This window comes from Schistocerca cancellata, chromosome 5, assembly GCF_023864275.1.
Source record: "Schistocerca cancellata isolate TAMUIC-IGC-003103 chromosome 5, iqSchCanc2.1, whole genome shotgun sequence".
NCBI classification, from domain to species: Eukaryota; Metazoa; Arthropoda; class Insecta; order Orthoptera; family Acrididae; genus Schistocerca; species Schistocerca cancellata.
The window spans coordinates 467,766,128-467,910,306 of record NC_064630.1 but is presented as its reverse complement, the minus strand read 5'-3'; positions in this window follow the sequence as shown (position 1 = coordinate 467,910,306).

Below are 144,179 nucleotides of genomic sequence, written 5' to 3'. Positions count from 1 at the left end.
AACCGGAGTGGCCGTGTGGTTCTAGGCGCTACAGTCTGGAGCCGAGTGACCGCTACGGTCTCAGGTTCGAATCCAGCCTCGGACATGGATGTGTGTGATGTCCTTAGGTTAGTTAGGCTTAATTAGTTCTAAGTTCTAGGCGACTGATGACCTCACATGTTAAGTTGCATTTGAACTATTTGATCCCGGTGTTTAGCTCATGAGGATTGAGCTGGAGTGCTGGGGTATTTAAACTAGCATGAGGCTGTGATTCAAGGCTGGTTCGTAATGATCACGTGTGTCCACCTTACTCTGACATTTTCCGTTAAGAGGGGTTAATTGCTGTGTCAGTTCTTTGCTATATGCTCTTGTGAAAGAGATAGGGTGCGCTGCAGCATGTCTGACGAACTAACGAAAATGCTTGTCTTGCACCCTTTAGTTTCCTGTCGCAGCCCCCTTTCTTTTGAATGGTCATCTTCCCTTGGTAGACAATGTAATGCGTCAAACACCCGACCGACTTGTGACATACTGGCTCGGTTCCCGCTTCCGCTCCGTATCTGGCATGACTTGAGTTTGCTGTGGCACTATGAGTTTCAGTAATTTTTTTTTTTTTCTAATTTCTGCGCCTTGCTTTCTTTGCTGTAACAGCGATTTATTCCCCAGTAAAATAAGTTTCTGGTTGTACTCGTTCACAATAAAGTATAATTTCTTTGCTGTCTTTACAGTCCTCTTTCTCACATTACAGATACACTAATGAAACAAAACATTGCACCGCTCCCCACCGCTAGAATGAGTGACGCCTTGGTGGCGTTGCAGGTACGTGACGTGGTACGAAAGATGTGTAACTGGAGAAGATAAGAATGGAAATTTATTCTGGATGTCCAAGTCTTATAAAAAAAGACATAGAGGTCGAAGGGTAGCTCGCTCTGTAAAGCAGCATGGGCAACTACACTCCTGGAAATTGAAATAAGAACACCGTGAATTCATTGTCCCAGGAAGGGGAACCTTTATTGACACATTCCTGGGGTCAGATACATCACATGATCACACTGACAGAACCACAGGCACATAGACACAGGCAACAGAGCATGCACAATGTCGGCACTAGTACAGTGTATATCCACCTTTCGCAGCAATGCAGGCTGCTATTCTCCCATGGAGACGATCGTAGAGATGCTGGATGTAGTCCTGCGGAACGGCTTGCCATGCCATTTCCACCTGGCGCCTCAGTTGGACCAGCGTTCGTGCTGGACGTGCAGACCGCGTGAGACGACGCTTCATCCAGTCCCAAACATGCTCAATGGGGGACAGATCCGGAGATCTTGCTGGCCAGGGTAGTTGACTTACACCTTCTAGAGCACGTTGGATGGCACGGAATACATGCGGACGTGCATTGTCCTGTTGGAACAGCAAGTTCCCTTGCCGGTCTAGGAATGGTAGAACGATGGGTTCGATGACGGTTGGGATGTACCGTGCACTATTCAGTGTCCCCTCGACGATCACCAGTGGTGTACGGTCAGTGCAGGAGATCGCTCCCCACACCATGATGCCGGGTGTTGGCCCTGTGTGCCTCGGTCGTATGCAGTCCTGATTGTGGCGCTCACCTGCACGGCGCCAAACACGCATACGACCATCATTGGCACCAAGGCAGAAGCGACTCTCATCGCTGAAGACGACACGTCTCCATTCGTCCCTCCATTCACGCCTGTCGCGACACCACTGGAGGCGGGCTGCACGATGTTGGGGCGTGAGCGGAAGACGGCCTAACGGTGTGCGGGACCGTAGCCCAGCTTCATGGAGACGGTTGCGAATGGTCCTCGCCGATACCCCAGGAGCAACAGTGTCCCTAATTTGCTGGGAAGTGGCGGTGCGGTCCCCTACGGCACTGCGTAGGATCCTACGGTCTTGGCGTGCATCCGTGCGTCGCTGCGGTCCGGTCCCAGGTCGACGGGCACGTGCACCTTCCGCCGACCACTGGCGACAACATCGATGTACTGTGAAGACCTCACGCCCCACGTGTTGAGCAACTCGGCGGTACGTCCACCCGGCCTCCCGCATGCCCACTATACGCCCTCGCTCAAAGTCCGTCAACTGCACATACGGTTCACGTCCACGCTGTCGCGGCATGCTACCAGTGTTAAAGACTGCGATGGAGCTCCGTATGCCACGGCAAACTGGCTGACACTGACGGCGGCGGTGCACAAATGCTGCGCAGCTAGCGCCATTCGACGGCCAACACCGCGGTTCCTGGTGTGTCCGCTGTGCCGTGCGTGTGATCATTGCTTGTACAGCCCTCTCGCAGTGTCCGGAGCAAGTATGGTGGGTCTGACACACCGGTGTCAATGTGTTCTTTTTTCCATTTCCAGGAAACACACAAGTGTTCCTGAGTAGGCCATTCAGCGCACATTGTTGAACCTGGAGGTCGACAGCAGAGGCGCCCTATGTGTTCTCTTGTTGACCCGAAAACTGTGTCATTTCCGATGTAAATTATCGAGATTGGACCGTTGACAATTGAACTACTAATCGGACGAATCACGTGTCATGTTACACCACTTCGACAGTTGTTTCAGGATATGGCGTCAACCAGGCGAACAGCTGCCCGAGATGTATACGACGCCACGGACACAGGTTCGTGGGGGCAGTACTGTGTGGTGAGGATCATTCGCCGGATATGAACTCAGAGGGACGCATCTGAGAGTTAATCGGGCGTCGACACGTAATTTACGGGGAACTGCGTGACCTGTACATTGACATCTGGTGCCAAATATTTCCGAACACCTACGTAGGGCATACAAAATTCCTTGTACATTGCGTTCCAAAGGCGTACCAACACGCATTTGAAAGGGTGCTCAAAATATTTTAGCGTATGTCACGTGCGTTATCCAGTATTATCGCGAATTCAATCGTCGTTTCCTTTCTTGTGTGTGCCACTATCTTGTTCACCGATGTGTCTCGTTCTCTTTACGTGACCATTCGATTTTAGCCTAAGTTCCTTGATTTCTCGAGGTAATACTGTTTTGTAAGAAAATGAAACCCCTACAACCGTCCTTAAGATGTCATTTATTGCTAGCTACCAGTTTCGGCGCTTCAGTGCACCATCTTCAGGCCTTACTTGATCCTGAAGGGGTTATCACCATTCATCAGTGGCCAGCATAAGGCGTTTTCGCAGACTGTAACTGTGGTGTCGTCTCTCCTACCATCAACTGTAAACTCAGTTGTTTTAGCGTATTATCCTTTATAGTTTTCATAAGTCTTGGGAAGGTGTACATGCGTAAATGTACAATACGCAACAGAAGCAAAGGATAACTTTTTGGAAACCACCTAAAAGAGTTCCATTGCGTCACATAAGATTTAAATTTGGCTCAAATGAGCGTACCACCTTCCTGTAGCGGTGCAAGACCGCGGCTTCATGCGGTGTCATACTCGGGCTTGACGACGCTCCACGCAGCACGGTGTCGGCACATGCGAAAAAAAGGCCACAGCTGAGAAGTTCGTGTGACGTGTAAGGTAGGTTAACGATGCTACATTGGCACCAGACCTCAGCACAATTCCGCCTAGCGCCACCGTGAACGTGTCACGTGATGCAAAGGTTGTCACAGCCGCTCTTACGCACTTTAAACCCGTTCTTTTGACACGTGTGCGATGGACGTTAGAACTGCGACGCCCATCGTTGAAATCACGTGGTTTCCTTAAGAGTGTCCGAGGCATAAATGGTGTCAATGTTACCTCACCTTCCCCTGTGGCAATGATTCCCAAACACTTCGCAGTCGGAAACGACAGTTCGCAGTGCGATGAGCAGCTGGAAGACCTTCTTGACAGTCTTTGACTCGTGAAGACAAGCCCTCCATATGGATTTTCGCGTCTAGCGTTTCCTCTAGGCATATAAACAGCAATTCCGCAACATGCGTTTTTTCCTGTAAAAGTTTGTATATTTTCGAATCTGACAGATCTTGTCACGTACTCGGTTTACGCAACTGCTTCATTCAATATGTAAAACCCGACAAAAGTACTTACTTTACTTATAAAATACGTTATATTCGTAGAAAAAATTAACCCAGTCGCATGTTACTAGCACAAAGAGTGAAGCAAGGCGTGATTTCATGAATACAGAACTCCTTGTTACGTAAGACACCCACGTGGGCTAAAAAAATCTAACAATGCGAACTGCTTCAAAGCCACTACTAGCTAACTTTAATTGTGATTTTTGCAACGAAAGACGGCTTGACTGCGGTTAGAGATATCAGAGAAAGCATTGTTGGTCAACACTCCAGTATCTTTAAAATGTATTGAAATATTTTACTGAAATAATGAACGTTGTTATGTTTTTTTCACAAGTGCGAGCGATCGAAGGTTAAGTCACCAAACGTCCAACAAAACGACTTGCAGGTGCTGTAACCTGATGTTAGACATAAATTCTGCATCAGGTGAATCGATATGCTGACGTCATGGAACTGTTTATACTGTCTCATCTCACTACGAGTTGCACAACTGGAAAGTTAATATATGTGCGCAGAGTTTATGTAGAAGTGGTGTCTTTATCTTTCCTGTTTATTGTAACATATTGAAAGGTATTACAAAATTTGGCTCACGAAGGTATTTAGTCATGGCAGCACTGTCTGTTATGTTGTATTCTAGCCAAACACATTGCTTCATGAAAGTGAAATCATTTATCTCTAAGAAGATAGGCTTCCACAGCACCTTTCTCTACCTCCGAATACACTGCAGTCTGCAGCTGTTACGGCCAGCAATAGCCTTTAAAAGCCTTTTATGAAATACACCAACAAGAGAATAGGGCGAACGAATTCAGAAAAACTCAGCTAGCTTACAGCTTCCAACTGTGGCACGATCGGTATTGCTACTGGCGTTCATAACAGCTTATCTTTATTTTTTATGGACGTTTCATTCCAATACCACACAGCGGAATTCAGTGCGTGGTAGCTATAAAACGCTGACTGCCGGCTACAAAACGGTACAACGCCTCTGGCGGGGAAAAACCACCGCGACACTTGAGACTTCCGTTAACATGCAGACGTTTGAGCAGTGGAATGCACTAATCCTACGTATCCGTCCTACAGAGTATGAAACGTTTATCATTAAATATACGCAACAAAGTCCACTAAATATTTCACAAGTAGCAAATCAGAACGTTCATACACATAATTATAAGCAGTGAAGTATTTATCAAACATATTACAAATAGAGGTGTAAGACGGAAGTTGTTGTGCTCATGGGAGTACGAAGAAATTATGCTGTTAGATTATGCAAATTTCTGCACCGTTGTCATAATTCAGGAGAAAGCTGTTCTTTTCTCCCCTTCTTCCTTAGGCAAACAGTAATTTTTGCTGTTACAACTGCCAGTCATTACTAACACTCTATTTATCACGAAAGGATGGACACTTCGAAGGCTGCAGCCTGCGCAGGTACTATTTTAGCTTTACGTTTCGCCCAAATGTGAACCACTCTATCTCAGTGGGGGCTGGAAACTCTACAAATCACTCTTGTTTAGACGAGCAATCTGACTGGTATCACGTGAAAGCCCAAGCTTTTGCCATTCATTTTCCAGTTCACTGAAATGGTTTCCTCATTCAAGACGTAAAAGATTGGACGTGAAACTCTATGATATCATTGTGACAGTTGAACAAACAAATATTCTTTTCTTTTCTGAAAGACATCTGTTTATCCGTCCACATACGAACATACACTCCTGGAAATTGAAATAAGAACACAGTGAATTCATTGTCCCAGGAAGGGGAAACTTTATTGACACATTCCTGGGGTCAGATACATCATATGATCACACTGACAGAACCACAGGCACATAGACACAGGCAACAGAGCATGCACAATGTCGGCACTAGTACAGTGTATATCCACCTTTCGCAGCAATGCAGGCTGCTATTCTCCCATGGAGACGATCGTAGAGATGCTGGATGTAGTCCTGTGGAACGGCTTGCCATGCCATTTCCACCTGGCGCCTCAGTTGGACCAACGTTCGTGCTGGACGTGCAGACCGCGTGAGACGACGCTTCATCCAGTCCCAAACATGCTCAATGGGGGACAGATACGGAGATCTTGCTGGCCAGGGTAGTTGACTTACACCTTCTAGAGCACGTTGGGTAGCACGGGATACATGCGGACGTGCATTGTCCTGTTGGAACAGCAAGTTCCCTTGCCGGTCTAGGAATGGTAGAACGATGGGTTCGATGACGGTTTGGATGTACCGTGCACTATTCAGTGTCCCCTCGACGATCACCAGTGGTGTACGGCCAGTGTAGGGGATCGCTCCCCACACCATGATGCCGGGTGTTGGCCCTGTGTGCCTCGGTCGTATGCAGTCCTGATTGTGGCGCTCACCTGCACGGCGCCAAACACGCATACGACCATCATTGGCACCAAGGCAGAAGCGACTCTCATCGCTGAAGACGACACGTCTCCATTCGTCCCTCCATTCACGCCTGTCGCGACACCACTGGAGGCGGGCTGCACGATGTTGGGGCGTGAGCGGAAGACGGCCTAACGGTGTGCGGGACCGTAGCCCAGCTTCATGGAGACGGTTGCGAATGGTCCTCGCCGATACCCCAGGAGCAACAGTGTCCCTAATTTGCTGGGAAGTGGCGGTGCGGTCCCCTACGGCACTGCGTAGGATCCTACGGTCTTGGCATGCATCCGTGCGTCGCTGCGGTCCGGTCCCAGGTCGACGGGCACGTGCACCTTCCGCCGACCACTGGCGACAACATCGATGTACTGCGGAGACCTCACGCCCCACGTGTTGAGCAATTCGGCGGTACGTCCACCCGGCCTGCCGCATGCCCACTATACGCCCTCGCTCAAAGTCCGTCAACTGCACATACGGTTCACGTCCACGCTGTCGCGGCATGCTACCAGTGTTAAAGACTGCGATGGAGCTCCGTATGCCACGGCAAACTGGCTGACACTGACGGCGGCGGTGCACAAATGCTGCGCAGCTAGCGCCATTCGACGGCCAACACCGCGGTTCCTGGTGTGTCCGCTGTGCCGTGCGTGTGATCATTGCTTGTACAGCCCTCTCGCAGTGTCCGGAGCAAGTATGGTGGGTCTGACACATCGGTGTCAATGTGTTCTTTTTTCCATTTCCAGGAGTGTATCTCACGTTTATATCTTCTTCTGTGTTCTCCTCTTTTTTATGTTGGGCTCAAAATGTGCCCCATAAGCTTTCTGTCTTTGGCTTATAGTTGCTCTGTGAGAGGGTTTTCACTAAACATGAAGCCTTCTGTCACTTTAGAGTTCCAGTCTAAATACTCTACAGCAGTGTTTTAGTCTGAAATAAAGGGACTCTGATCGCTTGTGATACATTTCTGTGGTAAAGTAATATGTCATTTTTATATCTGTGATTGTTAAAAGACAATTATTTGGATATGTATGGCTCTATCTTCTTCTCTGTTTAAGCTTTCCATATGCTCTTGCCAGCCGGCCGTAGCGGCCGAGCGGTTCTAGGCGCTACAGTCTGGAACCGCACGACCGCTACGGTCGCAGGTTCGAATCCTGCCTCGGGCATGGATGTGTGTGATGTCCTTAGGTTAGTTAGGTTTAAGTAGTTCTAAGTTCTAGGGGACTGATGACCACAGCAGTTAAGTCGCATAGTGATCAGAGCCATTGTTCTTGCCACAAGCATCTGGTCCCCGATTTGAAATCAAATGTGGAAATCGCATCAATATTTTTCATAAAATACGAACCTGTAGATTTTAACTTTCACAGTGTAATGTGTAAACTGCCTGCGTTTTAGAACTGACCTTAGAAGACAGCGAAATCTTGCAGAAAATTACGCTGATGTAAATGCTCTCTTTTTCCCCATGAATGTTGACCCATAAAGATAACGCAGGCTGTTCTCATTTTCGAATAAGTTAACACAGACGCTCTTACCTCTCACGATTATTAGATCAGTCATTTACATCTTTTAATTCTGTACAATAAGTTTCCTACCGAAGAAACTAACACATGATCATACAAAAGTTTCCTGTTTACTGCCTTATACGCAAAACATGTGATTTTGGCGTGCTTCGTTCAAGAATGTAGTTCAGAACACTTTCCTATGAAGCACCTGGTAATAAAGATTTGTCGTTGGACGTTGCGTGGAACCTGGTATAGCAATAAATGGTTCGAAGATCTCTGCAGCCCACCTACTAGAACCTGGAAGAAATCTGCTAAAAACGTTGCAAGCCAACTCATCCTACCTAAATGTCTGTGCCATTAGAAAATAAGTTCTCACTGAAAAGAGTGACTAATGACTACATTAAGATCCCATCAATGAATAATGCACAAGGTCATGGTCATTCAGCACCTTGACAACAATCAACATACAAATATGTACTTTCAGTTTAATGAGAGGACAGTATACGAATGAATACAACAGGTTTCGTATTGTTTGATAATTACTGAAACGGTAAAGATACATATCATTTACATGAAACACAATAATTAATATTACATATGCTACGTGACAACTAAGCCACAGTTACAAAAAAGACTGTTACAAAATATTTATGGAACCAACTAAAGTGCAAAGAAAGTTAGGTGCGTGAGGAACGTTTTTACTTAGCTTAGTTACGAATCAAATACATAGTACAGAGAAAACGAGAACTTTATTTCTTTCGCTAGAGGCCTTATTCCCGCGGCAGTGAGGTGTCGGCCTTGTTACTATTGATGTGGCAGTGTTAGTTGTAGAGGGTGGCGAAATGCCCTTCCTGCCGCCATCCCGAACCCCCCAGGGCAGAATGAGTGTACCCCAGCTGGCTGCGTCTAGTGTAAGCCATGGAATACTGCGATCGTGTTGCAAATATCTGCAAGACGTGTAACTGAGGCAGAACGTGGGGACCAGCCCGGTATTCACCTAGCGGATGTGGAAAACCGCCTAAAAACCACATCCAGCCTGGGTGGCATACCGGCCCTCGTCGTTTATTCGCCGGGCGGATTTGATCCCTGGCTGGCGCGCCAACCCGAGTCCATGAAGCAGTGCGTTAACGCTCTCAGGTATCCTGGTGGGTGCACAGAGAAAACGAGAACAACCCCACACCGATTAAAAATGGCAAGTTCCACTTTGTTACCATTAATGCCTCAGTACAAACAAAAAACTCTCCTCTCAATACGGCTCACTAAGCATGCAACTACAGCAGATATTACCTTGTTTTCCAACGCTCGTCTATACAGAAATGCTCTTCGCAGTTCACATTACTGCAGAACCTCACACAATCGAACCCAGGTTGCAGTCATGAATCAGTCTCTTTCCTTCTTAGTATAGTTCAGATCGGCTGTTGTAGCGCACAAGAGGACCGAATCGAACAGAAGCGAGATCAAAATATAATTTTTGTTCATGTTTGAAACCAAAAACTATGCAGTTTGCTCAGCCGCCTCCACTTGTCATTGGATGAGTCACTTCTCGCCCCAAAGACCGTAATTAAAACCAGCGCAGTTAAGCCAGGAGTCACAGCAAAGACCGTTTGTGAGAAACAGACGAAAAACACATGATAACTTGGAAGCTAACAATTGTGACAGAAAACTTTCAACTGGGATTATGTTTAAGTGAACCTCTTTGTCAAATTATGTGTTAATTGTCGCTCAAGGAATTCTGTGCTACACACAGATTAGTATGGGTTGTTTGTAAAGAACTGACGCTTTAAGGGCATCCATTCCACATTGAAATGGTGATGACAAAAAATCATTCCAACATCTTAATCACCATATTTTTTATTTATTCTGTTAACTAATGGGATAGATTTGCCGCAATAATATGTAAAATATTGGGACAGATTGTTAGAGTGACAGTAAGTATCACGTTTCTCAGAGTTTACTGCCAGATGGAAAGTATGCGAAATGACCAGGCGAGGTGGTGCAATGGTAATCACTTGACTTGCAGTCGGGAATATGGTGATTCGATCATCCGGATATAGGTTTCCCGTCATTTCCTTAAATCACTTGAGTCAAATGACGATATGGTCCTTCGAATGGGGTACGGTCCATTTCATTCGCATTTCAGTCCGAGCTTGTGCGCCGTTTCTAATGACAGCTTTATTCACGATACATTAAATCTTAATCTCCCTTTTCATGAAAAAATATAGATTGCATGTACCTCTGTAGGTTAAACAGAAGTTGCAATATGAGCTGCCTTGATTTTTCGGTGATTCCTGACATCCGATAACATATTTACTATGAAACAGAAGTCTTCCTCATGCCTACAGAAAAGATTCCTGTAGTATCCTTAGGGCCTGTTGCTGTCACTTATGACGTGGGTCATTGCAGTGAAGTCAAATCTATCATATGTAAACTAGAAGCACTTACTCATGCAAATAACCAGCTGTTGACAAAGTCTTTACACTGGAACAAGTTACAGAAAAGAGGCGAGAATCCAACAGGGAAACCCATCCTTCTTTTCTGGATTTACAGAGCACTCGATAATGTGAATAGAGAAATGCTAGGAAATATCATACCTCAACGATGTTATCCATCTCACATTATAATTCTTTAAGAAGCTATGCACAAACACCGAAATTGTTAAGCATAGATATTGGAAGTATAACAACAAAACCAACGAACACAGACAAAGTGGTGCGACCAGGATGCATATTTCTACAACAGTCTTCAATGTATATATTGATGAAGGTATCAGTAAATGGAAAATATCGAACATAAAGGGAATTCTTTTAGATCGTGATACTAGGCTAATAGTAATTTTATATGCAAATGACATAACTCTGATTACGGAGAATGAAGATGACCTTCACATGGGAGTCTAACTGAACATGGTCGATAGATAAAACGAAAGTGATCAGTTCATATTGACGTAATGCTTTGGCGTACACCTCTCTGTCGCCCACATATTTTAATGTTGTTTCTCATCTTGGATACCTATCGCATGAATAACATCATGCTAGAACGACATGGCTGACTGTAAAAGACAGTGTCTTATCACATCCCAATTAATCTATCTTCCTTCAGTTCCACTGAGCTTGCTAAATTATTAAATAACAAGTTTGTGCGCAACAAAATTGTTACCTGTTTAAGGGCGTAAACTGTCACTACCGGTGTTTATTTTGAATGGAATTCTTTTGGGTATTGGACTGCCTCGTTTTGTAAAATTAAACACAAGTATGGAACAGAAACGGTGTTTCAACCCTCTTTGCAATGCCGACCTGAACAAGATTGGAACGTCGGTTTCGATGTATTCAGGTTGAGTTTTTCCACCTTGTACAAACTCTAGGGTGGATCGATCAGAGGATACGGAAAAAAAAATGTGTAATGACCTTACGTCCGGAAATACTTGGTCTCCATGCTAAAGACCATTTATTCAGTCACACATTGTTACAGAGACTGCGGTCTAATACACTCCTGGAAATTGAAATAAGAACACCGTGAATTCATTGTCCCAGGAAGGGGAAACTTTATTGACACATTCCTGGGGTCAGATACATCACATGATCACACTGACAAAACCACAGGCACATAGACACAGGCAACAGAGCATGCACAATGTCGGCACTAGTACAGTGTATATCCACCTTTCGCAGCAATGCAGGCTGCTATTCTCCCATGGAGACGATCGTAGAGATGCTGGATGTAGTCCTGTGGAACGGCTTGCCATGCCATTTCCACCTGGCGCCTCAGTTGGACCAGCGTTCGTGCTGGACGTGCAGACCGCGTGAGACGACGCTTCATCCAGTCCCAAACATGCTCAATGGGGGACAGATCCGGAGATCTTGCTGGCCAGGGTAGTTGACTTACACCTTCTAGAGCACGTTGGGTGGCACGGGATACATGAGGACGTGCATTGTCCTGTTGGATCAGCAAGTTCCCTTGCCAGTCTAGGAATGGTAGAACGATGGGTTCGATGACGGTTTGGATGTACCGTGCACTATTCAGTGTCCCCTCGACGATCACCAGTGGTGTACGGCCAGTGTAGAAGATCGCTCCCCACACCATGATGCCGGGTGTTGGCCCTGTGTGCCTCGGTCGTATGCAGTCCTGATTGTGGCGCTCACCTGCACGGCGCCAAACACGCATACGACCATCATTGGCACCAAGGCAGAAGCGACTCTCATCGCTGAAGACGACACGTCTCCATTCGTCCCTCCATTCACGCCTGTCGCGACACCACTGGAGGCGGGCTGCACGATGTTGGGGCGTGAGCGGAAGACGGCCTAACGGTGTGCGGGACCGTAGCCCAGCTTCATGGAGACGGTTGCGAATGGTCCTCGCCGATACCCCAGGAGCAACAGTGTCCCTAATTTGCTGGGAAGTGGCGGTGCGGTCCCCTACGGCACTGCGTAGGATCCTACGGTCTTGGCGTGCATCCGTGCGTCGCTGCGGTCCGGTCCCAGGTCGACGGGCACGTGCACCTTCCGCCGACCACTGGCGACAACATCGATGTACTGTGGAGACCTGACGCCCCACGTGTTGAGCAATTCGGCGGTACGTCCACCCGGCCTCCCGCATGCCCACTATATGCCCTCGCTCAAAGTCCGTCAACTGCACATACGGTTCACGTCCACGCTGTTGCGGCATGCTACCAGTGTTAAAGACTGCGATGGAGCTCCGTATGCCACGGCAAACTGGCTGACACTGACGGCGGCGGTGCACAAATGCTGCGCAGCTAGCGCCATTCGACGGCCAACACCGCGGTTCCTGGTGTGTCCGCTGTGCCGTGCGTGTGATCATTGCTTGTACAGCCCTCTCGCAGTGTCCGGAGCAAGTATGGTGGGTCTGACACACCGGTGTCAATGTGTTCTTTTTTCGATTTCCAGGAGTGTATGTGCTGTAGCATGCAGCCACAGTTACAGTATGTGTTGAAAATGTTTTTTATCTGCCTTGAGAATACGTGTATGCGCCGTACCATGTTCTGTCTCACGCGTTCACATCGGCCAGGCTGCATGCGAACAGTGTCAAAGGCAAAACGAATACCCTGCTCTAGCGTCACCACATCTAGAATGGTCTCTGCATACACGATACTTTTGAGTTGGCCCCGTAACCAGAAATAGCACGGGCTACAATCCGGTGAACGAACATGCCATGAAACTGCGCTCCCTCGTCCAATCCATCAACCAGGGAAGACATGACTGAGATGAGTCCGGTCATTAATGGCGAAGCAGTCTGGAGCACCATCATATAGCACCCACATAATCCTTCGAATCGTCAGTGGCACTTCTTCCAGCAGGGGAGGAAAGATCACCTACCAGAAATGCCGATAGTTCCGACCAGTTAGGCGTCGTGGAAGGCAGACTGGTCCCAAAATACGGTCGCCAATTAGCGCGGCGCACACATTCCGGCTGCACCGATGCTGTCACCATACCATGGGGCTTCTGCATATTATTCCACATATGATTATTATGAAAGTTGGAGATACCACACAGCGTAAAGGTGGCCTCATCAGTGAATAGAATGGTTGACACAAATCCAGGAATCGTGGATACCTGATGAAGAAGCCAGTGAAAGAGCGGCTCCCAATGTGGAAAGTCTGTGGCTAGTAAGACCTGAACACTCTGTAAGTGATAAGGGTAGTAACAATTGTCATGGAGAATGCTTCACACGGTGGTCTGGTTATCCTGTGCTGGAGGGCCAACTGGCTGGTACTGACACGGTGGTCGCCTTCCACAGTGTAACTACATTTTCTTCCATGTCTGGTGTCCGAACATTTCGTGTACGTTCTTCATGATTTCCTGCTTCCTGAAACGACTGTCTCAGACAAGCGGCGAAACGCTGTTGCAAACCCTGAATGCTATGATTGTTGTCGGCAGGGATAGGTCCTCTGACACCGCCTTGCTGCCCGCCGCTGATGCCATTTGCCTTTCCGTAAGTAAACACCATGTCGACAAGCTCTCGATTCGAATACGAAACCATTGTGTACAACGCTGTATCACATCCACTACAAGGTGAGACAGCAAGAGAAGTGACTCGGACACAACATTAACAATTACTGTGGCAGGAGAGGGTGCTAGACCATGACGTATGAGGCACAGTACCAGCCCCTAGGAGGAAATCTTGCATACTTTAACTGTTGCTGCATGGTACAGCTCGTATTAGACCGCAGTCCCTGTAATGATGTATGAATTAATAAATGGACTCTAGCCTATAAACCAAGCATTTTTCGACTTAAGGTCATTAGACCATTTTTATTCCGTATCCTCTCATCGATCAGTCTCTTTAGCGTTTTCAGTGGTACAAAAAGACGCGGTCAAAATATTCAAAACAATTTTATTGAAATCATTACTTCTTTTGAATCTTGTAATAGGACTACTTCACAATAATTTTTGCTTATAGTCTTAACTACATCTGGTGATGTCCTTTGCGTTAAAATAGATAACACCAAGGATAAGGAGAACATCAGGAAAAGGGAAGAAGGAATAATACGGTTTAAAGTCCCGTTGGTTACATGTTTTGACATGCGTCATAAGCTCGCAATAGGGTAGGATGACAGACAGTTTTTGGGGCTTATTTCATTTTACAGGGGGCACATTGTCAACTTCGAGGAGATGTTGGGTCCTCTATACGCGCTATCGAAGAATGGAAACAAATGAAGCTGGGGAAACTCGGAGGCAAATGCATTCGAAAAGGTTAAGATTGCGTTGCATGACAGTATTTGTTTGGCCCATCCTGACTTCCCGGCACCTTTCCGACTCTTAACAAACCCAAGCGCACAAGCCATTGGGGGATGTCTGCAATAGGAAGACGAGAGTATTGGGACACGGCCGGCACCATTCCAAAATACCGAATGTATCCGGTACGTGTTGCCTCTCTAGTCGTTATTACCGTAGCGGGTTGCGACATAGAGAGAGTCCTTTCCTAAGCATCGTTAGTAGACAGCAACAAGGTCGCACGCAGTGTATCCGGCAAGTGTTGACTCTCTAGTCGTTATTACCGGCGCGGGGTTGTGACATAGAGAGAGAAACCCTTTCTGGAACTCGAACCCTGCTCCTCCTGGGTGGAAAGGCCAAGTGCTCCCACCTAACACAATTAAACCACCAGACACACATGGAATTGATGGGAAATTAAAAATGCCGGAGCCCTTTCTGGGACTCGAACCCTGGTGCTCCTGGACGGAATGCTCAAGTGCACCCCCAACACATGAAACCTGTCTAGATGCGGGAGAGGAAGGTTAGGTTAGTGTACTTTATTTATTTTGGTCGAGAAACTGACGCAAAGATCGATCCTAATTGCGTAATTAATCACAAAGATAGGTCCTAATTACACAACTATATGCAAAGCACTACAGAAGGACGGCATAAAATCGCAATACGCCGCGGAAACTGACGATACCATACAACTGATGTTATCCTGCCAAGAAAAAAATTCGCAGAACCACTCGAAACCAGCGACAGAAACATCGAAACTCTACCCTACACCTACAAGCTGCCAGAGTCGATATTAGCTAACTTTGAGACGGGTGTATTTCCTGCTTTTCATGTATGCGTGTTTCTACTGCATTACAGAGAAGTTATTATCAGAGTTTTTTTTTCTTTGTATACGTCTACGGCATTGCATGTTTCGAATTCTTTAAGTTCAATGGGCCCCATATACAATTAATCTTAAATAGAGTGATGGTAGAACTGCTGTCTGGACGCTTCCATATGAGGTCTACTTTTTTCGTATTTGGTCTTCGTGGTCCTTATGCGCAATTAATGTTAGCTGCAGTAGAGTCGTTTGGTAGTTACCTTGAAATGAGGGTCTCTAAATTTAGTGTTTACAGTTCCTAGGAAAGAACACCGTCCTCCAAGGACTTCTGTTTGAGTTCTGAAAGCAGCTCCATGGCACTTACAGGTAACAAATCTAGAAGCCATTCGCCGAAATTCTTCAACATGACCTGGAACGGATCAATCCCACCAGTGAAGTAAGCAGGACGATAGTAATACTTCACCTGAAAGTTACTGGTTTATTATTCCTACTCATCAGTATTAACTTGCATTTTTTCCGCATTTAAGGCTAGCGACCATTCATCACACCAAATGGAAATTTTGTCTAAATCGTCTTGTGTCCTCCTACAGTCACTCAGCTTTGATGACTTATCGTAGACCGCTGCATCGTCGGCAGACTATTGACCCGCCAAATCATTTAAGTATAAAGAGAACAGCAGCTATCGAATTGCACTGGGCTGCATATTGGATATAGCCACTCTCATATCTCTGAGCCTGTTAAATATGCTCGTGCCTTCGTTAACGGGCTGCGATGGGAGATCGTGTCATATACCTTCCTGAAATCTAGAATATGTAATCCACCTGTTACCTTCCTTTATAGTTCTAGATATATCATGTGAAATAAAGGCATGCCGAGTTTTGAACGAATGATGCTTTCTAAAATCAGGCTGATTCATCAACATAAACAGCTTAGCCTCAAGAATGTTTATTATATTCGAACTGAGAATACGTACAAACATTCGGGAGCAGTCCGAAGTTAGGGATATTGGTCTGTAATTTTGCGGTCTGTTCCTTCATCTTTCTTGTATACTGGAGTGACCCGCGCTTTCTTTCTTTCCTTTATACCATTCGTTTCGATCTTCGTGTTGGACGAGAAAGAAAGAGAGAGGGAGAGAGAGAGAGGCGGGGTGATGGACCAATTCCCTGGAGTACTTCTTCTAAAATCTAACAGGAATGCCATCCGGACCAGATGATTTGTCTGTTTTTCAAATCTTGACGGTACTTCCTTATGTCAGTTACACATCTTCCATACGGGGGTCCGTCCGAAGGTCAAGAGACTGCATGTTTGTACGGTTTTCATGCTTGAACGATGTCTTAAACGTGAAATTTTAAACTTAGGTTCGGCTTTTGCTATCTTCAACTGCCGCACCAGACTGGTCAACAAGGAACTGATTGGAATCCTTAGACTCGCTTACCGATTTTACACACGGCCTGAAAGTTCTCGGCTCCCTGCCAAATCTTTTGCTAAGTTGTGACGGTGGCAGTTACGTGCTTCACGCATTAATATTTCAGCAGCCGGGTAATGGCTTACGAGGCCTCGATTCAATCTATTAAACGTGCTTCATTCGATTATTCTATTCCCTACAGCTTACAGCCATGAAATATAGGTCAAATTATACATCATCTTTGTTTTCCATTAATGTCGATGGTACTTCATTCCTAAATATACGGCTTACAAGTAGTATTGTTTAGTGCTCGTCGCAGTTATGAGTACCGGCAACTACAAGCGAGGTTCATTACAAAAGCGATTCATTACAAAGGCGATACTGTCTGACTCGAAATAGCCAGGTATCTATGACAGGGTATGCTAATACACAGAAAATTCGGTGCATAACTGATTCTTTGTCTATGTGATGCACAAAACTAATTTCATTTTGTTTTGATGTTATTTATTTATTTATTGATTTTAGTTTCAGAAGCTATCCCCGATAGCTCCGCATCGCCGTCACCACTACCATCACTGCCAAGATGGTACTTACTTCCGGAGGAGGGGTATGGAAAAGATGATAATGATGACGATGACGACGATGTAATATTTCTCTGTGAAATAATAAATATCGACTAAAAGCACTACATATTTTGGAACACAACCTACGAGCAGCTTAGAGACAGAAGTGATGACACTTTCTGCGGGACCTGACCATCATTTTGCAGAACAATGCTCAAGCACGTAGAGTGCAAACTGTTACTGATTTGTTTGACTGATGGGACTGCTGAGTGCTGTACCACCTACTGCGGTCCCCTGACGTAAGTCCTCGTGAGTTCAACTCGATTTCTGACTGAAGGAAACACTTCACGGCATTTGCTTGACGACTGCTGCAACTCATCGATTAACAGACCGCGCCACTCGAACTGTCGACACATGTGACACTGCTAAGAGCATCACTGGCAAGGGTTATACACTATGCTGGAGACTACTTTGAAGGTCAATAAAACTTTGAAAGACATATTTATTTTGTACGAGCTGTAAGTAAATAGTTTTTCCACTGTTAAATTTCCAATCCTCGTATATAAACTCTCTCCTAGTATCCACCATCTTCTACAAGACGAGTCCCTTACAACAGAGTATACCACAGAGGTGCATGTGTGTTTGATGCTTTAGAAATACGCAGTGTGTTGCCTCTACAGTTGCTAAATTCATCATAGCATCCACAGTGAGTAAATGATACACTGTCACTGTTGCGGCCAAAGATGTCAATACAGAGATAGAATGTATTGTACTTAAACTGCCAACAGCCTTGTTCAGTCTATTTCAGTAATGTCCAGCCTCGTACCTATCCATATATCCTCAATTTACACTATAACTTTGATGCCACTGGCTGATCTCCATGACAGCAGCAATATCTCCCTCCCTGTAATACTATTACTTGGAGTGCAATAAGACTCTCTTCACCAACTTTCGGTGTTGTAATCAAGGAAGAAATTAACCGCATATTTACCTTCTCAGAGGAACCGAAAGTATAGGACCACTCGGATTACGTTTCGCAGACTCATCCATCATTCAATTTGATTTCGTTTGGCTCCCATACAGCTCAGCTGATGACGCCATTCTTACGTGCTCTCCGTCCCACTCAGCAACTTGTGTGATGAAGACGCTCGATCTGCTCACCACACAACGAATTCAACCACTGATGGTGTTAAAGATTAATATGTTTTAGAACAGTTAGTCTAATTCTGAAGACGACGCTAGTTTGACTGATTATGGCATTGGTCTTCCGCTCCTAGTCTGCTTCTGTCTGTAACGGCAGGCTCAATTCAACGTCATGCTTATCTGTTGAACAAAACAAGAGTTAGTTTTACACGCTACAACAAGTAAAAATCAGTGATAGTGGTCAAGGTTCATGGCTGGACTTGAGAGCATCTATCTTTTGTGGCGACCTTCATTATCATCCTTTAAACTGACTGGCGTGTTGTTTTAGCGTCTCTGCTTAACTCAAATAGTTAAGCCTAGACTCGGCTAGCGTCGCTAATACGTCTCTACAACACTCCTACGGCCCAAATCATCAATAAGCTCTGTCGATCACGCTATTGCGTGCGACCAGCCACCTGATTTACGTCTTTCTATGACGGCTCAAAACTCGTCTTTTCACACAACATCCTCATCGCACCGATTACGAATTATCCATGTTTGATGCGTCCCTATCGCCTAATTTCAATTGACTGGCCACCGGATAGTCGTTTTGATCACCGTACTCACACTATCAACACAATTGAGATAACAGGTGCGTCTCGAACACTACTGCGTCGGACAGACCACCTCATAATTATCACCCGAAACACCCACAATCACCATACGCCGATAACGCAACGGGTGGGTCCTGAACACTACCGCATCGGACGTCATACCCTGCATTCGTCTCAAGAAACGCAACACATTCGGTGGGACGCAATATCCACCTACCACATCACAACACGCTCAACACAGCCCAAATCCATCCACCACAGAGCCAGATTTTATCCTGAAAGCTCTCCTGTCCAATAGCCTTGCCATAAAATTTTGTATAGGAAGTTATCTACATAAGATAACCCCTTCTATAATTAATCTAATACTTCTAAATATTGTTTGTGTCATAGCTGAAGCAAATTTTCTATACTAAGCGACCCAGTGGTCCCCATACAACAAAATTTAACATCAAACACATAATATACACACAATCCATGCCAAAATAAGACAAGCACATGAAAATAGGAAAATAAATACACACAACATAAAACAAATAATCACAAAACACAAATAAAACAGTGCCTATACTAATACAAATAAACATCGCCAACAAATCACAAAAATCTAATCTAATTATACACTACTTTGTTCCCGGCCGCGTTCTTCCGCTGCCGAGTGTGCCGCCCTAGTCATTCTTGTCTGTTTTGCGCAGTTTGCGTACGGCCAGGGTTCGCCGGACGTATTTTGATTATTTGTGTAGGTTCTGGATTGCGGTCTTCACTCGCTCTCCAGTTCTGCACTGGTTGATCCCTTCCATTTTTATTGGTTGGTTTCCAGTTATTATTACCCTGGTTCCTCCTACGTTCCTGTGGCGGATAATGTTTGTTCTCTATTATCGCGTCACTTCGGATTGTTTCTTCAAGTTGCATGCTTTGTGGGCTGCACCGCGGAACTTACCCGTAAGATGACAATGGTCTCTACGAGGAGTCTCAGCTTTACTATCTAAGGCCAGCCCGCAAATATGACAATTAACAGCCTTTTCATACATCATTTTCCTTTGATTTGGTCATGGGAATATTGATGCTGTAGAGCTTGTGAATTTGCCATGAAAGTTTTCCAAGCTCAGTGAGAAGCCAAACCGCCGGATCGCCCCCTACATAAGACTGATAGCTATTAAGTTTACAATCATATACGCATCCAATATGCAGCCCAGTGCAATTCGATAGCTGCTGTTCTCTTTATACTTAAATGATTTGGCGGGTCAATAGTCTGCCGACGATGCAGCGGTCTACGATAAGTCATCAAAGCTGAGTGACTGTAGGAGGACACAAGACGATTTAGACAAAATTTCCATTTGGTGTGATGAATGGTCGCTAGCCTTAAATGCGGAAAAAATGCAAGTTAATACTGATGAGTAGGAATAATAAACCAGTAACTTTCAGGTGAAGTATTACTATCGTCCTGCTTACTTCACTGGTGGGATTGATCCGTTCCAGGTCATGTTGAAGAATTTCGGCGAATGGCTTCTAGATTTGTTACCTGTAAGTGCCATGGAGCTGCTTTCAGAACTCAAACAGAAGTCCTTGGAGGACGGTGTTCTTTCCTAGGAACTGTAAACACTAAATTTAGAGACCCTCATTTCAAGGTAACTACCAAACGACTCTACTGCAGCTAACATTAATTGCGCATAAGGACCACGAAGACCAAATACGAAAAAAGTAGACCTCATATGGAAGCGTCCAGACAGCAGTTCTACCATCACTCTATTTAAGATTAATTGTATATGGGGCCCATTGAACTTAAAGAATTCGAAACATGCAATGCCGTAGACGTATACAAAGAAAAAAAAACTCTGATAATAACTTCTCTGTAATGCAGTAGAAACACGCATACATGAAAAGCAGGAAATACACCCGTCTCAAAGTTAGCTAATATCGACTCTGGCAGCTTGTAGGTGTAGGGTAGAGTTTCGATGTTTCTGTCGCTGGTTTCGAGTGGTTCTGCGAATTTTTTTCTTGGCAGGATAACATCAGTTGTATGGTATCGTCAGTTTCCGCGGCGTATTGCGATTTTATGCCGTCCTTCTGTAGTGCTTTGCATATAGTTGTGTAATTAGGACCTATCTTTGTGATTAATTACGCAATTAGGATCGATCTTTGCGTCAGTTTCTCGACCAAAATAAATAAAGTACACTAACCTAACCTTCCTCTCCCGCATCTAGACAGGTTTCATGTGTTGGGGGTGCACTTGAGCATTCCGTCCAGGAGCACCAGGGTTCGAGTCCCAGAAAGGGCTCCGGCATTTTTAATTTCCCATCAATTCCATGTGTGTCTGGTGGTTTAATTGTGTTAGGTGGGAGCACTTGGCCTTTCCACCCAGGAGGAGCAGGGTTCGAGTTCCAGAAAGGGTTTCTCTCTCTATGTCACAACCCCGCGCCGGTAATAACGACTAGAGAGTCAACACTTGCCGGATACACTGCGTGCGACCTTGTTGCTGTCTACTAACGATGCTTAGGAAAGGACTCTCTCTATGTCGCAACCCGCTACGGTAATAACGACTAGAGAGGCAACACGTACCGGATACATTCGGTATTTTGGAATGGTGCCGGCCGTGTCCCAATACTGACGAGGATGGGAATGTGCACATTGTGGTCACATGCAGCGGGAAGCTACAGAACGTAGAGACACAGTATTTCACTAACGAACGAGAAATGCTGGCCTTGTCGATGTGACAAAACTGATTAGGCGTTATGAAACTTCCCGGCAGATTAAAACTGTGTACCGGACCTAGACTCGAACTTGGGAGTTTTCCAGGAATTCAAGTTCTGCAAGTTTTGCAGGAGAGCTTCTGTGAAGTATGGAAGGCAGGAGACGAGGTATTGGCGAAAGTGAGCCCTGAGGACGGCTCGTGAGTCGTGCTTGGGTAGTTAAGATGTTAGAGCACTTGTCTGCGAAAATCAAAGGTCCCGTGTTCGAGTCTCGGTCCGGCACACAGTTTAAATCTGCCAGGAAGTTTCATAACAGCGCACACTCCGCTGTAGAGTGAAAATTTCATTCTGATTAGGAGTTAGCTGCTCGGCCGGAAAACTCGTTTTGACCAAAACGTTCTCACGTTCCTAAGAACCCGTCAGATACAGGAGTAACAGAGAGATGCGTTGGGTTGTAGCAGTTCATGAATTCGATCTGGGAATCGGTTATTGTCGGGGTAAACACAGTGAATTTCGCGACTGTTTAGCCTAAATCCTTCGCTGCAAGACAGCAACGAGAATGTCGAGTGAGAAAGTAATGAGGTTACACTGGCAATGTTACAACAATGGGACCAGTCGGGCATCCGACAATACACGAGCGAATTAATCGCAGCACAAGACCAGCAGCCTGAAGTCCGGAGAGTAAAGCACTTTCTGATGTACGGCGTTGGTGGAGAGGTGCACGGTGGAGAGGAGCGTCTGTTGTCGGTGGAATGTGAAAGAACAACGGTGGAAAATTTGACTGCCTGACGCACTTTTGGAAGATTATTGAGAGCTATCATCGGCATCTTGACCACAGTGGAGAAACGAAGTTGTTTGCGAGAATCGCCATGGACTGGCAACATGTCGCACTCAGACAGATGGTTGCAGAGATAGGAAATGCGACATGTGCCACCGTGTAAAACATCCACACGCGGTTGTGCGGGGTGAAATTCACGCCACCAGAAGTACCAAATCACCTGGTGTGTGTTGATCATTACGGTCCTCTTTCGAAGGGACAGTTCGGCCAGCAGTTTATTTTCATTGTCGTTGACGCATTTACTAAGCACGTCGGGCTTTACGCCACAAACTGCACCACAACGAAAAGCTATATAATAATTAGGATTAAAGAAGCAAGGGATCAAAGTAACGTTCTCCTCAGTTAGAAACCCTCAATTCAGTCCCGCAGGATGCATGGGCAAAGTGGGAGTGTTCTCTCGAATATTGGTTTCTGACAGACACAATGTCTGGGTCTAGTACCCATCAAAGATGGAGAGGAACTTCAAAGAAGCAATGCATTCCAGTGCGGGATACAGACCAACAGACATACAGGTCCAGAAACCAAAGAAGTCCGTCGCTGACCCGATTATCACACCTCCAATGGGAGGAGAGGGAGGGAGGCACCAGCAACGCATGAACCAAGCCCGAGTGTTCATGACGCAGAAGGCGACGAAAAGAGTCTATGGATAGCCTGGAGAAACGACGGGGACTAACGAGATCAGAGACCGAGTCCTCGTAAGAATGCATAGGCGTCGGATGCCGAAAGGAAGGGGTTAGTTAAGTTCTTCCACCTGTGCGAGGGCCCATACTCGGTGCGACAGGTAATAGCACCGAATGCCTACGCTGTGTATGACGACGAGCGCGAGGTTGGGACATTTAACGCCCGCAGTCTGAGGCCGTACGTGAATCAACAGAGTAGTGGACAGCAGTGGCACTATCGAACATTTAGATGATCGTCAACAAAACGTTGTATTTAGTGAATAGATTTTTTGTTGCGGCAAATAGTACGTACTCGTATCTATTGTGCTCAGAGAGTAATTTTTGTGTGTGCCTGGACTGTGAGACACTTGGTGCGAACGTGGAGAAGTGATGTGACGGTTGCATGTGTTTCGTGCGCCGTCGCAGTACGAGGCTGAGAGGAGCCGCTCGTTTTCGACAGCATCATACTTTCCATAGCGCGGGATGCAGCTCACGCAAGCCTATTGCCGTTTCCATATGTGTTATTTCTGTTTGTTTAATTTGTTGCATATACTTCAGTGTACTGTAGACTGATAGCTCCATGTTTTAATGTATTACCATGCGAGGTGCTCAATGTAGCGTGAAGGGTGAAAATCAAATGCGCACCAGTATTTGATGAAATTTCTGTTGCTGCTTACAAAGGCGCACCAATGGTACCTTGCTGCTGGCGGAGGAGACTTTTATATTTGCAAAGTAGTGCACGAAAGGTGAATTGAAGCTTGTTTGGGTTATTTTACTTGTTAGAATTTAAGGGTAGGTTAAAATCACTTTTAGGTAAACGCAACATTTGCTTCTGTGTTAATGACATTCGAGTCCGTTCACCTGACTCGCACAGCTGACACTATGCACCTAATAAATTTGAAGGAGGCCTCTCAAACATTAGTGATGCGTACATGGTACATAATGATTGTGAGTTCTGTACCAATCTTATCTTTGTAAGTGTCAAACCACAAGAAACATATTCGCTGAGGAGGTCCATAGTGCACTGTTGACAAAGACGTTAAGGTGATGGCCATCCCGTCCTGTTTAACATGGCACGCATCAGTACAATGACGTATGTCACAGAAAAATTTATTGTTTTGCATGACGAAACGTTTGAATTGACATCCATTTCGTATCCATTTCATAGAATTCTTTCATAAATATTATTGCGGTGTTAAGTTAATTCTAAGTGTCTCGTGTGTTTTCATGACGCCATTTCTGATGCATAGCTCTTTCATAAATGCTATTGCGATGTAAAATTAACTTTTGTACCACATTCATGAATTCCAAGCCCTTGTAACCATCTTTTTCTGGCATTTTGGACATATAACGCTTTGATAAACATCACTGCCGCTTTTGTCTCACGTATCTTAACTCTATGTATGTAGATGTATAGTATTCCTATCTGTGACGTGATAAACAGGGGTAGTGTGAGTGGTTTATTTTTGATTTTCATATGGTTTTATTATATGCTTATTTTGCACATGTCTAATGAACATGTGGAACGGTATCATCACGTTCAATGTGATTTCTGTTCCTCACGTATTGTTTACTTGTTGCGATCTTGATTTATTTGTTCATGTCTTGCACCTATTTATTAAGAGCAACCATATGTGTAAATAGGCGACTGAGCTTGAGATGCTAGGGCACAACTGAAAATGTAATTTCCCCTCAAAACCTCATATGAGTGAGTGAAGTGTCAATGTTACTACTAGGGAGTGAGTATTTTTGTTTTATTTTGAACTGTGCGTGCGACAGTACAAGTGAAGATAGATGGGCCAGTTTGCTGTAGCTCACGATCTTCTGCATCAAAAGCTTAACTGTCATGACAAGTAGCTCTGTGATACCTCCGCCCAGGCCTTCTTGACCGACTAATAATGCCTGCGGCACAGGAGAAAGCCTGCCTGGCCCCACGCAGCGAGCGCCTAAGAAACGGACACTGCAGACATTCTTTGCGAACAGCCTGACGGACAATGAGAAGCCTGCCGGAAACTGGTTGCCTCTGCAGCCATTAGGACAGAACGTGAAGAATGTGCTCTTCGGCCGTGCAGTAGTCGTTACATCCGTCTTCGAAATCAAGAAAGTTTGAACAATTCCAGCAGCCCACGGGCACAGCGAGGTGCGTGCATAAAGCCCGAAGAATTCACACAGGGAGGCGTGTGAAACAAGTCAGCCTTCTGAAAAAGATTTTTTTCTGGACATTACGGACAACCGTTACAAATCACGGACGCCAGCAGACTCCGAGACGAATCCTAAACATGAGTCTGCCCAGGCCATGCGCAGAGAGAGCGGATGCAAAGAAGTGTTGTGAAGCTGCCCTCACAACAGCTTTCGAACAGAGGAAAACAACGTGAGAATGTGAAATAATGAGAAAGACGCCACTTCCCGAGGCACACACCAGCTCACGCAAATTTCTGCCCCTTACTGGGAGGCGAGGCTAGGAAACAGCCATCAGCCACTGGGCAGCGTTGCAAATTGAGTCCGCCAATGACAACGCCGCAATAGGGAAATGAAACGCCCTCTAAACACGCTGTGCAGAACAGGTAATTAGGATTGTGTAAAGGGCTAAATAGGTTGGAATCAGTTTCACCTTCTAATTGTAATTTATTGCAAATTTAATAACACTTTTACAACCAAAGCGGCACATAGCCGGACCTTTACCGATTGCAACTATTTCACAGCTGAAGGCCTCCAAACAAGAAATTTTAACAAATCAACAAGATAAAAATCCAATTAAGATAGCAATAAAATAATTTAAAAAATCACAGAAAAGTAGATAGAACAAACATATGCAAGGTGCAAGAAAAATGGTTCAAATGGCTCTGAGCACTATGGGACTTAACATCTTTGGTCATCAGTCCCCTAGAACTTATAACTACTTAAACCTGACTAACTTAAGGACATCACACACATCCATGCCCGAGGCAGGATTCGAACCTGCGACCGTATTGGTCACGCGGTTCCAGACTGAAGCGCCTAGAACCGCACGGCCACACCGGCCGGCCCAAGGTGCAATACCAAAGGCTGAAGGCCACAACTAAGTTTCAAACTTTTGGAATATATTACCATAGACCTTTAAAGGCAGAAAGCCCGAATGTTGAAAAACAAGAAATCTTAAAAATCAACAAGATAAAAATGCAATTAAAAGGCAAATAAAATACATAAAAAACATATCACGACTAAGTGGAAAGCCTGAAGGCAAAGCGAATAGAACAAACATATGGTAGGTGCAATATCAATAACCATTGGTATTGCACCTACCATATGTTTGTTCTATCCGCCACAATCAAGTTTCAAAATTTTAAAATACATCCATAATCTTTTAAAGGCAGAAGGTTGCAATGTTTAAGCTTGAAAGATAAATTTAAGAACTAAATTTGCAAAATTTTTAAGGAAAAAGAAGAAAATAACCATAAGGCTCAAATTTTAAGTAGCTGAAAACAGATAATTAAACATCGGTAGCAGTCAAAAGCCTCCGGGGAGGTCGGTCTGCCCTCGTTCACTTAGGCGTAACAGGTGGTGAGCCCAACTACACTTGATCCGTCGGAACCCAACCGAGGGACAGCCACGGACCGACCGATAAAGGACTTGCTTGCCACGAGTCGGTACATGAGAACTCAAACACAAAATGTTACGGATGTAATTATCCACAATCAAGCAGAAAATTTCAGCAATACAAACACTCGGTGTCGCTCACAGGAAAACCTCTCCAACAACGAACCACCGAACCACTGTAACGAACGACACAACATGAATGGACGTGGCTTGGGTACTTAAGACAACACTCAACCTTGACGTCCTGGGTCGGTGAGGCACGAAGCTTATAGCGATCGGACAGCTCCACACACGCTCCGACACTGCGCAGGGACCGACAGCGGACCCAGACGACCGCGCCGCACGGAGACATCCTCCCTGCTCGGCACCAACCCACCGATTCCTCTCAGAACACCGGCAACATCTAAAATATTCAAGAGTAGAAGTAATACCGACTACACACACAACTTGACAAACAGTTGCTCGAAGACCTGAACCATACCCAACAGTAACTAAGCACGCACGTAAACAAATATGGAGTCGATGCACACACACACACCCACACAACCGACTCATGAACGATCGGCTAGCCAAAACACGTCGTCCGGTAGGACGGCCAACCGATGATCCACCAAGGGCGTGGCCCGGCTCAAGTGATGTGTGGCGGCAATGGTCGGGCGAACCATGTCAGCGCAGATCTCACTGCTGCTCCAACCCGACTGCACTAGTGCCGCATTGCAACTCCCTGACTGGCAGGTCCGGACTGCGCTCCAACTGACTGACAGACCCGAACTCGCCATCAGAACTCACATACGACAGACAACGACCGCGAAGTAATAGCTGTGAAGCAAAGATACTACGAGAGAGGATAATCGATACGCGCTGCTAACGCCACTCACGGTCAGGCCAAGCAGCAAGTCAGTGACAGTAGTAATTTAAATTAACGTAGTCAGGTGGGAGTACCTTAAAACAGGGTGTAAAATACATGCTGGAGGCAACACGAGCCACACACGGCTCAGGAAAATTTCGGAGAACCATTGAGCTGAGAGATGGATTAGGAGTGAAGTAGGCAGTCGGTGAGACAGCGTGGAAGCAAGAGGACATGGGGGTTGTTCCATCCATTGCCAACATCTGCCTTCCGACACCGTGATATCACAGCTTTGGCCACGCAACCCACAACCGGCAGACGATGCGGATATCGTGCCCTGTCCTAGCCGCAGAGCCACGATTGCCGATGAGAACAGCCGACTGACGCCGCACAGCTCCGAGGCGACGTGCCATACCGACGCAGTGCCTGCCGCCGACGGCACTACTTGACGATTAACGTCGAATAATGGTGAAATGATTCGACCTCTCCCTCCTTCCCTGTCATATCTACACCCAATAAAATAGGCACTGAGATCTGTAATAGTGGTTTGGTTTAAATTTTTTCATGTTTTTATCATCTAACCACACTGCTCCACTCATACATAAACACTTAACCTCATAATGTTTTCAGTTTGATTTCATCTCATTATTGATATAAGTTAATTTTTGGTGCCAAACGTGAGGCGATATTATTAGTGATTTACAGGATATGTGGTATCACAAACAGTTTCTCGATTGCAATTCATATTAAAAGTGCACAAAAACATTTTCATAAGACCACCTATTTACTTGAGAAAGGCGTCATCCTGTGTCCTGTCACCTAGCCCAACACACGCAAACAAACATAACTAAAGAAAATACGTACTTCTGAAAGTTATAGGAATCAAGGAAACTCAAAGGAACTCATACACGGTATCAACAACATAGACCTCCTAGACACAGCTTGCTGGTATCATATAACGTCAAGTCGATGACTAATTGCAGTCCAATGAGGCAATCAACATCATCACAAAGGGAGTGAAACGATAAACGTTCTTATAGTGATCTCGGCTAAGAAGTTCTTCTTGCCCTAAGTAGCCTTATTACTCCCTATTGGCTCTTGTACAGTCCCCGTCTCTCCCTACAGCTTACCACTATTTTCCTCAGAATATCGCACATCTTGCACCATTTTACATTGTTGAACGCTTTTTCCAGGTCAGCAAATCCTATGAAGTTGTCTCGATTTTTCTGTCTTGCTTCCATTAACAACCCTAAGGTCAGAATCGTCTCTGCCGTGCCTTTACCTTTCGTAAAGCCAAAATGATCGTCATCTAACACAGCCTCAGTTTTATTTTTCGTTCTTCTGTGGGGTTTGTTTTTCGATGCTTGAGCTGTTAAGCTGATTGTATGATGATTCTCGCACTTGTCAGCTCTTGGAATCTTCGGAATTGTGAGGATGATGTTGTTCCGAAAGGCAGATGGCATATGGCCAGACTCATACACTCTACACACCACTGTGAATAATCATTTTGTAGCCTCTTCCCCTAACGATTTTTGAAATTCTGATGGATTGTTGTCTGTCCCCTCTGGTTAATTTGATCTTGAGTATTCCTAAGCTCTTTGAAATTCTGATTATAATATTGAATCCCTTATCTTTTCTAAATTTCCCCCTGTATCTTCTTCTAACACCATGGGCAAACCTTTTCTTTAATAGAGCCCTTACATGTATTTTTTCCACATATTCGCTTTCTCCTCCAACTTCCCAGTGGAATTCCCGTTGCACTATTAATGTTACAACCTTTGCTTTTAATTTCACCGAAAGTTGTTTTGACTTTTCTATACGTTGAATAAGTACTTCCAGTAATCATTTCTTTTTCGATTTCTTCACATTCTCCATGTTGCCATTTCGTCTTTCCTTCCCTGCGCTTCCTATTTATTTCATTGCCCAGCGACTTTTTTCAGAAATCAGTAATTTCACTGAACGGTTTTGCACTTTCTTCTTTAACCGATCAACTGAATTATTTCTTCGGTTACCCATGGTGTCTTCGCAGTTACCTTCCTTGTACCTATGGTTTTCTTTCCAGATTTCGTGATTGTCCTTTTTAGAAATGTCAATCCTTCTTCAACTGAACTGCCTACTGTACTATTCCTTATTGCAGTATCTACGACCCTAGAGAACTTCAAGCGCATGTTTTCATTCCTTAGTACTTCCATATCTTACTTCTGTGCTATTGTTTCTTCGACTAATCTCTCAATTTTGGAGCCTGCTCTGCATCACTACTACATTGTGATCTGAGTCTATACCTGTTCCTGGGTATGCCTTACAAGCAAATACCTGATTTCGGAATCTCTGTTTGACCACGATGTAATCTAACTGAAATACAGCCGTATCTCCCGTTCTTTCCCAAATATACCTCTTACTATTTCGATTCTTGAGCAGTATGGTCGCTATTACTGGTAGAAAATTTATTGAAGAACTCAATTAGTCATTGTCCTCTCTAATTTTTAACAGACAGAGACAGCAAAGGACAAGGAGCAGTTGAGCGGAATGGACAGTGTCTTGGAAGGAGGGTATAAGATGAACATCAACAAAAGCAAAACGAGGATAATGGAATGTAATCGAATTAAGTCGGGTGATGCTGCGGGAATTAGATTAGGAAATGAGACATTTAAAGTAGTAAAGGAGTTTTGCTATTTGGGGAGCAAAATAACAGATGATGGTGGAAGCAGAGAGGATATAAAATGCAGACTGGCAATGGCAAGGAAAGCGTTTCTGAAGAAGAGAAATTTGTTAACATCGAGTATTGATTTAAGTGTCAGGAAGTCATTTTTGAAAGTATTTGTATGGAGTGTAGCCATGTATGGAAGTGAAACATGGATGATAAATAGTTTAGACAAGAAGAGAATAGAAGCTTCCGAAATGTGGTGCTACAGAAGAATGCTGAAGATTAGATGGGTAGATAACATAACTAATGCGGAGGTATTGAATAGAATTGGGGAGGAGAGGAGTTTGTGGTACAACTTGACTATAAGAAGGGATCGGTTGGTAGGACATGTTCTGAGGCATCAAGGGATCTCCAATTTAGTACTGGAGGGCAGCGTGGAGGGTAAACATCGTAGAGGGAGACCAAGAGATCAATACACTAAGCAGATTCAGAAGGATGTAGGCTGCAGTAGGGACTGGGAGATGAAGAAGCTTGCACAGGATAGAGTAGCATGGAGAGCTGCATCGAACCAGTCTCAGGACTGAACACCACAACAACAACAACAATTCTTAATTAGTTTGCTATCGATTCTGATGAAAACAGCGTTGCCACTGAACTGTTGACAGTAATATACTCTTGGCCCCACCTTCCTATTGGTAACGAATCCTACTCCCGTTATACCATTTTCTGCTGATGTTACTACCCTACACTCATCTGACCAGAAATTCATGTCTTCTTTCCATTTCACTTCACTGACCCCCACTGACTCTAGACTGAGCCTTTGCATTTCCTGTTGCATGTTTTCTAGCTTCCCTGTCACGTTCAAGCTTTTGACATCCCACATCCCCACTCTAGAACGTAGAACGTTATCATTTGTTTGGTATTCAGTTTTTTTTATAGCCACCTCCCCTTTGGCAGTCCCCTTCCGAAGATCCGAATGGAGGACTATTCCGGAGTCTTTTGCTATTAGAGAGATCATCATGTTACATTTTCAACTACTAGCCACTTATTGTTTGGATACACATTATGTGTCTTTAAATCAGTGGTTTCCTACGCCTTCTGCGTCCTCATGCAGTTGATCATTGCTGATTATTTCGTCTTTAGGGGCACCATTCCTCCCCAAGGGCAAGAGAGTGTCCTGAACATATTCCCACCTCTCCACCCTGTTTGGCAAAGCCGTTGGCAGAATGAGGTTGGCTTCGAATTCCGGAAGTCTTCGGCCACCAATGCTGGTTTTTTAATCAAAATTTAAGCAGTGGAGTAGTTCAAACCCAGAGCATAAGACGTTATGATTACCACAGGTTCCATACCAAACTGGAAGCGTTTTTTGATGCTGTCGGTGGTCTTTCTGAACACGGCCTGTGACAGTGAATCGTCTCTTTACTGGTCAGAATCCACGTAACTAGTGCACACGTTTGAGTCTTTCTTTAGTGTGTGTTTCCACAGGTATTGTAGAAGTGTCGCTGTGGGAACGTCCCAAAATACGATATCTCGTAAACGACTGGCACTATAATCCTGCAATAAACATCACTTACGTTGTAATTTACCCTACTTTTACTCTGATAATATCAATGAGAGTTGTTCCATTTAAAACAGTGCATGTTTGCACAAAAAATACGTTTTCTAAGTATTATTACAATCTGTTTATTAGCTAATAATACGAGCCCCTACTACCAATCCATTCTGTGAAAACCGGAAATCAATAGCATTTTCCATTTCCGCAATATTTGGAGTGCACCTTTTATGTGGTTCACCCTGCGTAGAGGGTAAACACGCAGGAATTTTAAAACAAGATATTCAGAACACCTCAGAGCTCCCAAAGGTAACTGCTTATTATTTAAAAGTCCACAACCATCTCCCAACTAAATAGAACCAGATTAAAAATGCTAAAATTTAGCCACAGCCTATCCTGTAAACTTATAATAGAAGAAAATTCCCTCACAGACAGAGCATTAGCAGAAGGAGAACAGATCATAAATTCAAAATGACTCTGTGATCGAAACATTCACAGCTATGCCAGTACATTTTATGACGAGAACTCCGAATAGAACCAATTTTATTAAATCACTGCACGTGTCGTGGCGTATGCCCACGTCATCAGATGCATATTTAAACAGCAGGAAATAAACAATGACTGTGACTGAATTCCTGTACATCCATATTGTCTATTGCCTGGCTAGTATATACATGACCAAGTTCGAATGTGACCTTACGACCTCTTTTTTCACATACGGTAGTGTCGACATGTGTTGCAGACATGTGGATGACGTATTTCTATTGCACAGGGGCACGAAGGGCACCTGACGTGTTTATCGAACATCTGATGAAGTGATCAAGTTGGCTATACAGCATTACTGACATCTATAGGTAGCCCTCCACCACCGACGTAGTTATTCAACTGAGTTCTAATAACCCGCTTCCGTACAAGACGGCGGCATTCTGGTCCATGCTACATAGACTCCGCTATGTTCTCCTGTCACGTGAGGCCTTTGATAAGGAATTTCACGCCGTCCCTAATATTGCCGAGGTCAATCGATGCGCCAGGAATTTTCTGAGCGTTATTAATAAGAGCACATAAAAAAGTCAAGTCTGGTATTGGACAGGGAATGGTGGGGGTGGCAGGCGGGCAGGGATGAATTGTACTGTGTTATGGAAGGTAGATGAATGGGAGATTGGGTACCTGGGGTACAATAGGAATTCGTATTACGGTAAAATTTCGGAAGAAGTTGGTAAGCATCTCAGGGCAGAAAGTATAAGACCCGGTTTCTTTGTCCCTGGAAAACTGAGTGTGAGAATGAGGCACAGAGAGAAGACGCCTTGTCAAAAATATCAGGCCATAGGGATTTATTTTATCCGGTGTGACGATTGCCTTATGAGTTACGAGCGGAAGACTGGTTATGGGTTCGATGAGAGGTTAAAAGAACATGCAGATTTGAGAAATTTAAGGTCAGCTTGAGTACCCACTTTCAGTAGTATGGTCACTCTGTGGTCAGTATGCCTAAAATTGAAGAATTTTACTTAAGGAGGAAAAGGTGTAGATTATGCATAGTACGAAACTGTATCCTCAACTCACGTTGAACAACGAGATCGAGCTTTGGCATGGGGACATTTTGTCTACATTTGACTGCATTACGAGAGCCTAGTGGTTCCTCTAACCTGGTTTATTACACTTTGTTTGTCTCCCTTAAATAGCCGCAGGGATTTCTGGCTTTGTATTTTTTTTTCTAGTAGGATATTCGATTCTGCTGGTAAGCCTTCTGCTTCTGGCCTCGACGATATGTTCCTTTTGTTTCAGGGCCTCACTTTCGCTCTTTTGTTATAGGCGCTGCCTTGTTACATGGCATGGGACGTTTTAGATCCCCCAACTTTTTATTCAATGACATTCCGCCCTAAGGACGCTATGGTTTTAATTATGTAGGAGGCGCCTTGTATAATTAGTTTTTATAATTAAACTTCTGTTATTATCAGATCTCGCAGTTAGGTGTTTTCGCTATGGGATTGCTACTGGCGTACAGGCGTTCAGTCACTGTCATTGTATATTTCGTGTTGTTTAGATATTCTTCTGATGAAGCGGCTATAAACCACGGACCAGTAATTCTATAATCAAACTTGTTCTTGCTGTAGAAAGATTATAAGAGGCGCGTTCAATAAGTAATGCAACAACTCCCGGCTAATTTCGGTTGGAAAAGATCCGGAATTTGTTGTGAGATATTGTAGGATGTTCCCGCTTCGCCTGTCTTCCGATAGGTGTAGCCTTAAAAATGGAGTTTGTAACGGAGTTGCGTTCCAAGCAGAGTGCTGCTGTTGAATCCTTTTTCTTCTCGGAAAACCAGACGCTATTGCAGATGTTCACAAGTGCTTGCAGAATGTCTACGGAGACCTGGCAGTGAACAAAAGCACTATGAGTCATTGGGTGGAGTGTCTGTTATCATCGCAAAAGGTGGCTCAGTAAAAACTATATAATCAATTATTAAATATGAAACTTCCTTGCAGATTAAAACTGTGTGCCGGACCGAGACTCGAACTCAGTACCTTTGCATTTCGCGGGCAAGTGCTCTACCAACTTTTTTTTTTGTTTCCCCTTTGTCTTTGTGATTGATCGTTGTGTTTGGTCGTTGCGGACGTCGCAAGACATCCTGTTCAAATTCGGTGGTTGATCCTTCCACTCAGTTTTTTTTATTACAGAGCCAACCGGCTCTCTGACCGAACACGCTGAGCTACCATGCCGGCTACAAACTGAGCTACCCAAGCACGACTCACGCCCCGAACTCACAGCTTTAATTCCGCCAGTACCTCGTCTCCTACCTTCCAAACTTTACAGAAGCTCTCCTGCGAACCTTGCAGAACCAGCACTGCTGAAAGAAAGGATATTGCAGAGACATGGCTTAGCCACAGCCTAGGCGATGCTTCCACAATGAGATATTCACTCTGCAGCGGAGTGTGCGCTGTGAGGACGGGGCGTGAGTCGTACTTGGGTAGCTCAGTTGGTAGGCACTTGCCCGCGAAAGGGAAAGGTCCCGAGTTCGAGTCTCGGTCCGGCACACAGTTTTAATCTTCCAGGAAGTTTCATATCAGAGCACACTCCGCTGCAGAGTGAAAATCTCATTCTGGAAGTATTAAATAAACGACATCTAAAACAAAGCAGAAAACTCAATGAATCTGTACGGTCTCTACAGTCCTGCCTGCTGGACAAATCTGTGACTGCTGTAATGTAGGAACTAGCGGAGACTCTCATTCGCCGTGATCGAAGGATCACAATCAAACACCCCCCTGCACTTCTGGAGGTCTCAGTTAGTAGAGCTGACGCACTCGTCCACCAGTTGGTGTACTCAAAGGTGTGTGTCCGCTGGGTTACTCGCCACCTTACAGACCACAAAGAGCTATGAAGGACCACCTTTGCAAAATTGATTCCGTTTTACGAAGCTAATTATGATAATATTTATCTAACATCGTCACAGGCCATGAAACATGGCTCCATCACTTTGAACCGGGAACAAAACTGCAATCCATGGAGTGGCTTCAACCACCTCTTCTCCAAAGAAAAAGTCCAAAGCAGCACTCTCAGTCGGTAAAGTCTTGGCGACCATCTTCTGGGGCTTTGAAGGGGCTATTCTATTTAATGTCCTCCCTCACGTTGCAAGGATCAACTGGAAAGTATTTCGTGATACTCTCAGGAAAATGAAGAAACGACTTCAGTGTTTGCCACCACAAAACTACAAGCATACCACTACTTCTCCATGACAACACAAAGCCTAACGTAAGTCTGCACACCCAAGACAAGCTCAAGAAACTTCAATGGACTGCTCTTGGTCATCCACCCTACAGACCTGATCTCGCACCTTCCAACTTCCAGCTGTTTGGGCTAAGTAGTAGGGGCCTACGTTAATGATTGTGAGGTTATTCGTGCACTAAAACGTCGGCACCGACCTCGATAAGTAGCGTGGTACCATGCGAGCATACAGCCTCCCCCCCCCCCCCCCCCCCCACCCCTAGTAGAGTGGCGTAAGGTCGTCGCATGGGAACGGAGGTTATGTTGAGAAATCGGGTTTTGTAGTAAGAAAAAAAGATTTTGTTGTTGAAACGCAATTCGTGGCGGGCAGCAGTCAGAAGAATGAATACTCAGAAAAATAGTCGAAAGAGGAGGAATAGTATGGTGTACTCGAATCCTAAACAAAACCATCCTGCTTTCAGGAAAAAACTGTCGCATTACTTGTTGAACAGATGAACACCTTACCCTCCCCTTCTCCCTCCCCCCCCCCCCCGCAAACGAATAAACTCGCGAGAGAGAGAGAGAGAGAGAGAGAGAGAGAGAAGGAGAGAGGGGAGGGACAGAGAGACAGAGAGAGAGAGAGAGAGAGTAGACAGAGTTTACATTAGGTGTCATGTCGAACTCATATGAAAACAAGTGGTTTTCGACAGCGACTGCGCATACATACTGTTAAACACTGTGTTTTGTAATATGAAAAAGTGTAAATCGCAAGGGAAGTTTCACAAAAGCATGTGAATCCACATCCACGTCTAGATCTATATTCTGCCAACCACGGTGAAGTGCATGGGCAGAGGGTACGTCCGATTGCACCAGTTTTTGCCGTTCTATTCGCGTATGAAGCACGAGAAAAATGATTTTTTAAATGCTTCAGTGCATGCTGTAACTAATGTAATCTTCTCCACACGATCCCTTTGGGAGATATATTTAGGCAACTGTAATATATTCCTAGAATCATTACAATAGTCAGTTCTTGAAACTTTGTTAGTAGATTTTCCCGGGACAGTTTCCGTCTATATTTAAGAGTCTGCCAGTTCAATTCTTTGAACTTCTCTGTTATACTCTCCTGCGGGTCAAACAAACTTGTGACCATTCGGGCTGCCCTTCTGTGTATACGTTCTATATTACCTGTAGGTCCTATTTTTTATTGGTCCTAAACATTTGTGGAATACTTTTGGAATAGTCACAAGAGTGACTTCTTCACTTAGATAGCGTTAAGTTCGGTCAGGGCCCCGCGCTAGCGCCGCCTCGCACACGTCGCGCGTAATACTCACCCATCAGCACGGTTTGCGCTGACATCGTGCGCACTTCTGTGGTGTCTAAGACATGATAAGACATGCAAAAGTCTATTATGATTCTCCGTCGAACGTATGCTAATGTTGTGTTTTTACTTGTAAATACTAGATTTCAGCTATCAAACGTCCTTTTTAAATTTTATTGGTATATCTAGGTTTCAGCTAGAAACTAACTATTGTCAATGCACTATCGTTTAAGATTAATGCATGTTATGCCTCTTGGTCGGGCTTCATCCACAGTTTTCCCAGTTCTCAAATTCGCTTCGGACAACACAACGGATTCTCTAAGACGACCGCAAGAGAAATCAGATATCTAGGTAAGTAAGTATAACTGCTTACAACGGAGAAGAAATAGCAAACAGCTGGTAGATTTTGCACCTATCTCACAAATTCAGAAGAAGCTGAAATATAGCGAATATATTGCAAAAAGGTGTAATACTGGATAGTGGGATATAACAGAAAGAAAGAGAAGATAAAGGTGTAGTAATATATATATATATAGCGAATGGGGAAAACATACAGAATTATTAATGTATAAACGAAAGAATTACAACAGTAATGATATAAACAGAAGGAGAACACCTAACGCTGATACCAGTTTGTGCACTGGAGAATGTAAAGGTTGACGAATTATTTATACAGGGTGGTCCATTGATAGTGACCGGGCCAAATATCTCATGAAATAAGCGTCAAACGAAAATACTACAAAGAACGAAACTTGTCTAGCTTGAGGGGGGAAACCAGATGGCGCTGCCATAGGTTAAACGGATATCAACTGCGTTTTTTTAGGAAGCCCCATTTTTTATTACATATTCGTGTAGTCCGTAAATAAATATGAATGTTTTAGTTGGACCACCATTACCGCTTTGTGATAGATGGCGCTGTAATAGTCACAAACGTATAAGTACGATTTATCACGTAATATTCCGCCAGTGCGGACGGTATTTGCTTCGTGATAGATTACCCGTGGTCTAGGGATCGCGTCTTTGATCCATAATCAAAACTTCGGTCCCGGGTTCGAATCCCGCCACTGCCTAAATCTTGATAAATAATCAGCATTGGCGGCCGAAGACTTCCGGCATAAGAAGTCAGCCTCATTCTGCCAACGGCCTTGTCAAAGAGGGCGGAGGAGCGGATAGACGTTCAGGGCACTCTCTTGTCCTAGGGGTGGGAAATTGCCCCTAAAGGCGGAAGAATCAGCAATGATCAACGACATGAGGATGCAGAAGGCAATGGAAAACACTGCATTAAAGACACGTAACGTGTATCCACAGGACATGTGGCCTGTATTTGAAGAAGTATCATGATGATCTCTCCATTGGCAGAAAATTCCGGAATAGTCCCCCATTCGGAACTCCGGGAGGGGGAGGTTACCATGAGAAAAAGATTGAATAATCAACGAAAGGATAACGTTCTACGAGTCGGGGCGTGGAATGTCAGAAGCTTGAACGTGGTAGGGAAACTAGAAAATCTGAAAAGGGAAATGCAAAGGCTCAATCTACATATAGTAGGGGTCAGTGAAGTGAAGTGGAAGGAAGACAAGGATTTCTGGTAAGATGAGTATCAAGTAATATCAACAGTAGCAGAAAATGGTATAACAGGTGTAGGATTCGTTATGAATAGGAAGATAGGGCAGAGGGTGTGTTACTGTGAACAGTTCAGTGACCGGGTTGTTCTAATCAGAATCGACAGCAGACCAACACCGACAACGATAGTTCAGGTATACATGCCGACGTCGCAAGCTGAAGATGAACAGATAGAGAAAGTGTATGAGGATATTGAAAGGGTAATGCAGTATGTAAAGGGGAACGAAAGTCTAATAGTCATGGGCGACTGGAATGCAGTTGTAGGGGAAGGAGTAGAAGAAAAGGTTACAGGAGAATATGGGCTTGGGACAAGGAATGAAAGAGGAGAAAGACTAATTGAGTTCTGTAACAAGTTTCGGCTAGTAATAGCGAATACCCTGTTCAAGAATCACAAGAGGAGGAGGTATACTTGGAAAAGGCCGGGAGATACGGGAAGATTTCCATTAGATTACATCATGGTCAGACAGAGATTCCGAAATCAGATACTGGATTGTAAGGCGTACCCAGGAGCAGATATAGACTCAGATCACAATATAGTAGTGATGAAGAGTAGGCTGAAGTTCAAGACATTAGTCAGGAAGAATCAATACGCAAAGAAGTGGGATACGGAAGTACTAAGGAATGACGAGATACGTTTGAAGTTCTCTAACGCTATAGATACAGCAATAAGGAATAGCGCAGTAGGCAGTACAGTTGAAGAGGAATGGACATCTCTAAAAAGGGCCATCACAGAAGTTGGGAAGGAAAACATAGGTACAAAGAAGGTATCTGCGAAGAAACCATGGGTAACAGAAGAAATACTTCAGTTGATTGATGAAAGGAGGAAGTACAAACAGGTTCTGGGAAAATCAGGAATACAGAAATACAAGTCGCTGAGGAATGAAATAAATAGAAAGTGCAGGGAAGCTAAGACGAAATGGCTGCAGGAAAAATGTGAAGACATCGAAGAAGATATGATTGTGGAAGGACAGACTCAGCATACAGGAAAGTCAAAACAACCTTTGGTGACACTAAAAGCAACGGTGGTAACATTAAGAGTGCAACGGGAATTCCATTGTTAAATGCAGAGGAGAGAGCAGATAGGTGGAAAGAATACATTGAAAGCCTCTATGAGGGTGAAGATTTGTCTGATGTGATAGAAGAAGAAACAGGAGTCGATTTAGAAGACATAGGGGATCCAGTATTAGAATCGGAATTTAAAAGAGCTTTGGAGGACTTACGGTCAAATAAGGCAGAAGGGATAGATAACTTTCCAACAGAATTTCTAAAATCATTGGGGGAAGTGGCAACAAAACGACTATTCACGTTAATGTGTAGAATATATGAGTCTGGCGATATACTATCTGACTTTCGGAAAAGCATCATCCACACAATTCCGTAGACGGCAAGAGCTGACAAGTGCGAGAATTATCGCACAATCAGCTTAACAGCTCATGCAGCGAAGCTGCTTACAATAATAATATACAGAAGAATGGAAAAGAAAATTGAGAACGCGCTAGGTGACGACCAGTTCGGCTTTAGGAAAAGTAAAGGGACGAGAGAGGCAATTCTGACGTTACGGCTAACAATGGAGGCAAGGTTAAAGAAAAATCAAGACACTTTCATAGGATTTGTTGACCTGGAAAAAGCGTTCGACAATATAAAATGGTGCAAGCTGTTCGAGATTCTGAAAAAAGTAGGGGTAAGCTATAGGGAGACACGCGTCATATACAATATGTACAACAACCAAGAGGGAATAATAAGAGTGGACGATCAAGAACGAAGTGCTCGTATTAAGAAGGGTGTAAGACAAGGCTGTAGCCTTTCGCCCCTACTCTTCAATCTGTATATCGAGGAAGCAATGATGGAAATAAAAGAAAGGTTCAGGAGTGGAATTAAAATACAAGGTGAAAGGATATCAATGATACGATTCGCTGATGACATTGCTATCCTGAGTGAAAGTGAAGAAGAATTAAATGATCTGCTGAACGGAATGAACAGTCTAATGAGTACACAGTATGGTTTGAGAGTAAATCGGAGGAAGACGAAGGTAATGAGAAGTAGTAGAAATGAGAACAGCGAGAAACTTAACATCAGGATTGATGGTCACGAAGTCAATGAAGTTAAGAAATTCTGCTACCTAGGCAGTAAAATAACCAATGACGGACGGAGCAAGGAGGACATCAAAAGCAGACTCACTATGGCAAAAAAGGCATTTCTGGCCAAAAGAAGTCTACTAATATCAAATATCGGCCTTAATTTGAGAAAGAAATTTCTGAGGATGTACGTCTGGAGTACAGCATTGTATGGTAGTGAAACATGGACTGTGGGAAAACCGGAACACAAGAGAATCGAAGCATTTGAGATGTGGTGCTATAGACGAATGTTGAAAATTAATTGGACTGATAAGGTAAGGAATGAGGAGGTTCTACGCAGAATCGGAGAGGAAAGGAATATGTGGAAAACACTGATGAGGAGAAGGGACAGAATGATAGGTCATCTGCTAAGACATGAGGGAATGATTTCCATGGTACTAGAGGGAGCTGTAGAGGGCAAAAACCGTAGAGGAAGACAGAGATTGGAATACGTCAAGCAAATAATTGAGGACGTAGGTTGCAAGTGTTACTCTGAGATGAAGAGTTTAGCACAGGAAAGGAATTCGTGGCGGGCCGCATCAAACCAGTCAGTAGACTGATGACCAAAAAAAGAAAAAAGATTACCTGTGCTAAAATGGACAGTTTACCAATTGCGGAAAAGGTCGATATCGTGTTGATGTACGGCTATTGTAATCAAAAAGCCCAACGGGCGTGTGTTATGTATGCTGCTCGGTTTCCTGGACGACATCATCCAAGTGTCCCGACCGTTCGCCAGATAGTTACGTTATTACTGCTGTCGCGGCTAATCCGCACATCAGTAGCAGACAAATTAAGCGAGAATCGGGATTCTCAAAAACGTCGGTGTTAAGAATGCTACATCAGCATCGATTGCACCCGTACCGTATTTCTATGCACCAAGAATTGTATAGCGACGACTTTGAACGTCGTGTACAGTTCTGCCACTGTGCACAAGAGAAATTACGGGACGATGACAGATTTTTTGCACGCGTTCTATTTAGCGACGAAGCGTCATTCACCAACAGCGGTAATGTAAACCACATAATACGCACTTTGGGCAACAGAAAATCCACGATGGCTGCGACAAGTGGAACATCAGCGACCTTCGCGGGTTAATGTATGGTGCGGCATTATGGGAGGAAAGATAATTGGCCCCCATTTTATCAATGGCAATCTAAATGGTGCAATGTACGGTGATTTCCTACATAATGTTCTACCGATGATACTACAAGATGCTTCACTGCATGACAGAATGGCGATGTACTTCCAACATGATGGATGTCCGGCTCGTAGCTCGCGCGCGGTTGAATCGGTACTGAATAGCATATTTCATGACAGGTGGATTAATCGTCGAAGCACCATACCATGGCCCGCACGTTCTCCGGATCTGACGTCCCGAAGTTTCTTTCTGTGGGGAAAGTTGAAGGATATTTGCTATCGTGATCCACCGACAACGCCTGACAACATGCGTCAGCGCATTGTCAATGCATGTGCGAACATTACGGAAGGCGAACTACTCGCTGTTGAGAGGAATGTTGTTACACGCATTGCCAAATGCATTGGGGTTGACGGACATCATTTTGAGCATTTATTGCATTAATGTGGTATTTACAGGTAATCACGCTGTAACAGCATGCGTTCTCGGAAACGATAAGTTCACATACACTCCTGGAAATTGAAATAAGAACACCGTGAATTCATTGTCCCAGGAAGGGGAATCTTTATTGACACATTCCTGGGGTCAGATACGTCACATGATCACACTGACAGAACCACAGGCACATAGACACAGGCAACAGAGCATGCACAATGTCGGCACTAGTACAGTGTATATCCACCTTTCGCAGCAATGCAGGCTGCTATTCTCCCATGGAGACGATCGTAGAGATGCTGGATGTAGTCCTGTGGAACGGCTTGCCATGCCATTTCCACCTGGCACCTCAGTTGGACCAGCGTTCGTGCTGGACGTGCAGACCGCGTGAGACGACGCTTCATCCAGTCCCAAACATGCTCAATGGGGGACAGATCCGGAGATCTTGCTGGCCAGGGTAGTTGACTCACACCTTCTAGAGCACGTTGGGTGGCACGGGATACATGCGGACGTGCATTGTCCTGTTGGAACAGCAAGTTCCCTTGCCGGTCTAGGAATGGTAGAACGATGGGTTCGATGACGTTTTGGATGTACCGTGCACTATTCAGTGTCCCCTCGACGATCACCAGTGGTGTACGGCCAGTGTAGGAGATCGCTCCCCACACCATGATGCCGGGTGTTGGCCCCGTGTACCTCGGTCGTATGCAGTCCTGATTGTGGCGCTCACCTGCACGGCGCCAAACACGCATACGACCATCATTGGCACCAAGGCAGAAGCGACTCTCATCGCTGAAGACGACACGTCTCCATTCGTCCCTCCATTCATGCCTGTCGCGACACCACTGGAGGCGGGCTGCACGATGTTGGGGCGTGAGCGGAAGACGGCCTAACGTTGTGCGGGACCGTAGCCCAGCTTCATGGAGACGGTTGCGAATGGTCCTCGCCGATACCCCAGGAGCAACAGTGTCCCTAATTTGCTGGGAAGTGGCGGTGCGGTCCCCTACGGCACTGCGTAGGATCCTACGGTCTTGGCGTGCATCCGTGCGTCGCTGCGGTCCGGTCCCAGGTCGACGGGCACGTGCACCTTCCGCCGACCACTGGCGACAACATCGATGTACTGTGGAGACCTCACGCCTCACGTGTTGAGCAATTCGGCGGTACGTCCACCCGGCCTCCCGCATGCCCACTATACGCCCTCGCTCAAAGTCCGTCAACTGCACATACGGTTCACGTCCACGCTGTCGCGGCATGCTACCAGTGTTAAAGACTGCGATGGAGCTCCGTATGCCACGGCAAACTGGCTGACACTGACGGCGGCGGTGCACAAATGCTGCGCAGCTAGCGCCATTCGACGGCCAACACCGCGGTTCCTGGTGTGTCCGCTGTGCCGTGCGTGTGATCATTGCTTGTACAGCCCTCTCGCAGTGTCCGGAGCAAGTATGGTGGGTCTGACACACCGGTGTCAATGTGTTCTTGTTTCCATTTCCAGGAGTGTAGGTACATGTATCACATTGGAACAACCGAAATAAAATGTTCAAACGTACCTAAGTTGTGTGTTTTAATTTAAGAAACCTACCTGATACCAACTGTTCGTCTAAAATTGTGAGCCATATGTTTGTGACTATTACAGCGCTATCTATCAAAAAGCGAAAGAAATGTTCCACCTGAAACTTCATATTTCTTTACGTACTACACGAATATATAATAAAAAATGGGGGTTACTATTTTTAAAAAAGGAGTTTGTGGTGTCTCCGCCAGACACCACACTTGCTAGGTGGTAGCTTAAATCGGCCGCGGTCCATTAGTACATGTCGGACCCGCGTGTCGCCACTGTCAGTACTTGCAGACCTAGCGCCACCACATGGCAGGTCTAGAGAGGCGGACTAGCACTCGCCCCAGTTGTACGGACGACATTGCTAGCGACTAGACGTACGAGGCCTTCCTCTCATTTGCCGAGAGACAGTTAGAATAGCCTTCAGCTAAGCACATGACTACGACCTAGCAAGGCGCCATTAGCCTTACCTACTTTGAGAGTTATAGTATAAATGTCTCAAGAAGAACGCTGTATTCATCAGAGAATAAAAGTTAAGTATAAAGCAACTACGTACTTTTCTTGCTACCATTCAATAGTTATCCTGTTTCAGACTTCACGCCCGTCTGCATTAGCGTGCCTTTCGGCTACCTCAGAGTGGCGTGGCTCTTGCTACGCCACAACAGTTTGGCGACGAGTTAAAAAAGGGTTTTGTTCTTTCTAATTGCTTACATTTACTTGTGTCATGGCTTCGCCACACTCTCCAGATGTACTGTCCGAATTTTATCGCTTGCAGAATCAGCAGACGCAGGCGTTATTGGATGCCCTGGGACAGCTCGTCCAGGGTCAACGTGCGCTGCAAAACGATGCGGCCGCCGCCGCTTCGCCGTTCCCGCAGCCACAACACGCAGTTGCACCCTCTTTTCGTCAATTTCGTCCCGACGACGAAACATGGACGGAGTGGTCACGCCAGTTTGGATTCCATCTCGCCGCCTACAGAATTCAAGGTAACGAGCGGCAGCCTCACTTATTGTCTTGTGTCGGCGTGCAAACGTACCGTGTGATAGTGAAATTGTTTCCCCGACGCGACGTCGCTACACTGTCCTACGAAGAAATTGTGTCGGCTTTAGATGCCTATTTCAAAGAAACAGTTAATGTGGTTGCAAAAAGGTATACGTTCTTTCGTACAAAACGTACGGCCGGTCAAACTAATAGGGAGTGGGTTGCAACTTTGCAAGGCCTTACTAGGGATTGTGAATTTCAGTGTGACTGTGGCCTTCCTTATGCAGATACAATGGTGCGTGATGCAATAGCACAGAATGTTTCTGATGTTCGCATAAGAGAACAGATTTTGAAACTAGTTAATCCCTCCCTTCAACAAGTGATAGACATATTAGATAGGCAAGACACACTTGACTGTGCTCAGGAATCTTTTGAAGCTTCGCCAGCAGTGTGTAACATTAACCGGCCCGCTGGACGCGCTGCGCGGCCCGGTAACCGGCCCTCGCGCACTTCGACGCAGCTGACGCCGCGCTCTAAACCAGGTGTGCCTCGCCAGCCCGCAAATGCAGTGAAATCATGCCCGCGGTGTGCTACTAGACATTCGCGTGAAAATTGCCCGTCACGCCACGCTATTTGCTTTTACTGTCACAAGAAAGGACATGTTCAAAGTGTTTGCCAGAAAAAGCTCAGATCAGACAATCACAACCGTTCCAGGCCCTTTGCTTCGCGCCGGAATCGAACCAAGGACACTCTGGCTCGGGAACCTTCGCCCATGGACATTCATGTAGTTAATGCCACTCCGCTCAGTGTTCCTCTCTCTAACAGTGACTGTGTTCGTCCCACAAAACGTGTGCGTCGACGTCGACGGAAATCCCGTCACGTCGCCAGTGATTCTGTCCCAGTGTCTGTTCAAGTTGCACAACACAGTCGCTCTTGTCGTCAGCAGGACAATAAACTTTTTGTAGATTTGGACCTTGCCGGACAAGTGATACCATTCCAGCTCGATACCGGAGCTGCAGTTTCATTGCTCAATCACGCCACGTACAAACAACTGGGCGCACCGCCGTTGCGTGCCGCAAAAGTTCAGCTCACTAGTTATTCAGGACAGCATATCCCTGTGTTCGGACAGTGCAGCCTTCTTGCAACATACAAGGGACAAACAAAGCTTGTGTCGTTTTACGTTCTTCGTTCTTCTGCTGCAGTGAACTTGTTTGGTTTAGATTTATTTCAATTGTTTAACTTGTCAATAGTGAATCAGGTCCTATCAGTGAACCAGACTGTGCCTTCAGCCAGTGTTTCTCGACTATGTGAGGAATTTGCAGACATTTTTGCACCGGGCCTTGGTTGCGCTAAGAACTATGAAGCACATTTGGAACTAAAAGTCAACGCGCAACCGAAATTTTTCAGAGCGCGCAATGTTCCCCACGCATTGCGTGATGAGGTCGCAAGAACATTAAAAGATTTAGAATCGCAAGGTGTCATTGAACGTGTGCAGGCTTCTCTCTGGGCCTCACCCTTAGTGATTTTGCAAAAACCTTCCGGCAAATTGAGACTTTGCGTGGACTTCAAAGCAACAGTGAATCCACAACTAGTGACTGCTACTTTTCCTTTGCCCCGCCCGGAAGATCTTTTTGACAAACTGTGCCCGGGAAAATATTTTTCAAAGTTGGACCTAGCAGATGCGTACTTGCAAATACCGGTGGACGAAGAATCCCAGCGCGTATTGGTGGTTAACACGCATCTTGGACTATACAGATTCAAAAGACTGCCATTCGGGTGTGCATCCGCCCCTGCATTGTTTCAGCAATATTTACAAACTGTTTGTGCGTCGGTCCCTACTGCAGCTAACTATCTGGACGATATAGTGATCTCAGGAAAGACAGAAGCAGAACATTTACAAAATCTCAGAACACTATTTCAGGTCTTGCGACAGAATGGTCTTCGCTTGAGGAAGGACAAATGTGTGTTTTTTGCTCGTGACTTGCCGTATCTGGGACATGTCATAAATGCCCAAGGCATCCATCCGAGTCCAGAGCACCTAAGTGCCATACAGGACTTGCCTGCACCACAAACGTTGAAGCAGCTACAGAGTGTGTTGGGAAAAATTAATTATTATCATCGCTTTCTGCGCAATGCCTCTTCCATTTCAGCTCCGCTTCATCGCTTACGCCGTAAAGGTGTTCCGTTCGTCTGGTCGACGGAATGCGAACGCGCCTTTCGCCAATTGAAATCGGCGTTGCTTTCAAATACTTGCCTTACGCCATTCGATCCCCAGAAACCCCTTTTGTTGATGGTAGATGCATCGGATTTCGGGATCGGTGCTGTGCTTGCGCACAAAGATGGTTCGCATGATCGCCCTATTGCCTTTGCGTCCAAATTGCTCTCGTCAGCGCACAGAACTTATTCCCAGATAGAGAAAGAAGCTTTGGCTCTCGTGTTTGGTGTTACGAAGTTTCACGATTTCTTGTATGGTCGTCACTTTACCATCATTACAGACCACAAACCTTTGACATCGCTTTTTCATCCGAACAAGCCTGTACCTCCACGTACAGCGCAGACATTCATTCGCTGGTCTATTTTCCTCTCGCAGTACCGCTACGATATCTTGTACCGGACCACATGGCGTCATCGCGCGTCGGCTACCCCGACGCAATGGAGGTCGACCCTGTCTCATTACGGGCGCATACGCCGCATGTTGACGTGCACCCTGGAGTAGGTTTCCAGGCGTTTCCTAGCTCCCCTCGGACCGAATGGCCGGGTGCGGGTGGCACAGCCTCGCCTGTTGTTAGGCTCCCCACCTCATCGCATACGTCAACATGGGGCCCTCCCCACGGCGGGCGGAAGCCTTATAACACGACCGTTCGCCGATTTGCGGGGGAGGAATGTGGTGTCTCCGCCAGACACCACACTTGCTAGGTGGTAGCTTAAATCGGCCGCGGTTCATTAGTACATGTCGGACCCGCGTGTCGCCACTGTCAGTACTTGCAGACCTAGCGCCACCACATGGCAGGTCTAGAGAGGCGGACTAGCACTCGCCCCAGTTGTACGGACGACATTGCTAGCGACTAGACGTACGAGGCCTTCCTCTCATTTGCCGAGAGACAGTTAGAATAGCCTTCAGCTAAGCACATGACTACGACCTAGCAAGGCGCCATTAGCCTTACCTACTTTGAGAGTTATAGTATAAATGTCTCAAGAAGAACGCTGTATTCATCAGAGAATAAAAGTTAAGTATAAAGCAACTACGTACTTTTCTTGCTACCATTCAATAGTTATCCTGTTTCAGACTTCACGCCCGTCTGCATTAGCGTGCCTTTCGGCTACCTCAGAGTGGCGTGGCTCTTGCTACGCCACAACAGAGTTGATATCCGTTTGACCTATGGCAGCGCCACCTAGCGGGCCAACCATAGAGCCATATGGTTTCCCCCTTCAAGCAAGACAAGTTTCGTTCTATGTAGTTTTTTCGTTTGATGCTTATTTTGTGAGATATTTGGCCCGGTCACGATCAGTGGACCACCGTGTATTGTGACATTCTTCAAAACATTATAGATCAATATGACCAAAAATGTCAAGTGGTTCTGTTTACAGTCAGGAAGAAAAATTACTTACAGATTTTTTGCCACTTTTAATGATTTACAAACAACGAACACTTTTTTTTAAGAAATAAGATGTTCAGAAATATACTTGAATCGTTGATGTACTGGTTATTGATTACGTAATAGTGAATGGAAGAATACAAGGTCAAGAAAAATATACGGGATTATACAGAAGTTTCGATATCAAGACTAATCACTATCTTGTAACAAGTTGTAACAGGTATGCGCTACCTGCGATATGTAAGCTATAAGAGAATCTGAGACCAAAGAGCAGTGTTGACTGTAGTACGAAGTGTGTAGTAGTAGCAGTAAGTTGTTGCTAGCGAGCAGTCGCCTGTCTGCGCTTGTCAGTCCTGTTTGGTGTATCATGTTGGCTGGACCGGTCGCGGTGCAGCGATGCCGGAGTCTGAGTATTATTGTATAAGGTAAAAAAAAGCAGCCTCGCGCATATCTAGCAATATTATGTAAACTCACATGTAAATCTTTTAAAAATGTCCTAATAATAATCTTTGTCTAATTTCTAACAAGCATTCATTTCAATTTCAAGAATTTAATATTTTTTTTAATGCATGATCATTCCGATTGTTGCAAATGAAAAATCTTTTACTTCCTTTCGTAAATAACAAATGTATAGGCCAGCATTGCACAGAGCTGTGCCAAACAATTTTTAGGTAAGACCAGATATATTCGCCGTTTGTATTGAGGTAAGAATTTTGCTTTTTTATTCAGAATGATCTTACAGGGCCATGACGCAGCACTGCTGTCGCCCAAAAATTTACCAGGTTACTGAATTTATTTTTTATTTACGAGGTTTAGGAATTTTTTTTGATTCGAGCTTACATTAAACGGGAAACAAATTTTGTGAGGAGATTAAATGAAAAAGAATATCTGTAGAGAGGTTACACTAAATAAGAATCACATTAATTATTCATCAATTTTTTCCGTGTGGGGAGGTTACACTTGGCGACAACCGGCCAGGATCGTATTTCTATGTGAATCTCTGAGAAGTAGTCAGATATCTCCTCTTATTTACTTAAATGTAGTTTGCATCTGGCGCAACGCCTTTACTAACTTGTCACTTTTTCTTTCACAGATCATCGGCAATTTATTTCTCTTTGTTGTACTTGTGTTTGTTCCATTCTTGCTTTGTCTTTGTTTCATTTTTGTGCTTATTTTTTGATTTGTGAAAAATGCCGCGAAAAACTGTTAACAGTACATTGCGATGTGCAGTGAGTGAAACAGCCGACTCGGATAGTTTGACCGATAATATTTGCGACACTCAGTGTAATAATGAGAATCCTCCATTTACAGACAATCAGTGCGTACCGACCATTACTCATGATTTTAATGCTAATGAGGAGCAAACAAATTCAATTGTGTCCTCTGTTAATTTAACGACAATTGATGACACGGCACGTTCTGTTACAATGAACGCTGCCCAGTTTAACACACCTGATTTGCAAAATTTACTCAGTGAACAGATAATTGTTTCCAACAAAGGTGAACAATGTACTCAAAATATGTCAGATTTGTTTGATTCCGATTTAGTGACCAATAGTGCACATCTGATTAGCAAACCTTTTCAAGAATCAGAGGATGACCAAATGGTTACACAAAATGCGACACATGTAGATACACCACTACACAGCATAGAAAATAGAGTCGCTAATTTTGGCTTGGATCAAATTTTGGCAGTATTGCTACAGTTGAATGAAAAACAAGACAACCTTAATGAAAATTTCAAACAGTCGAAGAAAGAGCAAGACAACAATTACAAACAACTTAATGAAAAACTAGATAACAATTCCAAACAGCTTAGTGAACAGATTACAGCCGTTGCCGTGCAATGTCATGATACTAAGGAATAATTACGTGAGGAAATTAAGGCTTGCGCTAGGAACAGTAGTGAAGAAATTACATCTGTGGCAGAAGAATTAAATAATACACATGCAGCCACAACTAAAATACTTAGAGACGAAATTAGTGCAGTCGCTAAACAATGCCCTGAAAACGCAACACAGTTACGCGACGAGTTTAAATTAATGTCAGCAGAACTTTCACACACACTGGACGCGAAAGTAGATAGGAAATTTGACCAACTGAACAGCCAAATTGACGAACGTTTTAATCACCACCTACAAAATAGTGAAACGATTTACCGTAAATTTATACAGGAACAGAACAAAGTAAAGCGACAAGTAATGGAAACAATTAGTGCACAGAGACAGGAAGATAAGCGTAAATTGTTTACGAATCCAAAAACATACGTAGACAACAATATTGCTACAGTATCGGACGAAATCAAATAGTTGAACACCGAATTGCGTGATGAAATTTCCGATCTTAAATCAAAAACAGACACACACACACATTAGACTTTCAGACAATGACCAACAGACTTGAAAAGTTGGAGCTAATACAGGATCCCGATGCCATCAAAGCAGACGTTATAAAATTGAACAAAACTACACGTAAAATACAAAAACAAATTAATGCTTGCGATGATAAAAACGATGATCAGGTAAAAGCACCGACTGAAAAATATGTTGAATTGGCCAGTCGTATTAACGTTATCGAAAGTAATAATGACAGCAAATCAGACGATACGTCACCTGTTTCGTTTAATCAAACACCCGAATTCCAAAATTTACAGCAGACAATCAGTGGGGTAGGTTCGTCCAATAATACATTACGAAGAAAATTGTCATCTTTACAGCAAGAAGTGACAGAGATGAAAAATGTTTCAGGCTTTAATACATCACAGCATACGCCACTCTCCGAACATTTGTCAGACTCACGCAGCCAGTATAATTTAGGTAATTTACAGAGAGTACGTGACTTAGATTCCGAACTGTCACAGACAGATAGATTCTCATACCTGTTCAGACATACAGAGACGATAATTTTGATTACAAGCATTTTCTATCCGTGAGAAAATTTAAAGTATTTAAAAATGACAGAACACAGATTCACCCATTGGATTGGATACAACAATTTAGATTTGATTTTCCACCGACTTGGCCCATAACACATAAACTTGAATTTATTTGCAGATTTTTGGAAGGCGAACCGGCAACTCTTATGAGACCGATCGCGAGACAATGCTATTCGGTAGAAGAATTTCAGAATGCTTTTCTGTCAGCGTATTGGTCGAAGACGACACAGCGCGGAATCAAGGATCAATTAATTATTTTAACGAATTATGAGAACTCAGATTTTACCACTGTCACGCAATTTTTTGAACACATGGTCCAACAAAACCAATACTTAAGTGAGCCATACAGTGAATCTGCACTTATCCAATTATGTATTTCTAAATTACCACGACCATTAAGAGTATCACTTTTAACAGGACAGCAGAAAGAAAATATTTCGGCATTTAGAGATCTGTTACAGCTTTTGGAAGTTCAGCAATCAGATTATTCCTTCATAAATAAAAATTTTTCACATCATAACCAAGGACAACCAACATACGGTAATTACGATCAGTCACGCTATTTCAATAGCAAAGGTAATAGACGGTCCAGGAATGACAACCATCAGAATTTTAATAACAGACAAAATTTAATTATCAGTATCGTCAAAATTATCAGCAACAGGAACCACATTTTGGTAACAACAGACGCTTTTCACCGCAACAGTATCAAAGCCAGCCGGTTAGCATACCAAACCAACAATGTAATGTACAAGGTCAACCAAGCTTTAATGTTTCGCCGCGTACACGCATAGCGTCGGCTCCACCAAATAGTAACGCACCGCAACAAGGAAATCATTACGTACAGAAAACACACCACTTCAACTCATATCGCAATGCACCGTATAGAAATGACTATCATGACAGACGTAAAAATAATGAGCACAATTTTCAGCGTACGTTTAATAACAGTCTGTCTTATCAGCAGCAAAATCATCTGCAACAACATATTATCATGACTGAACCAGACAGTAGATATCATCCCGAACGTAATATGTCAGGAAGAAATAACAGAACAGTGCAAATAGTGGAAATGCCACAGCATCCTCCCGCAAATGATAGCACGTCAGATAGAATTTGACTAAATACAGTACAGGTTGCATCTTCCAGCAACGCGAGCAATACTTCGGATACGTAGAATCTTGTTCACGAAAATGTTATTACTTTTGACGACAACCGAGACACTCTTTTGCAGGAAAAACCAGTTATTCAAAAAACTATTTCACACCCTGTAATTGAAGTAAAGATTGGATCATCTAAATTTTCAGCAGTAATCGATTCTGGATCACCTATGTCAGTTATAAATGAAGAAACTTTCAACGAATGTAACAAAGAGAATACCTATCCTACGTTACCATTAGGCAAAACTAAAGTAAAAGGAGCAGTATCTGGTAAAGGAGTAGATGTAAAATTACAGACACATTTATCATTTTGTATTGCAGGTCATACGTTTCACTCAAATTTTTTAATTGTTCCCTTATTGACAACAGACGTTATTTTAGGTACGAATTTTCTGGTACAACACGACGCAATTATTGACTTTCAAAATTCCTATTTAATGTTAAAAGATGAAAATGTACAACTGGCATTAGAATTTCAGCACTCTTTATCTGCAGAAGAACAAACAATTAATCGTACAGAGGTCATTTCCGCATCACGTAACATAGACTGCCATTCCACATTGTTCACAGATACGTGCGTACACAACTATAATACTCCAGGCGAAGCCGACTATGACGTTATACAAATGATTTCTGATAAAGTTAAACAGAGCAGTGCAAATACAGACGACGAACGCACACAACTACGCAAAATTCTTTTACAGCAAGCTCCAGTTTTTGACAACGTCCCTGGCACTATGTCCGATTTTATGTATGAATTTCAAGTTAAACAGCACGACACATTTAAAGCCAAACATTATCCTATTCAGTATATTCACAGACAACAAGTTAAGAAAGAATTGCAAGCTATGCTTGACCAAGGAATTATTGAACCGGCAGTTAGTCCGTACATAAACCCACTCCATACTGTTAAGAAAAAGGATGGTTCACTTCGCCTCGTACTTGACTCGCGTCACATTAACGACATTATTATTAATGAAACAGATCGCCCACAGACACTAGAAGAACTTCTACATAAATTTCATGGTACTGCTATTTATTCCACGTTAGATTTGAAATCGGGATTCTGGCAAATTCAGCTCCATCCGGACTGCAGAAAGTACACAGCTTTTCTCTGTTTTTGCGACTGTTACCAATTTTGGAAATTACCGTTCGGTTTAACAATTTCTTCAGCAGCATTTATTCGCGGTTTGAATACTATACTTCCGACAGAACTTAAAGACAGAATCACAACGTATGTAGACGACATTCTTATTGCAGAAGCTAACTGGTCTGAATACAATCTGATTCTTGAACAACTGTTACGAACTTTACGTGCACAAGGACTCACAGTTAATCTTAGCAAATCGCACTTTGGCAAAACTTCTATAAAATTTCTTGGACATGTAATTTCAGCAGAAGGCATTGCGCCTGACCCGGAAAACTTCAAGCTTTACGTGACATTACTGTACCTACGACGAAGAAACAACTACGCAGCTTTCTGGGAATAATTACCTTTTTTCGTAAATTTATTCATTACTCTGCTTTAGACACCCCTAGATTATGTCAGTTGACGGGTAAAAACACTATTTGGTCCCGGGATAGCCAAGCACATTCTGAATTTGTGAACTTGAAAGAAGCTTTGTTGAACGCACCACTTTTGTCTCATCCAGATCTTACTAGAAATTTTTCCATTGCCGTCGACAGTTCTAACACCGCTTTACGCGTACACATTTTTCAGAAAATTGAAGAAGATGGTACTACAGTAATTAAAAACATCGCCTTTGCGAGTTGCATTCTGTCACCTGCTGAACGCAATTATTCTGTTACAGAACTTGAAACATTATGTGTTGTATGGGCATTTCCGAGATTTCGGCATTTTCTTTATGGAAGACACGCTACCGTTTACACAGATCATAGAGCTATACAGTTTTTACATTCCGCTAAATTTACATACGACAGATTAAGCAGATGGAAACTTCATTTACAAGAATTTAATTTCACAATTGTTCACATTCCCGGTACACAAAATATTGTAGCAGACGCACTATCCCGTTCTCTCAGCAACAATCAGCAAGACATCGCAACCAACTCCTGCAAAGCAAATTTCAGCGTCATGTGTATTCAACAAGTTGCATTTGAAAATTTCATTTCGTCGTCATTACGAGACATAGCACAAGAGCAGAGTAAAGACAACGTATGGAAAGAAATAAAACACCTTTGGCAAGATAGGAATAATATTACCATTAGAAACCATTACACTGTACGCAATAATATTCTGTTTCGCCGCTCTCACCCTGACAGCAACAACTGGTTACTATGCATTCCTGACGAGCTTGTTAACAAATTAATTTGGTATACTCATTTAAGTTACGCACATTATGGAGCCAGAAAATGTTTTCTAATACTGAGACAGAACTGTTATTTTACCAACATGGAGAAACGTATTCGACGAGTTTTAGCGTCATGTAAAATCTGCCAGAAGTCAGACATGACTTCACATATTCCTCCGTTACATCCCATTCTACCTGTTAAATTGAGACACATGGCCGCTGTAGACATTTTTGGTCCGATTCCCAGAACTAATAGAGGTTTTTGCTACATCTTTGTCGCAGTTGAACTCACTTCAATAATGTTACCTTCACTCCGTTACGCAAAGCTACTGCTAAATCTGTTTCGAAAGCATTTGTAAAACATTTTTTATTTCATGTAGGGCATGTATTGAAAGTAATTTCCGAAAATGGACCACAATTTCGATCTGCTATATGGACACGTATGTTACGAACAAGAAACATTTCTCCGATCTATATATCCAAGTATCATGCTTCTTCGAACCCTTGTGAACGATTAATGAAAGAAATTGGTAAACTGTGTAGAATATACTGCCATAAAAGACATATTGATTGGGACACACAAATACTCTCACTCCAGGATGTAATTAATTCCATAGCAAATGAATCTACTATGCTATCTCCGACTGTTATACTGAAAAATGTTGAACCACCTAACAAAATTAATGAATTAGTATCCTTTCCTACATCTCGTCGACTACGACACCATGAAATGATTGACATTGCGCTGAACAACATCAAACGTGCCGCAGAGCGCCGGAGAAGACAGCAAAAACAGGTTTGTACACGCCGTGACTTTCACATTGGACAGAAGATAGTGCGTACACACTATTTATCTAACAGAGGGAAGAGTAGATGTAGTAAATTTGAGCTTCTATACGCATGTCCATATAGAATTCGCAGCATTCCTCACCCCAATGTTGTACACGTCGAAACTCTGAGAACCAGAAAAAGTAAAGGCAATCACCATGTCTCCAATATTAAACCCTTTATTGAATGAACATACTTTATGATATATCACACTGTAATGCCATTTCCTGATTTTTATATGACTACTTATACAATTATATTTATATGAACACTTACTGATGATTATCATATTTTTTCTTGGCAAGTGCCCAGCAAGGTAAGGTTAGCAGGTCGCTTTTCTTGTCGTCACACGTAAGACCGTGCACATTTTCCCAGATAAACTTACATATTTTATGAACACCTATGCAATTTTGAATGATGACTTTTGATGGTTTGTAACTGGCTAATGAGTGCCAATGTTCACTGTAATCAGATGATTATGAACATTATTCTGTAATACTTCATACATAGTACAGAAGTGTTCAGTAACTAAGCGATGAGTGCCAACAATTAGTCAAATCGGTTGATAGACTAGTGTAATTCTCAATTATGACTAGCATGAGACTTAACGTCCTTCATCTTCTGACCTAATTACAAGAAATTACTGCAATATACGTTTGTCCTGTCTATCCTTATGATCATGGAGCACTATATTTGGTTTTTGCACTAATTCTACGTTGATGTGAGAGTGTGGATTCTACAAGAATGTTGTGTTGACATATCAAGCTGTCCACCACCTTGAACAATGGAGATGTTACTATGGTTCCACTGTTTGGTGTACCTAATGTACTACCAAAATGATAACATGGAATATTAATACGACATTTCAGTGTCTTGGCTGCACTGATTAATACTTCAGGGAGGAGTACTTCAGATTGTCTCACTTGGTGTTGTGCTTCTGTAGAAAGATATGGACTTTCAGTGCAGCTACGTGCAACCTAATGTGCTACAACCATGATGCAATACTTCCCTTTCCTATCCTAGTTCTAGTAAAATAGTAACAAAAAATACTACAGTGCGTATGCACTTTATGTCATTTGTTAATATGTTTTATACTCATTGCGTATATATTTTGTCATTGCTTGATATGTTCTGTACTACAGTGTGTATGCCCTTTATGTCATTTGTTAATATGTTTTATACTCATTGCGTATACATTTTGTCATTGCTTGGTATGTCCCTTACTACAGTGCGTATGCACTTTATGTCATTTGTTAATATGTTTTATACTCATTGCGTATACATTTTGTCATTGCTCGATATGTTCTGTACTACAGTGCATATGCACTTTATGTCATTTGTTAATATGTTTTATACTCGTTGCGTATACGTTTTGTCATTGGTTGGTATGTTCTGTACTACAGTGCGTATGCACTTTATGTCATTTGTTAATATGTTTTGTACTCATTGCGTATACGTTTTGTCATTGCTTGATATGTTCTGTACTCAGTGCATGTGCACTCTATTTAATTTTATGTTCTGTACTTATATATATGTATATACTCTGTGACTGTCAACTTAGTTAATTAAGTACATTTTAGAAAAATTTGTTGCTCATGGCAAGTCCAATTGACTCACCATCGCTGCCAAATTTGTGCCCCCCCCCCCCCCAGTGGAGGGTTATGTAAGAGGTATGCGCTATCTGCGATATGTAAGCTATAAGAGAATCTGAGACCAAAGAGCAGTGTTGACTGCAGTACGAACTGTGTAGTAGTAGCAGTAAGTTGTTGCTAGCGAGCAGTCGCCTGTCTGCGCTTGTCAGTCCTGTTTGGTGTATCATGTTGGCTGGACCGGTCACGGTGCAGCGATGCCGGAGCCTGAGTATTATTGTATAAGGTAAAAAAAAGCAGCCTCGCGCATATCTAGCAATATTATGTAAACTCACATGTAAATATTTTAAAAATGTCCTAATAATAATCTTTGTCTAATTTCTAACAAGCATTCATTTCAATTTCAAGAATTTAATATTTTTTTCAATGCATGATCATTCCGATTGTTGTAAATGAAAAATCTTTTACTTCCTTTCGTAAATAACAAATGTATAGGCCAGCATTGCACAGAGCTGTGCCGAAAATTTTTTAGGTAAGACCAGATATATTCGCTGTTTGTATTGAGGTAAGAATTTTGCTTTTTTATTCAGAATGATCTTATAGAGCCATGACGCAGCACTGCTGTCGTCCAAAAATTTACCAGGTTACTGAATTTATTTTTTATTTACGAGGTTTAGGAATTTTTTTGTTTCGAGCTTACATTAAATAGGAAACAAATTTTGTGAGGAGGTTAAATGAAAAAGAAGTTCTGTAGAGAGGTTACACTAAATAAGAATCACATTAGCTATTCATCAATTTTTTCTGTGTGGGGAGGTTACAAAGTAAAACTGACATTTTTGTTAAATGGAAGCAGATGAAAGTTTTTCTATGAATGAGCAAGAAAAGCTTTATAACGTATATTTACTCCAGTTTTAAAATTTTGAAGGGCTATTTAGAAAAATTGACAAAAGAATTAGAACAATTAGCTTCCCAGGATATCACTGAAGAATAAAGTACGAATATTAAAAACCAACAAATAACTGCAAACGAGGCATTTAGAAAGGAAGACAAACATCGCCGAAGGTATGGATTAAAATTCTGTCAACAAAAACTGAAGAAGCAATACAAGAAAAATAAACAGTATGTAAAATGTATCTGTAAAAGACAATACCTGAAAATGTTCAAATCTGTAAATAGAAAACAAATTACACAAAAGAAATAGTGAAGAGAGTCCACCAGGGAAATTCATTTTTAGTCATGCGGAACATGATGTTTATTTTCATCAGCAGATAGCATACAAAGCTTTATGAACATTAAATAAAAGAGAAAAGAATAAAATTCGTTTGAAAGATGGCACAAATTAAGTACTACAAAAACCTATGGTGTTATACTGACAATGAAGAAAGATAGAAATATATCCAGAAATGGAAGTAAAAGGCCTGAAAGACATACCAATAAAAGAACTCTCGGCAGCCTTTAAAACAACCAAAAACTCGAAAACCAACAGGTCCTGAAGAAATTAATGTGCAGTTCATTAAATACAGACGTTTATGACTACATCTTAAATTGTTACATTTGTATAACATGTGCTTGAAACAAAAAGATGTTTCACAAAATTGGAATAAGGTAAATGTAGTATCGATATATAAAATAGGAGAATAAATGCTTGTGGAAACTATAGAGGGATAATCTTAATTGACAAAGCATACAAACTTAATGAAAGAATTTTAAACACAAGAGAGGAAAAATAATAGAAATTGTAGTAGTGGCAGAAGAGGTACGATTTAGAAAGCGACGATCGGTGATTGATGCTGTTTTATTTCCCGACAGCTTGCTGGAAAAAAGAGTTTAACAACGAGATTTATACTGTGTTTATGGATTTTTAGAAGGGTTTTCACAATGTTGTTAGAGAAAAGTTATAGAGAATAATGGAGCACACACATCACCCTTTACTGCTTGTGTAAGCTACATGGCATCTGTATTAAAAACATAAGTAATATGAGATATATAGAGAACTAACAGAACTGATACAAATATATAAAAGAGTGAAATAAGAATATGTAATTGTAAAATAAACACTACAGTACTCAGAATCAACATTCCGTCTTTTAAAAGTTGTATGTTGGTAACCCATCAAACAATCCTCTTAACAGTCTGTCGCCATTTTTACCGGTGTTCTGCACCTCAGTGTAACTCTCCATGATTAGTGTGTCTTCTCCTTAATCTGGTCTATCCATCCTCTTGGTGGTCTTCCCTTCAATCTTCTCCCTTCGGCTTTGCCTTGGATGATCATTTTTCACAAGCTATTCTCTTGGCATCGAATATGTGACTAAAGAACTGAAGGATCCGCTGGAAAGAGTTACTGGACAACCTCTTTTCCACCCTGAGTTCTTGAGACATTGATTTGTTACTCCGTTTGTCCATTTATGATATTCTCAACAACTTCATATATGTCCGCATCTAAAAAGCATCAATTCTTTAGCGGCCCCTTCAGCTACTGTCCATGTCTCTGAGCCATAAAAGAAAACTGGAATCAGTAGAGGTTTCAGTACACTCAATTTATTATGTTATTTTAGGGCTTCTATGCAGTCTCCCTACCCAGAACAGTCCTACGTCGTGTTTTTCATGTGTAATGACACCCTCCTTGTGAACATCTGCGCCCAAGTGGACAAAGTAATGAACATCTTCATATTCTGAGAGTTTATCAGTAGCTGTTAGTGACTCCCTTCTGTCTATCATCAAAAGGTCATGGTCTTTTTCTTATTAACTGACAATCCAAGTATCTCGCTTTCTCTCATAACATTATCCAGTAGCTCCTTCATTTTCTCTTGTGATTCCTTGCACAGTGTGATGTCATCAGCAAATCGTAAGTTATCGATTTTTCTTCCCCCATCCGGATCCCACCATTCCAGCCATTAAGACAATTTTTTATAACATATTCTTCATTGCTGTTAAATAGAACCGGTGCTAGAACGTCCCTTGTTTAATTTCTTTACTTGGTTTTATCTAGTCTGATTACTGCCTTACCAGAGATTTCTGATAAGGGTAATAAGATGTTCAAGAGTTCCCATTTCTGCTGCTACATTCCATAGTTCTTTCCATCGAAAACAGACGAAAGCCTTGCTGCTGTCCAAGAAACAAAGAACTAATAAAGTAATTTCCTACATTTTTCACTTAGATTTATGACATACAGAATCTCCTCTCGTGATCCTTCATTATACACAAACCGAGCTTGCTATGATGGTATTTCTTTGCTTATGGTGGCTCTCAGACGTTCATGGATGACATTAGAAGAATGTTGATGACATATGAAAGTAATTAAATGGTTGTGTAGTTGTCATTGTGCATTTCCTTTCTTATGAAACGGATTCATTACCGACATAGTCCATTCTTCTCTCCACGTACTGTTATTCCATACGTTGCTACATGTTTCACGCACGATTTTCAAACCAAAATGTCCAGACCTTTTGATCATTTCGGCATTAATAGGGTCAGGTCCAGGTGCTTTGTTATTTTTCAATTTAGGTATTGCTTTTCGGACCTCTTCCTTTAAGATATTAGATTCTCTTTCTGTTGGAATCTTTTCGCGACCAAGTTTTCGGTTTTTATCCACGTACAACTTGTTGCAGTATGTTCCCCACAGATCAGCAGCTAGTACCATGTTTGGTGGATGTGGCGCCATCTTAGTCTTCTGTATCTCATGTTCTTGATTTGAAGGGTCTTTTTAGTTTCTTTGTTTCATTGAACATGTACCTGGTTTCATTGCAGTGCCAGAATTTTTCAGTTCTCTCACATGTTTCATTGATGTAATTATTTTTGTCTCTTTGGCAGCTTCTCTATTAACGCCGATAACTTGCGTGCTGCTGAGTTCCCTGTAGTCCTCTCATCTTCAATACTTTCTTGTCCTCAAAGATTTGTATGGTTTCGTTAGTAAACCAGATTTTTTTCTTCGCCTTTTTGCTATCCTCGACACTTCCTCAGCTGTTTTAATTAATGTCTCCTTCAGCAAATTCCATCTCTCTGCAGATGTCATGTTACCTGATTGATCGATCGAAATAGTTTGTTGGACTACTGCAGTACGACTAAACAGTTCGGTATACCTGATATCTCTCATATATGTTGATGGTCTTACACAGAGATTTTTAAAGAGAAGATGATATATAAAAAGGAATTAATGAACTAAGTTTAATATGTACAGAATGTAATATGAAAAAAAATTACAGCGATTCTAAGTCAAATTTGGTGGAAAATAGTCAGTGAAATCTAATATTGTAGTTGACGAAAAAACAGTTGAAAAAGAAATATATTCTAATTTTCTTGGACGTAAAATATCGTACGAACACGAAGAGAGTACTCAGATTAGGTTTAATTGATGTGGAAGTGTCTCTTCAACAACTAATAGAACTTTAAAGATTAAACTTCGAAAGAAACACGACAGAAATATTTAAAACAATTACATTCCCAATCCTATTATATGAAAGTGAATTGTGGGTATTGAAAGAAAGATAAGCAAAATGAATACATGATAACGACATTTCTTGGTACGGTGAAGGGTTGTAAAGAAAGGTATAAAATGCGAAGTGAAGAGATCCGAAAATAGCTAAAAATTTGGAGTGAGAAAGAAAAACTGAATGAAAATAAAGAGAAATGAAATTAAGAGCTAATAAGAATGAATACGGAAAGACTACCACGACAGATAAAGAAATTTAAACCAAAACGGAAAAGAGATCATGACAGACAGAGAATGAGATGGAAACCGTAGCAGGCCACAACTGGTCTAATACGAATACCACTGAATATATCTGCAAAATTATATCATTGTTCGACTGACAGTTCAGAATGTATGACGTCGTAAACAATGAGTTGGGATTAAAATTGCTGCATCATGGGTGACCTTTAAATTTATTATTACTAACACGTTAGTGCAAATGCATTTATTAGTTCATATGTGCTGCGTGATACGTTCAGAGAAATCAGTGCTATACTTATAGAAACTTCAATGTCTTTAATCGATACCTCCATACTACTTATCGAATAATATACACATTGTACAATGTGTAGTTACTATGAGAACTAATTAGTATTTGTGAACGAGAGCACTTAGAGACTAGCAACAAACTTGGCACATAATTTCAAACTTGCAGTAAATTTTTTCTCGGTTGTAAAGGAAAAAGTTTGTTGCATACTACATTTCCGCTGTTCGTGCAGTAAAACTGTCGCATCAGGTCAGAGGTCATGACATTAAAAATCTTTTCCTTCTGCGCTACTAACTCTATTTGCAACGTACTTAATAGACAGTATCCAAATATGCTGCTGAATATATTTACGAAATTATATCATTATTCGGCACAAAGCGAAAGAGGGCAGGGGATTGACAGAGAATGGAAAGGGGAGGCAATGAACAGGGGGAGGCAGAACAGGAGATGGACATAAAAAGGAAGAAGAAGATGGACAGAGTCAAAGGGGAGAAGGAGATGGACAGAGATGGTGCAGAGGACACGGACAGATAGAGGAGGAAGGAGGAAGGAGGATCTGAATTAAATACATGCCTAGGCAAATCCAGCTAGTACTAAGTATCAAACATGAGTTCTGTTATTTGAGTAGAAAAATAACAACTGAACCATAAATAATATAAAATACACATTGCCAAAACAAAGCGTTCCTGAAAATGAGAAATTCGTTAATGTCGAACATTTTCTGAAGGTATTTTTGTAGAGTGTTTTTTGAAACTGAAACGTGGACGATAAACATTTATTGCAAGAAGGTGGTAGAAATTTTGAAGGTCTGATGTTAGAGGGAAATGATGAAAATTACATGGGTAATCGTACTACTAATCAAGTGGTACTGGATGAAACTGGGGAGAAATGAAATGTGTGGCACAACTTGAGTAAGAGAAGGGTTTATGAGTTGGCTGCCGCTTCAGCTCACTAAACAAGTGCCGCAGCTGTTTAATAGCCCACGATGCTATTGTCCCAGACTTGTGTTGGCAGCAACACAACTATAGATGTGGACCGTTGGAACTTTTGAAATGTAAATTGCATAACACGATCTGGTAATCGCTCCATGTTGCGTAAGTAGTTAAAATTCTCGCATTTATTCTTCGAATGACTAGATGTGCAGATTGTACAATAAGCGAAAAAGAGGCACTTAAAATTTTTGACGAAGTCACGCCAGTGGAAATCGGTGCCAGGTCGAATTGTTGCGTCTGTCTCACAAGGGCTGAGAAATAAAACTCGTAATACAGTGAAAGTTAGTGTAAATAAGTGGACTGTTGCGCCAATAAAGTGTCCGAACACATTTTGATCGAGAATCAGCTTAATGTAAACTCATGTTCAGAAAAAAATCAGAATACGTTGAATGACTAGGAATAGGACGTTCATATTCACAAGACATGTACATTAGTGTCTTCTGCAGAATTGATTAGCATTTCAATAACCCCGGTTAAGCACGTTTCCTTTTTCCTAGTAGGTGTAGGGTCCGCCATGGGCCCTGATAACCTGTCGCATTGACACGTATAAGGCGCAAATGGCTTCCTGTGGTACAGCTATCCATGCAGCATTCACCTGGTTCCAAAGTTCATCTGTGGTAGCTGGCACTGGGTCACAGCGCTGCACCCATATCTCCACCATATGCTACACATTTTCGATTGGCGTTAAGTCTGGCGATCTGGCAGGACAGGGCACCACGAAGGCATGTATTCGCGCAGCAACTTGTGATTCATTGTCTTGCTGGAAAATGTCGTCTGGGGGTGTTGTGCAGAAAGTGAATGGCTGGGGGGATGTCATTAACGTACGTCACCCTAGTCACAGTGCTCTCGACACGCAAAGGCTGTGTTTTGTGGTTGTATCCAATAGCACCCCGCACCGTTAGACCTTAAGCTGGCGCTGTGTGTCTTCTGCGAATGCAATCACAGCGATGCTGTTCTCCCTATCTTGGCGATGAGAATGCGGTCATCATTTTCAAACGAACAGAACTTAGGTTCGTCCGAAAACACCATTTGGTGCCATTCCTGACCCCAGTGACATTCTTCCGTACACCATTGCCGTTAAGCATGTTCCTCGCATTCGTCAACAGTAGGTGGAGAAATGCACCACGCGCACATAACCCATGCCTTAATAAACGGCGGAAGACTGTCTCCCATGGTAGTGTACGACGAGTTACACTTTCCACTATTGCGCCAGAGCCGAGGAGGACGCAAATCGCAGATATGTTAAGCAGTACCACTGGGATGAGGTGTCTGAAAGGTGCCACACGACCTATCTCGTCGTGTTGTATGGCGTTCTATGAAAACATTGTGTACACACCCGCTGCAATGCCAAAAAACTTTGTCCTACAGGAGCACTAGTTCCCCGGATGGCTGCATCACTTTCTCTCATGCCGATAATGCACCCACTTTCGTCACCCACTGATGTGACGTTACGGTTCGCGTGTACGTTTGCAACACATCCTTCATGTGTGCTCAAGTCACACTGACGGATTACCTTGTACTGCGCTGCGATATCGATGTTGACCTTGAACACGTGGGACGACACGGTAAATGCTAATCATTTCTGCAAAACACACTAATATCAATATCCTGTGAATATGAACGACCTATCTCTAGTCGTTTAATGTGCTCTGTTTTTTTTTTTGTGAACGTGAATGTGTTATAAATTATTCAGAGATACAGAGAACAGTGTTTATATGATAAGAGCAGGATGGCAAAAGACAAAAGCAAACTGACACACAACTCCTAGCTGCCCTCGAAAAAGCTGTGCACTCGTTTATTTATACAGATAATCGTTTACTGTATGATTAAATGATAATGACGTCCTCCTGGGTAAAATATACCGGAGGTACAATAGTCTCCCTTTCGGATCTCCGGGCGGGGACAACTCAAGAGGACGTCGTTATCAGGAGAAAGAAAAGTGGCGTTCTACGGATCCGAGCGTGGAACGTCAGATCCCTTAATCGGGCAGGTAGGTTAGAAAATTTAAAAAGGGAAATGGATAGGTTAAAGTTAGATATAGTGGGAATTTGCGAAGTTCAGTGGCAAGAGGAACAAGACTTATAAATACAATCAAATAGAGGTAATGGAGGAGTAGGTTTAACAATGAATAAAAAAATAGGACTGCGGGTAAGCTACTACAAACAGCATAGTGAACACCTTATTGTGGCCAAGATAAACACGAAGCCCACTCCTACTACAGTAGTACAAGTTTATATGCCAACTACCTCTGCAGATGACGAACATATTGAAGAAATGTATGATGAGATAAGAGAAATTATTCAGATAGTGAGGGGAGACGAAAATTTAATAGCCATGGGTGACTGGAATTCGATAGTAGGAAAAGGAAGAGAAGGAAACATAGTAGGTGAATATGGATTTGGGGTAAGAAATGAAAGAGGAAGCCGCCTGGTAGAATATTGCATAGAGCATAAATTAATCATAGCTAACATCATGAAAGAAGGTTGTATACATGGAAGACGTCTGGACATACTAGAAGGTATCGGATAGATTATATAATGGTAAGACAGAGATTTAGGAAACAGGTTTTAAATTGTAAGACATTTTCAGGGGCAGATGTGGACTATGACCACAATCTAATGGTTACAAACTGTAAATTACAACTGAAGAAACTACAAAAAATGGGAATTTAAGAAGATGGGAAACTGACTAAACCAGTGGTTGTACAGAGTTTCAGGGAGAGCATAAGAGAACAATTGACAAGAATGGAGGAAAGAAATACAGTAGAAGAAGAATGGGTAGCTTTGAGGGATGAAGTAGTGAAGGCAGCAGAGGATCAAGTACGTAAAAAGACGAGGCTAGTAGAAATCCTTGGGTAACAGAAGAAATATTAAAATGTAAACTTTCACGGCCGGAAATATCATGTCCATTATAATTATCCGGGCTGTTATGCCGTGGTCGGTTGATGAACTCTGTGGTGATTCCCAACGTTTCGTCTCCGACTGCGGGAGACATCTTCAAGGGGGTCCGTAGCTTGATGGAAGGTCCAACACACACACTGGCTCGCTACTGACTGCCGCTAAATTCCGTGTCCGTATGTGGTCGTCAAACAACACTTAAACAGCTCTAAAATATACATACTTCAAGTGGAATGAACAGTTTTATGAGCAAACGGATGGCGTGGCTATGGGAAGCCCCCTAAGTCCCGTAATTGCAAACTTCTTTATGGAGAAATTCGAAGAACAGGCCTTAGGTACTGCCAGCAAGAAACCAAATGTATGGTTCCGATACGTGGATGACACGTTTGTGTTGTGGAGACATGGTAGGGAGGAACTAAGCCGGTTCCACGAACATCTGAACAGTATAAACTCAAGAATTCCGTTTACAATGGAGGAGGAGGGAGACGGCAAACTACATTTCCTCGATGTGCTTGTGTTTAGAAACGAAAATGGTAGTTTGGGCCACTCAGTGTACCGCAAACCCACGCACACGGACCGTTATTTGCACCGGGATTCGAACCACCACCCACAACAGAAGCGGGGTGTTATCAAGACGTTAGCGGACAGAGCTAGAAATATTTGTGAACCTGACTTGCTCGACGCTGAGATGGAACATCTCCACAATGCACTAACGAAGAACGGATATTCGTCCGCCGAAATAAAACGTGCGTTGAGGCAGCCACGCAGAAATCATACTGACGTACAGGCTACTGCAAAATCTAAGGTTTTCCTGCCGTTTGTTAAAAATGTAACGGAAAGAATAGGGAGGATCTTGACGAAGCGGAATATTACCGTAATTTACAAGCCCACCAGGAAGATACCTTAGGCCTGCCAAGGACGCTCGCAAACCATTGGAAAAATCTGGAGTGTATAGGATCCCATGCAGCTGTGGTGATGTTTATGTCGGTACCACCAAAAGAACTGTTTCTACACGTTTGGAAGAGCACAAGGGAAATTGTAGAAGAGGGGAAACGGAACGATCAGCTGTTGCGGAGCATGCTTTCCAGCCAGGGAACCACAATATTCGTTTCGAGGAGACGCAAGTACTAGCGGCCACGAGCGGATACTACGAAAGGCTCTACAGGGAGGCAACCGAAATCGCTAAACACCCAAATAATTTCAACCGAAAGGAGGAGGGCGTCAAATTAAACGGTATATGGATGCCGGTGTTAAAGAAGATGTGTACCACTCGTCCACTACTGGGTGATGGCAACGGCGATCGACGGCGACGGACAGCGGCCAATTGCACTGACGTTTTCAAAACACGTGACGTCACGCCGCGGCGCGGGGGCGCGCGGACACGGAATTTAGCGGCAGTCAGTAGCGAGCCAGTGTGTGTGTTGGACCTTCCATCAAGCTACGGACCCCCTTGAAGATGTCTCCCGCAGTCGGAAACGAAACGTTGGGAATCACCACAGAGTTCATCAACCGACCACGGCATAACAGCCCGGATAATTACAATGGACAGAAGAAATATTGAATTGATGAAAGGAGAAAATATAAAAATTCTGTAAATGAAGCAGGCAAAAAGGAGTACAAATGTCGCAAAAATGAGATCGACAGGAAGTGCAAAATGGCTAAGCTGGAATGGCTAGAGGACAAATGTAAGGATGCAGAGTCTTTTCTCAATAGGGGTAAGATAGATAGTGCCTACAGGAAAATTAAAGAGACCTTTGGAGAAAAGAGAACCACTTGTATGAATATCAAGAGTTCAGATGGAAACCCAGTTGTAAGCAAAGAAGGGAAAGCAGAAAGGTAGAAGGAGTATACAAAGTTTCTATACAAAGGCGATGTACTTGAGGACAATATTATGGAAATGGAAGACGATGTAGATGAAGATGAAATGGGAGGTACGATACTGCGTGAAGAGTTTGACAGAGCTCTGAAAGACCAAAGTCGAAACAAGGCCCCGGGAGTAGACAACATTCCATTAGAACCACTGACAGCCTTGGGAGAGCCAGTACTGACCAAACTATGCCATCTGGTGATTAAGATTTAAGAGACAGGCGAAATACCCTCAGACTTCAAGAAGAATATAGTAAGTCCAATCCCAAAGAAAGCAGGTGTTGACAGACGTGAAAATTACCCACCAATCAGATTATTAAGTAACGGCTGCAAAATACTAACGCGAATTCTTTACAGACGAATGGAAAAACTGGTAGAAGCCGACCTCGAGGAAGATCAGTTTGGATTCCGTAGAAATATTGGAACACGTGAGGCAATACTGACACTACGACTTCTCTTAGAAGATAGATTAAGGAAAGGCAAACCTACGTTTCTTGCATTTGTAGACTTAGAGAAGGTTTTGACAATGTTGACTGGAATACTCTCTTTCAAATTCTGTAGGTGACAGGGGTTAAATGCAGAGAGCGAAAGGCTAATTACAATTTATACAGAAACCAGATGGTCGTTATAAGAGTCGAAGGCCACGAAAGGAAAGCAGTGGTTGAGAAGGGAGTGAGACAGTGTTGTAGCCTATCTCCGATGTTATTCAATCTGTATATTGAACAAGCAGTAAAAGAAACAAAAGAAACATTGGAATAGGAATTACAATTGTTGGAGATGAAAAAAAAGTTTTGAGGTTCGCTGGTGACATTGTAATTCTGTCAGAGACAGCAAAGGACTTGGAAGAGCAGTTGCACGGAACGGATACTGTCGTGAAAGGAGGATATAAGGTGAACATCAACAAAAGCAAAACGAGGATAATGGAATGTAGTCGAATTAAATCGGGCGATGCTGAGGATATTAGATTAGGAAATGAGACACTTAAAGTAGTAGATGAGTTTTGCTATTTGGGGAGCAAAATAACTGATGATGGTCAAAGTAGAGAGGATATAAAAAGTAGACTGGCAATGGGAAGGAAAGCGTTTCTGAAGAAGAGAATTTTAACATCGAGTATAGATTTAAGTGTCAGGAAGTCTTTTCTGAGAGTATTTGTGTGGAGCGTAGCCACGCATGAAAGTGAAACATGGACGATAGATAGTTTGGACAATAAGAGAAAAGATGCTATCGAAAGGTGGTTCTACAGAATAAAGCGGAAGATTAGATGGGTAGATCACATAACTAATGAGGAGGCATTGAATAGAATTGGGGAGAAGAGGAGTTTGTGGCCCAACTTCACTGAAAGAAGGAATCAGTTGGTAGGACATGTTCTGAGGCATCAAGGGATCACCAATTTAGTATTTGAGGGCAGCGCGGGGGGTAAAAATCGTAGAGGGAGACCAAGAGATGAATACACTAAACAGATTCAGAAGGATGTAGGGTGCAGTACGTACTGGGAGATGAAGAAGCTTGCACAGGATAGAGTAGCATGGAGAGCTGCATCAAACCAGTCTCAGGACTGAAGACCACAACAACAAAAACAATCGTAACACAAATTATACACACAAAAAATACGTTTTAGAAAGGGATATTACATGATCTGTTGACAGAACACGTTCTTGGGTGCCTATAAGCCGTGAACGTGCTAATGAAGCGATGTATTGGGGCTTGGCTACAGAAAGCAGTTTCTTAAGGATGTAGGGTGCAGTAGCAATGCAGAGGTGAAGTCGTTTTATCGCAGAAAGCTGGAGTAAAGCAATCTTTGGACTGAGGCGCAGAACGACAACAGTGACGGAGTAAGATGGATCGGCAGATGGGGGCGAACTCTTTCGCGACCGCGCCTCCCGACCTCGCGCGGCCTGCACTCTGATTGAAGTAGCTGCGACTGCCTGCTGGCTGCCGAGTTAGCGTCGCATCGCGAGGCTGCGAGCCTCGACGGCGGGCCGTGTGTGCCGGAGCAGAGGCGAATCCGCAACTCCCACTCCCTGGCGACCGCCGCCGGCTGCCGGCTGGAATTGATGCCCCTGGCGCCGACCCAGCGGGGTGATCCAGCCAGCCGAGTCGCGAAGTCGATTACGTCTGTGCGGCGCCTGATGACACGGGCACGCGGCACAGGGCAAGGGCAGGCAGCTACACACTAACCGCGCCTCCACATCCTCACCGCGGCGGAAACAAATGGCTCCCTGTACCAGAGCGTACTTCCTTTTCTTTTTCTTCTGCCTTTTCGCCTCATTCTTTCGTCAAAGCACGTCCCCTTAATGTATTTTTTCCTTGCCAGATACTATTCATCTACGTCACAAGTGTGTTATACATTGCAAAATTTCTGTTGCCAGAGAAGTACGCCGTTATTGCTGTCAGATCGAGGTAGACCGCCATGAGAAATGGCCTCATAAATCGGATCCTTTGTTATCGCTCTGTTAGCTTTCTTTGCTTTTGCTGGCAAAGAGCGGGATCGTGAGGTTATAGGCGTCGCCATCGCCATTGCCCGCTTGAAATTCAGTATATACTTACTCAAAGAAAATAGAAAGAAAAGCATGCTTACAGAGAACAGTGTTTAGAACAACTGACGGGCTTGCTTTTCTATTATACTATTGAATCTTTCAATCCCACAAGAATAAATAAAATAAAATTGTTAAATATTGCCAACCACTGATGGCGCATTTCGTCATTTCCCACAGAGAAGGGCAGACTCACGTGGCCTGCGCCGTTGATTTTATTCGTGGGGAAATGCTAAACTTTCGTGATGAAAGCCGGCCGGCGTGGCCGTGTGGTTAAAGGCGCTTCAGTCTGGAACCGCGTGACCGCTACGGTCGCAGGTTCCAATCCTGCCTCGGACATGGATGTGAGTGATGTCCGTAGGTTAGTTAGGTTTAATTAGTTCTAAGTTCTAGGGGACTGATGACCTCAGAAGTTAAGTCCCATAGTGCTCAGAGCCATTTGAACCATTTTTTCGTGATGAACATTGTACGAGTTTATTATTGGGTTGCTCGTCGAAAACAATGAAGCACTCAATAGGGGAGGAGGAAACGAATTGAAACTTCACGGGTTATAGGGTATGTCATAGTTTTCAATGATTACAAAATCGAGTCAGATTTACAAGGATCTTTGCCGTATAAACTCACTATCAATACGGTGCTGCACACTCTTTGGCATAGATGCACGTTTGGTTGGGAAGGACGTCATAAAGCCGTTTCATCCTCTCCTGGTCCACAACTGTGGTAACGCGTCCGTGATATTTACGAAATTTCAAACTTTTTCTTCCGAATGAGAAAATATTTTGTTGACAGACACCTACGTAGGGAGAAATAATCATCATAATAAAATAAGAGAAATCGGAGGTGGAACGAAAAGATTTAGGTGTTCCTTTTTCCCACGCGCCAATCCAAAGTGGAATAGTAGAGAAGTGGTACGAAAATGGTTCGATGAACCCTCTGCCAGGCACTTAAGTGTGAATTGCAGAGTAACCATGTAGATGTAGATGTAGATATTCTGGATACTGGCACTGGGACGTCTTAGCTGTTCCCACACATGTGGGATCGTTTTGACAACGGGAAGACCTCAGCATCACGCAGACAGAGTAGTAGTGACACATCGGTGGGTTGTGGTCGCGGGGGGGGGGGGGGGGGACGAGAATTGTCCTGCTGAAAAATGCCATCACGATGCTGTCATATAGGAGGTAGTAACACATGGGGACGCCGGATTTCGGCGAAATACCGTCACAGTTACCTCAGTCACCACCAGTCATGACCTGAAGTCATAGCTGTTGGTTCCCCACACCATGGCGCAGGAAAAAGACCGTTGCGCTTATCCAATACTTTGAAACAATGGACCTGTCCCACGATCGCCGCCTGGTTATCCCAGGTAGTGCAGAAGCGCGATTAACCACTGAACACAATGTGACTCTGTTTATCAACAGTCCTAGTTGCGGGCGCTAGTCCGAACGCATGGGACGAAAATTTCCAATTCTAGATTCTGCTAGTCTCCGATCAATGATGCGAAATGATACAGGATGTTACAGAAAATCTGTTACTCCTTGTCCGATGGCAGGCGCAGTTGAGAGAGCATTGCGCTATGTGTGGCGCACGATACGGCGATCCACTCTTGTGGCAGTCGTGGTCGACCGGAACCTTGACGACGAGTATTCCTACCCTCTCCTATGCAGTCTGGACAACATCTTGGCACTGTCACATCTGAATGCCTCGCAAATCTGGATACTACGTTACCCGGGTGCTAATAACGCTGTCTCATGCGATTACGTGGCTCGCGTCCGTTTCCTTCACAGTGAGCATCGCCTTATGTATCCTACCAGGCCTGGTAACAACACTAATGTACTGTGGTGTCGTTTCTACCTATCACAGAGATTTGCAACTCTAATCATTTAAACACGCACCTGTGATGTGTCCGTGTAAAAAGTTACATTGCCATCCGACCATGCCTTCTGAGTCCTTCAGTTTTTCTTTTGGCAAGCAGAGTAGTTCAGTAGCAGACGTGGCACACGATTAGAGTAATGTCAGTACCGAATGGTGTGAAGAAAGAATAAATCCGAAGCAAAAACCACGACTGCTCTTTGTGATTCCTTATTCTGATGATCCTGGTTTCAAAAACTAAGAAACAAAATGAACAGAACTAAACGAAAAGTGAAAAAAAAGTCACTTCCTTTCCTCCGCATTAGTTTCGCCACTGTCGCCTGCCGGGGTCGCCGAGCGGTTCTAGGCGCTATAGTCTGGAACCGCGAGACCGCTGCGGTCGCAGGTTCGAATCCTGCCTCGGGCATGGATGTGTGTGATGTCCTTTGGTTAGTTCGGTTTAAGTAGTTCTAAGTTCTAGGGGACTGATGACCTCAGAAGTTGAGTCTCATAGTGCTCAGAGACATTTGAACCATTTTTTTTTCGCCACTGTCGAACTTGCCATAACGCATATACAAAACTAATTAAACGTGCTCCTGAAATAAACTCAGTTAATACAGGTACTTTAACTGCTAGTCTTATTTTAGTTCAAAACACAATGATAAGAAGCTATGTACTGAAACCAATCACACGTTGAAATTGATCACCGTATTTCACATACGTAAGATCATTACGAGATTGTAAATACTTGCACGCAGAAGTCTTAGCATTACATGTTGTTTTAATATTTACAGTTTAATACTCGGATAATATTAAAACTTGTTGGTGACTACTGCACTTTAATATGGCTCTTAAGGCCGAAAATGGACAATTGTGCGACTTTCTATAGAGAATAAGCAACAACCGAGGTTGAAACTATACAGTGTCTGTACAAAGCTAGACGAACGGTGATGGTCGCACTATTGTTAATTTCGCTCTTAACAGGATTTTTGTAACAAAGTATCTCGTTACCGAACCTTTGCCTAGTTTAAGTATTCATTTATTATTTAACTTGCAGCTCTTTAATCTCCACGTAATTATTGTAAAATTTACATAAAACCTAACAATTTGCGGAATAAACAGCAACACTTGTTCCGGCATATGATTAACGTGTTGGACATTGATAAGAGAATATGGATGCAGACAAGCATGGGCAACGGTGGACAATGTGGTTTTCCTGGAGGAACAGGCTTGTCTGCTTCAGACATCTACAACAGGTTGGTAGTCATATGTGGGGAGACAGCACCAAGTAGCAGAGCCGTGTTTCGTTGGGAACACGACTTGAGAGACGGCAGAGACTCTGCTGAAAGACTCAAAAGTACTGCTCACAAGCCAAACAATGTCCAGCGAATCAATAACCTGTTAATGGGACACAGGCGAATCACTTACGATGAAATAGAGAAGGTGAAAAGTCTATCACGGGAAACCCTAGCATCATCATCCATGAAGATTTAAAGATGAAGAAGATGTGTGCACAAAGGAGGTCCGTTCCCTCAACACAGCATAGAAGCAGAAGCGCATGGAGATAAGGGAACAGTTGGTACAACAGTATAGTGCAGATCCCGCAGAGTTCTTTGAGCGTCTGGTCACCGTCAGCGAGTAGTGGTTCTTCCAACAGACCAGAAAAGGAACGCCAATCTCAGAAGTCGATACGTACTGAGAGCTCTCATCCCAAGAAGTCACGAACGGGACTATTCACGCAGAAGCAATTGGCAAATGTGTTCAGAGATCAGGAAGGAATACCGCTGGCGGATTGGCTACCTCTTGAGACGATCCGTAACAGTTATCGATGCTGCAGTTTACTGCACCAACTCAATAATGCTGCTACGGGAAATGGGGCTGTGATGTTCTGCTTCAACATGACAATGCGTGGCCACACATCAATTGACAGACCATTGCCACCGTAAATGAACTAAGTTTTACTCTGCTGCCAGACCCTTCACATTCGCCGGATCTGGCTCCTGGTGACTATGTCCAATTCGACACAATGATAGAGGTCATGCGGGATAAGAAGTTCATAACTAATGACAAACTTCATGCCGTTGTCCGCCAGTGGCTCCGCGATACACCCAAAGAATGGTTTCCTATGGAAATACGGAAGCCACTAGAACGATGGCAAAAGAGCATAAACGATGTCAGGGAATATCTTTAATATAATTGGCACTCGTTTGTTCACTGAAAGGGTCCTGTAAACACAAAAAAAATTGTGGAGCTAACCATTTTTGAACGGCCGAAGTACATACGCTTATAAATTCGGGTGGTTGTCTTCCAAATAAAAAAAATGTATTGTCCTATGCGTCATCATGTATACGATATAGTCTTGGAAAATCTTATTAATCTTTTTGAAACACGATATATGATACAGTATAGTTTACTTTTTATTCCAAACCTAGCTATCACTGCTTCTCTACGGGATAAAGGTTATCAACATTAGTGATGGTAGTGACTGAGGACGGATGAAAATGTTTGGCGTCTTTTACTCGAGTTCTTCTTCTCCTCACACTTGTTGCATCTTTCGTAACATGCATCATTTGGTGTGTGTTGATAGCGGTGTAACACTGAAACCAATGAAAGATGAATTAAACAATTAACTAAAGCTTGAGCAAATGATGTTGCAATAATCATCTGAAGAATATTTATTAAAGATTTATCCTTTGACCAGCGCACATCATTAGCTAGGACAACAGAGCGGTCTTCCATTGTGTGACCATAACCAGAAATTTTACCACGTAAATGTTTGCTTTGAGTAGTTAAACTATTAAGCTAGACTGGAAGCGTATATCAGAAAGTAACTCTGAATTAGCGCATTACGCCTTCCTTCTCATCTATGTTGTTTTAACCTCCTGACCCACAATGGGAGCTCATTTTGAGTCTCTTTCCGCTCTTTCAGCTCCTACTTTTTCTGATATACTTGCGTCGCTGGCGCCATCAATCGTTGATAACTGCACGATTTTTTTTACTGCAAACTTCGCACGGCTTTACTCGATACCATCAGTCTGGTGTCACCTCCCACTTCACTTTCACCTGAGTGATACGGGTCTCCTGCAAGAAAGTGCAGTCTCACCGCCCACACCCTCTTCTCAGCTCTTCTACGGACACAAATCACGGCCAGTGCTGTGGCTCCAGATTGGACACATATTTCCTTTTTCGTGTCATATTTCATACAGTGGTTTTTTTTATGACGAGTATATGAAGGACAGAAAATTCGGGTCGCCTGGTTTTTCTAATGTCTTTGCACATAAAAGTGATAACTCCCTAAAAATACAGTATGTATATTTTTCTCCGTGTATTTCATGAATTAATAGACAGTTCTCTTCTTTTCTCCATTATCCAGTATTTCATTTTCGTTACTCGTAACTATTACTTGTTCTTGTTTCTCCTGTTGAAAATTTTCTCACAGACGTAGTTTGCCTGAAACTATATTACAAAAAAAAAAAGAAAATTATTTGCACTCTGCCTTCTACAGTTGTCATTTTGACCTAGATTATTATTCACTTCATCAGAAACACAGACAGCAGTCGAACAGTTATACGAAAAATGTTAGAGGAAATATTAAATCATGCACATTGCACAAATAAAATTATCACTTTTTCGAAACGTCGTAATTATCTCCCATTGCGACGCGTAAGTTTGAGATATGAGTCAAAAGTGCTCGTTTTTCCCGCGTGCCGTTCGAGAGTGGAACGGTAGAGAGACAGCTTCAAGGTGGTTGATTGAACCCTCTGCCAGGCACTTGATTGTGAATAGCAGAGTAATCACGTAGATGTAGATAAAAGGTACCTAAAGCCTTCCTTTGCTCGGTGGCGCTTCCAGCACCAAGGTGTCGACACATGCGAAAAAAGGCCATAGTTCCGAAGTTCATGTCAGGTCATATATGAGTTAATGCTGTCACATGTGTACCAAATTTCACCACAATTCTGATCAAGGCCATCATGAACGTGTTACACGATGGGAAGGTCATCACCCAGTCTTTTACCCACGTCTTACCCCTTCTTTTGACGCCTTTGCGATGGAGATCAGAACAGCGACAAGAAGATCTGAAATCACGCTTTTTTCTTACGGATGGCCCAGGAAAACATCTCAGGCACTCCGCCGCTTAGAATCGAAACCAAAAGTCCTCAGGAGGTGCATAAAGGGCGTCAGTGAAACTATCATTTCCCTTGTGGTGTTGGTTCCCACATATTTCGCGGTCGGAAATGACAGTTCGCAGTGCGATGAGTAACATGACGATTTTCTTTACAATGTTGGACACTGATTACACAATCCGGTCGACTCAGTCCTACTCTGTCGACATCGTGGGACTGCAACTCCATCGAACATAATCGTATCCGCTCGGAGCGCAGCACGACAGCAATTTGTGCCCTTGTGTACAGGTTGAAACCACTAGTGACCATTCAAAACGATTCGACAATATTTAAAAGCGCTCCTATGTTGTGTCCTCCTGTGGCGTGATCGCGGAAGGGTGAAATATTGACATGTGCTGGAATGAAACAGAAAATGGTACCCTGAGACCGCCTCTCCCCTCCCCCAGATGCGACTACACCCTCTGTGCACCCCTGCACCTTGTCTAGTCCTTTAAAAATGTGCCTGTTAGACACTTCGACATATTTTCAGTTGAGTGGTGTGTCATGAATGGTCTAGCGCCTAAGAGCAGGCAACGAATTCGACTCCTCTTAGGTGTCGCAATTCAGTCGTCCGAAATATGCGCCGCTGAAATCTAGTTAAGAAATGCAATAGCTATTTGGAAAGTGAGATCAGATCGGTCGCGAAATGGAAACCACTGTGGAAATCAAAAACGTTTTGTTTACAAGAGTCAGCTACACCTTCCAGCTACTTCCTTACATAATTACCACTCCAACTTGGACATGTGTCGTACCGTTCTACCAACATTCCAAGACCTTCGTCATACGAGGCAGCCGCCTGTTCTTTCTGCCAATCCTGTACGCAGGTCTATAGCTCGTCGGCTGTTCCAAAATATTTTCTTCATAGCCAGGAGTTCATGTGAGGATAGATTAAATCCAGGCAGAGCCAATTACCGGCTGTATCGTGGGTGATGACTTCCCATGGGGAACGCTGCAGGAGTATCTTCATTCCCCTACAGAGTATGGCAGACAATTGTCGCGAAGAAAGAAGTGCACGACAGTTATGTGGGCTGCATGATATCAGGCAAAATGTCTCACCAGACTCCCATTCCCAGTGGGAACATTTTCACTCTGGTTTCCATTTCGCACCTGACCCGATGTTAATTTCCGAACAGGCCTCACATACTGCCCATAATCTGAAGATTTAAGAGATTTAAAGTTCTTCTTCTGATTGTACACTACTGGCTGTTAAAATTGGTACACCAAGAAGAAATGCAGATGATAAACGGGTATTCATTGGACAAATATGTTATACTATAACTGACATCTGAGTACATTTTCACCCAATTTGGGTGCATAGATTCTGAGAAATCAGTACACAGAACAACCACCTCTGGCCGTAATAACGGCCTTGATACGCCTAGGCATTGAGTCAAACAGAGCTTGGATGGCGTGTACAAGTACAGCTGCCCATGCAGCTTCAACACGATACCACAGTTCATCAAGAGTAGTGACTGGCGTATTGTGACGAGCCAGTTGCTCGGCCAGCATTGACCAGACGTTTTCAATTCGTGAGAGATCTAGAGAATGTGCTGGCCAGGGCAGCAGTCGAACATTTTCTGTGTCCAGAAAGGCCCGTACAGAACCTGCAACATGCGGTCGTGCATTATCCTGCTGAAATGTAGGGATCGAATGAGGGGTAGAGCCACGGGTCGTAGCACATTTGAAACGTAAAGTCCACTATTCAAAGTGCCGTCAATGCGAACATGAGGTGACAGAGACGTGTAACCAATGGCACCATATACCATCATGCCGGGTGATACGCCAGTATGGCGATAACGAATACACGCTTCTAATGTGCGTTCACCGCGATATCGCCGAACACGGATGCGACCATCATGATGCTGTAAACAGAACCTGGATTGATCCGAAAAAATGACGTTTTGGCATTCGTGCAACCAGGATCGTTGTTGAGTACACCATCGCAGGCGCTCCTCTCTGTGATGCTGCGTCAAGGGTAACCGCAGCCATGGTCTCCGAGCTGATAGTCCATGCTGCTGCAAAAGTCGTCGAACTGTTCGTGCAGATGGTTGTTGACTTAGGTATCGAGACATGGCTGCACGATCCGTTACAGTCATGTGGATAAGATGCATATCATGTCGACTGCTAGTGATATGAGGCCGTTGGGATCCAGCACGGCGTTCCGTATTACCCTCCTGAACCCACCGATTCCATATTCTGCTTCCATATACTGCTAAGTCATTGGATCTCGACCAACGCGAGCAGCAATGTCGCGATACGATAAACCCGCAATCGCGATAGGCTACAAGCCGACCTTTATCAAAGTCGGAAACGACATGGTACGCATTTCTCCTCCTTACACGAGGCATCACAACAACGTTTCATCAGGCAACGCCGGTCAATTGCTGTTAGTATATGAGAAATCGGTTGGAAACTTTTCTCATGTCAGCACTTTGTAGGTGTCGCCACCAGCGCCAGCCTTGTGTGAATGCTCTGAAAAGCTAATCATTTACATATCACAGCATCTTCTTCCTGTCGGTTAAATTTCGCGCCTGTAGCATGTCGTCTTCATGGTGTAGCAATTTTAATGGCCAGTAGTGTAAAACACAATAATCACAGTGGCTAAATGTCTAAGAACGATTCCAGTACAGTATACAAAATACGCGTAGAACATAAAAAGAACTTAGCAGTTTTTCTCTTTTCCTGCTGAACAGACGATACTAGAAAAAACGTGATGCAGACATTCCCAGTATCGTGATAAGCAGAAACTAGTAGCGTAGAAGATTTCCTCATTATTAAACCTGAAGATGATGTTTTGTCAATACTGAATAAATGTTTCATTGCTATTGGCATGAAATTCATTAGGTGTTCATAGTACTGCAGATCATCCTCAGCCGATGATGTCAGAAGTGCATAGAATCTGGTGTCACACGTATCGTCTCGATATCTGCATATTCTCGCAAGCCTTCCGTGACAAATAGCGATCGTGTATGTGTGTGTGTGTGTGTGTCTTTCTTTTTTGTGCAGTCAGGGCGATGTCACAGACGCTAATGGGTTATCTATGTCCGAGTACCGGGTTCCGTGGCTCCGTGCCAGGTGCCGGAGGGCCTGCGCCGGGCTCGCCCTTCGTCAATGCCGAGCGAAACGGCCATCCACAAAAAAACACCTACTCCTACACGGTGCTGACGATGTAGTACTGTGAGGTGGGGAGCCATTTATAAGGCAATGATTCTGAAACCCTGTCGTCATTATCGAGTTACATCAGTAAACTTACAGATCTTATCAGATGTGTGTAGTACGTAACTGATTCCATATATCCTGTGATGAGCTCCGTAGGAATAAATGTAACTGACAGGTAGTTCTGCTCTATGTAAGCATCCCAAATATTTACCCGATTAAATCATTTCCATATTAGCTAGCTGCTGTGTTCAGTGCGAACTGGTTGCGCTCTACATCTACATGATCACTCTGCACTTCACAGTTAAATGCCTGGCAGAGGATTCATCGAACCACCTCCACTATCGAAGAGGGCAGGATAAAAACACATACTTTAATTTTCCCGCGCTATCTCTGATTTCTCTTGTTTTATTGGGATGATCATTCCTTCCTACGTAGGAGGATGTCAACAAAATATTTTGCATCCTGAGGTAGATGTTGGTGATAGAAATGTCGTGAAGAGTTCTTCCCGCAATGTTTTAATGATTTCCACTCCATCTGGCGTATCATATCCGTGGAACTCTCTCCTACATTCCGCGATAATACAACACGAGCTGTCCTTCTTTGAAATTTCTCGCTGTCTACGTCAATCCTATACGGTATGGATCCCACACACCGCACGACAGTACTCCAGAAGAGACCAGACAAGCTTAGTAAGGGTAGTCTCTTTAGTAGACATGTTGCATCAATAAAGAGTTCATTCAATAAAACGCGGTCTCAGTTTCGACTTCCCCACAATATTAGCAATGTGATCGTTCCAGTTAAGTTTTTCGTAACTGTAATACCAAAATATTTACTTCAGCTGTCAGTCTTTAGATTCGCATGATTTATTAAGTTAGTGAAATTTAACGGGTTTCTTTTAGCACGGTATTGATGTTGATGACGTCACATTTTTCTTTATGAAGAGTCAACTGTAAATTTTTGATCCATACAGATCAATAGGAACAGGTAGCTGTGAAACGTCCCCTTAGAACATTTATACAAGACTGTGCTTAAACTGACACACAATATTTTTTAGCGCAACGCAATCTGACTTTCAGAAATCCCTACAAAGGAGTGGCCCTGACTAACATTAACCTGTACCTTTCACAAATCACTTACCTCACAAAAATCTTCGTTAGTCAAGCTACTGCAATACAGCGAGCGCCACTACTGCCAGCTAAATAAAAGATTCAAACTACGGAAGGCACTAACTACTAGTAGGCAAAGTTAGCAATTGAAAGATGATAATAGAGAACAAACAATGTATTTACCTTAACAGTCATAATATATATAGTAGTTCATAATATCCAGTATTACAAATTATCGAAACTCCGCCATCTCTCTCCCCGCATCCACCACTGCTGGCGGCTCACCTCCAACTGCGCAACGCTTACGCGCTGTTCACATCCAGCTGCCCAACACTACAATGGCAGACAACAATGTAAACTAGCCACAGACTGCACACAGCACAGCCAGTGATTTTCATACAGAGCGCTACGTAACGTTGCCAATAAGAAAACATAAACAGCCTAGTTACAGCTGTAATAACGTGACTTGACCACATCGTGCAACAGGAAACAGAACAGAGACAATGAAATATTAGGATTTGTGGTAGGATAAGTGATATGTATTTGTGTAGCACTGCAGACATTTTAGGAAAATATGGGCAAATAGTGTAGGAATACGAAGAAAATATTTACAGTAACCAATAGCATGTGCTTTCAGTAAATCATAAGGATTAGTGTCTGTGGAAGAAACTGGAACCAGCTCGGCTGTTCCTCCATCCACAAGCCGTGTCCCTTTTCCGTCTTTTGTGGTACAAGACTTCGAAAAATCAGAAAATACAAAAGGAAACAGGAATACAGCAAAAACACTAGGGGCAATAGAGCGCGTGTTACAGTTGTTTACTGCGCACTAATGGTCGCAGGTGAGTATAGACGTACAAGAGAATTTCACGAAGAATGTGTTCATAAAACAAATATCTGTTGGGCCTGTGGATTCTGCTATGTAGCTCCCTCTGTCTTAAGAGCAAGAGAACTTACTGGATCCTCATGTTTAATTCCACAGAAAAAGCGGATTACCAGATGCCAACTGTGTCCACCTAGTCTCGTAATGATTTACAAAAATCATAAGTTGGGATGTATTATTCACAGAGCACCGTAGTTCGTTATAAAAACCTTTAGCAACTCTTAAAATTCCGGTACCCTATTCAAAATTCGTAGACGATTAAGGCGATATTCTAGATTTGCCCATTTATGGGTCAGCATTGCAGCAGAAGTGCAGCTTCATTTTTTTTTTTTTTTTTTTTTTTTTGTGCACGAAGGGCAGCAGTGTCACTCACTGGTGTTGCTTACAAACTATCGTTGATCTAATCCTAACAAAAGAAGCCTAATGGGGCGAGATCGATAGAGTGCGGGGACCTTATGATGGGACTTTCTCAGGAAAAGCGTCATACAGCACATACTGTACAATGAATTGACTTCCAGGGGCTATTTTACAATGCAGCTCGCACTGTATCAATACGTGCATGACACACAGGGAGACATCTACTTCTAGAAAATCTGTAACACTGGCTGTCTAAGATTTTTGAACTACCGTACTATATCTACATCTACACAGATACTCCGCAAGCCACCGTAAGGTGCGTGGCGGAGGGTACCCTGTACCACTACTTGTCATTTCGCCTTCTGTTCCACTCGCAAATAGAGCGACGGAAAAACGACTGCCTGTACTACTCCGTATGAGCCGTAATTTCTCGTATATTATCTTCGTGGGCCTTACGCGCAATGTACGTTGGCGAGAACAGAATCGTTCGGCAGTCAGCTTCAAATGCCGATTCTATAAATTTTCTCAATAGTGTTTCCCAAAAACAACGCCGCCTTCTCTCCAGGGATTCCCACTTGAGTTTCCGAAGCATATTCGTAACACTTAAGTTTTGTCCGAACCTACCGGTAACAAGTATAGCAGGCCTCCTCTGACTTGCTTCGATGTCTTCCTTCAATCCGACCTGGTACGGATTCCAAAGGCTCGAGCAGTACTACAGAGTAGTTCGCAGTGGTGTCCTATATGCCGTCTCCTTTACAGGTAAACCACTCTTTCCTAAAATTCTCCCAGTAAACCGAAGTCGATCATTTGCCTTCACTATCACAGTTTTCACATGTTCGTTCCGCCTCATATCGCTTTACAATGTTATTTTAGGAAATTTGTGGTAAGTTCCTATGGAACCAACTGCTGAGGTCCCTAGGCTTACACACTACTTAATCTAATTTTAACTAACGCTGAGGACAATACGCACACCTATGCCCGAACCTCCGACATGGAGGCGCCTAAGACCGCGTGGTAGCGTCGCGGCTGCAATATTATGTCCAGCTATTTAAATGGCTTGACTGTGTCAAGTTGGACACTACTAATACGAGGGTTACTCCAAATGAAATAAACACAATTTTTCTTAAATCCATCTTTTATTCTACATGTTTGAAAGTTTTACAGTGTGTAGATAGATCCTTTAGGAACAATATTTTCATCTCTCTACATAATTTCCATCTCTCTCAACTGCCTTACGCCATCTTGGAACCAGCGCCTGTATACCCGCGTAGTAAAATTCTAGACCAACCTGTTGGAGCCACTGTTTGCAAGTGTGCACAAGAGAGTCATCATCTCCAAACCTTGTCCCACGAAGAGAGTCTTTCAGTTTCCCAAAGATATGTTAGTCACATGGAGCCAGGTCAGGACTGTAAGGCAGGTGTTTCAGTGTTGTCAATCCGAGTTTTGTGATCGCTTCCATGGTTTTTTTACTGGCATGTGGCCGTGCATTGTCGTGCAACAGCAAAACATCATGCTTTTGCCGATGTGGTCGAACACATCTCAGTCGAGCTTGAAGTTTCTTCAGTTTCATCACATATGCATCAGAATTTATGGTGGTTCCGCTTGGCATGATATCCACAAGCAAGAGTCCTTCGGAATCGAAAAAAGACCGTAGCCATAACCTTTTCAACAGAAGGTATGGTTTTGAATGTTTTTCTTGGGTGAATTTGCATGATGCCACTCTATTGATTACCTCTTCGTCTCTGGTGAAATATGATGGAGCCATGTTTCATTATCTGTCACAATACTTCCAAGAAATTCATCTCCACCGTTCTCGTACTGTTCCAAAAGTTCGCTGCATACCGTTTTTCTTGTTTCTTTGTGAGTCACTGTCAACATCCTGGGAACCCACCTGGCACAAACCTTTCTTTTAATGCCAACACTTTCAGTATTCTGCAAACACTTCCCTCCCCTATCCCAACGTAGCGTGACAATTCGTTCACTGTGATGCGTCTGTCAGCAGTCACCAATTCGTTAACTCTCTGCACATTGGAGTGTGTGCAGTACGAGGCCTGCCGCTACGCGGACAATCCTCAATATTGCCGTGCCCGCTTTCATCACGTACCCTGCTTCCCCACCGACTAACTGTATCGCAATCGACAGCAGCCTCTCCATATACCTTTTTCAACCTCTTGTGGATGTTTCCCACTGTCTCGTTTTGACAGCACAGGGATTCTATGACAGGACGTTGCTTCTGACGAACGTCAAGTGTAGAAGCCATCTTGAAGACATGCTGTGGCGGCGCCACTCACGGGAACAGGTTGAACTATGTTTGAAAACAAGCGGGAAGGATGTATCTACACACTGTAAAACTTTCACATATGCAGAATGAAAACCGTATTGTTACAAAAATAGTGTACATTTCTTTTGGGGTGACCCTCGTACTTTATTTGATGCTGCTGAGCAACAGCCACACACACACCGCTGTTTGACTGTATTGTTTATTTAATTACGAAAAATGGTTCAAAAGGTTCAAATGGCTCGAAGCACGATGGGACTTAATATCTGAGGTCATCAGTCCCCTGGACTTAGGACTGCTTAAACCTAACTAACCTAAGGAAATCACACACATCCATGCCCGAGGCAGGATTCGAACCTGCGACCGTGGCAGCAGCGCGGTTCCGGACTGAAGTGCCTAGAACCGCTCGGCCACAGCGGCCGGCATTTAATTACGATCCAGGTTTCGGCCTTTCATGACATTTTCAAGTGATTTAGTTTATGTCATTAACATATATCGCAAGATATCAAGCTCAGTTTTGCCCATAAATTACGAATAATTCCACTTACCCCAAATATCCGCTATCTGCGACTTCATTGGTGCCAAGCGGGTGCTCATTGAAGAGCAGGGTGGAGGACTGTTGTGTTTTCTGATGAAAGCTGTTTCTATCTCGGGGCTAGTGGCGCTGTGTGCTGTTCAGGAGGAGGCCAGTTGAGGAACTCCACCCAACCTGTCTCTAGACGGCCTGGACTCTCACCTGTTCTATTGTGTGGGTTGAAAATCCTTGTAGTAACAGGAGCACTCTCGTCGTTATCCCACGTGCCCTGACTGCAAATTTTCACGATCAGTCTGGTGATTGGACCTGTTTTGCTGTCATTCATAACAACATTCAAGGGGATTTTTTTCCAATACCGTAACGGTTACCCAAATATTGCAGTAAACCATCATATTCTACAAAATATGGACAAGTTGCCATGGCTTGCTTGATCACCAGTTCTGTCTCCAAAAGAGAACATATGGATTACCGTCGGACAACTCCAGCGACATCCAGAAACAGCATTACCCTTCCCTGTATATACCGACCAAATGCAACAGGCGTGAAAATCCAAACCACAAATTGACGTCCGGCAGCTGTATATTCTATGCATGCATGTTTACACCTTCGCAAGCAACATTCTGGCGGTGACACGGGTTGGTAATGTGCCAACCTTTCTCATTTACAATGGCTTACGCGCCCTTACATTAACATGTGATCTTCCAATGTTAATCACTTAACTCTTTTACCTAGACAAATATTTTCCCGAAATTTCATTACCCTACATCAGCTATTTTTTGGTATCCCGATTTTTTCCCGTCAGTGTGTACAGTTGCAAAGCATCCTATTGAAGTTAGGACTGCTATAAGCGTGTCAACAAATAGTACAAAAAGTTACTGCCTTAGTATTTCAAGCTGAGACGCGGTGCTAAACCCGCAGGTCAGGACAGGTAGTTTAAGTTGTGGAAAGAGGCCTAAATAAGCGACTGTCAATTACACTTGAACATACAACCTTTTATTTGATCAGACACTACAAGAGCGAATGAAACTAAAAAATAACCACACTGCTTTAGTTTTGGAACTTAATTAGCGGCTGAATGATCCGTACAAATTCATGCCTTAAGGGCAAGACCACTTTAATTTAAAAACGGCTGAAAGCCAATAAGTTAAAGCTTAACAAAAACCAGAAATTTAAAAGGCAAAGCCTTATCTTAAAATATTTCCATAATTAGGCTGAAAGCCCAAAGTATCGCCGGCCGGGGTGGCCGAGCGGTTCTAGGCGCTACAGTCTGGAACCACGCGACCGCTACGGTCGCAGGTTCGAATCCTGCCTCGGGCATGGATGTGTGTGTTGTGCTTAGGTTAGTTAGGTTTAAGTACTTCCAAGTTCTAGGGGACTGATGCCCTCAGAAGTTAAGTCCCATAGTGCTCAGGGCCATTTTGAACTCAAAGAATCTGACACTTTAAGAGCAAACAAATTCAAAATCGACTGAAGGCTCAATAACACTAATTTTAAAAATCCAAAGGCCTTACGTAAAAGAGTTCTTAGGTGAAGGCCCAAACCATCTGACGCCTTAAGGGCAAAACAAACTTAATCTAAAATGCTGCTAGAAGCCATACAAGTACAAACAACAAGAACAAACAAGAAAAGGCAGTACACCCAAGGGCGCTCAGAGGTTCCGAGGAAGTTCCGAGGAATTTAAACACTAACGCTCACTTAGGTGAGACAGGCAGTTGGTCCAACCATTGTCGATCCAACGAGAACCGAACTGACAGACAGTCAACAGACCCACCGACAAGCTAACTTCCGCTTCACCGGACTAGCACACAACAGGGAGCTCAATGGAATAACGTAGAAAGTATTGGCGCCCACAACCAATTATACATTGAGCTGTCGAACTACACACCACGTTGGACAGCGACAACACGATGAGGAAAATACACTGACTGAATTTACGTCAACGGCCACGGCAGGTAACCGGAACGTTAATGGCCACAAGGCAGAAGATTACGCTGCTGCACTTCAATTCAAAATAACCAAGTATAGTTAAACTCCACCGGAGTATGGCTAAAGTTTGCCAACTTGAAAACACATGTTGTTGCTCGCGGGAATGTCCCAACAGCCGACTACGAACTCCAAACGACACAATTTGAACAGTCGTGACTTGCTGGTAGATCAAGTCAAAAATTAACTTTCATATCCATGATCTTGAAAGGAGGATATAAGATGAACATCAACAAAAGCAAAACGAGGGTAATGGAATGTAGTCAAATTAAATCGGGTTATGCTGAGGGAATTAGATTAGGAAATGAGACACTTAAAGTAGTAAAGGAGTTTTGCTATTTAGGCAGTAAAATAACCGATGATGGTCGAAGTAGAGAGGATATAAAATGTAAACTGGCAATGGCAAGCAAAGCGTTTCTCAAGAAGAGAAATTTGTTAACATCGAATATAGATTTAGGTGTCAGGAAGTCGTTTCTGAAAGTATTTGTATGGAGTGTAGCCATGTATGGAAGTGAGACATGGACGATAACTAGTTTGGACAAGAAGAGAATAGAAGCTTTCGAAATGTGGTGCTACAGAAGAATGCTGAAGATAAGGTGGGTAGATCACGTAACTAATGAGGAGGTATTGAATAGGATTGGGGAGAAGAGAAGTTTGTGGCACAACTTGACTAGAAGAAGGGATCGGTTGGTAGGACATGTTCTGAGGCATCGAGGGATCACAAATTTAGCATTGGAGGGCAGCGTGGAGGGTAAAAATCGTAGAGGGAGACCAAGAGATCAATGCACTAAGCAGATTCAGAAGGATGTAGGTTGCGGTAGGTACTGTGAGATGAAGAAGCTTGCACAGGATAGAGTAGCATGGAGAGCTGCATCAAACCAGTCTCAGGACTGAAGACCACAACAACAACATCCAGGATCGGTGAGCCATGAAGCTCGTAGCAATGGGAACGGCACCACACACTCCGACACCGCACAGAGGGCGCCAGCGGGCCCGGCCAAACAACGCGCCGTGGAGATTTCCTCGCTGCTCCACGCCAACTGACCAACTGCCAGGCCCAGAAACAGTGAAAATATGCGTCGGCCGTTGAGACGACGAACCGAACGACCAACCAACGGTCATCCCGCTCCAATCTCCCTCCGTCGGACAGTCCATGTGTGTCGCCAGCGGTCGGCGAGCACCGGCTGTCAGCGCCTTATCGCATTCCGTCGCCGACTTCACTGCTGCTGTGTCCCGACTGCACTGCTGATCCGTTTCCAACTGACTGCCAGACACACGACGACCCGGAAAAACTGTCGGTCGCTCCAGAGATGGTACGACAGTGCACTTATCGATACGCGCTGCTGCTGCCGCTCACGGGAAACTAAGACAAGAAGTTAGTGACGTCAGTAAATGGAATAAGAAAACGAGGCCGCAGTATCGTAATAGATGACAACAAATAATAAATGAGATAAACGCGAGCCATGCACGGCTCAAAAGTGACCCTTTTGCCAACTTTTTTTATTTACTCTTTGAACCACATCACCCGAATTACATGGTTACCCATTTCGACTTCTTAGTGAGTCGTTATCAGATGCTACAAGAAGAGGGTGAAATGACACCCACCTAAAAGTGTGATCTACTAGCGGTAAACTGGACCGCGCTGGTCCCAACTACAGTCTTGTTTTTTGTGTTATTTGATATGAAACGTCCCCTTAGAAGAATTGTATACGAGACTGTGCTTAAACTGACACACAATGTTTTTAGTGCAACGCAATCTGACTATCAAAGATCCCTGCAAAAGAATGGCCCTGAGTAACTTTAACCTATACCTTTCACAAATCACTTACCTCACAAAAATCTTCGTTACTCGAACTACTGCAATACAGCGAGCGCCACTATTGCCAGCTAAATAAAAGATTCAAACTACAGAAGGCACTAACTACTGATAGGGATAGTTAGCAAATGAAAGATATTAATAGAGAACAAACAATGTATTTACCTTAATAGTCATAATATATATAGCAGTTCATGACAAATTACAAAACTCCGCCATCTCTCTCCTCACATCCACCACTGCTGGCGGCTCACCTCCAACTGCGCAACGCTACGCGCTGTTCACATCCAGCTGCCGCTGCCTAACACTACAATGGCAGACAACAATGCAAACTAGCCACAGACTGCACACAGCACAGCCAGTGATTTTCATATAGAGCGCTACGTAACGTTGCCAATAAGAAAACATAATCAGCCTACTTACATAGCCCCCATGCTCCCCAAAAAAAATTTTACAAAATATTTTTGGGCAGTGGCCAATAATGATTTGATAAAATTTTTCATAATTACAAAAACAAAGATATCAAATGCACACACTTATTTATACAATGTTGGTCAAAAGCTAAAATTTTCTCACAGTCCATAAAGACAGTCCAGATTGTTCATCACAGTAAAATTTCAGTGTTTTTTTTTTCTAAGTCTGAGCAGTAAAAAACAATGCACACGGAAGTAGTGGATTTCCATGCAGTCTTGATGAAGTAGTGTTGTCCTTCCAACTGAAAGACAGTGCTGACTCTTGATATGCTGACAGTTAATGGGCCACAACAGAGCAAACCCACAGCAGAGTCATTCGACGTTTTGAAGAAGATTGGTAGGTAGGTCATCACAGAGCAGACCCACTGTAGTCCTGGTAGAAATTGTGGACAGGCCCACTGTAGTCCTGATAGAGAGTATGGTATAGGTGAGTCAGCAAAGGTGTAGACCCACTGTAGTCCTTGTAGAGACGGTCAGCAGCCATCTGTTGCGACTGTGCAGGTGCACAATCACCATTGAAGAGTCTTGCGGATAATATAGCAAGTCCATAAACCACCACTTGTGCACTCACAAAGTTTTTTGGAATTGTCCTTAGAACCAGCAATGCTGTTATCCAGTCCCTTGCTGAATTATTAACACACGTGCAAACACTAACATTCCCAACTTCTCACATATTGTCCATATACTATGACCAACAGAAACGTGTGCAGTGAAATGGAACTTACAAGTTACTTAATTTGATTAACTGGTGTCAATTACAATATTATAACATGAGAATACAATTACAAAGGTACAAAATACATCATTAAAAACAAAACAATACATATAACATTTGTAGTACAGGCTTTACAACAGAATAGAAATAAACATATACATCAGTGTTACAGGAATTATGACATGAGTACATACATAAAAAATCAGAATAACTTGCGAAATATCAACTTCACACATGAGCATTAAAACAGAATAAATAATGTCTAAACATCTTTACAAAGTAAATAACAGAGTATTAGAAAAACAAGCTACAACATAGCTCTCATCAGCTAAACACATAAAGACAGGAAAAACACAAATACACAAGGGTACACAAACATATAGCGGAATAACACAAAAGGAAAGGACAGGGTTTGTTTTACTGCAGTATTTTCATGGAGATCTCCCTTCGTTCATCATTATTCCCAAAAGTCCTATTTAAGTTTGCTTTCTGTATTCTGTTCACATCCTCTGTCAAAAATAGTTTTTCTCCACTGTACAGTATCCTTTTTTTTGCCCAAACCATTTTCATATAGCTTCTCAATACATTTCTTCCAAGTCATCATAGTTAGTTTCTTATATAGTCTACCCCTCTTAAGCTAACTTAAATCTACTGAGCTCAGATATATATACCAAGGGACGAGGCAATGCAGCAGCATACAACAAATCAACACAAACAGCAATGACAAAAAAATGCCAATTTGCAAAGCAAGCAGCAGTAAATCTAAATTAACAGATAAAATGCAAAATTACAACTAATATGAGCCAATGTGCAGCAACAAGAAAAGCTTAACAGAGTAATACAAAGTTAAATTTAGCAGCACTATGCCTAGCAAACAGCAGCAGCAAACATGACAAATCTCAAGCAGAAAAAATATTACAGTAAAGACAACATCGCAGAAAAGGGTAATGTCTATTCACATCTTAATGTCTATGTAATTAAAGTGGTGGACCACAACAACTTATTGTAAAAAAAATATTACCATGTACTTGAAAAGAAAATTATGTGTCCAGTTACTGTTACTAGTCCCTTCTTATTGTTCTTTCCTTTCCAAGTGCTCCTTTTTTAAAGAATGTGGATTACAAAATTATTATTTAATAGATCTGTTGACAGAAAGTGTTCACATTAGCAAATGCATCTAAGTTTATTTTATAAAACTAATGCTGTAACACAGCTGGAAAACAGGTATCAAATGAAATAAGCAATTACGCAAACCAAAGCATAAAAACATCATTCAATAGTCATGTGACATTTCATATGTCAGTAGCTCTCAACTCTCGTAGAAAGACACTTGTCATAATCAGGTGTGCAGATGTACGAATATTTCCCATCAGTTCATAAGCATTTCAGTAATTAGCACAAAGTACGAGTAATCATATGTTTTCAAGTAATGAGCGTGTTATATTTGTGATGCTTTCTACAAAGAAATGTCAATAGCGAGGTTAATGGCCTCCCTTTTTTTTTCTTTTCTACCTGTGCCTCTGGAAAGGCACGCACTCTAATGGCTTGTTCTCCAGGCGTCTGACACACCTGGGTGCCCACGACGCACGTGCAGGTGGTCACTTAACTTTCTTACGGAAATATTTACGACAGCAGTTTCCGCTACAGTGACAGTCTCATATAAAAATTTCACAGGTCGGGAATGTACGTTGCAAATGTGTAGAAACAAAATCCTATGAATATAACAGTGTCCAAAAAAATTTTCACTAGCATTGTGATACATTCACGCATTTACACACATTTCATAACTCTTAAAGTACGATTCTTGGTTTCCAACATCCTTTTTCACTAGTCAAGAGTCCCTAACTTCTATTCATTATTCATATACATATAAACACGTAATCACATTCCTCATATATGGTAGCATCATCTTATTGACATAAACATACCTCAACAGCATAATACACATCGTCGTCGTAAAAATATCATAACAGCTCAGTCAATTCTCAAAAACGTCGTAGCTTCCTGCAATAATTTCAAAACCTAAAAAAATTCTCTGCTCATGTCAAAAGTGTCATATTCCTCAAACGTACCTTAAATATAATGATCTCATACCAAATACATCATTCAAAGCTCTCATAGTATCACAATGGTTCTGAAAAAATATGAACAGTTCACAAAGTACAGACAAAATACAATTTCTTAAGTGTGAAGTTATCCAACGGTGTAATTATGTAAACATCTGTCACTGACGTAATAAAAAAGTTTGTCTCTCTCAGTAAAATGATCAGATAGCTGTGTAATTTGTGTTTTAGAGAAATATGGTACCGATGTGTAAAGTTGTATAAGCAAATACCATATTAGCTAGGGTTCCTTGTGCTTGCCAAACACATGGTACACAAAATAAGCATGTACCCCCCTGAGGATTAATGTAATTATACCCTCAGGTGTTACAGATTACAGCAATGGAATGAAATGTATTACGGAAAACTTTCTTTGTAATTCAAAGATCTTTAAAAATAAATGTTTTAAGTACAAAATTAATCACTCAAATACATGTCCTGTAGCGCTAAATGTGTGTCTTGCTGTAAGATAATCTCTGTGGGAGTGTCATAGTTATCGTCCTCCGAAAGCTAAGTTCAGCAGAAGCCAATGTACTTACCTCATGATAAACAAAAGTGAAATGCTTTGCTTATAGATTTCTTAGTTATTACGCTTATTGTTGTGATGAAGAAATTACTGTGCTGTAATGTATTGTTGTGCTACAGAAAAGGCTGTCTCATTGTAGCTATACCACAAAAGTTACTACTAAAACATGTTTTGCTTTCCAGAAGGATTCAGAAAAAACTGTGCCGATATAAAACAGATACACCACAAAAGCAACAATGTAAATTATGTCACACATTAGTAGTGTCGTAATATAACTGTGTAGCTGTCAAAGAAACCAAATACTAAGTCATCTCTAATCTCACAGAAAGTACTTTAAATCCCAAATGTATTTTCCAGTAAACCAAAATGTTGCATTAGAATCTCATTAGCAGTACTGGTAAATGTTCTAAGTATGTGAGACTTATAGTCGTTACGTAATCGTGCAACTAACAAGCAAGAATGTACACACACAATAACACTGTGTCGTCTGTTCGCAATAACAATGCATTCGTAATTTCTGTTTGAATAAGTTCTCTTGGTTCTTGACTGGATATTTAACTTTAATCATTGTTGCATGGTAACAGTTTCTCAGTGTGACAAATTGTACAAGTAGCGTGAAGTGAAAATTGCAAAGACTAAGTTATAAAGCAGATTATCTGTCAATAAATGGTTTTACATGTGAAATGTGGTGTAACCCTTTACTCTACCTAGTACGCAGAGTTTCAACTTGAATGCAATTATCATGCGGTATTCGTCCGTAAAGAATCCTGGAATTTTGCTTAAGGTTAGCGTCAATGTTATTTTTCCCCGAGCCAGCGGGCGCAGGTGGCTGCCTGCGGTGCGAGTCATTGTCTGTTTCTTTGTTGGCGCGCGCCGTTACTGGGATTTGGAGACCTAACTTCTACAAATTCGCCTTGCCGATAGGGCTCTTCTCTGTTAGAAACCCGCTAGTCCTGATGAAATTCACGTCTGTCGTTTTGTCGGTAGTTTACATAGTTTCTTGTTTGTCTGTCACGTGGTGTAGAATTTCTCCCTGAATTACCACTGCATGGTGGACCGTTGCATCTGAAGTTATTCTGTCTCCCGTGATAATAATTGTTTTGGTTCCCACATTGTCTGTTTCTCTGATTGTCTCTGTGATAGTCATTACCGCGGAAAGGTGATCTTTCCCTGTAACTATTACTCTGCCAGTGGTTGTCATATGAGTGGTGTCTGTTTTGGTCACGATTTACGTTGTAAGAATAGGTTTGTCATGGCCATTTATTGTTTCTGTCATCACGGAATTGTGACGGATGTGACCTATAGTGATTGTTTTCATGTTTTCGCATCCCGCGACTGTCTGTGTCAATTTCTAATTCTTGTAAGAGTACCTGAAAAGCTTCAATGTCGTCTTTGCAACGTCCTGCTAAAATAATATGTCGTAAATGTTCAGGCAGTTTGATTAAGCAAATGCGGATGAGTTCTGAGGGGCTGTATGGGTTTGACAGGTACTGATTCTTGTGCAACATGTCTTCAAAATATTTGACAAGACTGGAAAATTCAGATTGTTCAAAGTGTTTCATCATCATGATGCTATGTTTTACTCAGTCTTGTGTAGCTTGTGACCAATATGCCGAGAGGAACGCATGGTAAAATTCTCCTTCACTGTGACAATCGTGAATGACCGATCGCATTGTTACAGCTGGTTCATTCTCCAAGTAGCCACACATAAATTCTAACCTGTGCTCCAATGACCAGTTGGGAGGAAAACAATGAGAGAATTGATGGAGCCACGCTTGTGGATGAATGTCGTTGGCAGAATTCTTAAACGTTTTGAATTTACGTGTAGTAATGAACAGCTTATAGTCAAAATCATCGTGTCGGCGAGTAGCATGTTGGTCATTGTTACATCGTGTCGGCGGTTCCATCTCAAAATTCGGTGCACATTGCCAATTTCTTTCATAACTTCCGAAATGCCCTATGTTATTATTTTGTGACTGTTCCGTATTTCTATGTCCCTCTTCCCGTATTGGAGCGCGAGTGTCCTCTGAAATACGTAATTCTTGTATTACCTGTGTCAGCTGATCTTGTACTTCCCGGATTTCTCTTTGGTGTTGCGTATTAATTTGATTCAGATTTTGTTTCAGTTTCCTAATTTGTTCGCACTCTTTTGTGTCATTAAAGACGACCGGTTCTGTGTCATTCAGATTATCATCTACCTTCGTAAGTTAGTGAGCTGATCCGAAAGTTCGGCTACTTTCTCTGATAATGAACTAATTTCCTCCATGTGTCTTTCTGAACCAATTTTCAGAGTATCTACTGTGTCCTTTAAGTTTTCCTGAGTTTTTGCAAGTTGCGTAACCGAATCGGTAGATGCAACTAAGTCCATTTTAGCTTGCAAGGTCTCATGATTTTCATGAACAATAGTTTACAGTTCTTTTATGGCTGCTTCGTGATTCTGTAATGCATTTTCATGACGCGAAAAAATAGGTTGGAAATGCTCACAGATTTGTGTTTTTACGTCATTACAGACTTTTTGACATTTCGATTCAATGTTATGTAACTCAGTAGTTAAATCTTTACGTGTTTGTTCAAGCGTGGTGTCTAACTTTTGAAGCTTTTGCTGTGTTTGTCTCTGATTTTGTTCCATTGTGTGTAACTGTTGCTGTGTTTGTTTCTGGTGTTGTTCCATTGTGTCTAACTTTTGAAGATTTTGTTCCATTGTGTCTAACTGTTGCTGTGTTTGTTTCTGATTTTGTTCCATTTTTTGCATTAATTGCAATAATAATGTATTCGTGTCTGGAATCTGTTTCTCTATGCTTTTTGGCAGTGCGTTTTCACCGGCAGCATTCACATTTTGACAAGCAGAAAATGTGTTTTGACTCATTTGAGAAAAGGGCGAGGACGCAAAACCTGAATCTACAGTATTTGCAAGATTGTGTCCCGTCATTTCGGATTCCTGAGGCGAGCTGTTGCCGACCGATCGATCGATAATGCTTCCCTGTTCACTAATTGTTTCATTGTCTACATCATTGTTTGCAGCCCGCTCCATTTACCTATGTACAATTACCAAATTACTACTTTGAACATTAGTTAATTCATTACATGGTGGCGCTAACACACTACTTTCGTCTTCACTGTCATTTCTCAGTTTACTTTGGAGCCTAGTGTTACGTTTTTCACACGCCATTATTGTGACAATATTTCACACGATAACACAGAAAAACACAATTTGAAGAGCAAAAATAAGAGAACACATTAACATAGCACTGAAAATAATATCTAGTTAATTGCAGCTGCGAAATACTTGGTGCAAATCTACATGCATGCCACAACTGCTTTACTGTGCAACAATGAAAAACCACAACTACCAAGGAAATTCTCTCTATAATTACGCGCTAGCAATAAACAAAAGCTACAATAAATACACAAACTACAAGAAAAAATCAGAAGATTCCAGTGAGGTATCCTAGGCTAAGGGTCGACATATGAAACGTCCCCTTGGAACAAATTATACACGACTGTGCTTAAACTGATACACAATGTTTTTAGCGCATCGCAATCTGACTATCAAAGATCCCTGCAAAAGAATGGCCCTGAGTAACTTTAACCTATACCTTTCACAAATCACTTACCTCACAAAAATCTTCGTTACTCGAACTACTGCAATACAGCGAGCGCCACTATTGCCAGCTAAATAAAAGATTCAAACTACAGAAGGCACTAACTACTGATAGGGATAGTTAGCAAATGAAAGATATTAATAGAGAACAAACAATGTATTTACCTTAATAGTCATAATATATATAGCAGTTCATGACAAATTACAAAACTCCGCCATCTCTCTCCTCACATCCACCACTGCTGGCGGCTCACCTCCAACTGCGCAACGCTACGCGCTGTTCACATCCAGCTGCCGCTGCCTAACACTACAATGGCAGACAACAATGCAAACTAGCCACAGACTGCACACAGCACAGCCAGTGATTTTCATATAGAGCGCTACGTAACGTTGCCAATAAGAAAACATAAACAGCCTACTTACAGATAGTGAATCGCTAAGTAGCCGAAATCGACTATGAAAAATCTTACGTGATGCACAAATGTGTAGTTTAAAAAAAGTAATTGAATTGGAAAACTGAGATCTGGAAGCTCTGTCAAGTTATTTAATAATATTGTAATTTATGGCTGGTTACTGACTTGAATTTGTTTTTATATCGTTAAACATCGATTCTTATGCTGAAATTGGCTTCCGGGCTTGCCACTTGGGTTCTGACGTTGTACCCTAATCTTCGTTCCATTTAGGATTTAATGTCCTGTCGACAACACGATTAGTACAGTCGGAAGATTAGCCCAGTTGTACGAGGATGAGGAAGGAATGTGCCTTTTCTCTAAGAATCCGTCCCGGCAATCGCTTGAAATAACTCATGGAAACGATTCACAAAAGGGAATGTAATATATGAGTCCATTCCTCTAAGAAATTGTCCTGCGTTTCCTGGCATGCTCCACACTTCTATAACATTTATGAGTATGGAATATAAAACACCACTGACTTCGCAGAATTTAAGTAGACTGATGTTTCCTGCTGAAACAAGATGCTGGTAGTTAATATCAACTTCAGAACGCAGGAAGCAAGCGTGAAGTAGATAAATCATAAAGAATACCACTTATTGTTAACTATAGAGAGTTAAATTCCCCGTGTAACAAACTGAAAAGAAAAAAAAGAAGAGATAAAGTGCGAAGAAGTTTCTTGCTGGACAAAAGGTAATCTCAATACGAGAACAATGCCGCTGTGCATGCAACACTACGTACTGCAGGAAGGAAGTTTGTTTAGTTTGTGAAATGAAATGACATATTCTTGCTGGAATGGTGAGAGAGGGAGGAGAAGGAAAACGTCACATCTTGTTCCTCATTATCGAAGTGCTCCAAGCCATAGCCGGAAATCTCCAGAGGCTTACATCTGGATAGGGGTTAACATGTTTTCAAACACAACTAGAAGCTATGAAAGCAGAAGAAATGTGCCTTAAAAGTGCTTAATCATCTGACTGCAGCACAGCAAGAATCTCTATTATACATCTCCTGGAATGCAATATTACTTAAAATATGTTTACTATTTGTGCTGGAATGTGTGATGAGGGTTGTTAAATAGTGTGTAAGCTTAGGGACTGATGACCTTATCAGTTAAGTCTCATAAGGTTTCATACACATTTGAACATTTTTAAGGATTGGTTTTGATTACATGTGTCGCCAAAAGCTGGTTTTACTCAACCTATTTGCCGGTTTAGTTCTGAGCTTCAGACATTCCCGCTTGTCATGTGCGCCTAGAGAATAAGTGTGAAGGTACATACATGACGCATTTTAATACCCGTTGCATGTATGTATGATGAAATTTATGCAATCTGTTTCGTCGGCCATTATGTTTAAAAACGACTATTATCATGGACATAAAATCAGCACAAGGGCTCCAAAGTTTTTCTACTTTTCGAATGTGACTGTTGTATCTTTAATAGCTACGCAGCTGTAATAAACAATTATTTCTATCCCATTTTCAGCTTAGGCAAAGAAAAAATAAGTTTTCTTTCTAGGTGAAGTGTTGACTTAGATCCAAGCATGGGTCGTGACAAACTCAATGAGCCGAAAATACGAATTACGAATGTTCTTCATGTTACTGCAAGTGACAGTATTACACATAAAACCGAACTATTGAAAATGCGAGGGCTTTTACCTGCAAAAGGGATTGATGATTTGTCGATTTTCTTTTTTTTCTTTGTCGTTCATTACTTACATGGTAAAGCAACATTAGTGGTTTATTTGTAAAATTCTTTTGCGTTAGTTAATCCTTCAAACGTGAAAACACGGTCACGGGTTGTAGCCGATTCGCTCCTTTGCGTCATACATTGGGCAGTGCAGCACAGTCCGTGTGTGGGCTTTGCCGGCCAGCTGCCTGTCCCTACAGGGAACGTCTGTTTGTGCAGCAAACGGTGACCTCCCGGATCGGGCTACACCGCTTAAAAAAAGCGAGCGAGTCGCAATGAAATTCTCATTGGCAGTGCCACTGTAAACAACTGCTGCGGAGGGGACGATGTTTGTGGGCAGGGACCATCCTGACAGACGATAAACACTGCCCCAGCTCGCTTTAGCTGCAGGCGCTCCAAATAATCTCTGAAACGTACCGATCAAACCGATTCGCAGGAGCAGGGCTAGTGAGCAAACAAAAGTATTTCGGAGGCGAACACAATTACTTTTCTGCAGAATGCTCGGTCATTTGTTCGCAGGCTGTGTGGGAGTAATATTATAAAATCTACAGAACCACCGTAGTGAGGATGCAAATTAATTTTACACGGCAATTCTGAAACAGATTTTTCTCTTCTATCCTAATTGGTGTAAGGGCGAACTACCGATACATCGTTTCTATCCCACGGAATATACAAATCTCATACAACTAGAGCGGAATAGCTAATCCGAACCTTCTTGCTAAATCTGCTAGTGAATTATTAATTTGCAGCACTACTTCACACAAATTTCCCCTATATTCCTTGTTACCTATACTGGTGCTTCTAAATGGTTAACGATGCATTTTTCTTCAAACTATTTCCAAGCACCACAAACATCACCATAATATTACGCTAATGTAGGGGATCACACTGACTGATCAATAGTTGAATGTTGTTACGCATACGATAAAAAATGTGGTATTCAATTAATTATCTGTGTCATTTAGTGATGCATGCTTCAGCGTGCAAACAGGCAATGTATCATAACAACAAAAGATATTGTCTACATTTAGCGAATAATTTTACAAGTTTTTCATAGAAAATACTTCCAGAGCAAGGACTTTCCGCCTGAAATTTCAATGCTTGCCTGCTAATCAAGAAGTAAGCCTCAAGAAGGAATTCATCATTTCCGCGAGGTGCTAATGCGTATAGTCCTGTATATATTTCACGTCTTTAGAAATTGCACTAACGAGTGCACATATAAAGGGATTGAGTTATTGCTATTATTCAGAGATTCAGTCGGATTTCTGTAAACTATGACTCCTTTGTAAAAGTGATCGTGGTCATTCGATTATTAACGAGAAAAGTTTTAGGTTACCGATCGCAGATTCTCTTGCGTCTTGAACAGATGCCGGAAATGCAAAAATACAAAAAACTGCAGCAAAAAGCGAATGTTCTTGGAGGAAAGCAAAACTGTATGCGACATAGAATACCTTTACGTTGGAAATATATGTAAGAAACAAACTGAAGGTAATACGCTTCTGAACTCTTATTACTCTTAGAAAATTACTACTTCTGCTACGACAGAGGACTATTTTCACACTGAATTTGCCAGTAGACAATGGATCGTGTGTCACCAGCACTTGTAATTTTTTAATCAATATGAGTTTATCATTCCATACGGAGAAACTTTAAGGAACATTATTTAAAACTCTTTGTCCTCAAAATAAATTAGTAGGCAATGATGTAATTTCTTTCACCATACATCTTATGCCATTCCTTTCTTTCTTTCTCAGTTCAGGCTACTACGTGTAATTATTACTTCCAGATATATGTACAAATAAGATAAAATAAATAATGATAAGAATATATCTCGTCTTCAGTAGACCGATAAAGTAGTTCTGACAGTTATTCTATTATACAGGCTTGAAGTTATCAACTTAGGGGGCAATCTAGATTAACGTAGAAACAGAAGTACAACTTCAAACAGTCAAGGTCGCTATTGTAGAGTATTTATACTGATGTTCTGTTTCCGCAAACTACGTTGCCATTATCAGATATGCAAAATATAGATACAGATCAACATATTGAAGCACACTGAGATCAGATGTAAAGGGATTTAAGACTGTTTTACTTCAACATGGTTTATACCATGGAATATAACATACCTTCCGCAGTACATTTCACTAAATCTTGATGAAATGCATATTATACCACGTCATATCATAGAAAGGTACTTCGTGAATATGAGAACAATATTATATCAGCAAGTCATTCATAAAACAACTATTATAAAACAACTATTACATAAAACAACCTAAATATTGCACTGGTTATACAAGCTCATATTCGTACGTCAGTGACATGAAGACTGAGGTTCTCAAGTAAACATCAAAGACGTTATGATCCGCCACCAGGTGACACTCAGGTAGCAATTACAAACAAATATACGTCGTGTGATATAAAGGTAAACCACCAACGTAGACCAATGATCCAAGAATGCAACACTGCAGACATATAATAAATAATCAAAATCATAGTACGTGACACTTGGTTTGTTATAATAATTTTAAATTAATTTATACAAAGTTAATAAACCACTTATAAACATAACAGGAAGCAATATACCTTCAATATACCGTTTAATACACAAGTAGTGAAGCCAGTCATATGGCATGTTCGTATTATAAAACAAATACAATAAAAATATGTATGTCATAATATGCAGGCAGCCTTAAGCCTCGACAATCATACACTATTGTTCGGTACCTCGGTATACTTATAATCAAGCAAACATGGAGGAACTACAAAGGTAACATCAAACACTTCATTAGAGGTACAAACGATTTCATTGCATCGTTGCTGACTGACCTCAACACTTGTGTATTAAACCACGTAGTGAACATACAGTGTTTCCTGTTGTGTTTGTAAGGAGGTTTTAAACCTTATGCAAATTAATTTAAAAATATGTAAAATTATGGTATGTCTACAGTGTAACATTCTTGGATCTTTGGTTTGCCTTTATATGATACGATGTATTTTTCTTTGTAACTGTTAACATAGTGCCACCTGATGGCTGGTTTTAAAGTCTATGATGTTTACTTAAGGGGCTCAGTCTTCGTTGCTATGATGTACGAAAATGAGCTCGTATAATCAGTGTAATATGTACGTTGTTTTATATAATAGTTATTTTATATTTGCTGATACAGTGTATAATAAGCATTTCATCAGGATTCAGTTGCAATGTACTGTGTAAGGTATGTTGTATTCCATAGTATAGCCCATGTTTATGTAAAATTGTGTTACGCCCCATTACATCTGGTACCAGTTTGCTTGACTATATTGGTCTATGCTTTACGTTTCTGATTAATGTAACATAGTTTGCTGGAACTGGCATCATAATAAATGTTGTACAGTAGCGATCTTGGCTATGTGAAGTTGTACTTCTGTTTCTACAAGTCATTCTATTGATTTTGTGCCACCATGTACTAATCCATTATGTACTAATCTTTTCATTTATGAATATTCAGTATAGCTAAGGCTATCGACACTGTTTGCAGCATTTAACCGTTAACAATTCCTAAAGTTTGATCCTTATTCCCCAACCCTTGTCAAATAAATTACACGACACAGAGTGATGACACAATATCTCATGTTTTCTCGGCTTCACTGATTGAAGTTGCATATCTGAATATTTAGCCGTGTCGTTGTTTAGATTTTATGCACAGTATTCCGACAACCTACCTGGCAGACTTTTTCAGGTGTTGCGAGTACACCTCGCAGCCCCAGAAGAAGACGGCTGGTTAGGTTGACCAAAAACTGTACGTAAAATGGAAATAACAACACGATCCAACATCTGTAAGACTGCCATTAATGAGATCACAATATCAGAGATGTTAAAGAGGGACAAACGTATCCACTTTAGATACATAAGGCACTGCCGTCGGATGGTATGCAGCGGTTCACCAGCCTAAAGACTGATACTGGGTATGGGGCTGGTTTTGTAAGCGGCCGTGGCCAGCGTGGCAGGCAAGAAGGCCTATGCTGACTCATACACTGTGCACCCATAGCCCACACCTGGTCGCACAAAGATCCCACAAAACTGGAGCAGCTGCGCCCAGCCCAGTCCCCAACACCTGTGTCTTTGACACTTCAAAATCTTCAGTGCCCCCTGTGTCCTTGCCTTCAGCTCCTACAGGTGTGGAAAGCACGGCAATTTGGAGGGAAAAATGAGGCCTAAAAACCGCAGAGAGTCTTTAAAAGGGAGACTGGTGTTCTACATACGCATTTCGGGTAAACGAGGTGAATACACATGAAAACACACACACTTTCTTGCAGAAAATGTAAAAGCTCCCTCTGCAGTCCAGTCTTGCTCCTCTTTTTATGTGTCGAGTTCATGTTGCTGTACTGGTGAAGGAACAGAAAACTGCAAATTCGTCCATCAATAAATAGCATTGTTCCGGACTCATTACCGTAGACGTCATACTGCTTATGGCTGTGGCAAAGAGGGTAACACTTAAAACACCACTCTCCTAAACTATTCGACAGCATGTGACCAAGTCGATACGGAAAACCTTACTGATATCAAATAACACACCTATACAATGCTATTTAAGTAGGAAAGGTTGCTGGATAGCCGCTTCTAGTAGGGTCAGGTTGTCGGCAGTGGATCGACATCTGCTGAATCCACACTGAGAGAGACTTAGGAGCTGCCTGGTCCCTAACATCCAGACCACACGACTGTTAACCATTCACTCCAAGGTATTTCCTAGACATTTCGTTAAGGCAACGCTCAGGTAACTATTGGAACACGTTCGGTCCTTTTCCGTTAGGGGAGAGATACCAAAACTGCCTCTGTGCGCTAGTTGGGAAAGTCACCTGTCTCCCACATCAAATTAAAACACTGTAAGAGGACTTCCTTTGACGCTGGCTTCAAGTTCCGCAGTATGTTGTACCGCATGTTGTGACTGCGCGCAATATCACATTCCACAGATAGTGCTGAATCCAGCTCCCACATGGGGAATAGGCAGTAGTAGGACTCTGAATTGTTGTCTTGAATTCCATATCATCATTTCCATGGTGACACGTTGACGACGGAACGCTGTATCCTGGATGGGAGTGGCAGTAGCTGTTGCGAAATGCTCTGCCATTATCTGCAAAATGTCTCGAGATGGTAATTAACTTTTAGCCATCCAGATCACTGTAGCAGAACAAGTAGAACGGTTAACAGAGTCCAGGATCGTTTACCATGACTTTTTCTTGCTCTTGTTGATGATGCGTCGGGGATTGGAGGGTTGCTAAGCGAAAGACAGCATGATTTTCCGCTGCCGGGCGGCACTAGAATCGTCTCAGAGCCGCATGCCTAACCCGAATTATGAACGGTACTCATCAATGCACGAAGGGACATGTGGCCTGCTAGGATGACGAAAGGGGATGGAGAACTCGGTGGCGTGGTGGATCACTCGTGTGATATGGCCTACCTTTGACGGTGAGCTCCACCCAGTAGGCGAATCCAGAGTGGAAGATGATCACTGGAATGAAGGTCATCGGTATCTTCACACTGAACAGAATCTGCAAGGTCTGGAGGGCAGAAAGAGAGGTCGATGGGTGAAGATAACTCAGTAGCAATATAGAAACCAGTCTTTTGTTGATGATGTACAGCTCGTGACACGACATGAGGGCAAGTAAAGGTTGAGCCCCACAATAAACGACCGGCATTGAAGTCTCCGAGTAGCAGCAGTGGTCGTGTGAGTTCTTCTGTAAGATCTGTGAGACCCTCAAAGTATATCACATCGTCTCCTTCTTTGACCCTCTCCCCCATCGGTTCCTCGTAGTAGATGGGTATCATGGGTTTCAAATTGCGTTTCGTCCAAATACAAGCACAGGGGTCGCTCCTATGCGAGGAGTTACAGTTCCTCCATATGCGTCCTGAACCCATTTATGTTCCACTGTGTTTATCACAGGGGTAGCACTTTCACCCTGTCTTTCGGTTTGGGAAGAAGCCTGCAATGTGTGTAGGCTCAATGTTGGGGGAGATAATTACGCCAGTCCATCAAGGTCCGTCAGCTCTAAGAAAATTCAAGACAGACGTCAGAGAGAATGACTTCGATATCATCGGACCGTTTGCTTTCCGTGTCCTTTAACAGTCGATCCACTGCCACCGCCTTTGGTTTCTTTTTGCCTGGGGACACTTCAGAGCCACAACTAAGGAAGTGATAGTGGCTAGATGGTGGACCACATTGAACATTAGGAGGGACAGGAAGCTCCTTAACGTCTGCAACTACTGCCTTTCTGGGAGAAAGGGTGTGTGTGAGGGAAAGTGAAGGCTTCGAAGTAACTGCAGCAGCACAAGTGCATTAAAAAATGCAGATAGTAATGCTGACAGTAGCAGCCTCCGTTTGTATAGCAGCGTGATTTTCTGAACAGGTTTCTTAAAAGCTGAAGTAGTGTAGGTAGCAACTGTGCGGGAAGTGGCGGGCGCCTGGGTTTGTCCATCTTTTCGGCCTCGCCATATGGAATGTGCTTCGTAGTTTTAAGCTCTTGAATATTCCGTTCTTCCCTACTCCAGACAGGGCGATCCCCAGAGCAATTCACATATTACGAAGGACATGCACGTGTGACTCATGCTTAGGCAGCCTTACCACGTTTGCCCCAAGTGGCTTCTCGCTTATACGCAAGAGCACTATGCACAAAACACTGGCATTTGAAACAGTACATTGGGTAGGGACATAAGCCCACTCACTTAGGCGAAGGGTACCTACCTTAATATGTTCTGGAAATCCGCGCTATTGAACCTCAAGGTAAGAAAGTCGGAATTTACAAGATCCCATTCACTCCCTTCACGATGTTCTGAACACTGATTATCTTCTTGCAATTCAAGACTCTGTTATTCCATACGGTGTGAGGCCCAATTTCAATGTCAAGGCTGCATCAGTAGGTTTCTCGTTTGTTGGGAACTGGAGGCTGCCACCAATAATGCCCAACTGCGCGACAGATATTAACGTGCCTGCGGTGCCCTCTAAACCTTGTAGAGCACTTGCCCGCGAAAGGCAAAGGTCCAGAACTCGAGTCTCGGTCCAGAAAACAGTTTTAATCTGCCAGGAAGTTTTTTTCTAAACCTGTCTAAATACAGATACTTTCTCAAAAGTGCCTTCTTCCATATAACAATAAAAAATACATTCTGGCCAGTAGAATGGGTTCTGTTACCATACACTAAAGAAATCTTTGTAATCCCTCAGTCTAGCAGACGGACTACTTGCACCATGCACAGAGTGTTGGTAGCTACAACAGCTCAGTCTTTCCGTTGGGAGGAGAAGGAGAGAATTTTCAGGGTTCCATCTCGGTGCACCGAGCAACTAGGGAACTAAAAGCACCTTGACAGAGCGCTGCGTCCCTAGGTAAGCCTTATACAATTGAGTGCGTCAGGTTTCCCCAGAGGTTGCCCACCAACGACTGTTCTCTCTCAAAGACATGCGGGACAGCGCCACTGTTTAGAGGTGCCTTGCCACGGTTCACGTGGCTCCCTGTAGGGTAAGTTAGTTTAAAGTTAGAGTAAGTAGTATGTATACCGAGGGACCGATGACCCCAGCAGTTTAGTCCCATAGCAACTTACCACAAATTTCCAAATTTCTCCCTCAAAAGCCAACCATCTCGTCGGCGCAGAGCACACCTTAAGTAAATAGGTTTTATACCCTCACGATGCGTGCACTCAAGCCCTGTGACACAGAACGTTTTATCGCCAAGCCGCAGGGTGGTCAATACTACATCTACATATACATACATACTGTTCAATCCACCATACGGTGCGTGGCGGAGGGTACCTCGTATCACATCTAGCATCTTCTCTCCCTGTTCCACTCCCAAACCGAACGAGGGAAAAATGACTGCCTATATGCCTCTGTACGAGCCCTAATATCTCTTATCTTATTTTTATGGTCTTTCCGCGAAATGTAAGTTGGCGGCAGTAAAATTGTTCTAAAGTCAGCCTCAAATGCTGGTTCTCTAAATTTCACGAAAAGAACGCCTCCTTTCCTCTAGAGACTCACACCAGAGTTCCCGAAGCATTTCCGTAACACTCGCGTGATGATCAAACATGCCAGTAACAAATCTAGCAGCCCGCCTCTGAATTGCTTCTATGTCCTCCCTCAATCCGACCTGATACGGATCCCAAACGCTCGAGCAGTACTAAAAAATAGGTCGTATTAATGTTTTATAAGCGGTCTCCTTTACACATGAACCTCATCTTCCCAAAATTCTACCAATGAACCGAAGACGACTATCCGCCTTCTCCACAACGGCCATTACATGCTAATCCCACTTCATATCGCTCTGCAATGTTACGCCCAAATATTTAATCGACGAGACTGTGTCAAGCGCTACACTACTAATGGAGTATTCAAACATTACAACATTCTTTTTCTATTCATCTGCATTAATTTAATTTTATCTATATTTAGAGTTAGCTGCCATTCTGTACACCAATCACGAATCCTGTCCAAGTCATCTTGTATCCTCCTACAGTCACTCAACGACGACACCTTCCCGTACACCACAGCATCATCAGCAAACAGCCGCACATTGCTATCCACCCTATCCAAAAGATCATTTATGTAGATAGAAAACAAAAGCGGACCTACCACACTTCCCTGGGACACTCCAGACGATACCCTTACCTCCGATGAACACTCACCATCGAGGACGACGTACTGGGTTCTATTACTTAAGAAGTCTTCGAGCCACTCAAATATTTGGGAACAAATCCCATATGCTCGTACCTTAGTTAGGAGTCTGCAGTGGGGCATCGAGTCAAACACTTTCCGGAAGTCAAGGAATATGGCAACCGTCTGATACCCTTCATCCATGGTTCGCAAGATATCATGTGAAAAAAGGGCGAGTTGCGTTTCGCAGGAGCGATGCTTTCTAAAGCCGTGCTGATGCATGGACAGCAACTTCTCTGTCTCAAGGAAATATATTACATTCGAACAGAATATGTTCGAGAATCCTGCAACAAACCTTCAGGTTATTGGTCTGTAATTTAGAGGATCCGTCCTTCTACCCTTCTTATACACAGGCGTCACCTGCGCTTTTTTCCAGTCGCTCGGGACTTTACGTTGGGGTAGAGATTCGCGATAAATGCAAGCTAAGTAAGGAGCCAATGCAGTAGAGTACTCTCTGTAAAACCGAATTGGAATCCCGTCAGGACCTGGCGATTTATTTATTTTCAACCCATTCAGATACTTAAGTAAATAGGTTTTATACCCTCACGATGCGTGCACTCAAGCCCTGTGACACAGAACGTTTTATCGCCAAGCCGCAGGGTGGTCAATACTACATCTACATATACATACATACTGTTCAATCCACCATACGGTGCGTGGCGGAGGGTACCTCGTATCACATCTAGCATCTTCTCTCCCTGTTCCACTCCCAAACCGAACGAGGGAAAAATGCTCCCTGCCGCCGTTGGATAAGCAGCTGCAGCAGCAAGTCGTATACTCCTAGCTCACTCATTTGTTACATAGTTTAATTCTTAATTTCTTTGCGTGTTTTTGGTACTTGCATTGTTTAATTCATAAATTTCGGGCGTATTATAGTATTTGAGAGTTGTAGCATCGCGTTTTAGTACCTGAATAGTGTAAATTCGCGTAGTCGTCTGTCAACTGTTTTTGTTTTGAACGGCCAGTGTCGGTTGGTCACAGTCAGTGTGCTCCCTGCCGCCGTTGGATAAGCAGCTGCAGCAGCAAGTCGTATACTCCTAGCTCACTCATTTGTTACATAGTTTAATTCTTAATTTCTTTGCGTGTTTTTGGTACTTGCATTGTTTAATTCATAAATTTCGGGCGTATTATAGTATTTGAGAGTTGTAGCATCGCGTTTTAGTACCTGAATAGTGTAAATTCGCGTAGTCGTCTGTCAACTGTTTTTGTTTTGAACGGCCAGTGTCGGTTGGTCACAGTCAGTGTGCTCCCTGCCGCCGTTGGATAAGCAGCTGCAGCAGCAAGTCGTATACTCCTAGCTCACTCATTTGTTACATAGTTTAATTCTTAATTTCTTTGCGTGTTTTTGGTACTTGCATTGTTTAATTCATAAATTTCGGGCGTATTATAGTATTTGAGAGTTGTAGCATCGCGTTTTAGTACCTGAATAGTGTAAATTCGCGTAGTCGTCTGTCAACTGTTTTTGTTTTGAACGGCCAGTGTCGGTTGGTCACAGTCAGTGTGCTCCCTGCCGCCGTTGGATAAGCAGCTGCAGCAGCAAGTCGTATACTCCTAGCTCACTCATTTGTTACATAGTTTAATTCTTAATTTCTTTGCGTGTTTTTGGTACTTGCATTGTTTAATTCATAAATTTCGGGCGTATTATAGTATTTGAGAGTTGTAGCATCACGTTTTAGTACTCGAATAGTGTTAAATCGCGTAGTCTCCTTCCGCCGCCGAGCAGTGTGTCAGCAGTGCACAAGTGGCAGCATTACTGCATTTACTAGGCAATCTTGTATTTTAATAACCGCTTCAATTTTGTGTCGTTTTGTTTGCGCTCTCTGTAGATTAGTTCAGACGTTCTTTGCACAGTTTTTAGCATGGATAGGGACTGCAACTGCTGTGTTCGGATGCAGGCTGAGTTGGCATCCCTTCGCTCCCAGCTTCAGGCAGTGTTGGCTTCGGTCACACAGCTTGAGGCTGTTGCCAATGGGCATCACTGTGGGGGTCCGGATGGGGGTTTGTCGGGGACGGCCAGCTCGTCCCACGCATCCCCCGATCGGACTACGACTGTGGTTGCCCGGGATACTGCCCGCATTGAGGCTGATCCCTCACCTGTGGTAGAGTGGGAGGTCGTCTCAAGGTGTGGCAGGGGGCGAAAGACATTCCGGAGGGCTGAACGGAAGGCCTCTCCAGTTTGTCTGACGAACCGGTTTCAGGCTCTGTCTCAGGCTGATACTGATCTTCAGCCTGACATGGCTGCTTGTCCTGTTCCAGAGGTTGCCCCTCAGTCTGCAAGATCCGGGCAGTCGCAGAGGGTGGGCTTACTGGTAGTTGGGAGCTCCAACGTCAGGCGTGTAATGGGGCCCCTTAGGGATATGGCAGCAAGGGAGGGGAAGAAAACCAATGTGCACTCCGTGTGCATACCGGGGGGAGTCATTTCAGATGTGGAAAGGGTCCTTCCGGATGCCATGAAGGGTACAGGGTGCACCCATCTGCAGGTGGTCGCTCATGTCGGCACCAATGATGTGTGTCGCTATGGATCGGAGGAAATCCTCTCTGGCTTCCGGCGGCTATCTGATTTGGTGAAGACTGCCAGTCTCGCTAGCGGGATGAAAGCAGAGCTCACCATCTGCAGCATCGTCGACAGGACTGACTGCGGACCTTTGGTACAGAGCCGAGTGGAGGGTCTGAATCAGAGGTTGAGACGGTTCTGCGACAATGTGGGCTGCAGATTCCTCGACTTGCGCCATAGGGTGGTGGGGTTTCGGGTTCCGCTGGGTAGGTCAGGAGTCCACTACACGCAACAAGCGGCTACACGGGTAGCAGGGGTTGTGTGGCGTGGGCTGGGCGGTTTTTTAGGTTAGATGGCCTCGGGCAAGTGCAGAAAGGGCAACAGCCTCAACGGGTGCGGGGCAAAGTCAGGACATGCGGGGACCAAGCAGCAATCGGTATTGTAATTGTAAACTGTCGAAGCTGCGTTGGTAAAGTACCGGAACTTCAAGCGCTGATAGAAAGCACCGAAGCTGAAATCGTTATAGGTACAGAAAGCTGGCTGAAGCCAGAGATAAATTCTGCCGAAATTTTTACAAAGGCACAGACGGTGTTTAGAAAGGATAGATTGCATGCAACCGGTGGCGGAGTGTTCGTCGCTGTTAGTAGTAGTTTATCCTGTAGTGAAGTAGAAGTGGATAGTTCCTGTGAATTATTATGGGTGGAGGTTACACTCAACAACCGAGCAAGGTTAATAATTGGCTCCTTTTACCGACCCCCCGACTCAGCAGCATTAGTGGCAGAACAACTGAGAGAAAATTTGGAATACATTTCACATAAATTTTCTCAGCATGTTATGGTCTTAGGTGGAGATTTCAATTTACCAGATATAGACTGGGACACTCAGATGTTTAGGACGGGTGGTAGGGACAGAGCATCGAGTGACATTATACTGAGTGCACTATCCGAAAATTACCTCGAGCAATTAAACAGAGAACCGACTCGTGGAGATAACATCTTGGACCTACTGATAACAAACAGACCCGAACTTTTCGACTCTGTAAGTGCAGAACAGGGAATCAGTGATCATAAGGCCGTTGCAGCATCCCTGAATATGGAAGTTAATAGGAATATAAAAAAAGGGAGGAAGGTTTATCTGTTTAGCAAGAGTAATAGAAGGCAGATTTCAGACTACCTAACAGATCAAAACGAAAATTTCTGTTCCGACACTCACAATGTTGAGTGTTTATGGAAAAAGTTCAAGGCAATCGTTAAATGCGTTTTAGACAGGTACGTGCCGAGCAAAACTGTGAGGGACGGGAAAAACCCACCGTGGTACAACAACAAAGTTAGGAAACTACTGCGAAAGCAAAGAGAGCTTCACTCCAAGTTTAAACGCAGCCAAAACCTCTCAGACAAACAGAAGCTAAACGATGTCAAAGTTAGCGTAAGGAGGGCTATGCGTGAAGCGTTCAGTGAATTCGAAAGTAAAATACTAGGTACCGACTTGACAGAAAATCCTAGGAAGTTCTGGTCTTACGTTAAATCAGTAAGTGGCTCGAAACATCATGTCCAGACACTCTGGGATGATGATGGCATTGAAACAGAGGATGACAAGCGTAAAGCTGAAATACTAAACACCTTTTTCCAAAGCTGTTTCACAGAGGAAGACCGCACTGCAGTTCCTTCTCTAAATCCTCGCACCAACGAAAAAATGGCTGACATTGAAATAAGTGTCCAAGGAATAGAAAAGCAACTGGAATCACTCAACAGAGGAAAGTCCACTGGACCTGACGGGATACCAATTCGATTCTACACAGAGTACGCGAAAGAACTTGCCCCCCTTCTAACAGCCGTGTACCGCAAGTCTCTAGAGGAACAGAAGGTTCCAAATGATTGGAAAAGAGCACAGGTAGTCCCAGTCTTCAAGAAGGGTCGTCGAGCAGATGCGCAAAACTATAGACCTATCTCTCTGACGTCGATCTGTTGTAGAATTTTAGAACATGTCTTTTGCTCGAGTATCATGTCGTTTTTGGAAACTCAGAATCTACTATGTAGGAATCAACATGGATTCCGGAAACAGCGATCGTGTGAAACCCAACTCGCATTATTTGTTCATGAAACCCAGAAAATATTAGATACAGGCTCCCAGGTAGATGCCATTTTCCTTGACTTCCGGAAGGCGTTCGATACAGTTCCGCACTGTCGTCTGATAAACAAAGTAAGAGCCTACGGAATATCAGACCAGCTGTGTGGCTGGATTGAAGAGTTTTTAGCAAACAGAACACAGCATGTTGTACTCAATGGAGAGACATCTACAGACGTTAAAGTAACCTCTGGCGTGCCACAGGGGAGTGTTATGGGACCATTGCTTTTCACAATATATATAAATGACCTAGTAGATAGTGTCGGAAGTTCCATGCGGCTTTTCGCGGATGATGCTGTAGTATACAGAGAAGTTGCAGCATTAGAAAATTGTAGCGAAATGCAGGAAGATCTGCAGCGGATAGGCACTTGGTGCAGGGAGTGGCAACTGACCCTTAACATAGACAAATGTAATGTATTGCGAATACATAGAAAGAAGGATCCTTTATTGTATGATTATATGATAGCGGAACAAACACTGGTAGCAGTTACTTCTGTAAAATATCTGGGAGTATGCGTGCGGAACGATTTGAAGTGGAATGATCATATAAAATTAATTGTTGGTAAGGCGGGTACCAGGTTGAGATTCATTGGGAGAGTCCTTAGAAAATGTAGTCCATCAACAAAGGAGGTGGCTTACAAAACACTCGTTCGACCTATACTTGAGTATTGCTCATCAGTGTGGGATCCGTACCAGGTCGGGTTGACGGAGGAGATAGAGAAGATCCAAAGAAGAGCGGCGCGTTTCGTCACAGGGTTATTTGGTAACCGTGATAGCGTTACGGAGATGTTTAACAAACTCAAGTGGCAGACTCTGCAAGAGAGGCGCTCTGCATCGCGGTGTAGCTTGCTCGCCAGGTTTCGAGAGGGTGCGTTTCTGGATGAGGTATCGAATATATTGCTTCCCCCTACTTATACCTCCCGAGGAGATCACGAATGTAAAATTAGAGAGATTAGAGCGCGCACAGAGGCTTTCAGACAGTCGTTCTTCCCGCGAACCATACGCGACTGGAACAGGAAAGGGAGATAATGACAGTGGCACGTAAAGTGCCCTCCGCCACACACCGTTGGGTGGCTTGCGGAGTATAAATGTAGATGTAGATGTAGAACCCCAGGGATGTCTATCACTATGTCCTCCATACAGAAATCTGTACGAGACTCAAACGGCGGTATGTTTGTATGATCATCCTGCGTGAAAGATTTCTCAAATGCTCAATATAAAATTTCAGCTTTCGTTTTGCTGTCTTCCGTTGCCAGGCCAGACTGATCAGTGAGTGACTGGATGGAAGCCTTCGACCCGCTTACCGATTTTACGTAAGACCAGAATTTCCTTGAGTTTCCAGCAAGATCTTTTGCTAAGGTATGACGGTGGTAGTGGTTGAATGCTTCGCGCCTCGCTCTTTTTACAGCAGCACGAATCTCTACTAACTTTTGCCTGTCCTCATTCTCCCGATCTTTCTTGTACCGCGAGTGCAACTGCCTTTGCTTCCTAAGCATTCTCCGAATTGCGCTGTTAATCCACGATGGGTATTTTTCGTCTATAACCCACTTTTTCGGCACATAATTGTCCAAGGCATGATTTACAATGTGTTTAAAATTTGCCCATAATTCTTCCACGTCCATCGTACCGGAAGTAAATGAAGTCGATTCATTTACTAAGTGGGATGCTAACAACTGCTTATCTGCTCTTTCTGGTAAAAATACTCTCCTAGCTTTCTTGACCGACTTTTTAACTTTCCTAACCATAGTCGTAATGACAACATCATGATCACTAATCCCTGTCTCAACACTGACACCGTCGATGAAATCTGGTCTGTTCGTGGCTACCAGATCTAAAATATTTCTGAAGTATGCCCAGACCTTAGAGTGACAGATGACTAGCTGTGCTTACCGTCCCCAGCTCAGTACCCTGGGGTCGCCAAGCCTGTACCCAAAAAACGAGTGCTGAGCCTCTGAGGGCATGATGCAGGCAGTCTGCAGCAGTGTTTACATATTTCACAACTGTTATCGTGCCTTCGATTACCACCTGAGGTCCCATGTAGGCCTAGGTGCCAGTCACGTGGCACGATGTATGTTCCTAGCAGCCTTCCACCAGCATGATGGCACGTCCAGATACGACCTTCGATCTGGTGTAACAGGAAACATGATTCATCCAACCAGGCGAGACAATTTCATTGATCCGTGGCCTATTCTCGAAGATCCCGTCTCAACTGTGACCGTAATTGGCGGTGCCGTTTGATCAACATGACAACACAGCGATCGTACACTGTGGAGCTCCATACTCAACAATGTAGGCTGTACATTGTAGTCTGGAACACTTTCGCCAGGGACAGCACTGTACCCCGTCGTCGGATCTGCCACAGACACCCGGCTATCTTGCTTTACAAAGCGGACAAGCCACAGACCCGCACACTGTGGGCGACCATCGACCAGCTTCCCCGTTATCCCCGTTCCTAGACGCTGGATCAAAACAGTCTGCCACTTGTCAAACAAAGTCGCTTAATTCTATGGGTTTTCCCACTTGCTACCCATATCATTCATCTCGGCTCCGCTTGTAGCCCTTTTGCATACCATCCGGAACTGGAGGTTCGTAGTGGGGTGGGGTATGGAGGAAGGTTTGTGGGTATGAGGTGGGAGGGGTAAGGGCAGGGAGCAATAGTGAGATTCGTGCACCACATATCCTTCGTCACAACCGTGAGGTGGCTTTTAATTTGCAGACTATGTTATACTCTCTTTTCTTATTGTAAGGTTCCTACGAGAGATGTGCAATGAGGGCAGTAAAATTTTCGATAGTTTGCCGCAGATATAGCTTCTCAAAATTTACGCAGTAGAGTTCCCCAAGGACAACAACGTCGCCTTTGTCTCTAAGATTGTAATTTAACTTGCATGAACATCTCTATTATTCATTCGTACTGGCCATTTTTTTACAATCTTAGTAGCACGTCTCTCTCTCCTTCAGCATTTACTGAGTGTTTGTAAAGGGTTTTCGGCACTGAACTAGTACATCACAGTGTTTCATAATACTGTCTTGAATGCGATTTCTGAAACAAACACACTTTACTTTACATTAATTCTCCGAATAAATCGAAGTCTTTCCGACAACTTATTACATATCTGATATATCTCTATAGAACTATACTTAGATATTTAAAGGATGCAACGGATTCATTACCTTTAAGGACATTTACTTAAACAGCTATTCTGAAAACACTGCGAAATGTCGTATTTTAATTCATTGTACTCATCCAGCAACGACACTTCATGTAGACGATATCATCTTCAGAGTGTTTCACAATTCACGTTACATACTTCTAGAGGTTGAAGAGAGGACTTAGTAGAGCAATTTTACATAGTATCCCACGTCCGGAAACGGTTTGTTTCCATGTTACAAGGAAAACACGAGCTACTCAGTCTTGTGCTGGACGTTTGTTACGCAGTTTTCTGTTGTGTAGGCTAACAACATTTATGAATAGTACGATGACGCAGTGTCACGTGATGTCTTCTGTTTCCATTTGCCTTGCATTCATGCTTGCTGGTGTAAGTGTAGTTAGTACAGAAGTAACAGGATACCTGAGTAGATGGTCGCTGAGTAAACTAATATGTTGTTAATTTACGGTGAAGCTCGCCTTAATAGAAGAGAAGCTCAACATCAGTACCATGAATACTTTCCAAATCGTGTGACTCTATCTTATCCCATAGCAGAAGAAGGTTGCAGGAAAGTGAGAAATTCACAAGTGATAGAACAAACTGTTGTGCCCCAAGAAGACGGCGCAGTATCGTACTGGGAGAGAACGTGTTTCATTAAGTTGAAGGGATCCCATCGACGTCACTTGCACGTGTCTCAGTCGTCTGTCTTACGTGTTCTGCAAGTTCACCCATATCACCCTCAGAAGGTACACGGCGTGCTACCACCGGATCTTTTTCCACGTGTCAATTTCTATTCTTGGTTGTGTGGATTTTTCTCAGTATCTAAGACGAACTTTTCTCACCGACGAAGCACTTTTCAACAAAGAAGGTGTTCAGAACGCTTGAAGTTGCCACATTTGGGATCAAGAAAACCCCAAATCGACTTGAACATGAAGATTTCAGCACATCTTCGGCATCAGTGTCTGGGAATATATCTGCGATGGTCGTTTGGTTGGACCGTACATCCTTCGTCTCCACCTAACAGGTTCCGGGTACTTGAAATTCCTGCAACAAGTGCTGGCGGAGTTTTGGAAGAAGTGCCATTGAACATTAGGCACGAATTTTGTTTCCAATATAATGGCGCGGCAGTACATTTCGCAGTTCACGTCTCAAACCATCTGAACTTAGTTTACGGAGACAGATGGATCGGTCGAGATGGACCACATGCTTGGCCACCAAAATCCCCAGATTTAACCCCTCTGGAATTTTTCTTGCGGTGCCACATGAAGATTCTTGTTTCTTGTAGGAGGAAGATCTGGTTGCACAGATAATGGCTGCGGCAGATATGATTAACTATCCACCACGCATGTTGGACGGAGTTTATGCGAATTTTCTACGTAGATACTCTGTGTGCACCGAACTTGGTGGTCGTCATATCGGACAGCTGTTGTAATATCACAGTGAATAGGAGTGAAATCTGTACATCTTTTTATCCCTGTAACACGGGAACGAACCATTTCAGGACATGGATTCCTATGTAAAACTTGATCTACTAAATCCTATCTACACCTCTAGAAGTGTGGAATATAAATTGTGAAACACTCCTTAAGAATGCTGTTGACTTTATCTGACAAGTCATTAAAGAGTTATGGGAAATATATTGGTTCTAATACCATCATTATCGCACAGCCTATCCTATTTTCGTTTATGTTGAAATTCGTCGTACTGTATCGTGTACTGGGTTGTATTAGACAAGCGTTCTTAGAGTCACTCACATATTTCTGAGATACCCCAAGTTATCATGTCTTTTTTATCGGTCAGCATTGTGGTACAGTTTCAAACGCATTTTGGAACACTAGGAAGACAGAACGTACTGCTTCACATGCCTCTGTTATTTACAATAGATTGCATCTGAAAAGACCAAACTGTGTTTCACTTCACTGAGTTCTTTCAAACGCGTGGTGGTTCTTAGAAAGATCTTCCCTTCATAAATATAATTTCGTACTGTTCGAGTTTAATATGCAGTTCCATTCTGAAATGCGGTATTCTGTGAACGTATACATCTGTTCCTTTAACCTTCCTTTAGATCGGAGTGATTTACGTTCTTTTAGCGTCCCAAATGAATACTGACCATGTGAAATTATAGAGAAGTATAAGGAAATGCCCTAATTTTTCAGCGTATTACATCTAAAAACTAATACATGCTTACCACGCTATGTTACTTACTTTACTTGTTTACGGTAGTATCATTTTTGTTCAATATTGGGACCACTTATTCCATTACCATTCATATGCAATTACCTAAATCAATCAAACACTACAAAATCTGTAGGATCCTCCTTTATAAATGCGAATGAGGCTTTTTACTTTTGTCTTCACTTACAACTCCAGAATGATCCACGCGAGAGATGGAAAGATTGGTATCAGTACATTGACTGTACCCAAGACCAAAGTGCCTAGAATTTTCTAACAGATTTTTTTCCAGTATCACAGTGGATATTGTTGTAGGCCTGCCTTTGGTGCTCGAATTGGCATTTTTTCCCTCTATTCACACTTCTCTTTTGTACCGTAAATGAGTTTCAATAAACTTACGAATTCTACCATTAAAACAGAGTGGCTCTTTGCCATCTTTTATTGACTTAATGATAATAAATTGTACTTTACCTACAGAGCTGAAAGCCTGATGAGCTGCAAGAAGTCACCTGACCAGACAGTTCAGTTCCAAGCAAGTCTGTCAGTTGATTGATCAGTAGAGTTAGCGATATCATACACTGGATGAACTTGAGCTCTGTCAAAAGCACGTCAAGTATTACGACGAAACGGGGCACAGAATTTGCAGATTCTTGGAGACAAATTGGCTAGCTAAGCGTTGCTCAGAGATGCTATAAGAGGAGGCATTTTTTTGACAGCTGCATGTCTTTTTAGATTGGCATTTTTCAAAAGCAAAGAAAGCTGATCAAAAATAATTTGATTCTTAGGACAAAGAAACCAAGATGGCCAATCAAAAGATAGTAAATGTCCCGGGACAGTTTTACAGAGTGCGAATTGAGACAAAAAATTTGAAGTACTAATTACTTAGGGAAACTTTGGTGTTACACCTGATAGCAGTTACTTAAACATCTTCTGGAAGGTCGCTGAAGATTTGGTTGCTGGTATAAGGAACGCTAATCAGGCACTCCATTCAACGGCTAGTCCAGTGCGGACGGTCTGCAGGACCGCACGCAGTAGCCACTGCCTGTTTTGTCACGAGTGCTTCGTGAAAGTTGCTGGATGCCAATAACGTTCCACCTCTTGGCGACATGTACTAATGAAGTGAAATTCCTAAGGTTAGACGTGTGTCAGAGTGATGTTACCCAGGGACGCAATCCCGATATTATTCCTAATAAAGCAGATGTGACATAATACTCTATTTCAGTTCTAATGACTGAAAGATGGTTGAACACTTCACAGTTAGGAATTTAACGATTTTGTAAATAATATACACCATAAATTTAGCTAGCGTCCAAGATAATTTGTGTGCAGATAAAAGTAAGTACTTTAATGGAATCCCTATAGCTAACAACTAATGCTTTAATTTTATTGATTACAAGTGTCAACAGAGTAAAAGCAGACCTCGCTATGCGCACCCACCAGTAACAAAGAAAGCGCTGATCGAAACACTCAGTGGGAAATGCAGAAATCAACTGAACCGGCGCCTCGCAAAGAATAATGTAAACGGTAAAAGAGAATTATAATGCATACTAACTACTAAATGTACTGATAAAAGGACATGTAAGAGTGCTGTTGATTATTAGAAAAGGGCGGCATTAGATTTGCACTTGCTAAACTAAAAGAATTGGAAAAAACGTATTGCCTATGGTCGAGACAGCCCGCCCAGTTGGCCGTGCGGTCTAACGCACGGCTTTCCGGGCGGGAAGGAGCGCCTGGTCCCCGGTACGAATCCGCCTGGCGGATTTGTGTCGAGGTCCAGTGAACCGGCCAGTCTGTGGATGGTTTTTAGGCGGTTTCCCATCTGCCTTGGCGAATGCGGGCTGGTTCCCCTTATTCCGCCTCAGTTACACTATGTCGGCGATTGATGTGCAAACAAGTTCTCCACGTACGCGTACACCGCCATTACTCTACCACGCAAACATAGGGGTTACACTCCTCTGATGTGAGACGTTCCTTGGGGGGTTCCACCGGGGGCCGAACCGCATAATAACCTTGGGTTCGGTGTGGGGCGGCGGAGGGGTGAAGTGGACTGCGGTAGTCGTCGTGGGGTTGTGGACCACTGCGGCTGCGGCGGGGAAGGAGCCTCTCCGTCGTTTCTAGGTCCTCGGTTAACATACAATACAATACAATACAATAAAATGGTCGAGATAAACGTCTTTGTTGTCAGGAGCCTCCTACTGCATCATTACGGAGAAGTATAGACGAACAACAGCGCATGTTGTGTCCTGTGTTTGTGTAGTTAGCTACTGACCATTTGAATTTGACATTTATATGGTTGGAAATACTGAAAGGAGATCGCATATAAAGTAGCAGAGAATTATGCATTTTGTTTGGTACGCCAATTTCCGTCTTAGATTACAGATAATTTTTTTATTCCTTTCTAGGGAAACGACGAAACAAAGGCAATAATAACTGGGAGAAAAGTATAAAATTTCAAAAGCTCTGTACGCTACACAACGAGTTTGTTAATGCAGTTATTAAATTTTAGAAGTTGTTTCAAACGGTATTTAAGAGCAAATATTAGTAGCATAGAACATAAATGTTATTGTAATGGAAATGCTTAGGTAGCGGCATGCACCCAAAGCGTGTCTGATCGATACAGTTCAAAATGAAAAGAAAAATTATCAAAGGAACGAAGTATGCACATAGATTCCTTATATCATTGAGAAATGGAAAAACAATTAAACTCAAACCAAAGATTAGTTTGAATAATCTTAAAAAAATTTCACGTTATATTCTTTGTTTCAGTTGATTTGTCTCAAAATACTCCGACAGGTAGTAGATTCTGTTGCAGACTAAAAACTATCTCGACTATAATAAGACTTATCCCAGCTCATATCAAATTATTCTCAGATTCAACATTTTCAGTAATTATCTTTTTATTAGTCAGATGCGTTCAATTTGGGTTCCTGTTGGTTTAAATTCATATATTAATTTCACGCTACCGGAACAATTCGGCAGTGGCATCACTCGTTCGCTAAAACTCAAAAACAAAGAAGAAATAACTAGCGTTATTGGTGCAGGCAAGAGTAATTTCTAACGCTTCTAGTAATACCAAGAAACGATCGAGATATTAATAAAGAAATTTTATTGATTTTGCTATGTAAAGAAAGACATCAGTCATAAACTTTTTTAATCCTCATTTAAGTATAAGAGTATTACAGTAGCTAATTGTGTTCTGCACTTGTTATCATTTTAAATCCATTGAGCTAACCCCAGGGAATCTGTCTGTGTGATTTTATAGATGGCTGGAATGCAGCTGTCTCTTACAGCCAAATACTGTACTGCAGGCAACAGTTTCAAGTTCTCGTTCTTCACTTTTATTTCTTGTTTGATGCTAACACCACTCTTTCTTACATATAATTTTCTTCGCTTTGAAGAATCTGCACTTCATCTCTCTGGTGAGATCGTGATTCCTGTATGGAGTAATTATTTCACTTTATCCATTACGTCAAAATATATATATTTACTTTTAACAATTCGTCTTATGTAGCGCATTTTCATTTATTCCGTGTACATCCGCAAAGAGATTTCTGTGTTCACTCTACCGTCCATGCTGTTGATACTATTCAACATTTGTTCCAAGACTTCCATACTTTCGGACGAAAAAGCGATAAACTCAGTAAAACATACGCGTAAATACCTCCCTCCTGTTCCTTTTTGCTTCTATTTAGAAATTTCCTTTCACTTACTCCGTTGCTACTTCGTTATAGCTTTAAACCCAGTAACAGTTGGTCGAATTTCTGTCAAATAAAATCCCCAAAACAGTCTTGAATTCTTTGGCGTTCCCTTTCTCCACTGGAGAACTCATGCTTTGCGATTACAGTTCCGCTATTGCTGTATCAGATCTTTCTGTCCTTTCCTCTCAGCCTGTTGTCGCCTCTACGTTTCCCCGGCAAGCTTTTATAAGACTTTTTATCTTCTTTTTCTTCGGGCCGGTGGTCGCTGTTTTATCTAGAGATCTGAGTGTAAACTTTGATACCATGTTATATTGCTCGTTTTTCCTTATTACTTATAGCTATATCAGTATTGTACGACGTGGCGCTGCCGTGTAACAGCACGTAGAAAATATTAGTCTTCCAGCAATTTGTATCCAAAACATATGTATAAATCAGAAGAAACCAGAAACATGCGGTCTGAAGAATTAAAAATATTATATTCTTATTACAGTGCGTGTATTCATTTTTTATAGAGCTGGCATAGTCTGCCTTACTTTTCAATCGTCGCACGAACATCAAAATGGCAGATATTGAGGCCCGAACGCGGAATTGAAAAGCAGCTACAATGGCTTAGTAGTGGAAAGGCTTCAGGAGCAGCTGAGATACCTAAAAGATTCTATAAAGATTATGTGAAAGAACTTTCTCCCCTTCTAGCAGTAATTTATCGTAGATCACTTGAGCAACGTAAGGTACCTAACGACTGGAAATAAGCGCAGGTCATTCCTGTTCTTAAGAAAGGCCATAAGACAGATCCACACAATTATAGACCTACATCGCTGACGTCAATCTGTTGTAGAATTATGGAATATGTTTTATGCTAAAGAATTATGACGTTTTTTTGAAAATGAACATCTCCTCTATAAAAATCAACATGGATTCCGCAATCAGAGATCCTGTGAAACACAGCTCGCTCTGTTCCTTCATGAGATCCACACCGCACTGGACAACGTCGCTCAGGCTGATGCCGTGTTCCTTGGCTTCAGTAAGGCATTAGACACCGTCCCGCATTGCCGTTTAACGAAAAGAATACGGGCTTACAGAGTACCGGAGCAGACCTACGATTGCATTCAAGACTTTCTGGCAGATAGAACTCAACACGTCGCTCTTAATGGAATTAAATCGACAGAGGTAAAGGTAATATCCGGAGTACCACAGGGAAGTGTGATAGGACCGTTGCTGTTCACAATATATATATATATATATATATATGTATATATATATATATATATATATGATTCAGTAGAAAGCGTCGGATGCTCTTTATGGCTATTCACAGATTATGCAGTTGTCTATACAAAAGTGGCAACGCCAGAAGATGGTATGAATTTGCAGAACGACTTGCAGAGAATCGATGTTTGGTGCAGACTCTGGCAGTTGACTCTGAACGTAAATAAATGTAACGTATTGCGCATACGTAGGAACATAAATCCACTACTGTACAGTTACACTATTGATGACAAACAGCTGGATACAGCGTCTGGCGTAAAATACCTAAGCGTAACTATCCGGAGCGACCTTAAGTGGAATTACCATATAAAACAGATAGCGGGAAAAGCAGACGCGAAGAGTTAGATTTATCGAAAGAATCTTTTTTTGGGAATGTAACTCATCCACGAAAGAAGTGGCTTATAAGGTGCTTGTTCGCCTGATTCTTGAGTATTGTTCATCTGTATTAAATCCCTGTCAGGTAAGAAGATAGAGGAGATAGAGAAGATCCAATGAAGAGCGGCGCGTTTCGCCACGGGATCGTTTAGCTGGCGAGAGAGCGTTACGGAGATGCTAAACAAACTCCACTGGCAGACGTTACAAGAGAAGCGTTGTGCCTCACGGAGAGATCTACTATTGAAATTTCAGGACAGCACTTTTCCAGAGGATTCGACAACATATGAATTATACCCACATACATCTCGCATGTTGACCACAAGGAGAAATTTCGAGAAATGAGAACCAATACAGAGGCTTACCGACAATGATTCTTCCCACGCATTATTCGCGAGTGGAACGGGGTTGGGCGGATTACATAGTGGTACCGAACGTACCCTCCGCCACTCATCATTAGGCGGCTTGCGGGGTATGATGTAGATGTAGTTACCTAGAGCGTCACACAACGTTTTCTAGCCTGCGCTCTGCATTCTTAACCCAGCGTTAAGCCTGTTCTGGTATGTAGGAGTAAATAAAACTGTTACTTGTTTTGTACGTTGACTGAAAATGAGATTGTATGGGGAAGACTTTAGTAAATTTGGATTCGCGTTTACTGAAAAAGATGTTGTCCATCTGTCACAGTGTACTGTGTGTCATATGTCCGCAGTAAGGACTCTCTGAGGCCTATGTGTCTGGAATGTCACCTAACAACAGCTCATCCGGCGTTGAAAAATAAACCATAAGAGTTGTTTTGTTGGAAAAAGAAATTCTTTAAATCGCATGAAATACGTCTCTACTGGAATCTTTAAACTGGAAAATGAGAAATTATTGAGCATCATATGAAATTTCTCTCTTAATACCGAATAACAAAAACCCTCTTACTGGTGGTGGGACGGTAATCAAAACTTTCATTCTTAACCCAGAACTATATTTTAGGAAGACAGCGAAAAATGGACAAGTTACATATTTGAAGCAGCACTTCTCAAGTTAGGATCGAAAACATGACCATGAATGTGAAAGAAAACTAGTTACAAGACTAAAATGGTCTCAGTGTCTTGTCCTACCGGATGACGATTCTCCCAATATAGCTCAACAATGTCGTTTGATAGTGTACTATCCATTTGTGGGAAGAAGAAAAAAATGGTGAACTATTATTTTCTAAAAACTTGATTCAATATCAATAGGTTCCAATATAGTTTTCTGGTGGTTATGAATTTTTTTGGAAATGGTTTGTTTTGGGACAGAGTCATGGGAATTTGTACTGCCGGAGCTGCAGTTATGTTTGGTTCATGTTCCGGCTTCCTAAGCACTGCCATAAACAAGTCGTAATCGTATTGTCTGTCATGTATTATCCACAGACAAGCCTTAGCTTCTCAAACTTTATCTGGGATGCTGAATATTGCACTGGTACTGGCTATCGCAGTAGGTGATAAAATTAAGTGCTACGAATACCCGTTTTTTCCGAGTCCTATGAAATCATCTCAGTGCTGAAAATGAATCTCTAATCTTTTCACAAGTCCAGTGAATTTCCAAGCACAATACACTTAGCAGGCTGTAAGAACCGAAATCAAAGGTTGAATCACAAGAGGAGGCGGTATACTTGGAAACGGTGTGGTGATATGGGAAGATTTCAGTTAGATTACGTCATGGTCAGACAGAGATTCCGAAATCAGATACTGGATTGTAAGGCGTACCCAAGGGCAGACACAGACTCGGATCACAATATAGCAGTGATGAAGAGTAGGCTGAAGTTTAAGACATTAGTCAGGAAGAATCAATACGCAAAGAAGTGGGATACGGAAGTACTTAGGAATGACGAGGTAAGATTGAAGTTCTCTAAGGCTATAGACACAGCAATAAGGAATAGCTCTGTAGGCAGTACAAATGAAGAGGAATGGACATCTCTAAAAACGGCCATCACGGAAATTGGGAAGGAAAACACAGGTACAAAGAAGGTAACAAAAGCAATACTTCAGTTGACTGATGAAAGGAGGAAGTACAAAAATTTTCCGGGAAACTCAGGAATGCAGAAGTACAAGTCGCTGAGGAATCAAATAAACAGGAAGTGCATGGAAGCTAAGACGGAACGGCTGCAGGGATGCTGTGAAGTCATCGAAAAGGAAATGATTGTCAGAAGGACAGACTCAGCACACAGGAAAGTCAAAACAACCTTTGGTGACATTAAAAGCAAGGGCGGTAATATTAAGAGTGCAACGGGAATTCAACTGTTAAATGCAGAGTAGAGAGAGTATAGGTGTAAAGAACACATTGAAAGTCTCTATGAGGGGGAAGATGTGTATGGTGTGATAGAAGAAGAAACAGGAGTTGATTTAGAAAAGATAGGGGATCCAGTATTAGAATCAGAATTTAAAAGAGCTCTGGACGACTTAAGGTCAAATAAGGCAGAAGGAATAGATAACATTCCATCAGAATTTCTAAAATCATCGTAGGAAGCGGCAACTGAACGACTATTCACGTTGCGGTGTAGAATGTAAGAGTCTGGCGATATACCATTTGACTTTCGGAAAAGCATCATCCACACAATCCGAAACGGCAAGAGCTGAGAAGTGCGAGAATTACCGCACAATCAGCTTAACAGCTCATGCATCCAAGTTGCTTACAAGAACAGTATACAGAAGAATGGAAAAGAAAATTGCGGATGTGCCAGATGAAGATCAGTTTGGCTTTAGGGAAAGTGAAGTCACGAGAGAGGCAATTCTGACGTTGTGATTAATAATGGAAGCAAGACTAAAGATTGGATTTGTCGACCCGGAAAGAGCGTTCGAAACATAAAATGGTGCAAGATGTCTGAAATTCTGAGAAAAGTAGGGGTGAGCTATAGGGATAGACGGGTCATATACAATATGTACAAGAGCCAAGGGGGAATAATAAGAGTGGACGACCAAGAATGAAGTGCTCGTATTAAAAAGGGTGTAAGACAGGGATGTAGCCTTTCGCCCCTACTGTTCAATCTGTACATCGAGGAAGCAGTGATGGAAATAAATGTAAAGTTCAGGAGTAAATTAAAATTCAAGGTGAAAGGATATCAACGATATGCTTCGCTGATGACATTGCTATCCTGAGTGGAAATGAAGAAGAATTACATAATCTGATGAACGGATTAACAGTCTAGTGAATACAGAGTATGGATTGAGAGTAAATCGAAGTAAGACGAAGGTAATGAGAAGTAGTAGGAATGAGAACAATGAGAAACTTAACATCAGGATTGACGATCATGAAGTAGAACAAGTTAAAAAATTCTGCTACCTAGACAATAAAATAGCCAATGACAGACGGAGCAAGGAGGACATCAAAAGCAAAGTAGCAACGACAAAAAGGGCATTCCTGCCAAGAGAAGTCTACTAATATCAAATATCGGCCTTAATTTGAGGAAGAAGTTTCTGAGAATGTACGTCTCGAGTACAGCATTGTATGGTAGTGAAACACGGACTGTGGGAAAACCGGAACAGAAAAGAATCGAAGCATTTGAGGTGTGGCTACTTCTGACGAATGTTGAAAATTAGGTGGGCTGATAAAGTAAGGATTGCGGAGGTTCCATACAGAATGACAGAGAAAAGGTATATATGAAAACACTGATAAGGAGATTGGCCAATATAATAGGACATCTGTTAAGTCATGAGGGAATGATTTCCATGGTACTAGATGGAGCTGTAGAGGGCAAAAACTGTAGAGGAAGACAAAGGTTTGTATACATCCAGCAAATAATTGAGGACGTAGGTTTCAAGTGCTACTCTGAGATGAAGAGGTTAGCACAGGAGAGGAATTCGTGGTGGGCCGCATCAAACCAGTCTGAAGACTGATGATTAAAAAAAATACCTGTGGTAATTAGTGAAGTTCAGTGGCAGGAGGAACCAGACTTCTGGTCGAGTGAATTAATGGATATAAGAAAGGGGTGCGAGTAAGCTACTACGAAAAGCGTAGTGAACGCATTATTGTAGCCAATATAGACACGAGGCCCATGCCTACCACAGTAGTACAAGTTTATATGCCAACTAGCTCCGCGGATGACGAAGAGACTTAAGAAATGTATCACGAGCTAAAAGAAATTATTCAGATAGTGAGGGGAGACGAAAATTTGATAGTCATGGGAGACTGGAGTTCGGTAGTAGGAAAAGGAAGAGAAAGAAAAGTAGTAGGTGGATATGGGCTGGGTTTAGGGAATGAAAAAGGAAGCCACCTTGTAGAATTTTGCACAAGGCATAACTTAATAATACTGTACACTTGGTTTAAGTATAATAAAAGAATGCTGTATACGTGGAAGAGGCCTGGAGACACTCAAAGGTTTCAGATAGATTATATAATGGTAAGACAGAGATTTAGGAACTGGGTTTTAAATTTTATCACATTTCCAGGGGCAGATGTGGACTCTGACCACAATCTATTTATTGGTTATGAACTGTAGATTAAAACTGAAGAAACTGCAAAATGGTGGAAATATAAGGAGATGTGACCTGGATAAACTGACAGAACCAGAGATTGTAGTGAGTTTCAGGGAGAGCATTATGGAACGATTGACAAGGACAGGGGGAAAGAAATACAGTAGAAGAAGAATGGGTAGCTTGAGAGATGAAGTAATGAAGGCAGCAGAGGATCAAGTAGGTAAAAAGACGAGTGCTAATAGAAATCCTTGGGTAACAGAAGAGATATTAAATTTAACTGATTAAAGGAGAAAATATAAAAAAACAGTAAATGAAGCAGGCAGAAACGAATACAAATATCTGTAAATGAGAACGATAGGAAGTGCAATATGGCTAACCAGGGATAGTTAGAGGATTAATGTAAAGATGCAGAGGCATATATCACAAGAAGTAAGACAGATACTGCCTACAGAAAAATTAGAGAGACCTTTGGAGAAAAGAGAATATCAAGAGCTCAGATGGAAAACAAGTTCTAAGCAAAGAAGGGAAGGCAGAAAGGTGAAAGGAGTACATAGAGGGCCTATACAAGGGCGATGTACTTGAGGGAAATATTATGGAAATGGAAGAGGACGTGGATGAAGACCTAAGTCGAAACAAGGCCCCGGGAGTGGACAACGTTCAATTAGAACTACTGATAGCCTTGGGAGAAGCAGCCCTGACAAAACTCTACCATCTGTTGAGTAAGATTTATGAGACAGTCGAAATACCCTCAGATTTCAAGATGAATATAATAATTACAATCCCAAAGAAAGCAAATGTTGACAGGTGTGAAAATTACCGAACTATCAGTTTAATAAGTCACGGCTGCAAAATACTAACTCGAATTCCCTACAGACGAATGGAAGAACTGGCAGAAGCCGACCTCGGCGAATATCAGTTTGGATTCCATAGAAATGTTGGAACACATGAGGCAATACTGACCCTATGACTTATCTTAGAGGCTAGATTAAGAAAAGGCAAACCTACGTTTATAGAATTTGTAGACTTAGTGAAAGCTTTTGACGATGTTGACCGGAAAACTCTCAAATTCTGAATGCGGCAGGGGTCAAATAAAGAGAGCGAGAGGCTATTTACAATTTATACAGAAACCAGATGACAGTTATAAGGGTCGAGGGAGACGAATGGGAAGCAGTGATTGAGAAGGGAGTGAGACAGGTTTGTAACCTACCTCAGATGGTATTAAATCTGTATATTGAGCAAGCAGTAAGGGAAAGAAAAGAAAAATTTTGAATAGGAATTAAAATTCTTGGAGAAGAAATAAACACTTGGAGGTTTGCCAATGATATTGTAATTCTGTCAGAGACAGCAAAGGACTTGGAAGAGCAGTTGAAAGGAATGGACAATGTCTTGAAAGGAGGATATAAGATGAACGTCAACAAAAGCAAAACGAGTGTAATGATATGTAGTCGAATTAAATCAGGTGATGCTGAGGGAATTAGATTAGAACATAAGACACTTGAAGTAGTAAATGAGTTTTGCTATTTGGGGAGCAAAATAACTGACGATAGTAGAACTAGACAGGATATAAAATGTAGACTGGCAATGACAAGGAAAGCATTTCTGAAGAAGAGAAACTTGTTAAAACCGAGTATAGACTTAAGTATCAGGAAGTATTTTCTGAAAGTATTTGTGTGGAGTGTAGCCATGTATGGAAGTGAAACATGGACGATAAACAGTTTAGAAAAAAAGAGAATAGAAGCTTTCGAAATGTCGTGCTACAGTAGAATACTGAAAATTAGATTGGTACTTCACGTAAATAATGAGGATGTACTGAACAGAAATGTAGAAAATAGGAATTTGTGGCACAACTTGACTTGAAGTAGGGATCGGTTGGTAGCACACGTTCTGAGACATCAAGGGATCACCAATGTAGTATTGGAGGGAAGCGTGGAGGGTAAAAATCGTAAAGGGAGACTAAGAGATGAATACACTAAGCAGATTCAGACGAACGTAGGTTGCAGTAGTTATTTGAAGAGGCTTGCACAGAATAGAGTAGCATGGAGAGCTGCATCAAACCAGTCTCTGGACCGAAGACCACAACTACAACCACGTTCCGTTTGTGATCCTCTGTTGTGCGAAGACTGTCAACATACACTTTGCTTTTTATATTGTGCCATTTAAATAAAAACCACAAAACGTTAAATATGGGGACCTTGGGAGTCTGAGTCTTTTACCGACAAGTCTGTCTTCAGGGCACACGTTGGTGCTGTTCGCACACTTTGGTCGGGCATGTGAGCAGTTGCTCCATCTTACTGGAATACTGCATACTGCGCCTCTGCATCTGTTAATTGTGCATAGAATGAGTCAAAGGCCTCTAAATAACTGGCACTGTTTAAGGTGTAATTGAAATATATGGGGCCAATAATAGCTAAGCCGCACAAGGCACACCAAACACCTATCTTCTCTGAGTGGAGAGGTTCTTCATGCAAAGTATGTGGGTTGCCCTGCGACCAGTCTCTGAATCTGGAGAGAAATGAAACCAGGTCTCATTGACATGAAGTAAAGCAAGGGGTCCAACAATGAACTCTTATTTCCTGATCCTCAAATTTCAACTCTTACACTACTCACAAACGATAGGCTTTTAATTTCATATGTTTAAGTACACAATGACATGATGTACAAGCTGCACCAACCTGTTGCGATAACCTTCTTACAAACTTGCGGGTACTTCTCGTAATTTTCCGAACATTGTGTCAGAGTACATGACTGTCGGTCGCCTATTTCTCTGCTCGTTCTGAACGGACCTTACAGCTCTCCATTTCTGTATACATTTTGAATAGTGCTGGTGCTGGAGAGTTACATACAAGGATACTTCACCTGAAACGTTTCTTTACGTTACTTGATGGCGTCTGCGTTTCTGTAACTCTCCACAATATCCATTCGCTATTCTAATGTCAACTGCCCCATTCCTGTAACAACTGAACAATACGATATTCTATCAACTGACGCACGAACACACAGCTGCTCTCAACATTGTATTAAAATGCAGTGTGACCAGTTTTCGAAATACTGTTGCTGCTTCACAAGCGGCTTATATGGGACACCCTGTAGCATCCATCACAACAAGGCCTATTCCGTTGAACATTTTAACGATGTGTTCTGTTTGCTGATAATGGATACTCCTGATGTTCACGGGAAAAAAGTTGAGTCGCATGAAGATAACGCATTAAATTTCTACGATAATGATGGAAGCTGAGGAAATGAACTAAAATTTGTGCCAGAGATAGGACTGGAACCCGGGTCTTTTAGCTTACTGGGCAGAAACGCTGACCATTACACATTAAATTTAATTATAGGATCTATAAGGTCACCTATGGTACAGGACTGTCCCATTACGTCCAACGTTCGGGTGCTATTCCGATGCTGGAGAGCTCTGGTAATAGTGACAATGTAAGGGAAAAATAAGCTGAACATATGACATTTGTGTTGGGTTGGGAGGTGGGGGGGGGGGTTGAGGGAGGGCACTCCACTTGGGTAGTTCGTGCATCAATATTGAGTGTAGTGCTGCGCTGGTGGAATGGTCATTTCTGCTTAGTAAGCAAGAAGACCTGGTCCAAGTCCTGACTGTATCACAAATTTTAATTCATTTCTTCAATATCGAAGATAACGACGATATGTAAATGTATCAGGAAAAAATTAATTAGTAGAGCATTACTAGCTCGGCGCAGCACGAATTGGAGAATTCGTTTCACCTGTCCTACTGTGACGTGTAATTAAATGACGTCGGCAGTCGATGTGGTGGCCCTTAGCTTCTTACTCAGAGTTCTCTGACGAACGGGCAGCGCAGTGTTCCCAGTGCGGGGTCTGTTTGTGTTTGCTGTGGCTAGTGGGGCCCTGTTTATGTTTGCAGCGTTTGCTCTCCTGATCGGCTGAACTCGTCCGTGGCCGCCAAAGCCACCGCCGGTGCGAAGTGCAGCGCAGGAAGCCGCGCTGCCCAAAGCCTTCACAGCTGTTTACAGTGATCTCGTTTCTCGTCGTTCAGGGATCTCCACCCGTTTACTCGTCTAGACATTCCCTTCGATACAAAACAGTTAATTTAAGAACATTTTCTGAATTGCATGGCATGTTATCCTACTCCACCTATAATAATCTCTAAGTTGAATGGATTTTAGCCTTACTTTGTCACACGTTTGAGTTTGTGACTAATTGAGGACACAAAATAAAACGTTTTACGTTTGCTCGGTGATTTACAAGTAGCGAATGGTGTTTTGAAACTAGAATACGTTGATTGACTTCTATCCTGTCTATCTTTTATTCAGGTCTAACGTCCTTTTGCATGGCATCAGTAAATGCAAAACAGTAAGCTCCACATTCTTGTGGACAGTGTAACGTCAATATTAAACTTGCAACTTTGAAAAGAGCTGTCTCTTCCATTAATACAGTCCAGGTACAAATTCGGGACTGGTAGTAAGATAACAGTTCTATTAATAATGACACAAGGTTGCTGGCATTCCAAACAATATGAAAGAAATGATGGTGTGGCTCTTCAACGACGCACCCACAGACTCAACGTTGCAATATAAAAAGTTTTGGCTGGTTTCGTTGTATAGGGGCTGGGATACATAGTTGCCGCATTACAGGCCAAATACTGCTGAGTCTACAGTATTCGATAAGAATACACACGTGAATCGATAGGTTCCTGTCACTCGGCAATTGCGAATTATGAATGTAACATATAAATTTATAAATAAAAGACTGCAATAAAATAAAATCTGCAGGTACTATCTTAACGACTTTAAATGATGAGTACGATAGTAGAAGTAATTTTGAGAATGTGGTATATTTCTGTAAACACTTATTGGTGTCGATGGTCCAGCAATTAAATAAAATATACGTTGAATAACAGGGAAACAATAGATTCCTACAGCACGTAATTAGTTATGAACAACAACACAGCTCGCAAGATATTCACTTCTAAACGCACACTACGTCTCACTGTAGAAGACACGGAAATCTCACAAGTGGACAAGTCGGCACACCAAAGTATTTCTATCTGCCGCTACCACGCGCAAATGGCTCCACCCTCGCCAAGTCTCTTCGCGACCGTGCGTCCTCCGCGCCATCGAACACTTTCCGTGTTCTGACCTGCACCCTCCAGAACTCTGCCGTCCTGCCCAGAACCGCCGCACTGCTCATAACTACCTCGGGTCCTCCCTGGAGACGACCGCTGTGATTGGCTAGAGCGCTCCTGCCCTGTCTTCAAGCCAACGCCCACTCACAAACATAATGAAACATACGAAATACTGGAGTTACATTTAAATAACTTGAAATTAAATAAATATTCCTAGGCTGAACCATAACACGCTCAACACACATTATTAAATACATAAACAAATTAAATAAACATATATCAAAGAAACAGAACAAAAGGTAGGCCAGTAGCCAAATGTCTCTGTGCTTTCTAAAACACAGTAAATATTTAAACATAGACATAGATGAATAAGTACGAGGTGCATTCAAGTTCTAAGGCCTCTGATTTTTTTCCTCCGGACTGGAAAGAGATAAAAACATGCGCATTGTTTTAAAATGAGGCCGCATTCATTGTCAATACGTCCCAGAGATGGCAGCACCGTACGGCAGATGGAATTTTACCGCCACCGGCGAGAATGAGAACTGTTTTAAATACTTAAAATGGCAACGATTTCCTTACTTGAACAGCGTGCAATCATTCGTTTCCTGAATTTGCGTGGTGTGAAACCAATTGAAATTCATCGACAGTTGAAGGAGACATGTGGTGATGGAGTTATGGATGTGTCGAAAGTGCGTTCGTGGGTGCGACAGTTTAATGAAGGCAGAACATCATGTGACAACAAACCGAAACAACCTCAGGCTCGCACAAGCCGGTCGGACGACATGATCGAATTGTTTGGGGGGATCGCCGAATGACTGTTGAACAGATCACCTCCAGAGTTGGCATTTCTGTGGGTTCTGTGCACACAATCCTGCATGACGACCTGAAAATGCGAAAAGTGTCATCCAGGTAGGTGCCACGAATGCTAACGGACGACCACACGGCTGCCCGTGTGGCATGTTGCCCAGCAATGTTGACGCGCAACGATAGCATGAATGGGACTTTCTTTTCGTCGGTTGTGACAATGGATGAGACGTGGATGCCATTTTTCAATCCAGAAACAAAGCGCCAGTCAGCTCAATGGAAGCACATAGATTCACCGCTACCAAAAAAATTTCGGGTAACCGCCAGTGCTGAAAAAATTATGGTATCCATGTTCTGGGACAGCGAGGGCATAATCCTTACCCATTGCGTTCCAAAGGGCACTACGGTAGCAGGTGCATCCTACGAAAATGTTTTGAAGAACAAATTCCTTCCTGCACTGCAACAAAAACGTCTGGGAAGGGCTGTGCGTGTGCTGTTTCACAAAGACAACGCACCCGCACATCGAGCTAACGTTACGCAACAGTTTCTTCGTGATAACAACTTTGAAGTGATTCCTCATGTTCCTTACTCACCTGACCTGGCTCCTAGTGACTTTTGGCTTTTTCCAACAATGAAAGACACTCTCCGTGGCCGCACATTCGCCAGCCGTGCTGCTATTGCCTCAGCGATTTTCCAGTGGTCAAAACAGACTCGTAAAGAAGCCTTCGCCGCTGCCATGGAATCATGGCATCAGCGTTGTGAAAAATGTGTACGTCTGCAGGGCGATTACGTCGAGAAGTAACGCCAGTTTCATCGATTTCGGGTGAGTAGTTAATTAGAAAAAAAATCGGAGGCCTTAGAACTTGAATGCACCTCGTATATTTATCAGCATGCTGCTACCGCTTTTTCGTGTAACTGTGGAGTACTTATGGCCTGACGCGGTCGATGGTAATTGGTCACTTTGACCTCCAATAACTCATGTACTATTCAAGCTACATGCCTGTAATTCATACCAATTTAGGTTTACACTAATAGCTTTCTAAATAGATGTAGATAGACAAAATCGGATGAAACGTTTACATTTTGGAAATTTGTTTCTGGGTGTTACTTGTATAATTTATAGTCAGACACTAAAATTTAAACTAATAAATATATTGAAAATCTGATTACATCATCAGAATCGTCGTCCAAATAAAAGTAATGTACATGTTTCTTTTTGAGGTATCATGATTCATCTGGCTACTATTAATTTCTATACGAACTGTGAAATGTCTGCCATTAAGTTTTCACAAAGTCCGGCATGTTTGGCACTCCCGGCGTGTCTCCTTCATCAACATAGCGTCACCACGGAATTCGCAGCCACGCGGCTGGACGCCCCTTGCTTCGGCCAGCGTCTGCCACCACGTGGTCGGCCTGCCGAGCGGCCCGTGCGGCCACTCCTTCCTCCGAACTTAGAATATTTTCAGGGCGCGACGACTCACTCGTTATCTCACAAGATCCTTTCTTAAACTAGACATTAAATACCGTTAGGACTAATCGTAATACCTCCCTGATCTCACACTGCCTGTAGGCCGGCCGCTGTGGCCGAGCGGTTCTAGGCACTTCAGTCTGGAACCGCGGGACCGCTACGGTCGCAGGTTCGAATCCTGCCTCGGGCATGGATGTGTGTGATGTCCTTAGGTTAGTTAGGTCTAAGTAGTTCTAAGCTCTAGGGGACTGATGACCTCAGATGTTAAGTCCCATAGTGCTCAGAGCCATTTGAACCATAACATAAGAAATCATACACATTTTATATTGCTTTATTCATGCCAAGAATCGTTTCGCGTTCAATTGGTGTTTGTCTGGCAAATGGTGAACGTCGATTGTATCAGTGTAGCATGAATTTAAAAGTGTGTATATTATGCATATTCAAGGAAAAGAAGGAGGTACGAGTTATAAAAGAATTGGCAACAAAACCGTTCAAAAGGTAGTCGAAAATAATGAAGGGATGGCTTACGCAAGATGAGTGAACACGCAGAAGGCAATCTTAGCGTTACTAAAGCTATGTGAAACTGCTGTATTTTTTCAAGTGATGTGATCAACAGCTACGGGGCGGAACAACAATTACCATAAATTAAAACTTTGAACATAGCTGCTAAGGTTCAGTGACCGTGTCAGAAATATATTAGAACAAATAAGCTCTCGGTCACAAATATTAAGTCAAAATTGACCAGGTTTCGACGCTACTATGAGCGTCGTCTTCAATATTGGATTAACTTCTAGAACATACTAAGCCGGCCGGAGTGGCCGTGCGGTTCTAGGCGCTACAGTCTGGAGCTGAGCGACCGCTACGGTCGCAGGTTCGAATCTTGCCTCGGGCATGGATGTGTGTGATGTTCTTAGGTTAGTTAGGTCTAAGTAGTTCTAAGTTCTAGGCGACTGATGACCTCGGAGGTTAAGTCGCATAGTGCTCAGAGCCATTTGAACCATTTTTTTAAAACAAAAAAAATGGCTCTGAGCACAGTGGGACTTAACATCTATGGTCATGAGTCCCCTATAACTTAGAACTACTTAAACCTAACTAACCTAAGGACATCACACAACACCCAGCTATCACGAGGCAGAGAAAATCCCGGACCCCGCCGGGAATAGAACCCGGGAACCCGGGAGGGGGAAGCGAGAACGCTACCGCACGACCACGAGATGCGGGCTTTTTAAAACATGCTAAGTATATAATACACTCCTGGAAATTGAAATAAGAACACCGTGAATTCATTGTCCCAGGAAGGAGAAACTTTATTGACACATTCCTGGGGTCAGATACATCACATGATCACACTGACAGAACCACAGGCACATAGACACAGGCAACAGAGCATGCACAATGTCGGCACTAGTACAGTGTATATCCACCTTTCGCAGCAATGCAGGCTGCTATTCTCCCATGGAGACGATCGTAGAGATGCTGGATGTAGTCCTGTGGAACGGCTTGCCATGCCATTTCCACCTGGCGCCTCAGTTGGACCGGCGTTCGTGCTGGACGTGCAGACCGCGTGAGACGACGCTTCATCCAGTCCCAAACATGCTCAATGGGGGACAGATCCGGAGATCTTGCTGGCCAGGGTAGTTGACTTACACCTTCTAGAGCACGTTGGGTGGCACGGGATACATGCGGACGTGCATTGTCCTGTTGGAACAGCAAGTTCCCTTGCCGGTCTAGGAATGGTAGAACGATGGGTTCGATGACGGTTTGGATGTACCGTGCACTATTCAGTGTCCCCTCGACGATCACCAGTGGTGTACGGCCAGTGTAGGAGATGCTCCCCACACCATGATGCCGGGTGTTGGCCCTGTGTGCCTCGGTCGTATGCAGTCCTGATTGTGGCGCTCACCTGCACGGCGCCAAACACGCATACGACCATCATTGGCACCAAGGCAGAAGCGACTCTCATCGCTGAAGACGACACGTCTCCATTCGTCCCTCCATTCACGCCTGTCGCGACACCACTGGAGGCGGGCTGCACGATGTTGGGGCGTGAGCGGAAGACGGCCTAACGGTGTGCGGGACCGTAGCCCAGCTTCATGGAGACGGTTGCGAATGGTCCTCGCCGATACCCCAGGAGCAACAGTGTCCCTAATTTGCTGGGAAGTGGCGGTGCGGTCCCCTACGGCACTGCGTAGGATAATACGGTCTTGGCGTGCATCCGTGCGTCGCTGCGGTCCGGTCCCAGGTCGACGGGCATGTGCACCTTCCGCCGACCACTGGCGACAACATCGATGTACTATGGAGACCTCACGCCCCACGTGTTGAGCAATTCGGCAGTACGTCCACCCGGCCTCCCGCATGTCCACTATACGCCCTCGCTCAAAGTCCGTCAACTGCACATACGGTTCACGTCCATGCTGTCGCGGCATGCTACCAGTGTTAAAGACTGCGATGGAGCTCCGTATGCCACGGCAAACTGGCTGACACTGACGGCGGCGGTGCACAAATGCTGCGCAGCTAGCGCCATTCGACGGCCAACACCGCTGTTCCTGGTGTGTCCGCTGTGCCGTGCGTGTGATCATTGCTTGTACAGCCCTCTCGCAGTGTCCGGAGCAAGTAAGGTGGGTCTGACACACCGGTGTCGATGTGTTCTTTTTTCCATTTCCAGGAGTGTACATTAATAAAATTAAAGTTTTACTGACTGGAAAAAGATGCAGTACTTACAAGTCACATATTAAAAAAGATCTAAGCCGGAAACGCGACGTCATGAATAGTTGTAAGCGCTAAGGGCTGCTCGTACTTAAGTGAACAAGGGTTGCAACAAGACTCTTGCAACAAGCCAGCGGCGGAGAGAAGAGGTCTTCCGTTTAGAGCGCCCGGGTTTGACGGTCGCTCAGTATCGGCTTTTGTTGGTACAGACGGACTTGCGTCTTTGCTCTCAGGAGATTTTATAGTTAGAACGACTAGGCACTGTACTGTTGCGAACTTATACGATTCTGGACTCGCCTCCATATAGGGAGTCGTCGTTGATTACGCAGCGTTCAGTGACTGACAGCACTTCTTCTGCCTATACTCGCGTAGAGACGTTATTAGAACTGTCTTGTGGCTGGAAGTTCGCGTTTATTTTCTGCAGAACACAGAGAAGAGAAGACAGTATTAGATTATAATAGTCAGAGGACCACCTTCTGCCGTTTGAAAGAGATTTATTTTCTGGCTGGGGGTCCCTCCATCGTCGCAGACGTGTACGAGTACCATCACTCCGATGCACCGGACGCAGTATATACGGTGATATTGCTGACTGCTTCGGCTTATTAGGGCTACAAAGCCAAACAGCTGTCATCACGTGAACTTTATTGCCACACTGAGGTTGCACGGCACAGAAGATGATCTCTGAAAGCAGTGTCTTCTAGTGTTTGGTACGTAGATGACGTCAGTCGTCTTGCGTTGTTTATATTAGATCGCATAGGCATAGAAGGGGCAGATTTGGGCAATTGTTCAATCGTATTACTTGGGGAATTCATTTGTATCTCCTTATGTCACTGGATATTGATATATAAACATTTGTAATATAAAGGGATTTGGCCGGCCAGTGTGGCCGAGCGGTTCTAGGCGCTTCAGTCTGGAGCCGCGCGACCGCACTGGTTGCAGGTTCGAATCCTGCCTCGGGCATGGATGTGTGTGATGTCCTTAGGTTAGTTTTTAAGTAGTTCTAAGTTCTAGGGGACTGATGACCATAGATGTTAAGACCCATAGTGCTCAGAGCCATTTGAACCATTTTATAAAGGGGTTTTAATATACAAGAAATGAATAAGCGCAAACCGCATCTATCATTTGGTAGTTGCTATTTCTCTTAACCATTCATTTATGTTTATGTTGTAATTTATATGTTAAAGACCAAGAAGGAGGTAATTATCATTAAGAGAATAAGGAATAAGAATTAAGGAATAGTCAAACAGGGCCAAATGCCTCTGAGCACAATGGGACTTAACATCTGTGGTCATCAGTCCCCTAGAACTTAGAACTACTTAAACCTAACTAACCTAAGGACATCACACACATCCATGCCCGAGGCAGGATTCGAACCTGCGACCGTAGCAGTCACGCGGTTCCGGACTGAGCGCCTAGAACCGCTAACCACCGCGGCCGGCAGGGCCAAATATTCTTTTTCGCGTTCAGTATTTCCGTTGCGCACATTCATTTTACACCCACCTGGATTAGCATCTTGGCAGTTCACCAATATCAATTTACAACGCCGAATGTCCGAATCTGGAAATAAATGACGATACGTTTAGCACTGTACTGGGAACCCCATGAAGCTCATATTGCCCCTGTGAGGTAACAACGAAAGGCGTCAAATAAAGTCCAGTCCAAAATTGTGAAACGTCATCAACTAAAGTTGTAGTGATAGACGGGGATTAGAACACAGTACCTACATGGATTGTTAACTAAGCACAATTATATGTCAGATATAAATGTGTTCACCGTTAATATGATATTAGAACCTGAATCGACGGTAAAAAACATTTGTTCCTTGCAGGGATTCGAACGTGAGACCTTTTGCTATAGTCCTATACCTACGAATAGACATGGAATATTTTTGTTTCTTCACCAGTAGCGACACGTGCACATGCTCGGCTAGAGATTATGCACCGAATAGTAGTGTGTTGCCTGGGACTCCAATCCCCCCCCCCCCCCCCCCATATCGCGTCCCTACACAAACACGTTTCTGAAACATTTTTCTATTACTGGCTGGTTACAAAATGAAGGAAGCTGTATCTGACCCTCTGTCAGGTCGAAGCTCTTAGCAGACTCACGGAACTAGGCTTAAAAAATAAAGGAAAAGGATGGGTTTAATATCACAACTTTGCGATCGCACTGCATTGTACTGACTACCAGACCATTAATTCACAACGGGTCAAGTGGAAGTCAACATTTCTCGTACCATATGCTGGGAACACCATTATGACAAAAACATGACGCTAAAAATGTGAAAGTCGGTGATTGGTTGGACTAAGGCTAGCTTGTAATGGCTAAGATGTGGATTCGATCCCCGCTGGAGATACCGGTTTTTGACAGCCACGAACATACCCTGCCCACCTCAAAGTAAAGAACGTAGGACTTTGTTGTAGTTCGAAATCAACATTGAACGTGTCCATTTGCTACTGGTTGGAACAGAGTTGGATTAGCTTTGGCTGTCAGAAGTGAAAGTCGCTGCCTGCATAAACTCTGTCTTTAGTAAGTTTCCTTACATTTCTGGTTGATGCCGTGTTCCTTGGATTCAGTAAGGCATTCGACACTTTCCCGCATTGCCGTTTAACGAGCTTAAAGGAGTACCGGAGCAGACCTGCGATTGGATTCAAGACTTTCTGGCAGACAGAACTGAACACGTCGCTCTTAACGGAACTAAATCGACAGAGGTAAAGGTAATATCCGGAGTACCACAGGGAAGTGTGATAGGATCGTTGTTGTTCACAATATGTATATAAATGGTGAGGTAGAAAGCATCGGATGCTCTTTAAGGCTATTAGCAGATGATGCAGTTGTTTATGCCAAAGTAGCAACGCCAGAAGATAGTAACGATTTGCAGAACGACCTGAAGAGAATTGATGAATGGTGCGGACTGTGGCAGTTGACCCTGAACGTAAATAAATGTAACATGTTGCGCATATATAGGAAAAGAAGTCCACTACTGTACAACTACAATATTGATGACACACAGCTGGAGACAGCGTCTGCCGTAAAATATCTAGGCGTAACTACCCAGAATGATCTGTAGTGGAATGACCATATAAAGCAGATAGTGGGAAAAGCAGACACAAGACTCAGATTCATCGGAAGAATATTAAGAAAATGTAACTCATCCGCGAAAGAAGTGGCTTATAAGGCGCTTGTTCGCCCGTTTCTTGAGTATTGTTCAAATGGCTCTAAGCACTATGGGACTTAACACCTGAGGTCATCAGTCCCCTAGACATAGAATTACTTAATCCTAACTAACCGAAGGACATCACACACATCCATGCCCAAGGCAGGATTCGAACCTGCGACCGTAGCAGTCACGCGGTTCCGGACTGCAGTACCTAGAACCGCTTGGCTACCACAGCCGGCAATCGTTTAGCTGGCGAGAGAGCATTACGGAGATGCTAAACAAACTCCACTGGCAGACGTTACAAGAGAGACGTTGTGCATCACTAAGAGATTTCCTATTGAAATTTCCGGACGGCACTTTTCAGGAGGAGTCAGACAACATATTACTTCCCCCCAAATACATCTCGTGTCTTGACCACGAGGAGAAAATTCGAGAAATTAGAGCCAATACAGAGGCTTACTGACAATCATTCTTCCCACGCACTATTCGCGTGTGGAACAGGGATGGAGGGATCAGATAGTGGTACCGAAAGTACCCTCCGCCACACGCCATTAGGTGGCTTGCGGTGTATGATGTAGATTTAGATGAAGCAATCGTCATGTAAGGTCAAGGGACCTTTATTTCTTATTTTCAGCGTCCTTGAGTTTTTGAAAATATTGGCACTGGACTGGGATGGATCTCCGATTAGAATTTTTCTCTTTATTTGAACCCTTCGAGATGATACTGTTCCATCATTTAGTAGTTTCCTCTCAATGCCAGACTCCTCCAGGTCTCTGCGAACGGCGCTATTCTAACTACTAGTATAAGAGAATTTGGTAGTTGACAGCTCTTTTTGTGGCGTCAACAGCGACGATATGCGTGGGTTTGAGTCCCAGGAGCACACTACTATTCGATGCATAACCTCTAGCCAAACACGTGCACGTCTCGCTACTGGTGAAGAAAGAAAAATATTTCATGTCTGTTCGCAGCTATAGGACAATGACGAAAGGTCTCATGCTCGAATCTCTGTCAGGCAAACATGATTTTTACTGTCGCTTCAGGTTCCAGTATCACGATATTGGTGAACATATTTAGCATCTGACATATGATTGTGCTTAGTTAACAACCCATATAGGTACTGAGTTCTATTACCCCTCTATCACTACAGCTTTACTTCATGGCGTTTAACTATTGTGGATTGGTCTTTATCACATACCTTTCGTTGTTACTTCTCAGGGGCAACGTAAGTTTCATGGTGTTCCCAGTACATTGCTAAAAGTATCGTCATTTATTTCGAGATTTGGACATTCGACCTTTAAAACTGATATTGGTGAACACTTCGAGGTTTTATGTCTCTTTATGTCTAGTGGAGTCTCGATCAGACACGGAAGCTTCGTTTGGATAACACTGAGTTCAAATTCGGATCACAAACAACTCGTCATCGCATTTAATGAGTGTGATAAGACTTTTGCTGTGTCTCTTATTCTAATGAAGTTAAATTTAGAAGTGTTTAGGACTGTATCATCTAATAAAGTTTTTACTAATATTTGTTATATGACAGTATCGGTTTACATCTGAACTGACCATAAAGAGCAGTGTTCTCTAGTAGTATCCTGTGGTACCCATTGTGTGTAGTCAGGCGAGTGTACTGCAGATGGTTTAGACTACCTGAGACGTAGCTATACTATGTTGGTTGCATACACTCAGGTGTGGCCTAAACATTGGAATTCAGGGTTGGGCCATCGTATGTGCTGTCGATTGTATCTGCTTAGGCTGGTTGGTTGGTTGATTCGGTGTGGGGGACCAAACAGCGAGGTTACTGGATTACGGAAGGTTGGGGAAGGAAGTCGGCCGTGCCCTTTCGAAGGAACCATACCGGCATTTGCTTGGAGCGGTTTAGGAAAAGCGCAGAAAGCCTAAATCAAGATGGCCGGATTCGGGTTTGAACCGTCGTCCTCCCAAATGCGAGTCCAGTGTGCTAACCACTGGGCTACCTCACTATGTACCTACTTTGGAAGTCAGAATGAAACTCATTAGATATGTACTGCAACTGCGGGGCAGTTGTTAAAAACGCTTCAGGAAATATTAGAAGATACTTCTCTTAACTACAGTTTTGAAAGTTATTAATTTATTTAAGTTCTTAATATAAGATAATTGTTTATGGTTGAAGGCCACACAGCATTAACGAACCATCCCGTAGCTGTACGTTCGGAGGGGATAACGATTCAACATCCTCCTCTAAACACTTTTGGGACGAAGTATTTTAGTATTCGTTACTATTTAGTTTCCCGCGACTTATTATACGTCATTTCCTCCAAAAATCAATTCAGTTTCATTTCCTTTACAATTCCTACAATTATTAATCGTTTCCTAAAACTCCATTTCCAGAAATAATATTCTTTAGAAAAAAGATATTGTAATAAGAAGATGAAAATGGAGGCAATGTTTCCCGAGTAGTCTTCTCTGCTCTCGTTCCTCTCTCTCACAATCGCTTTCACTCATGTAATAACTCATTCATTTCTTCAATATTCTGAAGACTGTTACGTACTTTGACATAAAATGTAAGTAAATTAGATTGATATTTTCGCTCTGGTTGGTGTTACAGTAGCATTTTATGTTTGAAATCACTAAACACTGTGACAGTTGGCGGTAAGGACTTTGGTATTCCATTTACTCAGTCCTCAACATTTATACACAAACCATTTTTAAACGCAGATTGTAGAAACTTGTTAGCAAGGACGGATTCCGTTTTATAATTCGTGATCTTCGATACAACCATGAACTCCGACAATCTCAAATATTGTAGCGTATTGTGGCTCAGCGTTAGATTAAGTGCTAACGAGCTTCAATGCCACTAGAAAATGGCTTGTATATTGATTTGTTTCGTGGGATAAATGTACATAATATCCATTATAGTCTTCTGATAAATACGTTCTAAATTTTTAGGATACATTCGATTTCCTTATGTAATTCAAATTCCTGTTGTCACATTATGACGCCGATTTTTACCATATTTTAACCGTAGACTTGCACAGTTTAGTTTTGCTGTTGAGGTTAACATCCTTGAAAAGTTCACCGTAGTTTAGCAACTTCCCAAAAACAAAACGAGTCCAAAGCTATAAGACCATTAGCTAGTTGTTTGATTACACTTAGCAACCTCTACAGAACGCTTATTTTCATCACACCTTAACGATTGACCTATCTGTACTGCATAGCACACAGTGCTCTGCATAGCGAGACAGTAGTGTGCAGTACTAATAAACATAACAAGGATGGGTCAATCGCAGTGCCTTGCCAGAGTGGTTTGTATATGTTTTTCCCCACTTTCATTGTTTCATACTTCACTAATACCAGGTCCATTGGAAATACAAGATAAACATGTTTGAAATACTATTACACATATTACGAGGCTTAGATAAAATGCTTTCGACTTAGTACTTTAATTGATGTTTGTGGATCAGATGTTCTGCTTTTATATAAGGTTTGACTTAACTTACTTTGCACGTCGATGTCGACAGAAGCAGAGAACCATATAGGCAAGACAGGTGAGACTAACAGAAAGAGACATCTGCCTGTTGAACGTACAACTCTGGCACTCGCCTAATGTCCTCGCTCTTCCACGGCAGGACTTTTAACGGCTAGACCAGCTCGTTCGGTTGGAAGGAATCTGATGTGGCTTCCAGTAAAAGTTTTCCTCAGAGTCCGTCCAGAGCCATTCAGTCTGATGGACCGTGTAAAGATTTGCGGGTTTACAGGCAAACACGTATCTCGTAAATAAGACTGGTAATGACGGGAAGCTTCACTTAGTTTTAGTTATGTATGTTCATAGAGATTGAGAGAACTTATTGTCGGCATACAAATATAACACGCCAACACAAGCAGACGTTTTACAATTTCAAAGTTTTTGAAAATTTTCAGGTTTGTTCATAACAGCAGTTATAAAATATGAAATGGAACTAGAGTAGCAACGCTCTCAATGTAATAATCATTTTCTACTCGTCTACTGCCCTGTCAGAATGAGTTCCGCATATAAATAACATGTACAAAGTCACCGGCGGGTTTGTTATTTTCATTTGCATTGCGCTGTAGATAACTTGTTTCTATACACGCATTCAGTCCACAAATGCTATTCAGTGATATGTTGTACTTCTACCTACATCTGCAGGAGCCCACATCTGCCACAAATCTCTTTTTTTGTTTCTGGCAGCAGATTGCTCCTTTAGTCAAGCCGCAAAGGAATTGCGACATGTTGCAGCTCGTGGGAATTGACTTACATCAGTGGAGAAAGTTTAAAATATGCGCGGGTCCGGGAAGAACAGACACACCTTTAGCGTTATCGCCATGTTACTTAAGAACTGCCGAGGAGCTAGTTAGTACAGTCACTTTCAAAAGAAAAACTAGTGTATTTGCAATATAAATACATCGAAATTTATTCTGGCATTTAAGAGTGTTGTAAATTGTAATTAAGATAAATA